We start from the raw sequence: 123,602 nt of genomic DNA, 5'->3' as shown, positions 1-123,602 counted from the left end.
TAATTATTTAATATCAAAATAGGCATAATGACCGCTAGAAAATGCCAAAACCAATGCTACATACAGATTTTTTGATTAACACTGGAGTTATTATTTACAACCTTTAGAAAATCCTGCCCAATGACACATATCATATGTCAATCAAATCTACAGCCATGGCCAAAGTTTTGCATTTAATTTTACGATTGAGACATAATTAAAAAAAAAAAAAAAAAACATGATGAACATAATTTAGATATTTTATTTAACACCGTTTAATCAAGGACACGACAAAATTATATTGCAAATGTTATATCACATGTTATATCACTTTTTTTGTCTGTTTTTCATTAAGTGTATGGAAAACTATTTTATTAACTAATTAATTCTGTAGAGTGATGGAAAACTTTTGGTCACAGATGTGATTGCCCTCCATAATTATCAAAAATAATGATTATTGAATCACCTGTTTTTTTGTAAGCAAGACAGAGATCATTCTGTATGTCTTTTTGGTCCAAGTTTACAAATGCTGACATACACCTGACCCTCTTTTTTCTTTTGCTTCTCCTAGAAATATCTTTTCTACTGCAGACATGTTTAATATTTTCATTATCTTTACACAGTTTCTTGGCATGATCTCTGGCACTGTATATTTTAATTCCACCCCTGACCGTTCAAAAACAAAATATTCATTTTTCCCAAGCACGACTGAAATATCTTCTTTTAGGTTTTGCTGCAGCTGTCTCTGGAGGGTATCTGATACTGGACTGCCATTCTGTCTGTTTTGCTATTAGCAGTAGTAGTCTTAGCAGTCATAGTAGTAGTATTGTTATTATTATTATTTCTTACATTTCAAAAAAATATGAAAAGTTGTACTATGGTAATTTTTTTTAATTTGGAGGCTGTATTAGTATTATAACTTGCACAGGGGTAGAGGTCAGGGCTAGTAGGTGACCCAATCTAAACATGAAGACATCAGCCCGTTATCTGCTCCTGCAAGGGAGCCTGGCTCTTTTTTAAAGCAGTATTAGCACTATGGCACACAACTTCAAAGCTGGAGGTTCCGGGTTTGCGTCCCACCTCTGCCTGTGAGATGCCCGTGCTTGAACGGAACGGAGGTTGACCAGAGTATATATATATATATATATATATATATATATATATATATATATATATATATATATATATATATATATATATATATATATATATATATATATATATATTTGATTTCCATTACATGAGAGTAGATGTTGAACTTCGTGCTGATTTGAACTTGGCTGTCGCCAAGATAAGCGCCAACTAAGACGTAGCTTTGCAGTAAACTAATGTGATCCATCTGCATCTCCATCCATTTTTGTTGTTTTCCATCTGATGATGTAGATATCCTTCTGTCTGGCTGAAGTTGAATGCTGGCTCCAGGGATCAGCTCATTTTGCCTCCCCAGTGCATCAGCACACACAACAGCTGTGATGCTGGCTCCGGGAATCAACCCAGTGTGGTCTCCCCAGCGCATCAGCATGACAACCATCTAGATTGAGCTAAGTAGGGTACTTCAAGTGGGTACCTTCCATCCTTGGTGTTTCGTTTTCTAGCCCACGACACCTCAAGAGGGTCAACAGTGAGTCTGGCGTCCCAGCATCACCCCCCTCCCCCTCCATCTCCTTCTCAGCTCAGCCCAGCTTACTTAGCTGTACATCAGGGTTGCTTTCTTTCTATTGTGCTTGAGATCCCTATCCAGAATCTTTCCGTCTCAACCACGGCCAGTTGCTGCTCCTTTCTGCTGCTTCAGAGAAGTTCTTCACTGTGCGACGCAACTCTTGACCACTGAACCCGACGTCTCTGAGAAACCGGGTTGTAGATTGTGCCACAAATCCTCGACAACCCACCTCCACTGGGTAAACTTGGACTCTCCATCCTTGCTGTTCAGCTTCAGTAGCTAGTTGAGCATACCAAAGTTTCTTCCTCTCATACGCCTCATCCACAGCATCTTCCCATGGCGCTGTTACCTCTACCAGATGAACAAGGCGTGCTGATCCAGACTACAAGATAATGTCTTGTCGAAGGTTAGTGGTGGCAATCTCAGGTGGAAAAATAAGCCATTGACCAACATCTGTCGGCATCTCTTCCAGTCTCCAGCAGCTTCCAGTTGTCCTGGACGAGTTTTGGATTTAACACCTGTTCTTGGTGGTTGCTCTCCTGGATGGAGGAGTACTGTCTTTTGTGTGTAATGCTTTGATGGAACTGTTGGCAACTTACTGGTCAGGTTAAGCTTGTCTTCCAATCGCAACACCTGGTCATGGTGCCAAGTAAACCGTCCTTGGCTAAGACCCACCTTACATCCTGTCAAAATGTGCCTTAATGTTGCAGGTGATGAACACAAAGGACATGAGGGATCCTCATCCACCCAGAGGTTTAGGTTCTGTGATGATGGGAGAACATCATATACTGATCTGATGAGGAAACTGATCCTGCTGTGTTCCATTGTCCACAGGTTTTGCCAGCCGATCTTGCATTGTTCCACACTCTCCCATCTCATCTATTATATATATATATATAAATGTATAGAGAGGGAGAGAGAGAGAGAGAGTATATATAAGGAATAAGGTATGACAGGGTGTGGGATTGTGACAGAACTACAATGAATCTTGGTTGTAAATCTCCCTCCCGACCTGTGAAGGTGCTAAGCAGGGAAAATTGAATTTTTTGGACAGTTCTTTCCCAGGGTCGGGAAGTCGATCGGTCAGGAAGAAGACAAGACTCCGTTGCAAGACCGTATTGACCCGGAAGGGAAACGACTTAGCAGCTGCAAATTGTAGAGACAGCTGCACTCGTTTATCAAGTGGTCATGCATGACAGCATAAAAGGGGACAGTGAATCGCAATCAACTCCTTCACTTGTTTTTGATTAGAGATTAGAAGGACCGTGAATGACCCCAGTGAAAACTGCAATTTTATTTGTGAGTGTTTTGTTTGTTTGTGCTTGTTAGTAATTGTCTTGTTTGTAAACCACCAGATGGCTAACATGTATCCGGAGCTGTCGCCTTGGGCCAGGAGAAAGCTGGAACAACACTACATCACAGTCACAAAATAACCTGCCTATCACCCACCACAAGCATTACTGCACGCACACGGGACTGGTGACCATGTACAGTATTATTGTGGGGCAGATAACATGTGTTTATTATTACGGTACGGTAGACACAGTGTTCTTTTCTTTGTATGCCTCACCAGACTTTCTCCAAATGTGTTGACTATCAGCATGACCAAATAATACTCGACCACTGATTGAAATGGAAACCCTAGTCTCACTTGCACCCAATTCACTTGGAATGTCTTTGGCAGTCAATCTTGGATTGTTATTAACCTTCCTCACAATTCTTCTACTTGTTCTTGGTGAAAGAACCTTCTTTCTTCCAGACCAAGGGAGCATTGTGACAGTACCATGAGTCTTGTACTTTTTGATAATAAAAAAAAATAAAAATAGTTGAAATTGGGATACTCAGATGCTTGGAAATATTATTGTATCATTCTTCAGCTTTATGATAATACATAATTTTCTGCCTAAGGTCTTCAGATAGCTTTTTACTTTTATCCATATTGACTTATTGGTAATGACAGCAATCATCCTATACCCCCTAACCCTTTTATACTCTCTAAGAATGTTCACCTACAATCCAGAATTTTTTAGACTTTATTCTCTCTAATTAGTGTTGTGTTGGTTAAGTTATATCACTACTAGTGTTCTACCATATCAGACCCACTGTTCAATGTTTGTTCCAAATCCATTGTGTTGCCATTGCGGGTAAGGTGTTTAGAAATTTTATTTTTCTGTTGTCTACCATACTGTAAGTATAATCATGGGGCCCGATCTTTGATCTTCGCGCAATCCCATCGCTAAATTTGTGCCTTGCAAAAAAATAGTCCTTTGGCACAAAATGAGAGATATTCCAAAACGGCACAAAGCAGTTGCGAGACATTGGTATATAGCAGTTTTCTGAGCAATTCGCAAATCTGTTTGTGCCTCGCAAAACCGTCTGCGCATTCACTACCAATAGAGCAACTGCACACAACAGCCAAGCAAGAATGCAGAATGATGGACAGTCACCATTAGTAATGCGACAAGCTGCTATGATTGGTGTTGCCACAGTATGTACCGATATAACAGCAGACGAGACCACACAATATATCGTGCACACATACATACGGACCATTCAAATACACAATTGGCTTCATAGTTAGGCGCTGAGTTTTCAAGTTAATATACTGATAACGTCACTGTTTTATTGAATACGGACAGTATTGTATCACAAGGAAATACTATATAGGTTTCTTTAAAAGCCAGCTTATCTGACATAGTTGTATGTTTTTGAAGTAAAATAAAAAAAAAGGCTTTGGATACTGTCTTTTTTTCTGAATGATTTTTTTTTAAATATGTAAAATGTGCCGTGACGAAGTCTAACTGTGGTAGCACACTCTCTGATTTGTAAATGTAACGAGGTCATTCACCTGCAAAGTAAACATCAATCAAGCATTTTTATATACACAATACACAGAAATGCGTTATGTTGTTTATTCTACTCACCCATTTGAACATCATGATTAAGCCCAGTTTGTCGCTGGAAGAATCATACTTAATTCTAAATATGCTCCTAAAATGTTAATTGTAGCCTACTATGAATTCTCAATAAATGAACAGTCTCTGTACAATTAGCAACACCGACATTCAGCAAACTGGACTGCTGCATAAAAACGGCCAGAAATTACAATTAACAGAACTGTTTGTCCCGCCCCAGCTAACTTATGATTGGACTGCTGCAGAGAAAATACAGGTCTTTGATTGGTTGATCGTATCACCGGTCTGACTTTAGGAAAACGTTAACTGCAGCTGTCCACCCCACACCCATAATGCACAGCAACCTATGGAATAGCCAAATAAAGCAATGGGCCACAAGATGGGTGTATGACGTATTTATACAATTAATTTACAGAAGTGGTGCCAACACACATCAAAGATAACAGGCAGGACCCCCCTCCCCTTATCATTCTTCTCTCAATCTACATTTCCATACTTTGATGGCACACGTTGGATACCGATATGCCTGTGGAGCAGAGAAGAACACATATAACAGTATTTGTAAACACACTACCGCTGTCCATCATATCAATACAGTGATAAAACACATAACTGAGCCGCCCATCCGGTGTGTGCGGATATGGGGGGGGGGGGGGGGGGTTCTGTACTATTGTACGTTTGTACCATTGTACCCAAATCCAGAGTGGACTGTTACTCTGACACTATTTGAACCAGGAGTGCGCAGTTATTGGAACAAGCGCATTGCAGTTATCATGCATATTGAATGTACACCGAGAATACATTTGCATCTCATGTTTCTATTTAGTGATGTATTACCATATGCTAATAGGACCGTATTAAAGGAACAGAAGGAAGGCAGTGAGGTGGACAGAGGTGAGTGCACATTTCCACACTCGTCTGTTGGGCATGGGAATACGCTATAAATGTCACTATGATATGCACGTTATATATGTTATGGAAACAAAAAAAGAGGCTTATTGCTTGTATTTGCTGCAAATTGACTATGGTGATGCAGTATATAGGTTTGCATCACCATCACCTGTAGGTAAACTGGACTCACTATATCATGCAGCATTGAGGTACATTACAAATACAAGATTCAATATTCATCACTGTATACGTTTGGTAGGCTGGACTTCTTTGGCTTTATGCAGGTTTAAGCACTGGTATATTCTGGTATATAAGGTTATTCAATGTAAATTATATGAATATACTTATTTAAATGAATACCTTATAGCTTCCCATAGTAACCATAGCCTCAGATCTCATTCTTTTTTGCATTTTAAAATCCCAAATGTGCGTACTGAGGCTGGTAAAGGATCATTTCCTTATTATGCCCCGTGGTCCTGGAATGAGTTCCAGTCCAAACTAAAGCTGCAGACCCAGATAGCTTTATTGAAATTTAAGAGTAAACTGCATGATTTCATGACGGAGAGTTGTAATTGTTTTAAATAGTTGACTGCTTTTGTGTATTTTGATTATAGTTTTAAATGTGATTTGCCTGTGTCTTAATTGTATTTTATTGTGTATTGTTCTTGTTGTCCAGTTGACTTGCTGCTACCTGCTTGGCTAGGTCTCACTCGTAAAATAACTTTTAATCTCAATGTGACTACAAGGATAATAAATAAATTATAATTAGATAAAATAATTTTTGCAAAGGCTTTGTTGGGCACACAAGCCATCGTTTTATATATTATAGATTATAAAACAACGGCTCATGTGTCTAGAAAAAAAAAAAACTGGTTTTCTCAATAAGGTGTCTAGAAGGGCTAGTATTCCGAATACGGACAGATTCATTCAGAATTCCCTGTTTACATGGCATGGAATAGCTATTCAAATTTCCCACAATTCCGAATACAACTGGAATCCTGATAGAACTGGAACAGTTACCTGGATAGCAATATGAGTGCAGTCAATTGCACCTACCACGCGCGGCAGGTGTGCGACCTCATAAAAACCCTACATTATCTCCTCACTGTTTGCTCTGGTACTGGGGAATTTAATATGTTCCTCAGCACGTCGCAGCAATGCGGTTATGAACCGCTTGAGGTGGCGACACGGCTGACTGGGTGATCCCCATTGTATCACCTGCTACCTTCTGGAAGGTCCCGGTAGCCAGGATACACATACAGACAGACACTACCAATTGCTCAGACAAGGCATGACTGCGCAGGTTTGTTCTAGCCAGGTCATCATGCAGCATGTGCCATATATAATGCCTGGACACGATTTGCTCATTGCTGAGCTCCTCATATGTCCCGAAGCCGATGCACCCTTTCAGCATATCTTCGCCTATGTCGGGGTTGCATTTTATTTCTGCACAGCGCAGAATGGATTGTGATGCGCAAAAGGACGTTTCGAATATGGCAACTTGGTACAATTTCAGCACAGTGGCCATTTGTGACACGCATATCCCTCTGTGCGGTGTGCAAACCTTTCGAATATTGGGCCCATGGCATACACATAGGAGGTACAAACAATATGCAATGTAAACCTATAATTTATGTAAAATTAAACCAACCAATGCCTTATTCTAAGTTTTTACACAGAATCTTAACCATTTTTCTACGCACTATAATGGTTTAGGGCTGTTTGCCACAGTGGCTGGTCAGGTTGACAACAGATCATTTTTGAATTTCAGCAGCTGTTGCTACATTCAGGCGCCCATGTGTTGACCATACTGTGCAACACAGAGCCAACATCAGCTACCAAATGGTCCGTTTCTAATAGGTTCCACTAGCCCTTGTTTTCTTGACAACCTCACGACGCTGCCCTTTGCACTTGCTCTCCTTAAACTAAAACAATCATGCTCTTGTTATCATGAGATCACCCATCTGACTACAGGTACAAATGAGTCATAAACTCACATATGTCACCCAAGACATTTCTGTTTTACTATTCTGACACAGCCAGCCTTGGCTCATAATCAGTGTGCCATTACTGGGTTGCATGTAGTAAAAGCCTAATTCAGTTCTGGTTTTGGAGCTACACTCTCCTTTGTTCCCTACATTTAAAAGATCGACCAAATATATGTGATTTAATGCTGTAATGCAATATTATGCAGTAGGTACATGGCCAAGTGCAATCAATCACATTTTAATGTGACTGTGAGTTTATTAAAATCTGTGTTCCACTTTAATAGGTGGCTTCACACTTCCAAAAAAATATATGAGGCATAAAAAATTCTGTGTTTAATAAAAAAAAAAACATAACTGTATATATTGGCAACCAATACTGGGAGGCCGATATATAGTTAAAATACCGCAAGTAAAACCAAATTGACAAACATTCTCATATTTGAAATTCAGACTTAGTTTCCAAATTGCTTTGGTTTCTCCCATTTCATCCAGCTAATTATTTTGATGGCCTTGTGGGATCAGATTTTAGGAAAATTCACATACAGACCTTTACTCTTAACATAGCAATTGTGTTTTAACAATATTGTTTTGTGTGTGCTGTTGAAATGCATGGCTTGAGAAGGATAAACTTGTAATGTTGCACACTTTCATATTAAAGGTAATTTAAATTTAAATTTATGTGAAGCTTTTCTGAGCAGACATCACAAGCCACTCTGAAAATAAACAATCCATTGGCAGGAGAGGTTCTGAAATTCAAGGTTGGGTTTCAGCCATTTCTCAAAAAAACATACAGTCATTTTTTTTTTTTTTTTTTTTACCTGTGCAGTTATAATCTTTTTTCTATAGATTTGTATTTACTGTACCTATCTCTGAGCTTGCCTAGATAGGGCAGATGAGAATGTGTCATAGTGATCTCCAAGTGAGGTAAGACCTGTTTCTTGAAGCAAAACAGAACTTTGCTTGTTTATTTTACCAGAAATAGGTTAATATTAGGAACTGAATAGCAGCTCAAAGTACAGTTCAGTGTTTACATGAAAGTGGCATATTTTGGAAACTGTTGCTATAGTTAAGAGAAATTACACCACAAAGCTCAACTTTTTTGCAGTGTTAAATGATCCTTGTCTTTCGTACTCAGAGAACCTGGATGCTTTACAACAAAAGCACACCACTGCTTTTTATCTTAAAGCAACACCCAAGAAATTGCTGACTTTTTCATCCTCGTCCTTGTATGATTGTATGGAGGCCTGGGTGCAAAGTTGTTGTGTTTGGAGGTCTCACCTAAACCCCATGGTGCTCAAGGCAACTGATGGGCCAATGTAAAGATTACTACATTCTTTCGAACACATGAAACATTGTCTTTGAACCATTGTTTGTTCCCAAGACCACTATACCACACTGCTTACAACCTATCCTGTGTGCTCTGGTTTTGTAATGGCCACAGATACAGTAAACGTTTTGATGGTGAGTGAGATTGCCGCTAACACTCTAAAGGTCATAAGTTGTTTTTTTTTTCCAACAATATCGAGTGTTGAAAAATTAAACAAATTGCCATAAATGCCATAATGTTAAGGTAGGTATGTATGTGTTGGAATTAAACTGATTTAAATCTTAAACTTAAGTATTAAAATCCTCTCAGATGGCCCGTCACTGAAAATCCTGGCCCATCATTCTACACCTATGTCATTTATCTCTATGAATGTACATCTAGTGTGTGTGTGTGTGTGTGTGTGTGTGTGTGTGTATATATATATATATACACTGATGGGGGGGTGATTCATTTTACATTCCTACCTCTTTTTATTTAAATATTCATTTCCATTATTTACTTTTGATATTGATGTCTATAATGTTTATGTTATATACTGTACTCTAAACTGCTTTGGCAATACCACCAGGGTTGTTATGTCAATAAAGCACCTTTTGAATTTGAGAGAGAGCAAACAGCTCTATATCCAAGGAGAATCGGGATCCAGCAGGATACCCATCAGGTTGAAAGTTTCAAAGTTGTGCAGTGGCTTACATATTAATGTTCTAAGAGAATTGTGATAGATAGTTTTGAGGTGTACCTATCCTAAAAGGATTCTTCCAGGCTCAGTCCATGGGGAAATTAAGTTTTAGAACAAAAGCATCAATATACCTAGATATTTCTACCGTGCTATCTGAAGAAGGTGGAAGCCAGAACATTGACACTGGCCACTTAAAAATGCAGATCTCTTTCAGATGAAGCAAGACCAAGAGTTGGAAGAAGAACTTGGAAGAATGAAATGGGGCATCATAGGACCAAGTGAAGTATGGTGAAAAGGACTACTAGAACTCAAGAGTAGATATCTTCTACAGATGGACGATTAGGAGGCATTGGATACATTGTCCACAAGAGAATCAAGAATAATATTGTAGAAATTGACGTCAGTGTCAGAGAGGTCCGCAAGACTTAATGAAAATTTCAAGGAAGTATGAACTTCAGGTCATCCACGTATATGTACCAACAACAAGCTATTCAGATGAAGAAGTTGATTATTTTTATGAAGAAGTACAAGAACTACACTGTGGCAGAGCAAAGCTCTGCCCTTTTTAAATTGGCAGGGATGGGGTTAATTTCCCCTACCTGCCTGGGTTTATTATGTTCAGGTGGTTGGGGTTGATTAGTTGATTAGGTTAATTAACGATCAATCAGCGCCCAGCCACCTGACATAAAAGGAGGCCTCTGCTTCTCATTTGGGAGGAGGGAGCTGAGGAAGCAGGTTGGTGTTTGTGGTTTTTGTGATTTGTGAATCCAGTGAAGGCATTGCCCAGCCTGGAAACCTTAATTTTGTAAGTTTTGTTTTTGTTGTCTTTCTTTTTGTGTTTAAAGATTTTTATTTTGCCCTTGTGCACTTTATTTTTGTGTTTATTTATAATAAAATTAGGATTTTTTGAACTGCAGTCTGTCTCTGGGCCTCTATCCACTCACCAGCCTGCCACATACACGGAAATGGGAAGAGCCACATAAGTTCATCATCGGTGACTTCAATGCCAAAATAGGAGCCCAGCAAGAGGATGAGAATTTGGTTGGTTTTCAAACCAGCAACGAGTATAAACTACCATTTTGCTTGGGATTCATCAACTATGAAAAAGCTTTGACTCTTTGCACAAGATCTGTATAAAGCTCTCTGAAAAACAGGAATTGAGAAAACATACAAAGACTTGATCGGCACCATATAGAAGAATGCAGCATGCACAGTATAACAAAATCAAGATTTAAAAAGGAGTTTGTCAAAAAGATACAATTTTCCCAAAGCTCTTCACGGCCACCCTAAAGACATTTTCAAAACACTGGATTGGGAAAATAAGGAGTTGAAGGCCAATGAAGCCTACTTGAATCACCTACGATTTGCTGATGACATCCTCATATTTACAACTTGCCCAGAAGAATTACGAACAAGAATATAAGAACTACACAAGGCTAGCTTCAAAGCGGGTTAGAAAATTAACCTAAAGAAGACTCAAGTCACGTTCATTAAATATAACACTCCAAAGGCAATTGAAGTCAATGGGATCAAGCTTGAAGAAGTCAATAACTACGTATACTTAGAATAGTTAGTTTTGTCAACAGAGAAACAAATGTGTGAAACCAATAGAACAGCAAAAATGCACTGGCCTGCTTCGGAAAATTAAGCATGGTTATGAAAAGGAAACTACCCTTATGAATCAAGAGGAAAGTCTTTGACCAATGCGTGCTGTCAGTGCTAACTTACAGATGCGAGACCTGCACCCTCAATGCAAAAATGACTCAACAATTACAAACAACTCAACGGAGCATGGAAAGGTGCATGCTGGGAATAACAAGAAGAGACAGGAAAAGGAAGGAATGGATAAGATTGCAAACAAAAGTATGCTATGTTATTATAAGAGTGAAAAAACTGAAATGGCAGTGGGCCAGAGATGTAGCAAGAAGAACAGACCATCTCTGGACCACGGAGATAATAGATTGGATCTAAAATGACGAAGAAAAAGACCACCAGGAAGATGGCAAGATGAAATTAGGAAACACACCAGTGCAACATGGATGAGAGACGCAGCAGACAGACTTTTGTGGAAAAATCTTGGGGAGGCCTTCATCCAGCAATGGATTGAAAAAGGCTGAAATTGATGATAAAGTTTTGGCAATAGCTGGAAATAGTGGGCAGTGTGGCACACTGAAATCATTGTCATATATTTCCAACTTTGCACATAATTGCTGGCATCAGCAAATGTGTAATAACTAAATATTATAAAAGCAAAACCAGTAAATAATGCAAAACAATTTGAATGGGAATGAAAATGGGGCTTGATTTATAAAAAAGAAAAAAAGCCATCTGTACACCATATGTTCAAATATTACATTAATGTTTTTATAAATAACATCAACATACACATTTAAAAAATAATTATTTTAAAACTGCAGTACATTATATTAAATATGACATATGTAATAAGTGTGGAGTAATAAAAACTCTGCAACCCCAAGAATATCTGTAACTCTTCAGAGAAAACCACCCCTTGTTTGCAAAATCTTCTTAATGACATTGCTAGCTATATTTTTCTTAGCTGGGCAGTTACAATTCAGCTTTTATATATATCTAGTATTTTGACAAATTTAAAAAACATCTCATGACAGCCTTCTGTTATTGAAACAGACAGCTATAAAATAATTGGCATCAAGCATGTCGAATTTTTGCAAAGTGCCATTCCATGCACTTGTTCCATTTTCTAGTACTAACAGAAGACGTGTGGCCTTGAGGCAACAATAAAAACTGCTTGTATGTCCACTCATAGTGTAGTAAAAATTGGCCTGTAGGTGTCAAACAATTGCAATAATGTACTTTTAACAAAACCAGAAACAAATTATGTATAGCAGCATGCTGTATTAACCAATTTTCTTTAATTACTTTTTGTACACACTGTATTTAATTATCTTAGTAAACGATGTCCTGTGGTAACCAAAAAAGAAAAACTTTCAATATTTCAGGTTTCCATTTGGTCTCATAATAAGGATATAGCACATTTTGGGGATGTAAGGATAGGAGTAGTACAAACAATTGCGGCTGCAAAATCCAAATTGCCTAGTGGCCATGCAATTATTTTACACTGTGGCCTATGTAAGCTTAAGAGCAATGCAAATTACTCAACATGCACAAATAATGAGCTGCAAAAATGCTAATGAGGGTTGCAATGAGCACTGCCTGTACATCAGAGTATTTAGCAGCCCCACTTACAGCCCAGAGGTGAGGTGAGTTAGGAGTACATAGAGCAGTAGGCACTGTATAGATTTGTGGAGCCCGAAAATCAAACCAAACCAAAAAATATGTCAAAGTAAGGGCAGCAAAGTCCTCTTGGCGCACAGAAAAGAAAAGAAAGCTTTGCTTAGGAGGAGTTGAGAGTCCTTAAGGCTGAGGTCACATGAAACTGAGTTATTTGGAAAAGCCTCAGCTAACATCAGTTATGCTACCAAAGTACAAGAGGACAGTCAACAAGGTGATGAAAAGGTGAAATTCAGCTATTAGGTCTAGGGTGAGACAGAGTGAGACAATAACGTCTTACCACTGCATTCTCTGGCATCCCAAACAAAGTGACCCTGGGTTTATGCAGGGTCTTCTCTGTCTTGCTTTTCTCCTCCAAAGGTTTTCCTTCCTGTCCTCAACAAGAGCCAAGCATCATTGCATCAGGAAGTGTACCACAGCAGCCACACTGAGGTCAATGACAAGTCTCTGAAGGTGTGTGGTTTTATACAACTCTTAATTACTCGCTTCTACAAAGGTTTGCACCTTGTAAGAGGAGTTGCAGTTTTTGGAGGGCCAGCAATTGCCCAAGTGAAATGTAAAATCCTTACGTCTCATTCTAATGTTTGCGCCCGCTTAGTATTCCAAAGTGCTAATTTCATAGCATGTGCAGAATGCCAGGTAAAAACCATTCTTTACATATGGTGCATTTTTAGTGGCTGCTAAAGTCGGTTTATGTGTGCAAGACACTGATTTTGGCCACAATATGGGTGTTTTGCAGCTGCAAATCACTTTACACTTATCCTTACATCAGCCCCTTAATTTCACATGGAAGCCTTTTGTGGCCACAAAGAACCAAGGTTATAACAGCAATCTAAAGATAAAAAATATCAAGCTAAATCAACCATCAAACAGCAGTAAATATATAGAATGAATAATGATACGCCTAACAGATCTTGTTAAATAACCCTTTTTAATTAAATGAAAACAGTGCTTGTTGGCACAGATAGTTCAGCAAAACTATAAAACTCCAGAAGCCTACACTAAGTAAAAAATCACCAAATATAGAAAAAATGTTACTGTGTATAAAATATTTTAGATTTGATTTTGTAAATATAATTTCTACTGAAATTCCTGGTTTCATTGTGGTGTGTGACTACCAGGATCAAAATATCCCATACATGTAACCCAAATTTGTAGCATAACTACATCAGTCCATAGATATATATATATATATATATATATATATATATATATATATATATATATATATATATATATAAATATATATATATATATATATAAGTCCTAAGCAGACTCAAACTAAGAAGCAGGAATACAAGAGAAACAAATAGCTAAGACATCTTGTTTAAAAAGATTGTGTATTTCTTAATTTTCTTTTTACAGTTTTACAATTCTAAACAAATGAATAGTTGTAAAGCAATAAATTACAATACTAGGAAATGTATTTAAAAATCAATACAAACCACAATTTGGCTACACAATCCACCAGACTGCGCCTGAATGTATAATTAAATAAGTTACTAAGCTACACCCACAGCACATTACTTCTTCTTGCCTTCACAACAGCGGAGAGTGTCTAAAAATGGACAATTTTCCAATTAAAACTTGATAGCAATTTTCAATCAATTAATGTGTGTCAATAAAATTAAAAGTGCCTATACCACATGTCAAGTTCATATTCAACCAGTGTACAAATGATCATTTAAATAACAAAGATTGAGAAAATGGTATGAAGTAAGTAAAGATTATACTGCAAGTGACTTGTTATATAACTATGGTATTAAAATAATACTTGTGGCATTGAAATTTGAATGGGAAAAGCCTGATGGTTTTCGATCTGTGGGAGTATGGTGTTTCATACTACAAGGGAAGTCAGGATTTCCAAACTTGGTCTAATGTGTAGGAAACAGGAAATGTGACACTGTTAAGTGTTAATTATTTGTGAATTATAACAACAAAAGTGTAAGCTGTCATTGGGTTGTAGAGGTTGAGTTCTAATGTAAAACGTGCCAAACTGTTTTAAAAATAGACTTTAAATGCCAGCATTTATGAAGGTGGGGGAGAAAGCTGGATGTCTCATGTACTGTAATTACAGTAGTCAGTAAAACTAGTGCAGCATGGTAAAATTATATCAGAGTGAATTGAAGCACAAAAAGTATAGTAAAAACAGAAAGACATGGTAAATCACAGATTGGTGAAGCTCTGCCAAAACCCACATAGTAAAGCACAGGTTTAAATTCTGAGGATGGCAGAAACATTACAAATACAATATGAATTACAGATATAAATCTTGGGATAAGTGACAGCGATAGTATTCTCCTAGCTGAAAATAAATTGCTTAACAATTCTAATGGTTTTGTTACTTAAAACATGTCACAAGGGGAAAAACAAGTGAGAGATTCATTATTACACACTTGTCCTGAAAGAGCACTAGACAGCCACCTTTTCTTGTCTAAAATGCCACGAGAGGATCAGTGTAAATTTGCCGGTCCTTACAAAAGAGCAATCAAATAGCCAATCATATAATATTATAATTCACAGTATAAATTAAACGCAGTCACAAAGGGGTCAGTGATCACATATGCCATTTCCTTATTATTGTTACTGTTAGAATATATGTAGCTCAGCCCCTCAGATTATAGCCATTAGTCCAGTTGGTAATAGGGTAATCAAGAACATTATTTTTAAAAAATGATTAACATGGATAAACGTGCTTATTACTCAGCCCACCTTGAGTTTTTATTTAATATATATGCAATATGAATCTACACTTGTATGTAATAGGGTAATTTCGTAGATGTTCAGTTCATACTGAGGAAGGCCTGATTAATTTTAACTTTACTGCTGATGTTGCTGCACCTATACGAAATGAATGGGAGAATATGACTGGAGAGGAAGGACAGCTTTGAATGAGCTGAAGACAGAACATTGCAAATGTATGAATTTAGTTGAAAACCAGTTTGCTGAATGGAGGAATGGGTAGAGGGAAAGGTAAAGCTGAGAAAGCCAGACGTCTGAATTGAGTGATCTGCAAACGAGAAAGAGCGTCAGCAATGATATTAGTGATACCTGGAAGTGTTGGCTTTCAAAATAAAATGATTGATAACTGAAATCCAGACTAGCTGGCAAAGAAGTTGCATAATTAGGGGGTGAAGAGGAACGGCCTTTATTAATAATATGAACAGTAGATTGATTATCACAAAAGATTAAGTCAGATTTTTTGTGCCAAAATGGGCCCCAAAGAGATTAGAGAATACAAGTAAAGCCGTGGATTTAAGCCAAGGGGGAAGATGTTTTATTTCTGGAGGCCAGACATCTGAGAACCATTGATTAAGAAAAATTCCACCAAAACCGGTAGAAGAAGCATCCTTATGGAGTGAGAGGTTGTGGGGGCAGAAAGTAAGTCATTGTAAAACAGAGAAAGGTTGTCCAGTACTGTAGGACAGAGCACCACATCACAACATCTATTAATGTGAGAGCTGAGATTTGTAGCTGCTGTAGAGAGAGCGAGAAGACTAGAAATAATTGTCCTACCTTGAAATGTCCAAGGAATGAAAGAAGGTTCAGTTTAGAAATGGAATGGTTGATCTCAAAGGATTGAATGAGAGAGCCAATGCGTTATAGTTTATCGGGAGGCAGTTAGGCTTCAGATCAAATACTATCCAAAGTTATTCCAAGGAACTCAAGAGAGTGAACTGGACCGATGACTTTCTCCTCTGAGAGGGGGGTGCCAACTGCTGAGAAGAGAGACCTGCGTTCTAAGAGTGTTTCAGGTGGATGGGTTGATTGAGAAGATATAAGGAGAAAGTTGTCCAGTAAGTGCAGCCGAAAGGGGATGCGACTAACACTGAGCAGAATTCAGCAGAGGGCTTCAAAGAGTGAATCAAAGATCTTAGGGCTGCTGCAGCATCCGAAAGTTAGATTGAAGCAGATGCAAGTGTTTAGATGAGCTTGTCTGGGCCTACACTGGATGTAAAACCAAATAGAAAAAAATGTCCTACTGGGATGACTTATAGATTTCATTTTTAACATTACAAGTACAACACAAATATGGTGGAAACAGAGAGAAGGTGAAGAAGTGTGAGAACAGCAGCTACTGTTAATTAAAAGAACAGATTGGTATGGGTATGAAATATTTGAGTTATCTAAACCCATAACTACTATTCACCAAAAAAAAGTTAATTAAGTACTAAGAAAACAACACTATTGAAATATTTGGACACATGTGAATGGCACATTGAAGACAGATGGAATTTTTGCACAAGGCGCAGGAGACATTAGTCTTTCGGTCATTCAATGATCGACAAATGGAGCACCTTTTCCTTTTGGATTTGGGAATATCATCTGCAGGGATTGTGCAAGCAGAATTCCGGGAATATCCATTGCAAGGGAGCAGAGTTTACAGGTTACTTTGGTGTCGGTTATTTTGCGTTGCAAAAGGGATGAGCTAGGGCTTTCCCAAGTGCCTTGAGGAATTCAGTGTTCGACCCTTATTTAGGGCTGCAGACTTGTAGAGAACGTGAATGTTTATTCCAGCAATGTTAAGAATGGAATTAAATAGTTAGATTGGACAAAATAAGTAAAAAAAAAAAATGACTCTAGTACCTCCTAGTAGCTTGTCAAATTATTATTAATTAGTAATTCTAAATTGCATGATTGATCAAGAAATGTCACTATCCACAGGTCCCCTGGACCCAAATAGCCCTGTGCAGAAACTTGGAGTAGCCAGTAGCCAGCCCAATAAGAATACCACCATACAACTGGCGCTGACTTTACATGAAACTACTAGACAGTACTGTGAGCGGCTGCACGTAGCAGAAGAGCAGTGGGCAGTTTAAAAGTGCTCAGAGACCATAGGAACCCTGGATAGTAGTTATGGGTTAACTACAGTACTCTAGTCCTCTTGTTTAGACTCACTATGTATGATTTAAAACATCAGTCATCACATCCAGGTAACTTTTTTTAAACTGTGAATTATGTCTAAACTCTATGTACATCTTTTAGTGTAAAAGTTTACCTGTTGCCCTGCAACACTGCCTCTGCTGAATGTAAAAAAATACCACAGGGTTATAGGATGGCAGATGTCTTTGCATGAGGGAATATCAGCACTAGTAGCAGTAAATGTCATTATATAACCCATACACAGTCACCCGCCGTACTGTACCATTTTGAATATGTGATTTAATACAGGGCTTCTCTGTATTTTTTAAAGGACCAGTTCCAGAGTAACAAAATCAAAATAGGGGAAACTAGCAGGACAACTGGAATTGGGTTTCATTTTATGACAGTCTTCCTAAAAGTAAACTGCTTGGATGAATAAGAAGTCAACAGGGCTTGTTTTATCTCATTCCATTTTCCAAAGTTGAAATTTTATTCTGTTCCACCCGAAAATGTTTTAATGCTATAAGTGGCTTGTGGTAGAGTGCCGTCACGGTCAAGGCTGGCCAGCGGCAGAAATACTGAAGCAAACAGAGACCCTGAATACTGGAATTCAGCACTTTCGCGCACTTTTATTTCTTCAACAAATAAAAGGTTTAAACAAAGGAACACAACATTTAAACAAAACAACACCACAGCACAGCTATCCTGGCGCATAAACTAACCTTTTCTTTAAGGACCACCTTCATGCTGCACTTCTCCACAGCCAACTCCAATATCTAAAATTCACACCTACAACATATAAACTGCAGATTTTGTTTCAGTTGAAATACTGTATTAACCAATGCAGTGTAAGCCTTCAATATAATCAAATACTCATATACTTTATTGACTGGTTTCACCGACATGATTAGCACGAATCTTGGACTACCTTACCTGAGATAGCATTAGATAGATTAGTGCTAATCAGGGTCTGTGAAACTAGCCATAAATCATGTAATTTATCTTATTTTTTCAGTGTCCTCTCAAACTGTCTTAAAATAATCCATGTATGTTCTTTTTACACCTTGTTTTTATAATAATTATAAAATGTTTGTAGGTATATCTTTAATATGTACAGATGTTGTAGTATTATCACCATTGGATCATACCATATCTACAACTGTCTGTATTATGTTACATCTATATTGGGTACATAGTTTAATGACCTTGATTATGATCAATGATCACTCTCTTTTTAAACAATAACACTATGTAACACAATTTTTGTTCCTGGGTAGTAAGTGTTATTTCCTAATTGCTTATGCCTCAAAAGTATAGAAAATGGCTATTATTCCCCACAAACTTTGCTTCTGTGACCAGGACAGTTATATTTTGAAATTTACCTATTTCCAATGAGAAAACAACATATGAATCCAAATTAACTTGTATTTATACTAAAGTAATACAAAAATGACTACAAAAGACTTAGAAGTGAGTAGTTTTTCGAGATTTACGATTGTACTGTAAATCACTTTCACGAGTCAGCCCCCAAATGTAGTCTCCCATCATGTTCTCGTTATACTGTCCTTGGTAGCGGCATTCAAAGTCCAGTATATCCTGGTGGAAGCGCTCGCCTTGCTCCTCCAAGTATGCTCCCATGTTCTCCTTGAATTTATCAAGATGAACATCAAGGATATGGACTTTGAGGGACATCCTACAGCCTATTGTGCCGTAGTTCTTCACCAGAGTCTCAACCAGCTCCACATAGTTTTCGGCCTTGTGATTGCCCAGGAAGTCCCGAACCACTGCGACAAAACTGTTCCAAGCCACTTTTTCCTTACTAGTGAGCTTCTTGGGGAATTAATTGCACTCCAGGATCTTCTTTATCTGTGGTCCGACGAAGACACCGGCTTTGACCTTTGCCTTAGACAGCTTAGTGAAGAAGTCTTGAAGGTACTTGAAGGCTGCCGACTTCTTATCTAGAGCTCTAACAAATTGTTTCATAAGGCCCAATTTGATGTGCAGTGGTGGCATCAGCACCTTCCGGGGGTCCACCAGTGGCTCCCACTTGACGTTGTTCCTCCCCACAGAGAACTCGGTCCGCTGTGGCCAGTCCCACCTGTGGTAGTGCGCCTTGGTGTCCCTGTTGTCCCAAAGGCAAAGATAGCAGGGAAACTTGGTAAAACCGCCTTGGAGACCCATCAGGAATGCTACCATTGCAGCCTCTTGATGCCATCTCAGAAAAATGCAGATATGTATCCACTTAGGCAGCTGGAACTAAACTGAACTGGTGGGCTTAAGGCCCCTGTATTTATACTACTATTTATATTACTGGAAAGTTCTAGAAGTTACTCCAAGTTTACTCAGCACTGAATCTATCTGGAATGTTCTGGAAAATAGGTAAATTTCAAAATATCACTGTCCTGGTCACAAAAGCAAAGTTTGTGGGGAATAATAGCCATTTTCTGTACTTTTGAGGCATAAGCAATTAGGAAATAACACTTACTACCCCGGAACCAAAAAAAAAAATAAATAAAATTGTTACACGGTGTAATCAATTCACATATTTTCCACAGGAGATAAATTAATGTGATCAGTAGAAACCATTAAAATACAGTTTAGACCACAGTAAAGTATGTTATCTTACTGAAACTAGTTGGATTATGAGTGATGTTTGATTTCCCGTAATTAAACATGAGTATGTTTAACAAGAATATACTGTGCATGTTATAATTCTCTATTTTGACCATAAATTAAACAAAGTAGACTGGAATTTCTGTATGTGGAAATTTACGTCAGCCGCAGTCAAAGCGCACTGTATTGATTTCAATTGGTTGCTTGTGCTTCCTTTCGTCACTGTAATTTTCACAAGAAATATGTCCAAGATAAACAAAGTCGCAAGCGTTCCTCGTAATCTGAATTTCCATCTGTGTCTCTTGTTCAAATACAGCTAGCACAAAGCTGAGAAGAACTGTCACTTTCCATCAAGACCATACTTCCCTGGGCCCAACGAATGCGAATCGTTGCTTGAAGGGGCAGTGTTTGCTTATTTTTATGTGGTTACTGCACTATTTGGTTTTCCAACAAAGCTGATCACATATCGGCTCACTACCATCTGTTGGCTTTAGAATTACAAGTCTCTGGATCAGAAAACTCGCACTGTCCATAATGTGATTTTTTGTTTCCTCAATAGAGATGACGTAGTTTTACAATCCTTATGTACACCTTTATTCATCCATTAATAAGTACAATGTCTGCCTTTATAGTCTTTCTGAATCGTGTTGGCTTTAAACAATGTGTAACAGTGTTTCACATTACAGTGCAAAAAAGGCACTGAAAGTCATAGCGCACAAAGTTAAACGTCTGAATGCATCCTTTAGTATGACTTCAGCTTTCAAGAATTTTGCTGCTGTAAATATGCAGACTGCACTTCTATGGTGCGTAATAAAGTAGCAATGTGTTTTGAACATAATGTTAGACTCTTGTGAAGTTTTCGGTTATTGCAAAAAGAGTTTTATCTTTGGCTTAAAGGGATAGTTAGTTCACAATCCATAAAGGTCTCTTATGCTTTGTTTCCATCTGGCAAATTGCATGGAAGTCTGTAACTATATCAGCATTGACTAAGGTGTTTATTTTTCCATCGCAGATGCATGGTACAAAGAAAAACACTGGGTCACCTCACCAGGTGAAGGTAAAATCTGAGTGATTGACTGGTAAAATGGAAAAGAACACAGAGAGGTTTGTGACTGGCTGGAGATTACCTTGATATAAAGTGTGAATTACCATTTGCACCATGAAACCATGCTGTAAGGGTAGACCTAATTTCATTACAATATGAAATTTAGAGTGACCAATGGCTTAGGTATCATTAAATAATTAATTGATTTTGACCTGGAAGGAGGTGTGTAGCAGGGCTGAGGCCTTGCACATTTAAATTGCGTTGTTTTTTTGTTTTTTTTAGTTTTAGAAATAAAGATTATTCAGATGTAAATATACTAGATATGACAGGGCTGGATATTACAATTCCCTCCCTGATAGTAGGATGTGTGGAATATGGCCAGGAGTTAATTGATTTATTGGTTATCAATTAACCCTAGCCACAGCCCATAAAAGAGGAGCAGGGGAGACAGTTTTTTGTTCTCAGCAAGCTGGCGTTGAACTGGCTCGGATTCTGCATGACTTTGTGTTTAACCAGGATGAGTAAAATAAATCAACAATTGGCGATCAATGCGTATACACCACAAATAATCATAAACACTGTAATACAATGTAGAAAAGTATTTCCTTCCATTTTGGTTTTGCTGTACAAAAAGGAAAAAAAAAGAGGATAACGTCAATTGAACCATATTTAAGTGAGTTTCTTTAGATATTTGTTTTTAAATCTGAAAAACCTACTTACAAGTGGTTATCTTAAACATTTCTAAACTGCAACTTTTTGTTTTCCAGTGTGCAAGTCCTACTTTTTTTCAAGACTCTTCTATGATGGCATTATTACACGTGGTAGAATTCCACGTGCTTGAAATGGTTTGTTTTGTTGTTTTTTTTCTTTGTCCTGCTGATGTGACTGTACCACTTAAACAAGTTATTGTTTGGATCCAAACACTTCCTAATTTTGTATGTCCAGGCGTCTCTAGTTGCTGTAGCAAAAAGGCCACTGTGGCCATAATTGTAGTGAATAGACATAGATTTTGATGGGCATTGCGGCATTTGAGAAGAGCACCCCTGCAATTACCGCATGGCCAGCGTTAATTTCGAGCCATGCAAGTGTATGTTAGGGAGAGAATCCTGCAAATCAAAAATGTGAATGAGACATTCTTTCCCAGTACTTTATTTCTGGGAACTAAATTAGATGATGTTGTTTCTTATTTTTGAAAATAACCTATTTGGATATATTCTGTTTAAAGCTACTCATAGCCAAAACCTGTACCACGATTGACTATTTATTATTGGTAGTGTTTTACTCTTTTACTTAATCTGGTACAATAATGTCCTCTAACGCTTTTTAAAAAATTGCTCCCCAAACCCCCTACAGTTTTTTACCATTCACACCCAGACTTTAAAATCCTTGTTCTTGCTTATTGCATAAGCAACTTTTTCATTGTGCTGAGAATGCTTGTGTCTGTTTTTTTTTTTTTTTACTTTAAAGGGCATTCTTTGTTTGGGGGGAAAAAAAAATACAATTAAATAAAAAACGTACATATTTACACAATGTATTATTTCCATAAATTGTATTAGTTTAATTGTACATTTTCACTCCTCTGTGTAGGGTGCCAAATATGTTCTCCAAGTGGCCAATCCTCCTAGTCCAACATCCCCAGAAGTTTATACTATTGCTTCCAGGTACCTACCCGTGATCTGTGTTGTACACGGTCTATTTGTAGCTGGATCGTTGGACAGATATCTCTACTACAGGCAGTCAAAAAACGACAAGGTACCAACAGCAACTTTTAGTTCTGTAGGGTTCATTTCAAATATAAATTGAAATATGCTTAATTTGATCTCTTTTCAGAGTAACTGTATTCTCACAGAGCCTAGCAGCTGCCAGTAACAACATTCTATGTATAATGGTTCACTGTTAAATGCATCGGTGCTCTGCATCGCTGAGTCGGAAGTGACATCACTTGGTGCTCACAGGTGCGGGGAATTTAACAAGTTTGGTGAATCAACATAGCTGATAATAACACTATGTAACACAATTTTTGTTCCTGGGTAGTAAGTGTTATTTCCTAATTGCTTATGCCTCAAAAGTATAGAAAATGGCTATTATTCCCCACAAACTTTGCTTTTGTGACCAGGACAGTGATATTTTGAAATTTACCTATTTCCAATGAGAAAACAGTCTTTTCGTTCACATAAAGTCAGAAAAAAACAACATATGAATCCAAATTAACATGTATTTATACTAAAGTAATACAAAAATGACTACAAAAGATTTAGAAGTGAGTAGTTTTTCGGGATTTACGATTATACTGTAAATCACTTTCACGAATCAGCCCCCAAATGTAGTCTCCCATTATGTTCTTGTTATACTGTTCTTGGTAGCGGCGTTCAAAGTCCAGTATATCCTGGTGGAAGTGCTTGCCTTGCTCCTCTGAGTACGCTCCCATGTTCTCCTTGAATTTATCAAGATGAGCATCAAGGATATGGACTTTGAGGGACATCCTACAGCCCATTGTGCCGTAGTTCTTCACCAGAGTCTCAACCAGCTCCACATAGTTTTTGGCCTTGTGATTGCCCAGGAAGTCCCGAACCACTGCGACAAAGCTGTTCCAAGCCACTTTCTCCTTACTAGTGAGCTTCTTGGGGAACTCGTTGCACTCCAGGATCTTCTTTATCTGTGGTCCGACGAAGACTCCAGCTTTGACCTTTGCCTCAGACTGCTTAGGGGAGAAGTCTTGAAGGTACTTGAAGGCTGCCGACTTCTTATCTAGAGCTCTGACAAATTGTTTCATAAGGCCCAATTTGATGTGCAGTGGTGGTATCAGCACCTTCCAGGGGTCCACCAGTGGCTCCCACTTGACGTTGTTCCTCCCCACAGAGAACTCGGTCCGCTGTGGCCAGTCCCACCTGTGGTAGTGCGCCTTGGTGTCCCTGCTGTCCCAAAGGCAAAGATAGCAGGGAAACTTGGTAAAACCGCCTTGGAGACCCATCAGGAATGCTACCATTGCAGCCTCTTGATGCCATCTCAGAAAAATGCAGATATGTATCCACTTAGGCAGCTGGAACTAAACTGAACTGGTGGGCTAAAGGCCCCTGTATTTATACTACCATTTATATTACTGGAAAGTTCTAGAAGTTACTCCAAGTTTACTCAGCACTGAATCTATCTGGAATGTTCTGGAAAATAGGTAAATTTCAAAATATCACTGTCCTGGTCACAAAAGCAAAGTTTGTGGGGAATAATAGCCATTTTCTGTACTTTTGAGGCACAAGCAATTAGGAAATAACACTTACTACACAAGAACCAAAAAAAAAAAAAAAAAATTGTTACACGGTGTAATAGAAAGGTTGTTGCTGTGGCCTGCAAGGCTGTGGTTGACCTGTGCAAGCTGAAAGCTTACTGGGACGAAGGTTTAGTTATCTTTAACCGACTAATTAGGAGCTAGCTTGTTGTTACATTAAAATGTTGAAAGCATCTAGCCTGCAACTGCAAATATTTATAAATATGAATATATTAATGGATACACTTTCAAATACAGTTCGCCCGCCTTTTACAACTTTGTGACATATTTGTTTGAAGTATAAAAGGACAAATAACATACACGATAAATAAATAAATAATCTGCTCTCTCATATCGAATTCTTGTACGCCACAAGCTCAGTCGGTTACTCTGGATAAACTGGAAAATGTAATATTGTTTATCAATATGTTTATTAGCCCTATTATATAAGAAAGTTTACAAACAGCTCCATACCCATTTTCAAAATATTTGGCATCTCTGAATCTACAATTACATTGATAAAAGTATCTCCGTACAAGACAATGATCCACATTGGGAACGGCCATTTTGGTTTTGTTGCAGTGTTCCGACACTCAACCCCGGCGGTGACGCACCAGTGAATTTAACAACAATTCATTGAGCAACTCCTGGTGAATTTAACTACGGTCTGGTAAATCCGCTTTAATTCGGTGCATGCAGAGGTGAATTTAACAACGCACCCCAACATTTGCATTTTCATGAATTAAAGTTGCACGCATCCTCAACATTTTCAGGATACACCCCTCTGACCCTTGACGTCTGTGCGTAGATTACATTGCAGCGTGAAAAATGGCGTCCGTGTCAGATATGTACGATGTGACCTGGGAAGGTAAATGTTGATTTTTATTATAATTATACTGTAAGAAAATGTTTGTGGTTGAAAAACAAGAACAACATGGACTGTTGGGGTCAGGGGAAATGCCAGTGGTGTGAATGGTGATACGGCTAACAACACACTAGATTAGAACAGTGCATAATGGCAGGGTCTTTAATTTTTTAAAAAAAAACATGTTCAGCTGTTCGGATAGCGGACTAGTAACTAGTTCTTTCGATATAGCCTGGGTAGAAATTGATAACACGGTTGCTGACACTCGACTTCTTTTAAATGCATGGTATTTTACCGTGACTGTGCTTCAAAAATATTCTGTTTATTTAGCAGTATGTACTGTATTGTACTAAAGGACTGTAGACCGCTGTGTGTGAGAAAAGCCAGGCTTGGAGGACATGCTTGCAATAGTTTACGGAGTAGACAGTTTAAATGTACGTCTGATAAAATGAAGAACGTTTTATTTAATTCCCTAAAAAAAAAAAACTGAATGTGCTCAAATATACCTACTCGAATGTAATTAGTCTTTTTTTTTTATAAAGACAGTTTAGCTAAACAAAGACCAATTTGCTGTGACAACAATCCTCATACCAGTTAATTAAATGTTCAGCTAAAAGCATGAAATAGGACATTGCAGGGACAGTAGTAATTTTGGGTTATTCATGAGCAAAAATGCTACAGCCAGTTACACACAGTTAAAAGTATGTGGTCATTTCTAAGTAATTGTTTTATTATTTTTGTTTAAATAACATTTTCTAAAAGTGTTGTTACATGTACATGATTAAACAGTTAATGTAAGAGTGGGTTTGACTAAGAGCAGTTAACTTATATTAAAAATATTTGCTTGTATGAGTAAAATCCAGTATGAGCACGCAGTAAGTACCATTTCAAATAAGTCAAATACAAGATACAGGAAGTAGTTATAATTAAGAGCTGTAGTAAAATATGGCAAAGTATGGAGCAGTTTAGTGCAAGTACAAAATGATGCAAGTACTGGTACAACTGGGTGCCCTAAAGGACAGTATAGTCGAGAGTTGTAAGATTAACAGGTGCTGTCTGAACATGTGTGTCTTGAGGAGGTGCCAGTAGGTGGTCAGGGACTGAGCAGTCCTGATATCTGTGGTAGGTTGTTGCACCAGAGGGGCAGGGTGGAGAAGGAGCAGGCTCTGGAAGCAGGGGAGCAGAAGGGGGGGTATACAGCTAGTCTGAAGGTGGTGGACAAGTGGAGGGGGCGAGAGGGGGTGTAGGGAGAAATTATAGTGTGGAGACAGGAGGGAGCAGAAAGGTCAAGACCGCGATAGGTGAGCACAAGAGTTTTGACTTGGATGTGAGCAGCGATATGGAGCCAGTCCAGAGATCGGAGCAGCAGTGTAGAAACGAGGAAGGGAAAAGACGAGCAGCAGAGTTTTGGATGTGCTGGAGTGGACGGATGGCAGAGGCATGGAGCCTGGCTAGGAGGGAGTTGCAGTAATCAAAGCAGGACAGTACCAAGGCCTAAACTAGGAGCTGTGTGGAGTAGTCGGTGAGGAAGGGAATAATTCTGCATATGTTCCTGAAGAAGATGCGACAGGAGCGCACCAGTGTAGAGAAGTGCTGAGAGTAAGACAGAGGAGTCGAGGGTGACACAGAGGTTCTTGGTGGATGAGGAGGGAGAGAGGGCTGTCTATTCAAGATGAATAGAGATAGAGAGATCAGTGGTGGGGGATGGAGAAAAGGAGGTCTGACTCGGAGATGCTGAGTTTGAGATGAGGCAGGTGCATCCAGGAAGAGATGGCCGAGAGGCAGTTCGAGATTTGGGAGGAAACGATAGGGTCGGCGGAGCAGGAAGGGATGGGAGCGACAGAGAGGCTTTTAAGTAGTGATCAGAGATATCGAGAGGAATGGCCGAGAGGGCAAGCAGTCCCTGGTGAAGACGAGGTCCAGTTTTAACAACATCTAAGATCTAGGTGTCTCCTTTATTTAATATATTAATAGATTTTGAAAAGATTACTTCCCAAGCTGTTTGCATTTGGTATAGACAATTCCATCTTCAGCTTTGCACAAAGTTGGGTGGATCACCCAGTAGTCCATCCTAAGAAGGGGTCATTCCATGACAAACTACTTGAGAGAGATACTTGTTAAGTGTCTTTTTTTTTTTTTTTTTTTTTTTTTTTTTTAAAAAGATATTATTGGAAATTACATTAAACACATTTTAAAAACCAAATTAGTAAAATAACCCCTGCAACCTTTGGGGGGGAAAAACTCCAATAATTAAAAAAAAAAAAAAAAAAAAAAAAAAAATCAAAAACAAAGTTTGTGCTTTAATACCAAGCTCTATATAAATATAGTACACAGTGACTTATAACATTTGCCAACAACTTATTAAAACAATTTGGAAACCACATTACAGTGATGTGATTTTGGTTTTAATTTACTTTTTTTTTTTTTTTTTTTTTTTTCCAAACCAGCCCCTTTCATATTATCACTCTTACCCAGATCACAGTCCCGCATAGTGTGAAACCACGTACCTTGGTCATACTCGGGTTGACACGGGACGCAGTGACCCACCTCAGGATGTGGGTTGACATGCTTTGAACTGGGTCGACCGAGACAAAATGCATGACAGTCATTTGTAAGGCCATGAAGTAACAAACGGCCACGCCTGCATGAAGGTTTAATTTCCACAAGGAGCATTTCGGTTTATTTTGTTTAGCCATATTTTTGTTGATTGAGACAGAGCATGAGCTAGATTGCAGCAGAGGTGAAGAAACATTTGCTTTAATCAACATTTGGGCCGACGGTTCAAACCAGAGAAGCGTGATGGAAGCATCCTTAACAACCTGCTTCCGGGGCATTGATGCATGCGTTGTGTGTTCTTCAAAAGCAGTGTGAAATCGCATAGCCGACCTTCATGTAAAATGTTTCTGGTAATTTCATATTAATATATGTAAACTGACTGTTTGTTTTTTCTTGGTAGAAATGCGTGATAAACTTAGAAAATGGAGAGAAGAAAATTATCGCAACAGTGAACAAATTGTGGAAGTGGGTGAAGAATTAATTCAGGAACATGCGTCAAAGCTTGGAGATGACAGTAAGTACAGTACTGCGTGATAGCTATAAGGGTTTTACATAGTACAATTGGGGTCATTCCAGCTTAAATAGACTTTGGGGTGTTGCTCAACATTAATTATAACATTAATGGTCATGATTATTGACCAAAAAATAGGTCTAAATGGGTCCTGCTTTTACATGGACTGACATCTACTGGAGCACGTTTCTGCCTTCATGTGCTGTCAATGTATGAACCACAAATGGAGGAAACACCTCCCAAAGCTTTGGTCCACTTGAGCTGGACTGAATTGATTTGTCCAATGGCACATAGTTATATCATATTTACATTTACTGACATCCTTTATTTAAAATCTGTTTAAGGCTCGCTCCAGTAGACAATCATCTGTTTTGATTTAGATAGTAGAATTTCCCATGTATTTCAACTTCTTGAAAAGAATGTGAGCCAAAAATTACTTGCAGACAGGGTTATGTTAACTAAAATGATGCTTTTTTCTCTGTATATCAAGATATTGCAGCTTCTGAAAAGAATGGAATCATCTGAACAAAAGTAGTGTAGTGAAAGATGATTAAAGGGCTTATAACTGTGTAGGATATGTGTGGAAAATGCAATTGCCACTGCAAATCTTTTCTCAGTTCCAAAGCCCAGATCTAAAATGTTCAGAATTTTAATGTGTTGTAAGTGCATCTGTAAAGCAGCTGGGAGATTTCAGAACTGAGGATGTTAAAAAACTAGATGGTTGATGTCAGCAGTGTTTTGGGCCATCTCCATTGAGTTTGTTTAAAAAAAAAAAAAAAAAAAAAAAAAAAAGAAATATTAATAATAATACTTAGCATCTTGAACTTACTTAAGTGCAGCTTCTGGACATAGAAAAGGAAGAAATAAATACACAAAGGACCACTGTCTGGGCATTGGGTGTGCTATTTGATTGGCTAAAACAGGAAACAGTTAATATTGATTTCAAAGTAATTCTAAATTATTTGCTACAGGAGCTTTATGCCACTGTCCGTAGCTCAGACGAACGGCAGTATTCAGTCTCAGACTATGTGATCGTAAGAGCTGATCTTAACCCGATTTTTTTTTTTTTTTTTTTTTTTTTAAACTGCCCATCCATAAATTGCAAAGTGAGTTTAAATGACGAGTATTTCAAAATGCAAACAATATATTTGTTGCCACTGTAAACCTGTATGGATATATCCGGTCACTACCCCGGATCACAGTGGACGAAAAAAAAAACCTCCCCAGCACTGTCACCTGGCACTCCCGCAGGTCTTGAGAGGTTTGGTTTGAAGTGCCACTAAATATGGCCTGACGTGGCAACGAAGGTCTGTGTAATTCAAAGCGGACTTGTTTGCTTTGCCATGATGTTTAACCCCTATCACTACTGATTGATCACTATGGGAAAAGCGGATCTTTTATTGGCTACAAAGAAACCCAGAAATGGCTGCCAAGAGAGCCTCTGGCAATGCATAGACTAATCTTTTAAATTTCAGGTATTTCAGTGTTGTGTAAATTAGCAAATAAGTGGTGCTGCTTTCTTAAAGCATGAATCTGACATTTAAATGCAGCAATTTAGTAAAGTTGCAAAAAACAAAAAACAAAAAAGTCAGTAAGGTATTAGCAGATTAAAAAAAATTGTGTTGTGTAATTTGATCAACTTTGTGGTCAAGCGTACACAGTACTTGTTGGGATGTGGGGTTCAGCAGTTACAAAACTGAAAGACTATCAAGGAAAATCAGAATTCCACCAAGCAGTGCTAATAGCTGGCAATAATTTGATATCTGTACAACTTTCAAACCTGTGAGTCAACATATTGTTTTTATGGCAACGGAAACAAAACTAAATAAATAAGCAGAATAATGTGGGTAAGCTCAAACAAAAAAAATATTATATATATATATATATATATATATATATATATATATATATAATATATATATATAATATATTTTTAAAAATCCTTAATGAATGGTGATTGGAGAACTGTAGTGTACTGTAAATTTCTCTGTGCTCGCATTGTCCTCTCTATTAATAATATATATGTGGGTAGTTGAAATGCAAATATTGTGTGGGGATGCATTATTCATATTTTCATTCAGCCGTCTGATGCCAACTGCAGTGTATTAAAAGTTGCAGGCTTGTTGAGCATCCAAAAAAAAATAAAAAAATTCTACCTACTGCATATACTGACAATTGCAGATGTGTTTTTTTTTTACATATGTATGTATCAGTCTGTTGTGTCTGTCACTGTCTTTGAGTTTCCTGTTCATTCTCGGGCAGTTAAATTCACTCGGCTTTGCCTTGTGCCTTACAGTGCACACAGGGCATGGTGATATTAGTTTGTTAAACAGCCTGTTGTGCCTTATTGCTTATGTAATACCAAGGTATTGTTTAGATTCAATTTGAATAGCTTTTTCTGTTTCAGTCGTCAAATCCCAAAGTTTAAAGCACCCCTGCTTCACCCCCATGCTTCACTGCTGTGAGGCATTCAGAACCAGGATCTCCTGGCACCTTCCTTACTGCAAGGCCCGACTACCTGTTTGTCATTAGTTTACAAGGCACTTTTTTCCCCCAGAAATGAGCCAGGGCTCCTCCTGAAAGTTAGCGTTGTAAACAAACAGGCCATCCTGTGGGAACACTGAAAACATAACAATAAACACTTAAGTGTAGCCCAGAATAATGCAGCTAAGGTTGTGCTTCAGTGCAGGTGGTATTTTTTTTCTCTAATTGTTTTAAAACTAGGCACACGTCAGCTGTACAGTTGTAATTAGTTGAAAGTTTCCGTAGTTCAGTTGTTTCAGCATATGCACTTTAACTGGTTTCTACATGCTTCTGTGATAACTGGTATTCAGTTAAAGCAACAAAAAAGAGTAGTAGCATATTTGCTTTTTAAAGGTGCATCTGATCCAAGCCATTTAGAAATATAAAATCATTTTTTAGATCTTTCCAGTGACAGTATGCTGTGGTAGTATTGCAAACATGAATTGCTTTTACGTCATTAAATCCCCATCTTTGCAGTCTTTTTTCTTTGCCTGAAACAAGAAAGATAGATGAGTTCTGCAACATTTTAACCAGTAACCAGTCGCTGCAGATTAGTTATTTATCAAAGGGCTTCTGTTCTATTTTGTTACAACTAAGCAGTTCTTCCATGTCTGTCTACTTGCAAAGAAAGTTGTCATTTATTATTTATTTAATCCTATTCAGTGTACCATTTATTTCTTCCAGATGATCTTCAAACAAATCACACTTTGTTTAATGGTTTACTTATAGTGAGGGGAAAAAAGAATGGTGTAAATAATTGATCGTGTTTGGTATTAAGCTTGCACTAAAACAGAACCCATATTCTTCTTGCCTAGTTTGGATTATTTATGAGCAAGTGATGATCGCTGCCCTGGACTGCAGTCGGGATGACTTGGCTACGGTAAGTTTTATAACTGAATTTAAAAAAAAAAAAAATTGGGGTAAGAGCCAGTGCCACTTAGTTTTATTGTTTGCCAAAACAGACCAGACATCTGAGTGAGTCGTTCTCCAAAACACCCCAAAATATCACTGTTTCTATGTTGTGGAAAACCTTTATCTGATGAAACATTTTTTGGTGATTTGGTTTGTTCTCCATCTGTATTTATCAACTTTGTATGTTTTGTAACTGTTGCCAGATGTGAATAATATTTTTACTGTACTTTTTTTTTGTAGTTTTATGTTTTACGGTATTTAAAGGATGAAAATACAGCAGCTAAAACTATACTGCCTGGTGATGTATTCATATGTTATGCACAACAAATTATTATCCCCCTGAATTAATTATTTTATGTTTTTTAATAATCAAAGACTTAATTTCTGTCAAATACATTTGATAACTATAATGCACACGTTCATACTTAGAAAAAACGCACTTAGCTAGATTATGTATTTGAGTTTTGTTGTCCTATGGACTACTGTCTGATTGCGGCTGTTATGAGTTTGGCTTTTTGTTCTGATTGTTATGGTCTTTTCGAATGTTTTTTTTTTTTTTTTTAATGCAGATGCAGAACTCTAGCACTAGTGCTTGTTTATATGTATACAAGATGCCCCCCCCCCCCCCCCCCCCCCCCAACAAAACAGTTTTTTTCCCAGGTTTAACAGTTAATTCTGAAACCCAAAAGAAGTGTAAACTATATACAGTCAATTTTCTTCAATGTGCACAATTTATTTACATGTCCACCAGGAATATAATAAGCCTGTCGTCCTGGTCTGGATCGAAGGCGGCACGCTTTTTGTTTGAATCGAATACACAGAGGGCGCTTGTTTACAAAGCATTTTCAGAACGAATTTGCTGGTTGGGTAGGACCAGCAAATAAGATGCTAGTTAACACTAGCAGGAAAAGAAGAGCACAGCCACTTCCTGTCTGGCAGAAATGCTGTAAATTTTTAGCTAATGGAAGTGCGAAATGGGTAAAATGTATTTGTTGTGAACTGCAATCACTTTAAAACCAAAGCAGCAACTGCTGTAGTAGAAATGAGACTAGGCAGAACACCTGTTTTAAAATATAAATACATACATAAATAAATAAATGCTGAAATCAAATGGGATGAGACAATATTAAGTTCAGCTGTTTTATGAAGTCATTAAATGATTTATTCTAACTGGAGTTTTTAAATTTTAAAACCACTGGTTATCCCCTCACACATGTGGTATAATATAATGTTAAAACTGGAATTTCTTTTGATTTGAATAGATCCAGGTAAAATCAGCTCGGGATTAAGAAGAGACACGTTTTACATAAAATACAGTATTGTCTGTTCTCCTAGGGAGCTAAAGTTAGTAAAGTAAGATTGAGGGGTTTAAGGCACATGCTAAGCCAGGCAGCTTTACAGATGGTATTAACAGTAGGAACACATTCAAATGTTTTATTCAAACATCAAGTGGAGCGGTTTAAACATAAGGAACGGAAAAGTCTAAAAAGGTGTTTACAGGGCTAGGGAAGAACTCCACCCACAACAGCAGACCTCTCTACTACTCCCAGAAAGATCCACTAAAAACAGCAGACCTCTCTACTACTCTCAGAAATATCCACTAAAAACAGCAGACCTCTCTACTACTCCCAGAAAGATCCACTAAAAACAGCAGACCTCTCTACTACTCCCAGAAAGATCCACTAAAAACAGCAGACCTCTCTACTACTCCCAGAAAGATCCACTAAAAACAGCAGACCTCTCTACTACTCCCAGAAAGATCAACTAAAAACAGCAGACCTCTCTACTACTCCCAGAAAGACCCACTAAAACAGCTGACCTGTCTACTACTCCCAGAAAGATCCACTAAAAACAGCAGACCTCTCTACTACTCCCAGAAATAATCACTAAAAACAGAAGACCTCTCTACTACTCCCAGAAAGATCCACTAAAAACAGCAGACCTCTCTACTACTCCCAGAAAGACCCACTAAAAACAGCAGACCTCCGTACTACTCCCAGAAAGATCCACTAAAAACAGCTGACCTCTCTATTACTCCCAGAAAGACCCACTAAAAACAGCAGACCTCTCTACGACTAACATTTTTCTCAGTCTAAGGGTAATTAAACCATTTAATTTGTAATTCTAACCTTTCTGCAAAGTTATTTCCTAGTGTTAAAAGAATGATTGTACCTGGGGGAAAAAGTCACACTTCCACAATGAATATACCACCAGCAGGGAAGTTTGTTGACAATGATAATTACTTTTAAATTGAATAATCGTCAGAATTGTAAAAGGCACATGGAAAATCTCTTCATGTATAACAAAACAATTTTAATGCAAACCATTAACACAGAATGACTAATATGATTAGTTTTAATAACTAAGGTAGAAGGATGCTTCCAAGTGAATTTATGCATGCTTTTCTTTAGGTAGGATGCAATTCCAGCAGTCACTGGAACATAATCTAAACATTTGTTTTGATTTACCTTTTACTGAAACTCTTTTTCATGCATTTTATAATGTATACTTTTTAAATAGTAATACATTATTGATCAACAAATGCCTACAATATATTTATTTATCTTAAGGCATAACAACGTTGATACCTTGGATTATAACAAACTTCACATATCGAGAAGCGATTTTAATACTGAATTAAAAGTCTTGGTTCTAAGGTTGGGATGGGACCCATATTTCAATTTGCAATAATGCACAAATGTCACCAATCTACACCTCTGATCAAGGTCATATTTGTTGTATATCACAAATGTGTTTTACTTTGGTAATCATTAAATCACTTTGGCTATATGGGGTAAAACATCTGACAGAGGTGAATTTAGATCTGATGCCCTCCCACCCATGGGCATCAGATGTAAAAATAGTGTAATGTCAGTAGTCTTTCAGAGTCCAAGAAGCAGCAGCATCATCATCACAAACCAACACTATACAACATTGATTTTGTTTCTTGAAAATAACATACATTTGTTAAATAAAAGGGTTGCTTTTTTTTTTTTTTTTTTTTTTAGTTACAGAATACCCAAACATGAGGTAATTCAAAGAAATATTCCAAAGCTGTATCGCCTGAATAGCAGAAAGGCAGCTGCAGACTGCTACTTCAAAAGTCATAATCTCTGATTTGTAGGTATAAAGTGAAAGGATTAACATCTGAAATGGGATCCTCAAGTGTCATTTTGTTACCTTGAGGTTTTTGAACAGTGGCCAGTGCAGTTGTCAGTAGGTGATTACATGTCTAATGATTCTACAGTGTTAGCTTTAACTCTGTATGTGTCCTGCTTATCTTCTACAGACATGTCTTCGTGAGCTGCAAAAACAATTTCAAGGTAGCCACAGAGTGAAGCGACTAGCTGGCATGCGTCTTGAAGCTTTGGAGAGGTATGGTATTCTCAAAATTAAAACGTATTATGTATCAAAAGAGCCAACATCCTAACATTTCGGTATTTAATATAGCTTTGTCAAGGGAATGTGTTTGAAAACAAGTACTCAGCTATTTCTTTTCAAATCCATTAATGTGTTTGTGATGTCATTTACTACAGTGATTTCCAATCTTTTCATCTCAAATACCGACTATAAGACTGAGCAGTCTTAAATGACTGTTCTAAAACTGAGACTAACCCCATTACAACCGGGTTTGCTGTGTCTGTACTCACAGGTTTGTTGCCTCATTCTGCTGAATGGTTAATCTATGCAGCCGATGACTGCAACGAACTGTGCATGTTTTATATTTGATATTTTGCAAGTGTTGTGTATGGAATTGGTTACAGCACCTTTAATTGTGTGCAGTTATAATATGGGAAATAGCATGCTGCAGCTCCCAAGCTGTGTTAGTGAATTTCTATTCAGTTTAGATGGTATCGAAGGATTAATACCCATGAGGTAATGATTACATTTTTATTTCAGGGAACCAGGGTTATGATAATAACCTAAAGTTTTTCATTATGGTAACGGAACTCTTAAATTACCGTGCCTGCTTCTTTGACTGAAGACATTATCAGCTCATCTAACTGGAATCGGCTGCACAATTAAATTATCCTTAAACTCCTGACAGTAACCAATATAACTAAATCTGTTATATCTGGGATGCAAGATGCAACAGACAAAATTTTGCAGTGTACAAAGATAAATTTTCGGCTTGGTATGGTAACCTTTTTTTTCTGCATTACAGCCTTTCATTGATTGTTTTAGTTTCCAGGGCATTTTGTTAATGGCATGTGTGCAACACATCCACCTTAAGTGTGTTTCTTTTAGTTTTTTGCTGTTCTTTGTTCTACATTTCATTTCACTGTTTTTTTCATTTTAAGCTACATTTTGTACACAACAGTACTCACACACATTTGGTCACCACCACAACTGTTGCAAGAAACTGGGGTTAGTACCTCTGTACTTACAAGTATTTGATGAAATTGTTACTGTCCTTCTCACACTTCAGTTTATTGAAACATGTGATATGCTGTTTTTTTAATTTATACATATCAATTAAAAAATACATATAAATTTATAAATATTTCCATTTTTATGCCTAACCCCGAAAAAAACAAATTTGCAACTGTTTTACGATTCTGTGGTACAGATAGATTGATACATTACGATGGTGCGATTGAGGGAGCATTGAGGTTGAAGTTACATTGCCATAAACAACTGCCAGTGCGTACCAGTTGCAAGCCTGTCACATACCAGTACTGGTACGGTACCACAAGTTGAAAACCACTGATTTATTATTTATTTCTTAGCAGACACCTTTTATCTAGGGCGACTTACAATTGTTACAGAGTATCTCAGTACAAACCATCAGTTAAGAACAGGTTCTAAAATCAGTAGCAAATAAGATCAAATTCAAATAACAGCAAACTAAAGAGTACAGTGAATAATTACATTTGAGCGAGTTTGACTAAGAGCAGTTAACTTATAGTAAAAATATTTGCTTATATGAGTAAAGTCCAGTAAGCGCATGTAGCAAGTACAATAAATTGATGCGAATGATTTCAAATAAGAGCAATTACAAAAAACATGAGTATGGATATCTTAGAGTAAAATAAAGTACAAGATACAGGAAGTAGTTACAATTAAGAGCAGTAGTAGAGTACGGCAAGGTATGGAGCAGTTCAGTGCTGGCACAATTGGGTTCCATATAGGCCAGTAGACTTGTGGGTTTTATAGATGCTGTCTGAAGAGTTGTGTCTTGAGGAGGTGCTGGAAGGTGGTCAGGCACGGAAAAGTACTGATATTCGTGGGTAGGTCTTTTCACTAGTGAGGGACAAGGGTGGAGAAGGAGTAGGCTTTGAAAGTGGGGGAGCAGAGGGGTGGAACCTCTAATCTGCCAGTGGTAGAGGGGGTGTAGAAAGAAATGTAGTCTGGAGATAGGAGGGAGCAGAAAGGTCAAGACAGCGATAGGCGAGCACAAAAGTTTTCATTTGGATGTGAGCAGTGATAGGCAGCCAGTGCAGAGTGTGGAGCAGCTGTGTAACATGGGAGAAAAAAGGAAAGGAAAAGCTAAGGCGAGCAGCAGAGTTTTGGATGATCTCGAGCGGATGGATAGGAGAGGCTGGCCAGGAGGGTTGCAGCAGTCAAGGCAGAACAGTACCAGAGCCTGAACTAGGAGCCAAGTGAAGCAGTCGGTGAGGAAGAGGCAAGTTTTGTGTGTTGCTGAAGAAGCGGCGACCGGCGCTTGCCTGAGTAGAGATGTGTGGTGAGAAGGGAGTTGGTCGACTCGTGACTCCGAGGTTCTTGGTGAGATGAGTTCGACCAAGAACCCCTAGAGAGGGTGGTGGATTCAGTAGGAATCGAGATCGAGAGATTAGCGATGGGGGGGGGTCTGATTTGGAAGGTTTGAGTTTGAGATGATGCAGGTGCATCCATGAGGAATGGCCAAGAGGTAGGTAGAGATACGTGACGAAATGTCGGAGTCGGGGGGGTGGGGGGTGGGGGGGGGAGGATCCAGACTGTGAAATTACTATACTCTTCGGGGGACCCAGGACTGAGCCTGGGGGGGGGGGGGGGGGGGGGGGGGGGGGGGGGGGGGGGGGGGGGGGGGGTGTTACCTTTCTCTCGTTCTCCTACTCTCAGAGCTGAGCAAGAGGATGAGAGTGAGCCATGCCAGGACAATCAGTGAGGTAGGAGGAGAACCAGGCAAGAGCAGTGCCAGAGAGCCCCTGGTCAGCAAGGGAGCATAAGAGAATAGGGTGGTAGGGTGGTCGACCGTGTCAAAGACTGCAGAGGTGTCGAGGAGAATTAGGACAGTGGAGAGGCAGGTGGCACGGGCATAGAATAGCGAGTTAGTGACGGCGAGAATGGTAGTTTCAGTGGAGTTCCATGTGAAAACCAGATTGGAGGGGTAGAGCTGTGAATGTGTTGACAGGAAAGCAGTGATATAACAATCTACTGTTCCTTTGTATTTAAACCTTCAGGCATCATGAATATATTGAATTTTTATCCATGTATTCTTTTGTTTCTACATTATTTAGTTGTATTTCTTCTAAAACTACAAATTGTAGGTCAAGCGTATGTGTGTTCATTTGTTGTAAAGTGTTGAACTCGGGGTTCTCCCCAGGCCTTTTCGGGTTTTTTCAGCCGGGCGGCGACAGCCAGTTCGCCGGGAGGCCTTCCCAGCTGAAAAAACCAGATCCGCCTGTCTTGCAGATGCTACTGTGCCTTTAACAATAAGGATTGATTGCACTTCTAGCAGACAAGATCATTTGCATGTTTCTGGACAGCATTAGCTGTACCCGGGCTGGTAAAACCTGTCTGATCTTGTGGTGTGTGTGTTTTTTCTTTTTTTTTTTTTATAATATATTGTCAGTCATTGGTACAATTAGCAACTTGGAAATGTAACTGTGAATAATTCTATTTAGCCCAGCATTTAATCATCACTGCTTCATTGGTATTTTTATACTGGTAATTGAGGTGCCTGAGGGTGTGCCTGACCTCATATCATTTTACCCGTTAAGTTTGGAGTGGGCAAACCTTCACATTAAAGTTTCTAAACAACCATAAAAGTTTTGCAGACCTTTTTATTTATTTCAAAGATGCCCGACAACTACTGAATTTAAATGGTTTTATGTATTTTTTTTTTCCCATTACAGGTATGATGAAGCCTTCAAAATGTACAATGACATATTACAAGATGATTCGACCAATACAGTAAGGAAGCACCTTTTTTGTTTGTTTTAATATTGGACCTATTGTGTGTTCTTAAATTGCAGTTAATTAAAACTGTACAACTACCAACATTCTGGAAATACACTGTTTTTAAAATTTGCTTCAAGCATATATTTTTATTGTCCTCTTACCATCAGGTTTGGTTTATGATCCACTAAGGGGTAAATATTTAGTTTTCTAAAAACTACCCAAAGAAATGTCAAGATCCAAAAATGTTTTTAGTAGGCAAGTGAATCATTATCGGCACACAAACACATTGCATGTGCTGAGCTGATCACTGGTTTGTGGTACTGTAAGGGATGAGATATTAAACAGCTGAGCCGTGCTTTGATGAGGGCCAGTAGGCTGTGGACACATTTCAGGAAATGAGCTCTGACAGCCTTTTTCCTAGCCCTTGGTGGAGTGGAAGTCCACAACATATTTTATCAACACAGTTAACATTATTGGGTACATTTTTTTTTTTTTCTTTTTAACTTGTAATTTGTCAAAAAAAGTCAGACACAAATTGGAGGTTCTACAGATTTTGGCTTTGTGGTTGAAATAACAACCCTGCATTGTGATTACTGTACTTTCTCCATAACTGTCCAGTAATCTGTTGCTTACACATTTTAGTGAAATGTTCAATTTATGAATGGTACTTTTTGTATTCATTTGAAAACAATAATCAATCAGCTAGTAATTGATTTTCAGTAATTGTTTTGAACAAGAGATGTTTATCGCTAATGTAAACACTACAGGAATCTTTTTTTGCATTCCAGATTAAAAAAAACAAACAAACAAGAAAACATTTAGTTACTGTTAGTTTTATTCAGACATAATGTAACTTCTGATTGTTTCCATAGACATGTGGCCGTGCAAGAAAAAAGACATGTTTTAGGGTTTCAAACAGAAACCGTGGCCTTATTTGCTTTGGCACCCCTCTAGACATTGAACAGTTTCTCCTGGTGTGCTGACACACGGAGTTGCTTAGATACATTAAACATTTTCGCTAGGTTGGCAAGTGCTGTAAGTCAAGCATAGACATTTGTTCTCATAACCAATGTGAATCATATACTGCACTGGCTGTCCGATTCAAACAAACAGATGCTTGCTGACAAAGTCAATAAACTGTTCAAGAATACAGTTACCTTCTATTCTCTTCCACTGTGGTAAATTAGTTGCTGTGTGAAGGTCAGCTGTGGCGCTGTGCTGTTTTGATCTGTTGCTAGCCCTTATCCTTTAATTATAACCTCTTGTTTATTTGATATGTTTCTTTAGGGTAAGAGGAGGTACTTTTTTGTTATTATAAAAGCGGTGATAGTGCTTTTGATAGAGTTTTTAAAATAAGAGAGCTTGTTTTTATTGCCTTCAGTTTCCATCACCTGAACACTAGGTTTGAACAACAGGAAAATGTAACATCTTAACTAATGTCTTGGACTGATTTCAATTTATTTAGGTTTAAAGTTTGAGTCTTTTTTTAAATTTATTTATTTTATTTTATGTATTCTCCACTGCTTGTGACCAACTTGTTATGGATATGGATATAAATATGAAATTAGTTAGATTAACTAATGTATAAATATGAAATAAGAGTTAGATTAACTAATGTAATCTGCTTGTTTAAATTTACTTTGCATCATTTTCTGATTCAGAGAGCTCTGAGGCCAGTGTGTACTTTAAATGTTAGCTGGCGTAGTTCAGGGGGCGTACAGCAGGGGGCTTCCAATTTCCTGTCAATTAGTACCTATTTTCTATTTAAGCCCTGATCACTTGCACCTTCGCTGTCTAGCGTTTCGTTTTTGTAGCAAACGCTCAGACGCCGTCTTTTCGTGCTTCACTGCTAATCTACACTTCGTTGCCTTTCACTGGAGGTCAGTTCTCTGTGCAGCGCTCCCAAGGTATTATCAAATATTTTCCTACCTGCTCCGGTGCTGCTTCTCATCATTCAGCTTCTCCATTCGGCTGCAGGAGCTCCAGCGTTAGCAGCTTCATTTCTCAACTCGTCTGCGTCTTTATTAGACAGACTGGCCCTCCACTAAAACCTCTAAAGCTCCTTCAACAAGACATCAACATTCCCGTCGTCAGCGTTTACCTTGCCATAATTCCGCTTTTTAATCCACCACAAAGATCCTTTACTCTTCACTTGCAATCAAGCGCCCCTCATCCGCTCCCAGAGCCAGCACAAATTACCGTTCCTTCAATAAGATCCTGCCCTGGATTTCTAGTAGCTACGTTCAAAATTTTAAAGACCTATCCAGTCAATTTCATACTCCATTTCAACGCGTGGCGGCTTGTGCTTTTCAACTGGTCACAACATGCTCCAACAACACTGCTGTTCTGCAACTTTTCCACCGGCGCCTCTCAGTCGGTGGCTACCACGGCAACCCCCTCATTGCGTGACTGCGGGGAGTGGTAAGTCGCCATGGTGACCAGGCAGCTTCATCCGCACTGCGAGCTCCGTGCCTCAGTACTGCAATCTTCTGGCTTGCTGCTGCTGCGGTTTCACAATCTGCGAGGGCTTGTTCAACTCGCTGAATTGTGACATCTAAATACCGTGTTAATGTATTTATATACGTGACTAACTGTCCTAAAACATGTAACGAAGATATTCAAATCTAAAAGAATACGCAATTGTTGTTCTACACCGACAAGGATTTTAATCACAATAACCAAATATATTCTACCGGGCTTCACTCAAGCCAATGGTTAATTCTAATCATAACCGCTAGATGGCAGTACAACACTACAAATTTTATACAGTCGCTAAGCCGATTTGCTATCATTGTGAAGCTTGCACGCTCCAGCTTTTCTATTCATTCCTGCAGTTTGTTGTCACTCCGAGGGATTCGCAGGAGTCCCCCTCCTCCTCAACCTTTTGTAGCAACTGACGTTCTCCAATTTCAGCTCTTCCCCTCTTCAAGGACCTGGTCATGAAGCAACCTTACTCGGCTGTTTTTGAGATGCTCAGTATCTACCATCATAGTAATATCTTGCTTCCCTGCATCACTCATCCATTCCTGTGACTTATTCCTGTTCCCAGATTCGTGTTTCCTCATCTGGCGCTGCTCCTCCAATTCGACCAGCTTCATCAGTCATCATTTCATCAACGCTAGCTGCTTGTCAGTCATGGAACCATGTCCTACAATTTATCAACGTTCCAGTCAATGTCCTCCTACCCCCAATAGACAATAAACTGCTCCCGACCAATCAATAGGTTTTGCAGACGCCTCGGAGCAACACATTCTTCATCCTCTCTGGTTCTGCAGTGGTCTCAAATCTCTGCAATCTTCATCTCTGCCCAAAAGCAGCCCCATCTCTGGCTCCATCTAAATCTGCCTTAACACTGAAAGACCAATATCTACTGCATTCAGCAGAACCCTACTCTCTGGAGCAGACCACCGCACTCTACCGATGGTAGTCCTCCGTTCTCTATTGCAGATCTCTGATTCAGCAGATCTCTCCTCTCACAGCTGGGCCTCTGGCCACTACTGACAGCACTCCATTGTTTTCTTCCTCAGACCTCTGCTCTGTTCAGCAGATCAGAGGTCAGATGACTGTTAATCACTCCTCACTACAGCAGATCTCCACTCCCTCTTCAGATCAGCTCACAACTGCAGCTGCAAAAGTCGCTCTAGTTTACTGTTTAAATCTGCAGCTGCACTTCTCCAGAGCCTACAATGCTCCAGCCTTTCTCCAATATGCAGATCGTGGCAGCATTCCCACAATCAAGCCTAACGCTAATCCCCATCTAATCAAAATACGGGGCACTTCCTCAGGAATCCTGTTCATTTCTCCACTCATCCTCCCAAATGTTACAGCTTCAATACTTGATTTGAGACGTGGTACGAGACTGGAAATCTGTCTTGATTATGAGCTAAGGATTTCCACTATTAAGAGAATAACTGGCGTTGCGAAACCCAAATCTCTGAATGTGAATTTACCTTTTCCATTTCAAGCAGACATGACAGTAGCAAACCGCTGATCGATCCTGTATTAACTAACACATAGAAAGGCGGCATCTCATCTCTGCCCTCATTTCTAGACGCAAAGGCGCCATGCTTCCCCAGTAGCCGATTCATGTTCGTTCAGTCCAGCTGCCACCTCAGCCTTCAGTTCCAGCTCTCTGTCTTCCACTACTTTCGGTATCCAAGTTCAGTCAGTTGGTCCCATTTGCTTCCACAACCCTCATCCAGAATCCTCAGCTTCTCCAGATGCTATTTGACTAAATACTACTCTCAGTAACCTCCTTCAGTCTGCTCAGCATTACATGTCTGCAGCCCTCCACCTTCTTCAAGAGCTCCTATTTTACAGCCTGCTCAGTGTCTTCAATCCTCTGCACCCAGATTCAAATAATCATAGCCCTTCAATCAAAACCTGGCTCTCATGGATTCTCTAACTCCCTCCAGTCTCTCCATATCAGCATTCCGTCTGACCCTCTGTGGGATTCTTAAGAGCTTTCCCACCTGCCTCACCTTCCTGTCTGTCAATATCAACATATATTCTCCATTTGCTAATTTCCACTCTTCAGAAAAGCCGCTTCTCCCCCTACAATGATTTACCCATGGAGATCAGCTGCCTCTCGGCCACCTTCCATGCTTACTCCATCACTTGGCTGCATACCTCAAGACGGATCAATTCGGCGCGGTCGGTCCACTCACCTGTCAAGTATCAAGTCCCCTATCTCCCTTTTCAAGCTATCTCCACAGCAGGAACCCCCCCACCCCCCCCCCCCCCCCCTTCTCAGACCATCTGTTCATTGATTCCTCTCCTATCATCACTCACCTCGCCTTCAAGCAGACCTCCCTCCATTCCTCCACCCTTTCCTCCAGAGCAGGCCTCCCTCCTCGCCTACTCGCATGGCTCCCTCCTCTCCACCCTCGCCTCCAGAGCAGGCCTCCCTCCTTGCCTCCTCGCATGACTCCCTCCTCTCCTCCCTCGCCTCCGAGCAGGCCTCCCTCCTCGACTCCATCCTCACCTCCTCGAAGGCCTCCCTCCTCTCCACCCTTGCCTCCAGAGCAGGCCTCCCTACTCGACTCTCAAATGCTCGCTGAATTGCTGGCTACTCATGCTCGAGTCTCATACTAACCTCTATGCCTTGTTCTTATCTCAGGTCCCAGGCAGTGTGAAGTCTCGGCCAATTGGGGGTCTAACGAGCGCCCCTTTACAGAAGTCTCAGACGCTGGTTACCTCTCCCTCTCTGTCTCCTTTCGTGTCCCGGTCTTCCGGGACAGTCATCCTCTGAGGGGCGGCTCTCCGAGTCATAACCCTGATATGTGTTTTCGGCCCTGGGCTCGTGTCTGAATCGCCGCCCTCAGTCAGTGACCATCCTTCTATCCGGTTTCGGTTGCTGGGTCCTTCGCCCCTAGGTTGTGTTGGCATCGCTGCCCTCAGTCAGTGGCCACCTTCTATCCTAGCTTCCATGTCCCGCTTCGCTGGTTTGCTACTAGAGTGGGTCTCGCCTGCTCGTCTATCCTAGGTCCGGTCCTTTACAGCCGGCACTCTGTCCTACTTACTGCTCCCTTCTGCTGCTTCTGCCCTATCCCAACCCCACCCCACCCCCAGCTTACGCCCCGTGAAACTATAGAAAAAAATTATATATATCTTAGCAAGATTACATTAGGTAAGATAACATTTGTTGTTTCATACCCATACCAAGTTGCTGTTTTGAAATCATAAATATGCAAAATGACAAATAACCGTAAAATTAATCAAATTTCAAAGTAAAACTGAACTCAATCCTTAAATTCCATTTAAGTGTGTAAAAAATGCTTATTCACAAAAGCTATGAGTTTCCAGTTTGAGCTAGCTTGCTTTTAGAAGTCTTGCTCTGTGTGGTATGAAACCATTCTTAACCAGCTAAATATACTTTAGGAATAGACTATGATGGTACAGATTGTGTCGTCAGTTCCAGAGCCCCGGGGAATCAAATCCACTGCTCTCAAGTCCACAAAGCACCACCCAAGCATGTTTTCTTCTATGCAACAAGATAGCAGATAGCTGGTCAGTACTGACAAGTGTACACAATTATAATAGCTAGAAATAATTGTAGACTTAGTGTAAAATACCCTGCCCTTTAAAATTTGAAAAAGTGGCATTGAATCTGTCTCATTTAAAAAATACCATTATGGTACCCTTCTGTTGTTTTTTGTTTGTTCCCCACCCCCATTTACCACAGTCTAGCAGTTGTCTTCAGTAATTATTTTGGGTAATAACTGCAAGCTACCGTTTTTTTTTTTTTTTTTTTTAATCCCTGGAAGAGTTGGACTAGTTTCCATAAGAATGGAGTTATGGTGAACCTCTTAATATACTAGTTGGCAGTTGTTATGGATTTGTTTATTTCCCTGGTTTGTAGTTTTACATCTTTAGTTGATGCAGCTTCAACGTGAAATAATTGTCTGCCAAAGTCGAGACTTGTGAGGCATTCCAGAAGAATCTCTGGATAAGATTTAAATGTGAGCTGTTGTAAATGCAGACACAAGAATTTTGTGGTTCCCTTTAACCAAATTTGCTGAATAGACAAAATGTCCAGGGTTTTCTACTATGTAAGGATCCAAAATTGTGGTACCATGATCTTTTTGTGTAAGGACTTGGGCCGAACTTTCGTTCCAGTACCTAGAGACGATGTGCTCAATTTTTAATTTTGCTTGATTTTAAAAGTGTTTAGCCTTCATTTGTTGGATTAATTAATTCCTGTCTTAACTGGTCAAAATTATTTAGTAAATGTTTGGCTGAGGTATTTAAGGAAATAGAAAGGTACTGTTTTCCATATGCCGAAAAAATATATTGCCAAAGAAAGAGAATAGATGTAGCAGCAAGTGAATAAAAATTTGCTTTTGGTTTGTCTAATGTTTATAACTGAAATAGTATGCTTTTTAATTGCTGTATTTTGTTGCAACCGAGCTCTAGATGGCAAATGATATAGTAAGACTGCACACACATTGGTACCATATTTGGTACACAGTTGTGTTCTGTGATTGTCGGTCAAAGTTAATGCTTCTGTGGCAGTTATTTTACAATGCTGCAGTTTTTGCACTGCTAAAGACTGATATCTCAGCCCATTTCAGGTAGTAACTTCTTTGCATGGTTATAAAACATGGTGACCATGACATATAGCTGCCATTTTGAGGTCACGTGATTCAGGTTTCTGGATTATAGAGACAGGATAGTCTGATCTGTTGTCTTAATACAGTATGGTACACAACTATATTCTATGCTTTTTTTATTGTTGCCCAGTAAAAGTGAACTGTTTCACTGATTTTTGTTTTAACCACTGGTCAGTTTTTCACGTTGTTTTCACACATCTATTTCACTTCATGTTTACAAACTGCCTCTGGGGATCTTCCAACATTTTTTTTGTGTGTGTATGAATTGTCTGCATGTAAGTTTTGCAGAAAAAAAGCGTGTTTCTAGTATTAAAACAAATATGATAGAGCTGTGCTTACTGAATGAGTAATACAGGAAGGTTAAAATTAAAGAAATACATAAATGGGTTCCATGTGTGTTTTTTTTTTTTTAATTATTTTATTTACCATAAACCTGTGACTTAATTACAGATGCAGCCTCTTGTGGTTCATTTATTGCTTTCAGTTTTTTAAACTAAAACTGCAATTGTTCTGGTGTTTATATTTTAATGTTCTGGAACATTAAAATATACATTTTGAACTGATTTAACTCTCTTGCAGGAGGATCTGCTAGTGATGTTTAAACATCTGGGTGCACTAACAGAACATCGGTCAAATCAGTTCAGAACTATTTCTAGATCTCGTAGTGCTTGAGAAGTAAATCTTAATATAGATTTATTCTAAAAATCAAACTAACTTACAGAACTGGAAACAATTATGGAAACACACTTCAATGAGTTATAGAGCTAATAAAATAAATCCACAAATATAACTTGTCATGGGCTTCCATTCGCTAGGTATCGCTTGTATTGTTTTGAAAGAGGCACATTATAGTTGGACTCGGAGTATGTCAATCATTTTGCGAATCATTTGGTTGGTTCGTGAAAGGAAAAGGTTGACAATTTCCATCTCCAGGTGAAATTACCTAGGCCATGTAGGTATGTATAACAGACTGTCTGAAAGTAAAGCATGCAAAGTAAGAGGTTTGTTGGCCCTGGGTGAAATTTTTCTTTGAAAACTGTGCATCTGAGACTTGCTTAGCAAATGGCAAGTGTACGATATGATTGTATTGAATTATTTAACATGCATTGTTTATTCATCATTAACTCAACATGCATGCAAAATAATAATTTACATCTGCAGTAATAGCTATTTTAGTGCTGGGACAAATATCCAAACAGATACTTATTTTTCATGTATTCGAAGACAAAAGAAAATATTAAATTACACAGTTGACAGAAATGAGAAATACGTAACACACTGCATTTTGCCTTGCACCGATTTACCACTTTGCCAGCATTTCCATGACAGTTTCCAAAATAGCAAGAGGAGGAATACTATGGGATTTAAAAACTTCAGGATTTTAAACAGAGTTCAGATTACGCAACTCTAGTTGCCAGTGCTTCTTCAGATTTGGAAAGTGTGTTTTCAGCAATTTAAGTGGTTTAATTAGTCTTCATTTTTTAAGCCTTTTAATTGAACGCTACATGACATTTGACTTATAATTTAATGGTGTGTGTAACTGTGTGTGTGTGTGTGTGTATATGTAATATATATATATATGTATAATATATAATATATATATATATATATATATATATATATATATATATATATATATATATATATATATAATTTTCTTATATAATAGTATGGTACAGTTTCAAATTCAAATTTTATATTGTCTCAAGACTATGACGAACTGCCTACTTTAATAAACATTTCCGTGGTGCTTCGAAGAAACAGAATAGAAGGAAGAGGTATGTTTACAATTTGGTATGAAGATATGAATTCAGAGAAATGCATATGAAACCTTAAATTCCCTATAGAAGATGCACATTTGAAAGTATGTTGTAGGACATTTACTTTATATATATATATATATATATATACACACACACACACACACACACACATATATAGTGTGTGTATATATATGACGAAGCACAGTTCAATTAATAAAGTATCAACATAACACAACATATTAACCCTTAGTGGTCTTTTTATTCAGCACCTGTGAGGCACGTCGGGTCCAATTTATTTTCACACGTGGTGTTTAAAGGTATTTTTCACTTTTAAACAGGTTTAAAAGGCACTGATATCAACAGGACACTCAGTACTGCATCTCCAGCCCAGCCCCACACCTTGTTCGCTGTTTGGATCACATACCTCTTCATAGTCGTTCATACTAATCACTCGTTTTATCACCAAACTATTCAATAATGCGGTCCAAGTCATTATTTTTTTTACCAAGTCATCATTATTTTATTACTATAACATCTCACAAGACTGTGAACATGAGTATATCTGTACATTTGTGTTAAGTACTCGCCCAGAGGACCACTGAGACGCAGACATGAACGAGTTTCACCCTGAACCTGGATCCAGCTGTATTTTTCACATACCTCTTTACAGACGTGCATACTGATAAGTCCTCTCCTCCGATCACTCGTTTTATCACCAAACTCCTCAATAATGTGATCTAAGTCATTATTTTATTACTATAACATCTCAAAAAGCTCTGCAAATGTCTGTGATATTCTTTGAGCGCTGGATGCAGAAGCAGCTTTCTCCTTTATGTCCGTGTTATCTCTGTGGTGCAAAGGGCTATAGGATATGCCCCTTTGTCTTCAGTGGAGTTCAGAGAAAAACCTGCGTTTTTCCGAGAAATCTCAGAAATACTGAGCAGCAGGCCAGAGAGAAACCTACCACGGATCTTGGATTTTATGGGACTTATGGCGATCTCCAGCCCGGAAAATAGCAAGGGCAATGCACTGAATACACTGACACTTGACGATGATGGGTCTGTCGTGAATGGTAATTATTTCTTCATCGTACAGCTTTCATTAAAATGATAAAATTTGATATAAAAATAAACATTTCAGATTATAGCTTAGATTGTAAATCTCAATATTGATAAATAATGCATACAATGTTGCATATTCAGTCACCATTAATATAATAGTCTGTATTGTGACTAATTAAAATTTAAAACTACCCTCGAATTCCTGGCTAACAAACGAACCTTCGACCACAACCCTAGTTTGTATACCTGAATTTCAGCTAAATGTAAAACTGAATCTGCACAGCTGGCGATTTGAACCTTGTATCCTTGTCTGTGCTTTTGTGTAAAACCATTTAATTGGCTAAGAAAGCAGACAACAAAAGTGTAGCTAAACCAAATGCAGTCATTTCTGTCATCGGGTGTTAAATCATGAGAGGTTTCACTAAACCAGTTGTCCAGAGTTTGGAGAATTTTGTGCATATCTGTGCATGATTTGGCTTCAATACATGTCATGCACACAGACCATTTGTCTGATGTTAGTTTAAATCTCCAGTATAAATATTCAACAGCAATCGAGTGGTGGCATAGATAAAACAGATGTGAGGTAAGCTGCGGTGCGTACTAGTTTTTTATTGATCTAAAAATTTAGAATGATGGGCTCTTGCAGTTATCAAAGACTTCTAAGATGTCAGTTTCTTGGTCTTATGGGGTGATTTCAGCAGCCTATATCCAGCATTTTATAATACCAGGGAATCCACCTGAATTACATCAACTGCTTATTTTAGGTAGGTAATACTGGGATAACCCAAGCTACTGTATTACTTATCACAGCAGAGTATAAGTTGATCATATAAACCCTTTCATTTGGTTGGTCCAGTACAGTTGACCTGTTTGTGTCATATTTTAACTAAAGAAATATGAGCGTTATAAGATCAGGCTTTATACTGTCTGGCACGACAAACAAGATTTACAAAGTAATAATCACAGTAAATTAGAATTTAAGGTACTTTTAATAACCAAAGAAGTAACATGTTATACATTCCATAGTGTTACATTGTCATTAGACACATTTGTATCAGTTACTGTTCAAGATGTTTATATAACTGAATTACAATGCATTGGTTGCACGGTTATTAAGACCACTTCAAATGAAGATTTACAATTTCAAAAAAAATAAATAAATGCCCTCTTTTCCATAGAAGTGATTTGTGGTATTAGGTAAAAGCTGAAAAACCTAGGGGAAAAGAATGAATATTTATAAAACATAGAGTAGGATTAAATGACTGGGGAAAGCATATGTGGTTAACCCCTTAAGAACTATTTGTGGTTATTTCAGAGCACAAACTTGTATTTTCCTCTTTTTTTCCCCACTTTCATTGCTTTTAAAGTCTGTAATTTTAAAACCACATTGACTGACAAGAATTTTAATGAGTCGCTTATCAGAGCTTTTTTATTTACTTTTGTTTTCTTAAACTTTTAATTAAATGTAGATAATATATATTTTTACAAAGTACATTTTGTTTACTACTTGTTGATGGTAAGAATTACAAATGGTTTGTGGAGGGAAAAGAAAAACACAAGATGTACAAAATAAAAGCCCCAACACAAAATAAGACATTCAAATAAGACAGACACTCCCTGCCATTTATTTTTTTTTTTTTTTAAATTCTGTGCATTTTAAAGCTGAAACTTCCAGTTATGCCACATTGTGTGTCTACGGGGGTGTGGTTGTTTACACTGGTGGGCCAGGCAAGCAAGAACGGGGGGCAGTAATGATGATCCCTGATGTTAGGGTAAGTAATGTGGAACCTCAAAAGACATTCTACTCAAATCAAAATCACTTCTGGATCCACTGCCATGAATTCTATAGTTTATGACATGCTGAGTTTAGTTAAGATAGTTAATTTAGAAATTATACCTAAATCCAATGACTGCAGTATATAGGTAACAGATTGCATTCATTTAGAAGTGGGTGTCTTTGATTTAACTAAGATGTATGTTTAGCCCTGTAGTTGATCTTTGAGAACAGAAGACCTTTTATATATTTAGTCTGTTTGAATATATTTCTTTATTTGATGTGGGTAGGTGGTATATTACATAGATTTTGTCTTTCATGCAGTTTGTTGTATTCAGTTATAAATGTGCCTCTCTTTGTGGGCTCCCAAGTGGCGCATCCAGCAAAGGCACTCTAGGTGGATGTGCCCTATAGCCTGGCGAGTCCAGGCTATGTCGCAGACGACCGTGACCAGGAGTTCCTAGGGGGCAGCGTACAATTGACCGAGCGCTGCCCGGGTAGGGAGCGCTTAGGTCGGCATGGAATCCACGGCTCACCGCTCAGCAGTGACCCCTGTGGCCAATAGGGCACCTGCATGTGGTTCTGCAGTGGAGCTTCCAGATCTGTGTTGTCCTCCAGCACTAGATCTGGTGGCCTCGCTGTGGATCCGCAGCGCGAAAAATGACGGATTGGCAAGAGCAGCTTTCGGAGGACACATGCTCCAGCCTCCGTTCCCCGAGTCGGCGAGGTGGTTGTGAGCGGTCAGCCGAGGATACAGATAATAATTGGGGCATACCAAATTGGGGAGAAAAAACCGGGGTAAAAAATTGGAGGACTAAATTTATTAAAAAGATATGTGTGTCTCTTTGTAATAATCATTATATTTGTAAATAATCTTTTTCATTGTAATATGTAATTTATTTCGACTAATGTAATATTGATCATTTGGATAGCATCAGAATAAGCAATATAATGTGTTTACAGTATATTGGAGAACTAATAAGAGCTCCTGAACATTACAGTGATACTACACATTAGGGCAAAAGTGCCCTCCTCTGGTGGATAGAAATAAAAAACTTTTATGTGACTGCACGTGAGGGAAAACTGCTAGTGATGATTATAATACATGCATAGAGCACTTATCTGTTTTTTCTGTAACATACACAATACTGAGTGCGCTAAGCTAGTCTTCATTATTTTTGTTAAGAATAATATGGCATTTTTTATTACTTTGTTATGTGAAAAGGTAAGTTTTTTAAATACAAACCTACTTTTCAGTCTGCCCTTGGTATCATGAGCAACAGGATGTAAAAACAGCGCAATAAAAACAAAGGTGCCAGTGAGAGACTCTCTAATCCTACTCGATACTCTGTCCTTGAGATGTAAATTTTATGAATGACAGAAAAACATTAGGGATGGATAAGGATTAGGCTCCCCTGCTGTTTTTTTAATTATTTGAATCCGGACAGTCATTTATCAGGATGAAATTATGTGTGCCCTCTTTGCAACGAAAGCACAGCATAGGTAACATGATTGCGAAGGGAGTTTTTACAACTCCCTGTGGGATGTCTGGGGGAATGTGTGCAAACCCCAGTCCGCAGTGGAATTCCAATGGCATTGAGATAATAATTTGCAGTCATTACCCTTTTTTTTAACAAACACTTGAGGAATTGAGACTTTAATCCTCTATTAATGTCAATCCACAGGCTGCAAGGAAGCGTAAGATTGCCATTCTCAAAGCCCAAGGAAAAAGCACAGAGGCCATCCGGGAGCTGAATGAGTATCTGGAGCAGTGAGTGTTTTACAAGAGGATTGAACTACGCCTTCTGATAAACCCATTTTAATTAAAATGGAATTTGCATTTTATTTACACCCCCTTTCTCCCATGCCGGTCATTTCTAAGACTTGTCCCTTTCTGTTTTACAGATTTGTTGGGGACCAGGAGGCTTGGCATGAACTAGCAGAGCTTTACATCAACGAGCATGAGTACTTATGTTTCATATATTTCTCTAATTGCGGTGACTTTTTCCTTTACGTTATTTTCACATTAATTGAAGTTAGTCTTTCAAAACATCACAGGTATTTGGGAGTTAGATTTCTGAGAGACATTTGAGTAGATCAGTTCTTTGTCTGATGGACTGCAGTGCATAATCGTAACTTCTGATGCTCTGAACCAAAGACACATAAGACTTGTATGTTGTCTGATTATGCAACAACTATGCATAAACAGATATTTAAAAAAAAAAAAAAAGTTTATATAGTCCAGTCTTTTTAGGTGATGTGCATTTTTTTGTTCATTTTTTACTCTGTATGGATTTTTCATAATAGTTTATGAGTATTAAAGTTTTTAATCCTGAATTTGCTAGAACAACTTCTCTAGTGTAGCTGGCCTGTGTTGGTTTTATTGGTTTGGACATTCTAATGAAAAAAAAAAAAAACCTTTAAAAGACATACAACTTTTGTGAAAGTCCTCTTTAAAAATCACTAAGTTTTTACAGGTTGTTTTTTCAGCCCCACAACAATGCTGAACAGCTTGATTCAAGCAGGTTGTTAGAAAAATACAATAGGGCATGAAATGCCAAGCTCTGCTGGAGCCATAGTGGGCATTGTCCTGGTTTGTTTCAAGGAATCGGAGCTTAATAGGATTTGAATGTAAGACTCTCACACTTCTAGGATGAAAAAAAAACTTCCCATATTCCTGCTGATAACTCAGTTGCTAGGGTAATTGTCTCGGAGACAAGTGTGCTAGAAAAATAATTTAGTTTGTGTCACTTTTTATCCCTTGTTATTGTTTAGAGCTAAGAATTAGGAGTAAAGGTCTTGAGCAGTGCACAGTCTGTCACCCTGGTAAGAAAGCTATAGCCCTAAGAATGTTGACCATAGTAAGAACCTGATTATTGGATATTTCATGTTTTTGTTAGTTTTTATTGCTGTAGTGGCAGGAGGAAATCCCAGTGTGAGAGGATTAGCTCACAGCTTAGTGAAGGTTTTCTAATATTGCAGCATTAGTTATCTATCTAAAGGCCCAATCTAAAGGCATGTCATTTTTTGTCACAAACTTTTCTTTCCTGCTCAGATTGTACCACATTATCTCTTCCCTTTTCCATAGAGAGAGCAGTACAGACAATATTCCCAAGAGAAGCTGGGAGCCCTTTCCAAGCCAGCAAAAATATTGTCTGGCTAAAGGAGAAACAAACAGCCCACTAACATAAAAGAACGAGCGGAGCTAAATAAACGATGCAGATTCAATGTTTTGCTTGCCATGGTTTCAACACTGAGAATCCCAAGGTTGAGATTTATTAGTTTCAGTGCAAGAGGAAATAATACAAAAATATGAGATATGGCTTTTGCAGTAAAGTGCAAGTTCAGCTATAGTAGATATCCTATAAATCTGATCATTTAGAAGCTTCCTTAAGCTACTATTCTGTACCGTAAATTGCTGTTTTTGTTGAAGTCTTTTCCCAAGAAGGGGTTAAGTAGTTACAATTTGAAGTTTATTAAGATGGTTAGTATATAAAGTTTTATTTGTTCCGTGTGCTGACAGAATCTGCAGAGTATTTGAAGTGCTGTTCCACAGATAAATTACATTGAACAGCTAAAACTGTTGAACAAGAACATCTGAAAGTATTTATGAAAAAGGAAGCAGTAATTGTAAGCAGCCTTCAGTCTTCAGAAAAGTCTGAGCAGATCTGGTCTCTTGAACCTTTCTTTACTTTGAAGTCAGTTAAATAGACATTAAGTGGACTAATGGCAACTTCATTGCATGCACTTTAATAAGGTGTTCGTTCCTGTCCTGGTGAAGTACAGACGTTTGTTTGAAATTTTATTTGCACACTGATAAGATTACGTATGGCTAAGTATTACACATTGTAAATTCCCTTTTTTAGTAATGCAGAACTGTGTGAGGTCACACACACGATCCTACAATTTGCTGGGAATGTGTCTTTATGAAGGTTAACTGTATTTATATTCCACACAGTAGCAATAAAGTACAGCAGAGTGTGGTCTGATTAAGAACAGACAGTGACCTAATAAAACCCCTATGAAAGAAAACTCAAACAAGTACATTCAAATCAGCTTATTTTGTGCAATTACATTTTACACTTTCCAGATAGCACAAAAATCCAGTTTAACTCTGTCTTTATCGTAAAAGTGTTAAAATGGAAATCAAAGGAAATATTTTTTTGTAATTGAGGTACCAATAAATGTTTTAGCGGTCACATCATGAACTGAGGTGTGACTGTTGGTTTCTAGCATTGTATGCATAGCATTATGGTAATAACCTTAGTCTGGCCTCAAAAGCATAGCGTTTGTGAGGAATAAAAGGTCAGTGCTCTGTAGGGTTTGAACTCCTTTGGGAACTGTAATGCACAGACCTTTGGAAGTGACATTAGTTGACCAGTTAGTCAATATTTTACATGTAAAATAACTGAATGTTTGATATAATGGTGTGTGGGTATAGTAAATCATATAATTATATGGTTATAGTTTTATTCTGCATAAACATATTGGCTTTCTCTGCCTATTGGGTTGTATATTGACCCCATATTGTGTTTTTTTTAAAGAAGTTTTTAGAATCACACTATTGAAAATAAACAGCAGACAATATGCTATGTCTTGAATAAGCTGGTATCACAATAAATACATAATGGCTGAATTTTAGCACACCAGTTAATCTTATTAGACTTTCAGGGTTCTATCCAGCCTCCACATCAGGAAAGAGGAGTGTTCCATTTGAGGCTTATTTAATGGACGTAACTGAAAGTGTGTGCATTTTCTAAGTAAGTCTAATAGCCAAGAGGTGCACTCTGTTTCTCAGGGATCGGAGTATATACTGTGCTGCCACATTATAGTGCACCCGTTGAGCATGGTGTGCATGTTACCAACGTTACTTTGATGTAATGCAGCATAAATAATAACACAATATAAACAAGATGTTATTAGCATGATGTTTTAATAACGATAGCATGAGAGACAATTGCAGTGTTGTTTTGTTCCCTTTCATGTACCAAATGTAACCACTACCATATGAGTATTTACCTCCAAAAGACCCGAAACCTGAATATTGTACGCCAAAGCAGCTCAGTGAGCCTGTGATGCAGTCGTGGACCCACCCCCAAGGGCACAAAAGTATTGCACTCAGATCTCTGCGCCATTTTTCCTTTCAAGACTGAAAAAACGGAGAGCCTTGACCAGATAAGTACAGCTGTTGCTTATATCTGTATAGGTGTAGCATTTTATGTTTTTACACATTTTGTGTGTGATAACGAAACAAATCACTGTAATCATTTTTCTATTACGCGTATTGTGTGCACTACAGCCTGCTGTTTGTTACACCCTGCTGCAGCCTTGTGCCCCGCGTGAAGCCAGCGGCTCGAAATGCTCCTTCCCAGGGATCCGGCAACATCAGTTGGCTGACTTTTGCTCTCCCCCGAGGCTGAATCGCACTGGCTGGAGCTTTATATATTTCTCTTTTTAGCACAATACAAGTAATCGTTAATTGCAGTTTTTGTTAAAAGTATTTTCTTTGTGTGTGCTGTTTTTTACAGGTACTGCAAGCAGGCCTGTCTGCAATGTGGTGCTCCGTGCATATGCGGCAAGAGCAGCTACTGGGCTCAGCAGCACTGCGCAGGACTGAGATGCTTTGGGATAGCAACAATAGATCTCTTTGCATCTCAGGAATAACCCACTGTCCCCTCTGGTTTTCCATAATGGGAGATGGGAACCTGCTGGCTATAGATGCTTTGGGACACCAGTGACCAAGGCTTCTGTTTACACCTTCCCACAGCTTTCCCTGGTACTACTGTGTCTGCAGAAAATCAGGCAGGACTGGGTCAAGATGCTCTTAGTAGTATTTTATTGGCCAAGGAAACTGGTTTTAAACCCTGATGCAGCTCCTCAGCAGCAATCTGTCGAGACTGCCCAAGTGCCATGACCTGCTCAGTCCGACATGGGGGACCTTATAGCACCCAACCCATCTGGCCGCTGAACGGCTGCATTTCCAGCAGGTTACTGACACCCTGCAGAATGCCGACCACGTGTTCCCAGTATGGGTACAAGTGGGTTTTTTTCCCCAGACGTGGTATCTGCCTTGTGGGTTTGACCCCATGACCTTTCCCATGGCAGTTATCCTGCAATTTTTTCAGGGCCTTTTTGACAAGGGGAAATCCCCCTCCACCTTAAAGGTCTATCTGGCAGCCATTTTGGCTTGCCATGTCAAAATAGACTGTCTACCCTACGAGCTCACTTCTTGGCGGGACAAATTTTTTAAAGGGTGGCTTCGGCCACCCTGCTGGAGGCTAACCGTGGTACTTAATGCATTCATGAACCCTTCATTTGAGCCCCTGCTTTCAGCTGAGCTGAAATCACCCTATTGCTCTCTATCACCTCCGCAAAGTGAGATGCAGGCATTCTCAATAGCGAAAGCCTGCTTAATTTTTAGAGGCCAGGGCAAAGGTCACATTCCGTACCAATCCTGCCTTTTTGCCGAAGATTATCTCGGCATTCCATGTCAACTTGTCTGGAATTGGAGGCTTTCTATCCACCTCCTTTCCAGTGTGACAGAGCGACAGCACAATATGCTCTGCCAGTTTTGGCCCTGACATACTACATTGACAGGACGAAAAGATGGAGTCTGAAAAATTTCTCTGCTATGGGGCGAAGTCCCGTGGTCAAGCCCTGTCTAAGCAGTGGCTATCCAAATGGATAGCAAACATGGTCAGGACTGCCTATGACCAGAAAACCTCACTGCTGATTTCCACCAGGGGCATGGCAACTTCGTGTTCTTTATTCCAGGGTGCAACTGACAAAAACATTTGCGATGCAATGGTGTGGACTACTCCCCATACCACCGGTTCTAAAGACTTAATGTCGTGGTTTTGGAATTTGGAATTTGGTTTTGGAATTTGATTAAGGGTGACTTCTCAGTAGACCCTTAGAACACACACAGAGGTGAAAATGTTCCTATTTTTTTTTTCACCCGAGCTACCTGTAACTGGAGTTCATATGGTAAAGCACAGGGCAGCCTCTTGGCTTAGTCTTGTAGTATTCCAGTCGTTCTTCAATCTTGCACTTGCGATGGCTTTGGTGCAATCACCCATGCAGTAGTTGTTACATTTCGTACTTGAAAGGGAATGTTGGGTTATTAACATAACCCTGATCCCCTGAATCAGGGTTATGATAATAACCTAATGCTTTCTTTGTAAGACATTGTGTAACCTAGGATTTTTTTTTCTGTCCTTCAGTTATGCAAAAGCAGCATTTTCCCTAGAGGAACTGATGATGACCAATCCACACAATCACTTGTACTGTGAGCAGTACGCAGAGGTATTAATTTCAAAATAATTTCAATAAAACATCTTTAAATTATGCACGAAGTATAGTATGCTCTTATTATTTAGTACACAATAGCAAATGTTATGTAATTGAGAATTTATGAAAAGTAAAGCATATTGTGATAGCTGAACTGGAATCCTCCTAAAGTTTTGTCCTGTTGTTATGCAGGTTAAGTACACCCAAGGTGGAATCGAGAATCTGGAACTGTCAAGAAAGTACTTTGCGCAAGCACTCAAGCTAAACAACAGAAATATGAGAGCTTTGTTTGGCCTGTACATGGTGAGTTCTATAATACTGGTTTATCAAAGATTAGAACACAATATGGTTTGTTACTTCTTGGAATGAAGTCCATACAAAGATTTGCATTCTTTTTATTTTTTTCACACAAAAACAGGTAGGGAACAATTTTAAATACAAAAAAGTTTTCCATTTTGTAACTAACTGGGACAACTTTGCATTGTTTTGAAAATTGGACATGTTGCATGCCAGTGACTCATTAGGTAGCACAGGATGTTTAAACTGTGCTACTCTGTTGGGTACAGTGAAGGGTATTAGAATATAATAGTATATTTGCCTCAGTTCCAATGCCTGTATTGTACAGCAGAAAAATAAAAAAAAAAGATTTATTTAATCTAGATTTAAAGAACCATGCAGCTGTTATGCTACTGCATATAAAAACATTGATAAATGCTGCTATTGTATTTCAAATTTTAGCACACAACTTAAGAATCTTTAAAGTGCTGCCATTTAAATTTTCAGAGGTTAGTGTTTCCAAAATGATGGCAATAGTATGTAGGTCTGATGTATGGTTTGTGGTTATGAGTATAGTGGAACGGAGGGTGGAGAGGATGATTCACATTTCTCTCCTTTCACCACACTTTTCTATGAAATGTCAGGCTTGTCAGCAGTTAAGCAGCAGTCACTCGCCAGCAGATACTCTATCAAATATTAAATAATTCACATCAACAGTTGTCAACATTTTACATATATATATATATATATATATATATATATATATATATATATATATATATATCTATATATATATATTATATATATAAATGTGTAGCATTTAAACGAAAAGCTAATTTAAGTGATATTGTAGTTCACAGTAAACTAAGAATAATTGACAGAATAGGTTCTACAAACAATTGCACTAGTACATGTAAAGTGTGTAAATACATGGACAAAAGTAAAAATATAATTAGACATAAAAACAACACATATCCACTAAATACTAATATCTACTGTAAAAATAGCAATGTTGTTTATGGAATAGCCTTTGAAAAATGTGATGAAATAAAATAATGGAGAGACTGGAACAACTTTATATAAAATAATTCAGAACCACCTTTCATTAATTAGAAATAAGAAAAAAAGAATGAACCAGTAGTACAGCACTTCACCAGTCAATGACATGACATAAATGATGTAAAGTTTGTAGTATTAGAACAGCTAAAATTAGACTGTGTCATATAGAAGAATAAAAGAAAGTAAATTGATAAATAGACTGAAGACAATATGCCAGCGAGACTCAACAGAAAATAATGAACTAATTAATTCCAATAAATATATAAAAGTTTAAAATAATTAAATAAACTAAATTAATTCAAAAGTTGTGCATGCTGATGCGCTGGGGAGGACAAATCAAGACTGGTCCACAGGGCCAGCATTGCAAAATAATATAAATATAATTTTAGTTAGAATTAATGTAGATTTAAAGATATAAGTAAAAATTTATATCACAATATATAGAACACCATTACATCATGTAAGAATAAATCATGGATTTGAATATAACCAATAACAAGTAGTTGTCATGCTGTCAAACACCTATAAATACCTCCAATATTCTGGTTCAAATATTCTTGTACATATCTTTCTCCCTTGAGAAAGATATGTACAACATATCAAAGTTGGGCAGCTGGCTTTTTGAGAATATATAAATCTCTCTCGCTCTCTCTCTCTCTCTGTGTGCTTTTTCTTTGTATTTAAGTAAGTGCTACTTATTTGATATTTTTGGTAAGAAACTATATCTGCACAATAACTGTAGATTTTGCATTCTATATTGGAAGCCACATGGTTATTATTATTAGTGGATCATAGAGCTATCACTGACATAAACCAACAGGATGTTATGTTGTTTTCTTTCCGATTTAGTTCCTGAGAAGAATAGTCGCCGCAGTTAATATTATTGAGGTGTACTTGTTGCTCACTGTGTTTTATTGTTTTCTGTAAAATATTGATATCCTGTCAGTTAAGAAAAGGCTTAATATAACGCTTGTTGTAACGTTGTCTTTATTATACCGGCCAGAGACCCACGCTTATATTGTCGTATTTTCTACATTTTCTTTGCATTCTCAAATTAGTAATCGAGGTAGTAGAGAGACCTGTGTGTGTAAATTTGTTTCTTAAATTTGTGTTTTTTTAATTCATGCAAGAACAAGGAAGATTTTGTTTGTTTTTTCCATATCCATTTTAAAGATTTTTCACCCCACTTTTTTCCCAGTCTGCAAGCCATATTGCCGCTAGCCCTAAAGCGAGTGCTAAAGTGAAGAAAGACAATGTGAAGTATGCAGCTTGGGCAGCAAGCCAGATCAATAGAGCTTACCAGGTGAGTCCCCGCTGAAGTTCAACAGTGGTTTCTTTTTGAAAAACATTGTTAAAAAGATAAGTTTAAAAAAATATATATTTGCGATATACATGCCATTTGTCGTCTGCATGGAATTAAAGAACGTACATAAGAGATGTTCATGCTGAGCACCACATAGCAGTTGGTAAATTCACCAAATTGCCTAATGGAACATGTAAAACAAAGCAGGCATCGAAGGTATTTTTCCATTAATTTGGCATCAGCTGTTGTGGGAAATGTCATTGCAGCATTAAGAGTAAACCTACAGCAAGCTGATAATCCTAATGCATGCAAAGTGCCAGATACTATGAAATAAAACCCAAGGGTTGTTTACAAAATGGTGAGAAATTCTTCAGTACATGTCCCATGTGTTTTGAAGTGGTGCTGTGAATAATGAATATGAATGATTTGCCCCACGAGAAGGGTGATTATTAAAATAATGAATATTGAAGTCATGCGATAATGGCATAATCAGACTTGTTTCTGCTTAACTCCATATGTGCTCTTAGACTCAAACCATGGACTGTTTTTCATTAATTCACATACTTTTGAGTCATTTGAGTCATCCGTAATATATACACCATGACCCATAAATCTGAGACACTGATTTTGAAGATAAAACATTGAATAACTATATTTATCTAAATGTATGAGAATTAATATTAAGTAATTTGAAAAGTATTTCTTTGTTTGTCTTTTGCTGTTTTAACTATCTTGATCCCTGTCTTCCCCTCCTTTTTGTAATTGAATATCATATACAATCAGTTAAATATGGTCATGTATTTGAGATTCTAAATTTGTTGGATTTATTTAATTTTGCAGATGTTTTATGCTTTTTGGTATGAAGATATGTATGTGTGTGTTCATCATGATTCATAAACTTCAAAAAGTGGTCGCATCACATCATATAGGGAAACTATTTAGATCTACCACTGATGTGCTGTATGAGGAAAAAGTGAAGCGATATTCAGATGGTATCACTAAACTAGTTTACACTGTTGCTATGGCATACCGAGTGTATATGTCTTTAAAATGGGTACTTAATTCAAACCTAACTGCTGGTATTGGATATTGGTGCTTATTTAGGCATTTACATTTAAATACGTAATAAGTGGTTACTAAGTCAGCAAGTATTAGTCTTGAAATTGCGTTCCATTTAAAAGGTTTAGCAGATGAGATTTGCCACACACTTTGAGCTCAATTGGCTTGCTATATATGCATTTATTGGCACGTAAGCCAAACAGAATGTGGCACTGATAACAGTTTCCGTTACTTTGTTTTCACGATTAGGTACTTGGTTTAGCATTTCTAGTTTTTGAGTTGTTTCAGCAAAAGCAGGCGAGTTTGAGTGCTCCCAAAGTAAATTCAATGTGATACACTTTTGATGTAATGCTTTTCTGGTACACCATTCATTCCTTGAGTGTCAGTGATCCATCCATTTTTAAGCCTTAAAATTGCTGAAGTTAAGGCTGTTACAGATCATTTGGGGGAAATTACATATTTGGGTTACAATTTTTAAAGCCCCTGATTCTTGGTTTGTGGAATCTGTACAACAACTTCTTATAGAGAAAACAGAAATTTATCAAGTCATATAAGATTTTTACTTGACATTGCTATATATATATATATATATATAGATATGATATATATATATATATTATATATATATAATATATATATATCAGAAGTCAGTTTTCAATTTGGCGCTGCAGCATTTGTTTTAAATTGATAAAAATGGATGTGGCGCTTAAGTGGGTGGCCTTTATTAATACAACGATTTTCAAACGCTGTTTGAAAAAAGTTTTAAACACCTCAATTTTTCCAGTTTTTATTGAAATTTATGCAGTTTAATGTCTCAATGTACTCTGAAATTAAAGCATAGAACATATAAACAATTGGAGATAAAAAAGAAATCATGGAATCGTTTTGTTTAACAAAATTTAATCTAGCCGCCTTTTGCAGATATAACAGCCGAACACACTCGTGGCATTCTTTCTACAATGGAAATCAAATATTGTTCGGAAAGTTCTTCCCAACACTGTTGCAGAAGTTTCCACAAATGTGTTGCACTTGTAGGTTGCTTTGCTTTCACCCTTCTGTCCAGTTCATCCCAAACCAGCTCGATGGGGTTTAAGTCTGGAGACTGTGCTGGCCATTCCATGATTTGAAGCCTACCGTCTTGTTCTTTTCTTCTAAGGTAGTTCTGACATAGCCTGGAGGTATGCTTTGGGTCATTATCTTGCTGTAAGATGAACCCCTGACCAACTAGGCGTATACCAGAGGGTATTGCATGGCGCTGCAAAATGCTGTGGTAGCCAATTTGGTTCAGGGTGCCACTCACTCTGTGCAAGTCGCCAACTCTGGATCCAGCAAAAGAGCACCAGACCATCACGCTTCCGCCTTCATGTTTGACAGTTGGTGTCACACCTCGAGGAACCATCCTTTCGCCTACTCGACGGCGTACAAAAACCTTGTGTGATGAACTGAAGATTTCAAATTTTGATTCATCGGTCCATAAGACCTTCTTCCAGTCATCAGTAGTCCACTGGCGGTGCTTCGTGGCCCAGGCAAGCCTCTTTTTCTTATTTTGCCATCTTAGCAATGGCTTTCTTACTGCCACTCAACCTGTCAAACCTGCAGCTCAAAGTCTTCTCTTCACAGTTGAAACTGAGACTTGCTTACTTCGACCAGTGTTAAGCTGTGCTTGACGCTGTTGTCCCGTGAGCCGCCTATCACGCAAGCTGTTGACTCTCAGAAACGTGTCTTCTGATTCTGTTGTGGCTTTGGGTCTGCCAGACCTCTTCCTGTCAGAGTTTCCTCCAGTTTCCAAGTGCCTTTTGATGGTGTAGGAAACTACTCACTGACACCTTGGCTTTCTTTACAATTTCTCTAAAGGAAAGACCTACACTTTTAAGGGTTATAATGGTCTGTCTGTCTTCCTTTGTTAATTGTCTTTTTCTCGCCATTATGATAGCAATATACTACTTCCTGCAGTACAATACTGTCCAAATAATGCTTAAGAGGGTGTAGTAACACAGTCTGTTCCAACACTGCTTTTATACAGACAGAGGGTTTGTAAGTAATCAACAAAAGCTGGGACATCTGTAGGAATTTCTATCATCAACTTTCAAGGCTTAATTTGCTTCCATTGCTGCAGCCGTAAGTTGTTAACCTGTTACTACTTCCTTTTTGTATAACTCTGAAATGTACATTATTTTTCAGTATTTGGTAACCTAAACTTTTTTTTTTAACCTCTGGCAGTTTACCGCTTACCTTTGTACCATTTCAGGTTATTCACTGGACTTGAACTGCTTAAATTTCAATTTTTTTTTTTTTTCTCACTGTAACTTGCTTGTTTGTAATTTCTCTGCAAGAGAAACCGAAACTAAATCTTATCATAGATAGTAAACACGATAGTAAACACGATAGTTTTTATTTGTACAGGATTGAGTACGGGAATTAATTGAACTAAAAACAAAACGACCTGTAAGAATTTCAGAAGGACTGCTGTTCTGTATGTAGGTTGTCTTGTATTTTCTTTCAGAACTGCACTACCATAAAATAAAATGTGCTTACCGTGTGTGTGTACATTAGTTTGTAATTTACATGCTAGATTGAGGCTCCCATGTCTTTGGGGGTGTTACATGTACATAGTCAGTGTAATGTTTCTTTATTGATAGCGGTGTTTATTCAAGGGCGGCCTCTATTGTAAAGATTAAGACTTTGTTGTCATTTGAATAGTAAAGAAGAATGTTAACCACTTTGGAGAATTGTTTTTGTAAATGTTATTTGTGCATGTTTTTTGTTTGTTTGTTTTTTGCTTAAGTGCAATTCACACAGGACGGTGAAGGAATGAAAAAGGGCTATCTATAGAAGGAAGATAGTTTGCGTCACTTGCGTTGTGTAGTAGTTCATTTAAACAAGGTTTTTTTTTAGTTTTCCTCTCCGTACTTGTTTGTATGAATTGGCCTCTAAAAAGTGAAGTTCGCGGTGACCCCTCAATTTCACGTTTTCAGCGAAAACGCGATTTAGGTAGACCCCTACGTATGAACTTTTCTATAAAATAAGTGTACAAAACAACGCTTTTAAAACTTGGTACTTTGAATAAACTGAACAAAGATTGTGAAAAATATTGTGCAAGTGAATAGTAGTAGTAGGATTATCATGATGATATTGAACAGTTATTAAAAATGCTTCTGGGAAAGTTGCCATGTGATTCGACAGCAGAAGTGTGACCTTTTGGAAGTTATGCTACTTGCTGACGATCATGGATTCGTAAGACCTTCTTTTTATATATTTCTCCAGTGATTGATTGGGGCAGTTGTTGATCATCGAGCATCTCATACATTTTTCTGGATTTTAATGTGTCTGTGATATATATATATATATATATATATATATATATGATCCTGTGAATATATATATATATATCTATATATTATATATATATATTACAAACGTAAAAAGATTTTTGAGACTTACCTTTGAGTTGGAAAATACGTATTTTTTACGTTATATTCCTGGACTTGACTACAGGATTTCCCCAAAGGATACGATATCACTACTGATAATTATTATTTTTCACAATTTTTATCTAAAAAAAAAAAAAAAAAAAAAAAAAAAAAAAAAAGTTGTCACCCAAATCAATGTCCTGTGGTGGGACGGTTAATCTTCCAAGAAATTCAGGCATTTTTGAAGATGGCTATGCTTCATTTTTACAACAGGAAGTCAGCATTTTCAGTCAGTCTTAGGAGGACCCCCTGCACATGCATCAAGGTAAGTTAGTCTTACAAATATAATTTAAATCACCATCTATACCTCCCTGTAAGACGTTTACATTTTTTATTTCCTTTGGTGTGAAGTATAGAAAAGAAATCTAGAATTATATTTTTTTAAAATGGGCTGTCTTGCATTGAAAACTAAAGAACAACAATAGGTTCAAGGCCATGAGATAATATATAAGTGGCTTCATAAGTGCCTGTTTGGGATCAGAAATAAAAAAAAGTCTGACGAAAATGTCCTATAGTGTGACAGGTGTGAGTGTCACACCACAGGACATAGTGTGACAGGTGTGAGTCACACCACAGGACACAGTCATCACACCATAGGACATTAACTTTTCACTTGTGTGTTTTTTAGCCTTCTAAGATGTACTATGTATTTGTATAAATCTGTAAAGGAAGTACATGATTTACCAATAATTCATGTAGGATTTTAAGTGATAAATCTGTTATTTTAAAATATAGCTTTTGCTTTCCTAGAATATGTTTTGCACAGTACCAGTTCAACTGGATCCATCAGGCAAAAGAGTTCAGGATTTTCAGAGAAAAACTGAAATAAATCAATATGGAGAGCTATTTCATTTTCAGGTATACAGGCTTTCCATTTTGGGGGCAGTCGACAGCAAGCCACAATCCATACAGTGGTAGCATACATGTCAGATGGATGTCAGTCGTATGCAACAATTTCAAACTGCACACGCCATGATGAGAGAGCTGTATGGGCTCACATTGAGCCTGTACTCAAAAGACATCAGAGACAACCATGGAAGAAACTTTGATCTGCATGTGATGAGTGATGGTCCAGTCAGTCAATACAAATATTAAGATAATTGCTACATCGTCAGGACTCATCCATTCTCAAATGGCTTTAAGTCAGTCACCTTGAACTTCTCTGAAAAATCTCACGGGAAAGGAGCTCCTGAAGGTGTAGGAGGTGCAGTAAAGAGAGTGGTAGACTTCCATGTAAAGCAGGGCCATGACCTGCATACTCCTGAAGATCTATACACTTTAAGTGAGAAGTCATCCTGCAATATAAAGTTCTATTGGGTAACTGAAGAAGAAATCCTGAGTTGTGACGAAAAACTATCTGTCACAGTCAAAGTACCTGGCATAATGAAAATACATCAGGTCATTGCGACAGGTCCTGGGACAAGAGACATAAGTTGTTTTTGTGAAATACCTAAGCAGTTGCCAGAGTCCCAAAAATGTAGAGGTGGACAATGTGACAGAGAAGACCAATGTGAAGGAAAAAGAGCAATCTGAAAGTATCCGCTCTAGCTGCAGAGGCAAGCATGAAGTCAGTGTGACATCAGAAAGCTCAAATGCAGAAGCTAAGAAGGTAGATTTTGCAAGGTTTGTTTTAGTCAAATGTGACAGCTCTGAAGATGAAGTGGAAGTGAGCTGCATGAAGCAACTTGGTGTCAACAATGTGTTTACATGGCCACAAAAACCTGACTGTGCATGCTACTACCATTCAGAAGTTCAGTCATCTCGGAGCCAGAACCTTCACCATCATCATGCTTTGTGAAGCTGTCCCTTGATAACTGGGAAAAATTCAGAGTTAGCTAGCATGATCAGTTAAAGGATACTTTTAAACCCCTCCTAATCTAATTCTCAGTGTCTGATTTTAGACTACCCTACACATGCACAATTCTTTTAAAAATTACATTTTATGAAATAGTATGTCATTTTTTTCCATACTTACTAGTACAGTACTTGTTTTCCTGTCACTTGATGTTATGTCTTAATGTTACATAATGTACAATGTTACTTGTTAATTAGTGTTATTTTACTTACTGTACTTAATGTTGCTTACTATTTAATGCTACTTGTTAATGTTAGTGAAAAGGGCCATGAAGTACTATAAAAAAAAAAAAGAATTGTCCTGAAAATGGACCGACTGTTGCCGTCCATACTGTATCTTACCATACTTTTATGTTCAACATGTCTTGCTTTTAAAAACAAAAACAACATTAAAAGTATATTTTGTTTCTAAATGTTTCCCTTTGCCAATCTTGTATTTCCTTATTTGTCAAATCATCATCATATCAGTCAGTCCTAACGACAGCGTCCTGTAGTGTGACGTCACAGTCCTGTGGTGTAACATTTAAAATTGGTAAACAGAATGTAATGAATAATGCTTTATTCGGTAAATTTGCACAACATTAGGGAAAACGATTAGTACAAAGCTATTCAAACAATTTTATTTTAGGTAGAATTCATTTTTGATTTTTAAAAAAATGAAATGGTAGGTGTCAGCTATGGCTAAAATGACCACCGTTACAGCACAAGCCTCATTTAAAACGCTTTCAGAGATAGAAAACAAATAGTTTTTGGTCATGGTAACAACAGTTACACACACACACACACACACATATATATTTAAAAAAAAAAATGTTTTTAGAAGAACAATCGTTATATCCATCTTTTTTTAAAGAAAATGTTGTCACACCATAGGACATTTGTAGGCCACAAATTAGCTATATCCTGTAAAAAATGTCAAAATGAATTATATCTAGTGTGGACAAATATATTCTCATAAAGGTAAGAGTATACAGTCCAATGGAAGGTTAGTTTTGGTGCTTTTTCAATTTTGATTTTTTTCAGTATTTTATATATATATATATATATTTTTTTTCTTTATTGATACGTTTTCGTTCAGGAAAGCATTATGAGGTCATTTTCGTGAGCCTTCTCTGTCGCTTTGTCAAAAATGTATTTGTATGTTAAACAACCTTGTGGCGTGTTTGTATTTAAAACATTAGAAGACTTTCCTTTTGTCAGGTCTGATGGCAGGATCATTCTTGTACTCTCTGTAGAACTATTTTATTGTATCATATTTATTTGTTTGCAGTATGGAGGGCTTGTTAAATGTCTGTCTAAGCCAGCTCTTTATTTTTGACTGGTGCATACAATTTGCAGAGAAATCCATTTAAACTCTGGCAGTTCTTTTCTGCTGTGTGTTTTAATTTTAATTTAACTAGTCTTAAAAAACATTAACTGCCCAATTAGGTGTTTTCATTTTTCAGTTGAATCGAGTTGCTGACCGATAATACTCCCATGTCTAGCACTAGTCGTAGTAGGTTTTGACTTGCCCATTCTTCAATTGACATGTTATTAAAAAGGTTGGACTTTATTTTAAATGATAATTAAAACTGGTGGAGTGATATTGTTTTTGTGATGCAGTTAAAACATTCTAAGAGCATGTATTATGGATTGTATCCCTCTAGTTCAGCCAGGGAATCTTTCTATAAGTGTACATTTTTGTGAGTAACCTTAAATGGTAAAAAATACCCTAATATATATATATATATATATATATATATATATATATTGATATATATACTATATATATATTTATAATATATATATATATATATCTATATATTAGACTTTTACCAGTAAAGTTGGCAGTGCATTGATCAGATTACATTTGGTTTCTAGTTTATTTGCAAATGGTATCCTTTTAAAATACACAAAGTGAAATACAAAATATTGTGTAGTTGTGAGCAACTGTTCTGCTGTTTTGTTAAGAATTGCATCTGAGGACATGGGAATGGCAATATCCTTGTATTGTTATGTGTCATTGTTCGTTAATGTTTGACTAGGTAAGCACAGATTTCTGAATTCTCACTTTTAGCTATAAAGCAGGGACTTCTGACCTCTGTATTTTCAAGCTTCAGTGATTATTATCTTGAGGTTCCCAAGAACCATAATGGAATTTGAAGCTCTGTTTGCATCAAAGTTCATTCTTGAGGAATTGGAACTCCCTAGGCATCTGATTAGGACCATTTCTTTGTGCCTGGGAATAGGGGCCATAAAAGAAAAAAGAAAAGCCCCTCTGTTCCCTTCAAGTCTCAGGCATGACTTTTTTTTATCAACTGGGGAAAGGAAGTAATAAGCAATCTCTGCTGCTTAAACGTTTATCGCAATGAGCAGTTATGGGAACCTAGTGTGTGTTTTAAAAGGTAGATTGCACCTACTGGTAAAAAGCTACATTTAAAGGACATGGTACTTTGCCCTTGGAGCTGAAACTAGTGTTTTTTTTTTTTTTTTAAATTGTGAAACCAAGGCTACTTGTCGCTTTCGGATGTATACGCTGATTTTTATGTTAAGATAAAGGTTTCAAGTAGTACCTCATACCCTGAGCAGAGAATAAACACATTTAGCATTGGAGAATACCAATGATCCAAGCTAACAAGAGGGTCAGGTGAAGGTTTGTGGTCGTTTGGATATGCCTGTGAAATTATATTACCTACAAGTGACCACTTTATCTTATTCAACAAAGCATTCACATTTGTCTTAATTTTGTAATCAAGAGATATATTGGACTTAGTGTGGTGTACTGAAGCGGTTTTACAATGGTGATGACTAGGCTGAGTATTTTTAACCAAGTATATTTCAACATTCCCATTGACAGCTGCCAATTTTAGACAAAGTTCAGAGTTTATTGCAATTTTCATCCTTGATTCTAATGTTTTAAATTCATAGGAGTTTTCATCAACATTGTGGTTTGTTTGTTTTTTGGGGGGGGGGGGGGGGGTTGTATTTAAGCTATATTTTGTTATTTAATTTCATTCTTTGTAAGAGTTAAGTTAAACCCTTTCCGAATTCATAGCATCAAACAAAGTAGATACCCTACATTTTTCATCCTTTTATACCATAGTTGTCACAGTATAATGTGCCTCTATTTGTGTGTTATTGAGGATGATGAAGAGGGGTGTGCAGAATGCATCGACGCATGTTATCTAGCAGGCAGTGTGGTCCGGTGGTTAAAGAGAAGGGCTTATAACTAGGAGGTCCCCCGGCTCACGCACTGGCTCACTGTGTGACCCTGAGCAAGTCACTTAACCTCCTAGTACTCTGTCTTTTGTGTGAAATAATGTTGGAAGTGACTCTGCAGCTGATGCATAGTTCAGACACCCTAGTCTCTTAAGTCGCCTTGGATAAAGGCATCTGCTAAATAAACAAATAACACTATGTAATACAATTTTTGTTCCTGGGTAGTAAGTGTTATTTCCTGATTGCTTATGCCTCAAAAGTATAGAAAATGGCTGTTATTGCCCACAAACTTTGCTTTTGTGACCAGGACAGTGATATTTTGAAATTTACCTATTTCCAATGAGAAAACGGGCGAATTTGTGTCTTCGTTCACATAAAGTCAGAAAAAAACAACATATGAATCCAAATTAACATGTATTTATACTAAAGTAATACAAAAATGACTACAAAAGATTTAGAAGCGAGTAGTTTTTTGAGATTTATGATTATACTGTAAATTTACAATATCTATAATTTATAAAATCTGAATGATCTGCATAGACTATACATTTAACCTGTCATAGCAGGGGTGTGCAATTCATATATATATATATGTATGTATATATATGTATATATATATATATATATATATATATATATATATATATATTGTGTGTGTGTGTGTATATATATATATATATATATATATATATATATATATATATATATATATATATATATATATATACCGTAAAAACTTAAATAAGCGGTTATTTACAATATTTACCATTAGCCCCACCGCCTATTGGAGACGGGCGACTGTTTGAGACTCAGGGTTTATTATGTAAGATCACTACCATCTGCAAATACTTCAGATGCAATCATGAAAAAGCTGCCTGCACACAACCTTACAGAAACGACATATGTAAATGACAACATTCCAGCACTGTCAATAAAAACAGTAAAATCCACTAGACAGCCCTGTAAATATCGGAACATAAGCATGTATTAAGGAAGGCTTGCTGCACAATAAAAAAAACTAAACATGGTTTTAAAATTAATAAAAGGAATAAGTATCATCGTTGTTAACACATTTGTTGTTCACCCTCATAACGTGTGCATTGCTAAGCATGGACAGTCGTTGAAATATTAACCAGTAATGAATCTTCATTGCAAAAAAAACGCCTGAAATACTGTGTTAGTACAAAAAATAAGTTCATACTGTTTGCCCACAACACACTCAAAAATGCTTCAAACTGTTTCAAGATTAACAATAAAATCAATACAAGTACCAGACACAGAAGCTATTTTTATATTTGAATAACTTGAAGTATTGCTTATTATAGTTGTACTCTTAGTATGTTACTTAAATTTACTAGCAAATGTGTTCCAAACTGCACTGAAAGGAATATTTCTTTAAAGTATGTTATAAATGTGTTGATGTGGTGGGGTCACAGGGAACCTTTTGTGCTGCTTAAGAAATTAGCAAACCAGTCAAACTACAAAGCAATGCCCACCCCTGTTAATCACAAATTGATTGATTTGTGTTCACTGTTAAATAAAGCCAAAATCCTACAAGTTATATTCTGCTTTTTGTGTGTGTGTGTGTGTGTTGTGTGACGGGACGGGGAGGGGGCAAGTAGATTTTTCTAGCATGTTGTCCCTTGGACAAGAAGTTTTTTTTTGTTTTGTTTTTTTTCAAATTGCACACCCCTGCATAGATACATTTAAAAAAAAAAAAGTTAAACTAGAGATGTTTTGTGCTCAAAAGCTCAAGTGTGTGGTACACTTCCTTTTTTAATTACTTGGTGGATGAATTTATGTACTATAACAAGATGGAAATCTAGATTGATTTGGATCACTAATGATGTGTCTGCATTGAAAGGAAGTTACTTTTTGTGACTGTTAAACTTGTCCAGCAGGACAGGATGTAGCTGGTAAATGTAACCTAACAGTTGAGAAATTTGAACAAGACATTTTGTTTCTTTTTTTTTGGTTCTAGATTACCCAGTTATGTCTAGGGGTGCATAACAATTTATTATAATACATCTGTTAAGTAATTGGTTAATTTCCGAATACAGTAATTACCATATTCATTTTACTTTGACATGATCTGAATTTGAACCCAGGTGGACAGCTAAGCTTCAGGCTTGTAGTTTGCAAGCTGTGTCAGTGCTGCTTGCTGAAGTGGTGAGATCTGAGTCAATGACTCAGCTGGACCAGGCTTACTTGAAGCAGTCAGCAGTTTGAATGCGTGGTCATCCTTTTGGGAAAGATGTTGAAATACTGCTAACGATTAGATGTTTAAACAAATTCTGTCTTCATTAAGAAATGACCGAAAGGGCCATATCACATTTTAATTGATTATCTCAGGGAAAAATGCTTTGACGGGAATAATTCTATACTCTTAAAATAACCTGATCAAGCATTTTGGTGTGGCCCACCCATTTTAAAAATGAAGGGCCTTGCTTGGTATGGTGCTGTGCAACTGTTGATGTTAAGTTTGTATTTAATCCTTTCTATTGATTTTCTTTCTTTTTTCTTTTTACTTTTAGTTGGCAGGTCATGGAACAAAAGAGACCAAGTGTTCTCTGAAAGCAGTGGAGGAGATGTTGGAATCCATGCAGATTATGCCATCGTAGACCCCGCCAGACCATTTATATACAACAGCTCAACCTGCCACTTCACTGCACACAGACAAGCTTGAATATCTTGAATACTTTTTTTTTTTCAAAACATTGCTTCACTGTTATCCTTGTATATAAGTTTTGTTTTGATTAATTTATCAGAGATTGCCTTGAGAATCTGACAAATAAAAACACACTTTACACGTCTCATATATTTACTTTTTCCTTGAAGGTGGTAGCAGATAGCTAAGCTCAAATACTATATAACATAATATAATTTCCAACCTGAATTATATAGTTAAGGTGACCATATGGCTCTTTGTTCAGTGGGACAGTTCAGCCTTTTCAACTTCTGCTATTTACCTGAGTGCATTGGGTTGTGAGTTGAAACACAGAGCCATATGGCCACCTTATATGTGTTACAACTACCAAATCTAACCTTTTGTACATAGCGATGGAAGATTAATGAAGTTTTACATTGTAATGTGTCAAATAAAGCATTTTGTCATTGCCCCCACACTATATAAATGTTTCTGTACCGTTTGAGTTCATATTTTTTTTCAAGTAAGTACTTGCTTGCTTACTGTATGTGGGTGTCAGAATTCATTGATTAAACAGTTCCGTATAACAAATGATTTCTTTTAAAATATATTTGACATTAAACACAAACCTCATGCCAATAAATAAAGAATTGTCAATGGTTTCCAGCTGTAAGTTCACCTTCAGTTAGAGAAGTCATTGTCAGACTAATTTTACATGCATTAGAAGGGTTAAAAAATGTAATCTGGAACTTTTAAAACAGTAAAATAAATAAAACAATTTTCTATTTTACGTGATATAAACCATACAGCTTAATAAGCTGTCGTTTGTTTGCTTTGTTAAATGTGGTTAACAAGACCAGCTTTTATGTCTTCAGCATGTTTTCTATTATCTTCAGGTTAAACTGCTGGTGATTGTTAGTGCAACATCAGTTACAGTTCAATATATGCAGTACATCATCTAAACCATATGAACTGGCTATTTTTGATGGTCAGAGGTTGGGTGACAATAAGCCCTGGGTGTGACACTGAAATGTTTATTAAATAGTCTGAAAATTCCCATATCAAAAAGCAATATTACACTTACAGCGCCACCTTGCAGAACTGTAGCACAGACATACATGTATGGATATATATATATATATAGAGAGAGAGAAATATAATGTTAGTACAGTACCTTAACTTCACTTTGAATGCTAGTTGTATAGTTCTTCTAGTTAGGGGTGCTTCAACTTTTCATAAATATTTAATTAGCCAATACATGCCTGTTTTTTTCTGTAAAAGATGTCCAATAATTGTCAAACCGTCCAAGAAATTACTATTTATGTGACTTTTTATATATCTATTCTATGTACATCAGCAATGTTTTGAATGCTAAAAAATAAGAATCGCAGAAAAAGCACAGAACATTTCACAACTTGCTTATTTGCTGACAACCACTCATTTTTAAGCATTATGTAGTGACACCAATAACGTTTGGCAGAGAATACTTTATGTTCAAACTTGTTATGGTTAAGATGTTATTTAAATTGGCTTTATTGTGGTTTGTTTTATACTGGTAAACACAATGACAGCAAATCCATGTTGTAAATAATACTTGGATGTGATAGTTTGATTCACTGAGCTTGTATAGTGAAAGATAAAGAACGTGGGCCAGTAGCGCCATCTGTAGTACATTTTAGTTAATTTTAAAGTCTTGTTGCCTTCGCACTGAATTTGTGTAGACAGAAATGAGAAAAAGAACATTGCCTTTTTTTCCCCAAAAATATTAGAAAATTGAATATTTTCAACATAAGTTTAAAAAGTAAAAACCTTAAATATGTTATGTATATCAAAAAGTTCATAGTTCATATCTAGAAAATTCCTTTATTATTAAAAAAACACAAGTTAATTATTTTTATACCACTTGGAAGTTGAAAACAACAATAGGCAATTATTGAAGTCAAACTCGTCTTTCCTTCCCTTACCAGCATCTGTTAATTTTGTAACACACCGGTACATAAAATGTTATCTCTCAACAAAACCAGCTATATACAGTGAGAGCTTGACAAACTAATAGTGATTGAATGGCCCAAGTCAGCATTTCTGTAAAATAATGAATTGCTATTCTTTATCCAAATATTTTCTTGACTAGATGGAATATTTGGCCAGTGACAGGAACACCCGAAGTATCTCTTTTCATGAACTATTTCATGTATTTATTAAAGGATGTTAAAGGTATTTAATTTCATAAGGTGCCTAGATAATTCTTCCATACTGATCCACCCTGATGAGATTTTTACTGAAAATTGTATAACCCTATACCACTTAGTTTTATATGATTATACAAAACCATTCTTGGCTGGAAACTTTAATTTTTTTTTTTTTTTTTTAAAGCAATCATTTTTTTGCACTGTTGCCCTAACAAGGGTATCATTACATTGAGTTTGCAAAAATCTAGTATCTGATTAGGATACGAGTAGGATACTGGATGATGCTTACTATACAATTAATGAGTATGGCATTTTTATTCCCAATTTATCTAAATCAGTGCAAGTCTGGTTATGATACTGAATCTTTTAAAATAAGTAAACTGCAGCAATCAAAATGTGTGGCATAATATACTGAGATGATGGATATTGACAAAATGTTTTTGGTTTCTTTTTAATCACTTGATCATTCATCCTTGACCATGACATGATTGAGTGACTGACTGAAGCATATGCACTTAATCACCTAATTAGCAAGACAGTTGATTGGACGCTGGATATGGAGTGATTTCAGCTATTGAATTGCAAACCTGAATAAAAGCAGTAAAAATCAGAGAAAAAAAAACAACATGCCACATCTGTCAAGAGAGCAGCTCCTTCATGCAATCGGCATGTTGGCGGCTGGACTAGGGTAGTGTACTGTGGCTCACCGTCTTGGGTGCTCAAAGCCAGCAATTTTAAACCTGGGAGACCAAGAGTCACAAGACCTGGCCAAAATCAACAGATCATTTAGCAGAATCTTCGTGACGTCAATTGTTACATCAACACAATAAAAAAAGTCACTGCACCTGCCCTAAAACAGTGTCATTTTTCGATCACAGCTACTGAATTTTATCCAAATATAAGTGATACATTTCTTTTGATGCTCAGTATATTAACACCGCTTATTTGTAAAATATAGACTACTATAAACATTTACATTTTCTATTTCATTGTTTAATTTGTTTTAAAAGTCTTAATTTCCAGTGTCTGGATTAACAGTGTGTCTTTATACTGTGCATTAAAATAGGTGATAATAAGAACAACAACTCTATTGCGTGGTGGGGGCCTTGAACTGGGATAGTTTGGGATGCCCTGAATTAGAGGGTGTTAATCTGCCCCTGTTATTAGTGGGTAGCCTAGCTAGACCCCCTTTTGAAGTAACTTGAGTCTGCCATGATCTCTCTGCAAAAAAAATATTTCTAATGCACTGCAAATTAATGAGTAGGCATTAAAGAAAAATAAAGATTGCTCTGGCCCACTTGTGATGTGGTTGTTTCATGATCCCCAAAAGCCTTTCTGCAACCCTCAGTTTGAGGACCCTTGGTATAGGGGACATAGATTAATGCAGATCCATATTCTGAATTATAGTAAACTTCACTTCCTTAAACTGTTGGACCTGCTGGATTAGTTATTGGTCTTGTCTGTAATCTCTTCCACTAAAATTAAGAGTCTGGATTTAAATCAGGAACTGCAGTGAGGTACAGCAAGCAAACAAACAAACAAAAAATCCAAATAATCTACCTGATCTATTTTCTTTAAAGAAACTGCATCAAGCAAATTAGATAGGAAAGTGATCTTTTTAAAAAGATTTCTTATGGAATACTTACAGTTTTTAGTAAGCTATTGGGTTCCTAGTGTTAGTCAATACCAATGTGGAGGCTTGGCTTTTCAATTAAGGTTGCTTTTAAGATTAAATAGCGCCCTTGCCTCTGGGTTAAGCCAAAGGTTTTCACTGGCATGCTGGCTATAAATTACTGAAATTATTTTAAGACACTTTCCAAAACAGTATTTCTTTTTTACCCCTACACAAACATAGTGCAGGACCCCATAGGTACATATTACACCACAAAAGCACCACAGATCTATACAGTACAAAAGGTAGTATGATAAAGTCCTAGATTGTTGGTACTACTCATCCAAATTTCACTGTATGGACATTACTTGGCATCTTTTGATGATACATGCAGGGGTGTAGGTAAAGGTACCAAAGCTGTCCTAAAATAAACAATGATACGTTTCATATTTACAAAATGTTGTCTTTAAATAAATGAAATACTGGGGGTCCCCTGAGTAGCTCACCTGGTAAAAGCACAGCTGCATACAATGCAGGTTCGTGTTCTGGCTGTGCGAAGTCCCTTTGCTAAGGTCTTTGCTGGGTATTCCGAAGAGTGCGTTGCATTGGCTCTGGCTCCCGAACTGTTTCTCTTTATCTCGTGACAGCGAACACTGCTGGCAAGATGCCCCGTGAGCTGAAAAGTGGATACCTACAGGGCTGGCTACCCTCCAGAGGTCAGTAGCTCACTGACATCCGCTCGCTTGTTCCAATGTGTAGGAGGAAGCTGGCTCAGTCGTGGGATCGGAGGATGCCCACTGAACCTTCAGTTCCCTTTCAAGTATGAAATGTAACCATTACCGAATGTGTAATTATCTCCTAAAAACCTGAATATTGTATAACAAAGCTGCTCACCGAGCCTGTGGCAGAGTCATGATTCTCCCCCTGGGATATGAAAAGGACCGCGCTCACAGATCTCTGTGCCATTTTTCCTTTCAAGACTGACCTGATGAGAGTCTTGTTCAGATTACTTTTGCTTCTATGTGTATATGTTTCACCTGATATTTGATATTTAAAGTAATTGCTGTAATAATTTTCTATTACGCATATTGTGTGCACTACAGCCTGTTGATAGTTACGCCAGGCGACTGGATCACTAATGTGGACCTCATAGACGCCTATTTCCACATCCCCATAAAACCAGCGCACAGGAAGTACCTGTGGTTTGCCTTTCTCTGCCTGCTTGGAGCTCTTTCAGTTCAACAGAGTGCTCATGGTAGAAATGTACTAGAAACTTCTGGACCTGATGGTAGTAGCTTCCCAGACCCTTTTATTGGGTCTCCTGCGCATGTGCCCTCTACAGGCTTGGTTCAACAGCAGGGTTTTTCAGCCCACGTTGACCTATTTGACCTCTACAATAAAAGTCTATCTGGCAGCTATTTCAGCTGCTTATTATTATTATAATTATTTAGTAGACACTTTTATCCAAATTGACTTACAGAAATTAAACAAAATATAAAGTATATAAGTGACAGGCAATAAAAATGCAAAACAAACACAAATATACAGTATATACAAAATAAATAGAAATTAAGAAAAATACAAAAATATATATAAATAGGAATTTACAAATAAAGGTTGAATAAGTGGGTTTTGAGAAGACGGCGGAAAGCAGTAAAAGACTAAACCATTCTGAGGATAACCGGTAGCTGGTGGCTTGCCATGTTAACTTTGACTTGGTCTCCCCAGGAGCTCACTTCCTGGCTGGGCAATTATTCTCTATAGCGAAAGCCTGCTTAATTTTCAGTTTCGGCAATCTGCCTGTGCTGTGTAACTGAAGCTTATGCACTGTGACTTGACTATGCGTGACAGTAGTTAGTATTAGGCTGTGCACTCTTCAGAAACGTGAGTTGTGACTAGTATCCATAAAACATGTCTGTATTCTTAAAATATTAATACCAAAATAAAATGTTGGCTTAATGTTGACCCATAAAAAACTATGGGATCTACTACATCTGGATACAGGTGATACATGAGTCCTGGTTTCTGATAATCTTAATGAAGGGTTTGTTTGGGAAAATCCTGCTTAGGTTTGATGTTCTTTATTAAAAAGTAAATAGCCTGACATCATATCTGAAATAATGGGGGTGGGGGGAGTACTGTATATTTACATTTTTTATACTATTTAATAACAAAATTTCAAAATTAAATATCACCTTATCAACTCTGAATGTTTTTATAACGTTTTCACTTCAGTATCCAATTCTAAAAAAAATTCTACACAATGTATAAAAACCGCTTGTTTAATTATTTGCACTTTTCCTAATCCACATGTATGACCGTTACAACCCATTCCTCTCTGAATTTACACAGGCACTTGCTTTTTTCTGTGGTGGAGTAGGTCTTATGGGCATCCTTCCTTTACCAGCATATCACTATCAGTGTTGCTTCAACTTTCTAGATTCAGCCATTTCACATAATAAACAAAGAAAACACTGAAATTTAAATATTCTACGAATTGTAGCATTTCCTTGTTTCTGGCACGTTCCCTAATATCTTTCATGGACAAACTGTAAAAGACTAAAAAGTGAAGAATAATGTAATGAATTCTGTATTGCTTCACTTTACAGTTATAGCTTTTCTCAATTACTAAAGCATAATCACATATTATAACTATCAAAACATTTATCAGAAATATAAACCTAAATAATTGTTCATTTCAAATGTATTTGTTCACATTGTAAAAAACATAATACACTAATACATAAAACACAAAGTGACGTTGCATTTCTCTCTTCAGCCAAAATAAACTTCTACCTTTTAAAATGTTTCAGTCAAAAGAAAAACTGTTGAACTTTAAACACCTTTATAGTTGCCTTGGCTCTGTAGACTGAACCCATTTTCTACTTTATAATGACAGCCGTATAATATGATTACTCCAAATATGAATGGAAAAAATATGTTATTCATATTTTAGAGCGCACTTTAAATATTACAGTTGTTACTTTATATCATTTAGGGACTTTGAGTGGCAAACCATTTATGGAGTTTTATTTATTGCAAGCTGTATCCTATTGCTTGTAGGAATTTAATTTATTCCCTAATAGTTAATACTGAATAATGCATGAAGGAGCAATAATGAAGTTATATTGGACTTTAGATCTGATTTGGAAAACACACATTTTTGCTGTTTTAAGTCATGCATTTTCTTTTTGTGGTTGTATATTGATATGTTGTTTTGTCTCATTATCTTTGCTATGCATGTTTGAAAAAGAGAGAGATTTGTTAGGTAGCATGACCATGCAGGCATGATGAATTTTGCTGGTTTGGCTGTTTATGTTGTTGGAGAGAGCAAACTCTCTGTAATTCTGCCCTTAACAATGACTTCTTTGTAATCCTAAACCGCAATAATATTATATTAGGTTTACTACCAAATGCTGCAGCATCAGATTGACACAACCCATTCAACCCCAAATGATTAGATCTTCAAACTTCCATCTCTTAGTTCATACAACTTTTTGGACAGTTTTCTTAGTGTTTCAATTTTTTAGTGTTTATGATGTTTATTCTGTTGGAATGTTGCAATACTTTGCTACCTTTATCACATTGTTTAGTGATTGTGTGATGAGGTCCTTACACCATGGGAGCTAAAAGGCCAGTACAAATGCTCTGGGCACTAAGAGAACCAGAATGTGAGCTAGCATGCTGCTAATCACATGACTCACCCTCAACAATTTCTAAATACTTAGAAATAGTTAAATAGTAGTCATAGTAGTAATGGTAGTAATGTGTTTTCCAATAAGGCCTTATTTTGCTGCCAACATACTGCACATCACGTTTTAGTGCATGACCCAGCCGTCTGCGTCAGTATCTTTGCATAACATTATAAATGCCAGTTAAGAAACACAATCCAGGTATAGATGTAGGTATGTACGTTAACAAAAAATATGTCTTTCCAATTTATGATGATTTTTTTTTTTTTTTTTTTACATCACAAACACTTTATAAATGTACCATAATATGTTAGTGTTGGATGATTAAAAATGAAAAAAGAAAAAAAAGGAAATACTTCAGAATCCATGCTTTTATTAAAATTGAGTTTTCACAGAGTTTTCCACAGGAGATGGTTATTTTCAAACTCTCTGGTTACTTACAGAAACCAGTAGTTTTGTGAGAACAAGGAATTTAAAAATTAAATCTTAAACCAAATATGTGCTCTGCACTGAGATGGGATTAGGAAAGTCAGCAGTGAACTAATTTAAAGCTGAATGTTGACCAAAATCAACAACTCCACCAACTCCAATGCCTCCAATGCCAATCAACACCTCCACCAACTCCAACTCCAATCAACAACTCCACTAACTCCAATCAACAACTCCACCAACTCCAACTCCAATCAACACCTCCACCAACTCCAACTCCAATCAACAACTCCACTAACTCCAATCAACAACTCCACCAACTCCAACTCCAATCAACACCTCCACCAACTCCAACTCCAATCAACAACTCCACTAACTCCAATCAACAACTCCACCAACTCCAACTCCAATCAACAACTCCACCAACTCCAACTCCAATCAACAACACCACCAACTCCAATCAACACCTCCACCAACTCCAACTCCAATCAACAACTCCACCAACTCCAACTCCAATCAACAACTCCACCAACCAACTCCAATCAACACCTCCACCAACTCCAACTCCAATCAACAACTCCACCAACTCCAATCAACAACTCCACCAGCTCCAACTCCAATCAACAACTCCACCAACTCCAACTCCAATCAACAACTCCACCAACTCCAACTCCAATCAACAACACCAGCTCCAACTCCAATCAACAACTCCACCAACTCCAACTCCAATCAACAACTCCCCCAACTCCAACTCCAATCAACAACACCATCAACTCCAATCAACAACTCCACCAACTCCAATCAACAACTTCACCAACTCCAATCAACAACTCCACCAACTCCAACTCCAATCAACACCTCCACCAACTCCAACTCCAATCAACAACTCCACCAACTCCAATCAACAACTCCACCAACTCCAACTCCAATCAACACCTCCACCAACTCCAACTCCAATCAACAACTGCACCAACGCCAATCAACAACTCCACCAACTCCAACTCCAATCAACACCTCCACCAACTCCAACTCCAATCAACAACTTCACCAACGCCAATCAACAACTCCACCAACGCCAATCAACAACTCCACCAACTCCAACTCCAATCAACACCTCCACCAACTCCAACTCCAATCAACAACTCCACCAAGAAAAAAACTTAATTTTACCAGTAGTTTTTACAGTAGCTATTGTTTATCATTTACAACATTGTGAACAGATTTATATAGGTTTAGCTCAATTTCAGTCACACTGTATTTACCATTGGAAAATCCCTATTGAAAACATCCGTGTGGTCCATTTACCTTATTCTGGGACACTGGCAATTCCTTGCAACACTCACCGCTCTCTTATACAGTATTATTCAATGGATAATAGAGTTGAATGTGTTTTATTGAATTTTGGTATACACTTGAAAATACAAGGTCATTAACTAAATGTATTAACACTGTAGTTAACATTTGCATGCACTTACTTCAAGCACACAATGATGTGACTGTGAGGATATAACATCAGACATTAACAACATGGAATTTAGCAATTTAGTAACAAGAAAATATACGCATTTAGCAACAATTTCATCATGAAAGCCATAGCTCATGTAAAAACCATAAGTCATGACTTAATGTAATAAAAGTTATTACATTAAGTCATAATTGGGGGATTGTGCTTGTTCAGTTAAGGCAGCAGCATTTTTTGCAATCCAAAGTTTATTACCAAAAATGCAAAAAAAGGTAATTATTCCTGTGACAACTAGCTTTTGTTGTCAGACAGAGAGACAAAGCCTCAGTCTACTGATATTTTCAGGGTGATGGAAGGAAACTTGGCTACAACCCAATCAAGAGTATCAAATGTTTACTCATCTCCATCTAGATGGGATCACAAGTGCATGGACCCTGCCAAATTGGGAGGCATTAGTAATAATGTATGTTGAAAGCCAAGAAGCAGCTGGATCTCCTTTTTTGTGGCATCCACATACAGTACAATGTTCTGATAAATAGGCAGAGTCAGAAACACACTTTAAGGACAAACAGACTCATTCTGCTTGGGTATAGGAATGGAAGCCAACCAACAAATGACTTAACTTCCTGGTAGCATGACCAGTTGAAATTAAGGTAACAAAGGCCAAGATGGATCTTGAGGTCCCTGGGATAATCAACAATCACTCATGAAGTCAAGGTTCACATCTGCATGGGCAATGAGGTTTTAAATTAGGAGAGGTTCAAATAAAAATGTTAGCTAAAACATGAAAGTCAATGTTATACACTTCATGGCCAAAGTTCCCATGGAGATCATATTCATGCAGCAGCATGAAAAGACAGATTCTTGGGATTTGGTTTTACCCACCAGCTTGAAGAACAAGAGATATTTGTTATCTTATTATTTTCTTATGTCTTGGCAACAAAAAATGTAAATACCATACACTCCATACTTGGACCCCATATATTAGATTTGTTTATACAGTGTTATAAACAAGCATCCAAATAGGTGCAACAGGAGGTATTGTAATGTAAGCAGAATTTTAAGGTAAAAGTGGATCATTTCCGGACAGTAACATAAAACAATTTGATTTAACTAGTTATACAGCTGATTTTTGTCAGTTAATATTCATGGACATGCTGCCTTTATCTGGTAGTAGGAACCTCATCTCACTAGATTATAAGGTATAAATGGATTTCAGTCTTCAAAACAAACAAACAAACATGCTGGTCTGATATTTATTGTATCACATCCAAATATATAAGGAAAAAACCTTTGTAAGAAGTTAAGCTATTGTGTTGAGTTATTTATTTATTTTTTTAAACATTCTTCTTTAACATTTTTCTTGGTCAAACCTAGAACTTATTATTTTTTGTCTAACCCCCATCCCCCCTTTTCTCCTCAATTTAGACTGTGCAATTATGTTATGATTTTCCCTCAAAACAGCGATTCCCTGTAGCAGCTCAGGAAAATGAAAAATCAGTGGAAGTAATGCACAGGGAATTAAATCACTTCTTTACACCCAGGTGTTTGCCAACAGATGTGAACTTCCGGTTTCTGGAGGACAAAGGCTAGCTCAATATGTGTCCGCTTAAGTTAATCAGGTGTGTGTGTGTGTATAATCTTGAACATCAAAATAATATATCCAAAAAAGTTTCCAACAAAGAGAACACTATTTCTGCTGTGAACAGTGGCAACACAGTAGGGAACTTATGTTTGACAGCAGGAAGCTGGTCAACCAGGAAGTATTGTGAACCGGGCCCCTGTACAGGCAATTAACCAGGATGTGCTCAGTATTGCTATCCTAATTCATGTAGCTTCAGATCCAAGTTTCAAACTAAGAAAAGATTGTTTGCATAGTGTAGTTAGCTTTGGCACGAGTCTGTCAGTGGATCAGCTTCCTACTTGCCTGCCTTTTCAGTCAGAGTGTGACATGTGGCAAATTACAGAGGAGACACACTGGGATGAAAAGCATGCTACCAACTTCAATAGACAGTTGTTTTTGTAGCCCAGTGTCAGAAACCACAAATCTCCCTGCAGATCATCTTCACAGCCAGAAGGCATGTGGCTTACCCCACACAAGGCCCAAAAGCTAATTACAAAAAAGTACGGATTGGCTACTGATTGAGCTTCCTGGGTGAGCATCAATGGAAATCATAAAAGGATATTTTATCTCAGGTCTGGTTCCGTAGGAATTTGGAAAAGGGACTCTACTAGCCTCCCACAGATCTTTTGGGAGTTTATAAGTGATACTCGAGTTTTTGCATGTGGAGACCTGGTGAATTTGTTCTTGTTTTTTTTTTTTTTTCTTATTTTTGTTTATTAATGCAGATACTGTGAACTTATTCTCTGGGTTTGTGGCAATATACTTGAGATAAAAATATTTTCATTCAGCAAAGACCAGAAAAAAACACACATCAAAATCATACTAGTTATACATTATAGAAACAGCAGCAACAATTAGTTTTGCTAGCATGACATGTCTTTTTATTTGCCTTTTGTTTTTGTGTTACACTTTATGGCTCATTAAGGATCAGGGTTCAATCATAACATTTGTGCAAACCCATAATTTGTCAGAAACTACTGAACTGCTGGCAAAGCAGATTTTAAGAAGTTATGCCTGGCAGAGTAGTTTCCCTGTCTCTGATCTGTGTGTAAGAATGGTATTCTCTCTTGGCTTTATTACTATAAATAGCAGCGAAATATAACCTGCTACACAACAACTATTAATGATATCTCATTATATAACATTTCCATATTCAACACAGTAGGTTGTTTATCATAAGGAACCCATTTTCAGATGACTGCAACTGCTCATATTTATAATCTTTCAAACAAAGATTACAACATTTGCCTTATTGTTAATATATTATTTCCTTTGCTATGTCTTTCAATTATAAAATTTTACACTAAGCACAAGCATTCCCCCGGAGATATTATTGTTTTATAGTACAGTGGAATAATTATTTAAATTATACTTACTTTTTATTCATTTAAATGTAAAGATGCACAAACAATATTCCAAATCATGAATTTTAATTTATAAAAATGTATACACATGTTTAAAAAACATACATATTATGGTTCGGGGATAGAAACTGGGCTAAAAAAAAACCCAAAATAGAACAACTATCAGGAATATTATCCTCACCTGGGGGAATAAACACTCCATGAATAGCCATCATTTACCCGTTATGTATTCCTATGCTGTTAATGGCAATGCAGTTTCATTAGCTTACCTGACAATGCATAGGACTACAAAACCCTTACCGTAGCACTTTATAAATGCTGTTCAGCATTGTTATTATGTTGTTTTTCACGTCATAGAAAAAGGGTTCTGATTTACATCAAGTTTATTATAAATCATTCACTATCTTGTACCCAAAATCCATAGACAATCCATCAAACAACATTGCTGACAGAGTAATATAACACTGCTAACAATAAACCCACAGTGTAAACCAAACTGACACTAAACCAAACAAAAGTTGCAGTAGCTAACGAATGTAAATAATATAAAACAGGCCCAAATAATGAAATGCACATAGAGCTTGAGTAATACTGGTTGTTAATATGTGTAAGAGCATGCAACCTGAGAGAAAAATCACTAACATGCACAAGGGGGTTGATAAAGGTACTAGAGCACCTTGAAGTTTGTCAAAGATCAGTATGAATACATTGTGAATGGAGTGCTCTAAAAGGCAAGGTTCTACCTCTAGCTTTTAAAAGCATTCTCTTTTGTATTAGTGCCAGTGTATACCATGGGTTTGTGATATGAACTCTAATAATGGGGTCAGAGAACATGAATTCCTTTCATCTAGTCAGCGAGTAATAATAATATCCACACTCTCATATGGGCCTGTTTAAGGAATAAAAAGAGGTCTAATTTAGTACTAGAATACCAAATTAGGTTAGCAATTCTAAACGTAACTCATGAAAGCAACTATAATCACATATGGCAGAAAGAAAATGAGTTTAAGTAGGTAAAATATAGTTATATGTCAAACCGAATTGAAAGATTTGGCTTTGTTTTAATGCTGCACAATGCTGTGTAATCATTCTGAGTGGTTCTGGGTTCTTTTACTGCAATGTTGAGTCATTTTGTCTCTAACACTGCCTTTGCATGGCATCAAACTGCTTTGATTTTGTCTAGCAAAGAACCCAGGAGCCACTTAGGGTGATTACAAGCATCTTTAAACAGTAAGTGGATATAAAAAAAAACACAATTACAATTACATTTGAAGAGAATTTCTCTTAAGATATGACCCATATCGTTTCTTGACATAAAGTGATCAGTTTATGTGCAAAAGCATTGTAAATCCTCCTAGAGAAGAAATGCTGACATGTTCAGTTTTTGTCTGTTGTTATGGCCGAAGGTTTTTATCATCACCCTATAGAATGATCTCATTTTGCTTCATGAAGTCAAATGATACTTGCTGAATAATGTTACGTTAACATATTGAATGTTATAGCTAATGAACAACTGACAAAAATTTAAATGTTTTACATTTCAAAATCTAACATGAAATACTGTACTACTAATATGGCTTCTGGTAGACTTTTGTGATATCATTTTGTAGTTTATTTGATTACATGTTAAATAAAATGTCTAAATTATGTTCAGATTTATTTATTTATTTATTTATTTATTTAATTATACTCTCAATCTTAAAATTCTAGGTGATGCTAAACTTTTGGCCATAGCTGTAGTTGCTCCTGGAGACGCGGAACAGTTCTAACTGGATGAATCGACAATTACTTTGGGAATGTGAAATGCTTATAGTGTGACCATTTACATAGAGTAAACATGGAATTATTGACCTTACATTTCATGATATAGTCACATCTAAAATGGATCATGTGATTGCATTCAGACAATTAATTATTTATAGATTAGGGCCTATTAACAAAACTGAACTAGCACAGTTCATGTTCACTCATGCAGTGTCTGACAAATGCAAAATGTGTATTGACTGTATTCCAAAATAAAATACTGAGCTACAGTATATATGTGTGAGTAAGTGCAATTATCCTACGTCTGCAATGTATTTTCTGTTAAAAAAGCCTCTACCTGGTACTACAGGAGCAAGTCTGCTGTGAGCAAAACCACATGCTTCTCACCTCCATTGCTGTTAGCATCCCAATAAATAAAAACTAAATGTAAGGCCTAATTTAAGCATCTGACATTTGGAAAAACTACGAATCCGTCGATTTAGCAATTTCAGGAAATTGTTGTGCTTCTCCAACTTAAAATCTAGAGGGAAGTACTTGTAAACTCAAAGTGATTGTTGCATTAATTGAATATGTATCTCTGAAAGCATTTTGTTCTTTTACAGTGCCAGGATAAACTGCAGCCTCCTTAACTGTTAACAGTCCTGTGGAAGAAGCAGGTGCTCAGACCTCGTAGAATAATGAATCAATAACATAATGTAGGTTCTGTTATATTTTATTTCAAGTAGGTTCATATACATTAGAAAAAGAGCATGCCAGCTTTTTAATGTGGTTTTACGGGTCACTGATAAAAAGGGCTAAAATAAAAAAGCTAAGGCTTTTTGTCCACCATAATTACAAGACGAATCTGAAATATAAACATTAACTAATCGCACATATTGATGTTTTTACCCTTAGGGTACCCCAGGCTGATTCAACAGGCCTCCTTCCTGCCTCTGGAGTTCTTGTGGTCATTTGATCTCTCATTTTGTGTATTTAAATTTAAATTATAGAGAAACAAACTAATTAATCTACAGTTAGCTGAAATACTGAGGAAGACTTAGATCTCTTAAATTTAAAACTAAAAGGCTATCTTGAAATATGTAGGATAACAATATTTAAATTACGTTTTAAAAAGTCAAAATATAATGCAAATACATTGGTAACAAGAGATAACAGGTCACTAAGAAAAATATTTTTTGTTTTATAAATAAGTTGGACATTAGAGGGCCAATTTTAGACCCCCATGAATGAAAGCTAACCAAGGCTTTAAAAATCAATGTTCTTATAGTTCTCTAGTGTCAGAGCACAAAAGCAGAGCCTGCTCTGCTACCAAAAAAAAATAAAACAAATACAATCACTGTATAAGTTGACTTCAAATTTCATTATTACAATCACAGTTAATAGAAGGTAATAATTGTAGTCGCGATTACTCTTTGGTTTCCATATAGAGATGAGAGATCCCCTATAATGTCTAATTAACACCCCCAGTACTATAAAGGATAATAAATAAACCATAATAAAGTAGTTCCACACACACGTTATTTTATTTGGAAGCACAGCTAGACATCACCAAAAGTTTATTTCAAATTAAACAGTATTTATTGTTATCACAGTACCATAATTTCTAAAAGTGAACCAGTTCTAACAGCAAATGTTTCTTAGTAACTAAACAGAAAGACCTATGTATATAAAGATATAATCTCTGGTTGAAAATACAAAAAGCGTATTTTATCTTATAAATAAAAACATTGAACTACAGTTTTGCTTGTCCTCCCCTTTCTTCCGGTCCCTAGCTCTTTCCCAGCAAAATAACCGGTGCTGTTAAATTTGGGCAAAATTGGAAACAAATTTGAGTTGCTCTTTATGGGGCTGATGTAGTCAAACTACTGCACAGCATGACGGTGGCGGCTTTGTCTGGGCTTAATGTTCCCCGCTGTCACTGTCCTCTCCCTCCTTATTGAGAGATAACCAAGGCTATAAAAATCGATTTTCTTATCTCATAAACTTTGCAAAATATAGTGGTTACCAAAGTTGTGGCATAGTAATAACTTAGACCCCATTTAGACTTGCCTCAGGGCTGCCTTTTCACATATGTGAACGCTCCAAAAAAGAAAAGGCAGCCCAGGGCTAGCCTAGATTTAGGCTTCCATTTTGATGTGGCCCAGGGCCAGCAATTGCAGCACCAGGGCCAGCAAAATAGTCAATAATACATGTTCAGTTTTTTTTAATATATATATATCATAAAATTGCTACTTTGCTGCATTAAATAAAAATATATGTTAATAAGAAACATCTGCTACAAATCAAGGATTAATTTGCCACATTTTAGGCCTGCTTTTCAGTCACATGTATGAGGAGGCCCTGAGGTGGGCCTGAGGTGGGCCTGAGGCGTCCTTGAGTCCAGCCCAGTAGTGTGAATGGGGTTTTGGTAGTTACATATTTACCAAGTAAACATGAATCTTCCAAAACTAACACAAATGGTTCTTGATGTTGTATTTGGTGAGTTAAAATACATGTAAAAATTATTACAAACAAACTATTTTACTGAGTCCTCTCAGGAAATTGAAGCCACTACTCAGCCCATTGACAGGGAGCAGACAGCCTAACCAAGTCCAGGACGGGGTAGAGTTGAAAACATTTTGAATATTCTTACAGTTAGATACGTGCTGACTATAATGTTCAGAGGCAGAATAAGGGACTACATGTTTTGTTAAAATTTGATCAGATTTGTGATCCTCTCTTTTTGCCAATGCGGCCAATTGACACTGCTATATTTTAGGGCTAATATAAATAAAGTGTGACATTTAAAAATAATCCTAATTTTACCTTTACTGTGAGTTTCCTCTTTTATACGTTAAACATTCAGGCTAGAATACACATTTTCCTACTTAGCAAAACAAGTTATATTTTTATTAAACTAGACTAACTAAAATGCTTCCTGAACTTAACCTTCAAAATATGTTTCTTATTTAAACCCATATTATTGAAAACAAAGATCATGACAGACCTAGCAATATCTGTCTTTAATAACAATTATTTCCTGAAATAAAGCATTTAACAATTCAAATTCAAATAAAACTAGTTACAACTCCTGAGATTTCCATAACACAGCCTATGAAGATTGCTGGGGGAACCACCTTAGTCTTATTGGGATGATTTGATTTTTTTTTTACTCTATATCTGAGATCCGTCTCATCTGTACAGTGGGTGGGCAAGAAATAGTATGGGAATGCAGAGATAATCAGAGGGAGTAGTATGTAATGATTCCTTAGAACATGTTTACACTCAATAATCCACAAGCATATATCAAACACTTCTAGGAATGACTGGTGGCGGGTTATCCTTTCTGTCTCACCAACAAATGTCTGTTTGCAATGTATTTATCATACAAGTAGTATTTTCTTGGTTTCTATAATTGGAACTCAACCTGCCTACATACTGTACATCTCGTGCCTTAGCCGTATTTATATTCCACTAGCATCAACTTGGGTCATTGGTGTTTCCTAAACCTTGGTGATTATTAAGACAACTCAGACATGAGTGGGTCTCACAAACGGTATCTATGTCCATCCTACAGGTTGCATTGGAAGTCAAGCACCAGTTGTGGATATTAAATTTGATATAAATCCTCCAGGAACTTGTCTTTCAGGCACCACCAGACGCAATCCGGAATTACAATGTTGTAAACATAAAGATTATCATATCGTCTGTGTAACAGGGCAGAGGCTGGGTGTGGCCCTGCACACTGCAAGCGAGGTCTTACCCACAATTCAAAAGGTTGGTTTCATGGTCCTCCACGTGGCAGTCCACCCACAGACTAGACCTATTGTGAACCTATAAAAGTGGAAAATTAGATCACTTATACATGTAGGCAGTCCTTATTCCTTCGTTTTAACACAGCAACAGGCTTCCTAATTGTGGATAGTGTAGTCCCACTATTTCAAAGGATCCTCAAGTTTCAAACAACTGCAAACAATCTGTCAGTTTAACCTTCGGTAGGCCAAATTATCTGTAACCTTATAAATAATGCAATCAAAAGGATTTCAATTTTACATTAACCATTCCCATGCATGCTGGTAGAGAATTAATTTAAAGCAGATTTCAATTCATGTTCTCTAGGAAACCTACCAACATACTGTCATTTTTGATCAAATTATATAGTTTGTCTGTTGAAAAAAAAAATGGTTAGGAATTACTAAGCACCTAAAGAATTCTTGAAGAAACCATATTCCTTATTCTGACGGATGCTGCTGAAAATAACAAAAATTAAACTACTGACTGAACACATGTGGTACAGTTTTATGCCACATGTACTTCAATAAATATCACTTTAATGTACAAACTACTGCCATTTTAATGAAACCTAATTCACAAACCAAAAATGAAATAATTTGAGGTCACAAATTATTTTAAATTTCTAACATCAGCTGTTGGTCTGCTGCATCCAGATGTCACACCCGCGTAAGAACTGTAAATAACTTGTGGCTTTGTTTTAATGTTTCAGAATACAACAGGGTTAGGGTTGTGCTTCTAAGTCCTCAGATTCATCACCTGTGAATTCCCCTGTATTTCAGTGGTTTGAGTAGAAATTCATGTCATATTTTTGAAACATATACGCAGTTATTAGGAAGACCAACAGCAAGACAATACATGCATATCAAAATATAAAACATATTGGATTAAATTACGTCCAGGAATTATTAAGTATGAGGTGTGTTCATACAAATATTTATTTTTCGTAGCAGCATTAAAGTTAATGACACCATGTTCTAAATCCCAGTTCTCATATAAATCTTAAATAAGCTCTTTGTTGCAAAGGCTTGAACTATAAAAATAATTAATGTTTATGAACATAAGGAAACACTGCAGTCATTTATACAAAAATTGTTCAACAAATGAAAATATTTCAAAATACTTCATTAACAAATTGTGCTATGGCAATAAAGAAAAACTTATTATTAATTAAAATTCCAGCAAAGGCAAACGCCAGGGCATTTATTTTCTTAAAGGGAATGTCAGTTGCTCATGATTTGCTAGCGTTTTCTGGCTACCACTTTTTCAATCTCCATTTAGAATCATAATATGAAGGACAAGGCACAATCCAGCACAAAGGGAAAGCATTTCCTCAAAATCAAAATATTTTTCAATGTCTTTAAAATCTTCATTCAGCAGCCCAAGTAAAAACATACAGTGACAGTACAGTAGTATGTCAAAATAGCACATATTACTAAAGAAAAAATAAATACTATGCAACTGGAACATTCATCTTGTTTGTGGAAAAAGTATGTCACCACATTATCTAGGAAAGGATTTCATGATTCTTAACAATTTTAATTCAGCATGCTCCAATCAGTGGCACTGGAACCATTTTTAAAGTGGGGGTGCTGAAAGCCCTTGAACAAAGCTGTAACCCCTGTATATGATGGAAGCCATGCAAAGCCTTCTGCACCCCCAGCACCCCTAGTTCCAACTCCCTTGGCTCCAATGCTTCTTAAATTTAAATGCTACTGTACCAACTTGGATCACCATTGTTCACACGTGGCAAGATTTAAACATAATTAAACAAACTAAAAACAAACAAAAAAAAAAACATATAAATATTTATAGGAATTCTTCCTGAAAATCTAATTTTAATTGTATGTAACTGGTTACACAAGATAGAGTGGGCTTCAGAGGAAACATTGTTTAAACCATGCTGTATATAATTAAACAAGTGCTGTGCGCAGATCATAAAAACAGTAAAAACATGTTACTTTGAAACAAAGCACTGTAACTTCCTGTTTGCTGTTGTCAGTGGCTGTTTGAGGCTGGCATAAGGGCATTGCCCATGAGTGCTAGTGGCAAATGTGAGCTGTCTTAGGGACCGCTGTCTTTAGAGTAGACCAAAAAACAGACAGGCCTCTTTTAGAAAAGCTGGACCTCAGAGTCGGCTTAAAATGGTGTGTTTACACTGGCTGTTTTTAGGAGGGGTATGGGCTGAGGTCTTTTTTCTACAGTTTAAATGTACGCGGCCGAATCTCATCTGTCCAAACAACAGCCATCTGAAGACTTGGCTCAGCGCCAGCTTAGGTGCGTCCGAAATGCAGAGTAAACTCACCCGACTTTAGGACGGCTCACACACGACATGAATGCTGCACGGCTCCTCCCCCACGGAATCTAAACAGGAAGAAGCTGCAGTGCCATTGCAGTGTCAGAAAAACAAGAACGATTTGAGACACAAGCGTTATGAATATTTGAATTTATTAACAGTTTATATTTGGGAGTATTTGTAAATATCTACGATTTATTATTAAGTTGCCGTCACACATTGGGCTATGTAAACTTTTGACGGTAACTTTTTTGCTTTGTTAAACAGGGGCAGACTCCGATGGAAGTCAAAGAAACAAAAGTGTAATATTTGAGTATATCAGTGAGAATTATTGAAAAACGTGCTACCAAAAATTATTTTATACAAATACTCCTGGACTTCCCAGTTATTTTATTGTAAATCACTTAGTTATTGGTTTAGTTTCAAACACGCTTTAACACACTGTCTTTTTTGTTGTTTGTTTTTTATTGTAATTTAAATGCACTTTTTGATTATAGTTGATCTGTTACACAATTGTGTTTTACATGTTATGTTTTAAGTTTTAAATAAAGATTGTTTTAATAATTTGCGGTCCCTGTCATTTCGGTTTATAAAAAAGGAACTAAATGTTTTGAATAATTTCAAACAATTTAGATAGTGTACTTATTTAACACATTATTATTATTATATTATTATTAAGACAGTAAGTAATAGATATATACCATAATATAAATATCTATGATCGCCGATGGATGAAAGGAGGAGGAGGAGCGGATAATAAGGATAATAATAAGTGCCATATTAGTCATAAAAAATTGTTCCGATTAACAGCGGGAGGAGCTTTTTGAATTAAAATTATTGGCGTTAACCGCTATCATGTACAGTAAGTAATGAGGTCATAAAGGCACACCTGTGGCATATAAAACTGATTTTTGTTTTCCTAAAAATATTATAACTAAATAATAATATTATATATATATATATATATATATATATATATGTTACGGGTCTCGGGCAGAGAGCCCATCAACAGAAGATAAAGTGTTTAATCTGTTAAAATAGGAAAAGTAAAGACAGGACTAAATCAATTGTTGCTTGCAGTCTCTCGGTTTTACTACTGAAAGAAAGCACGATATCACCACTAACTGATAGCGTTGTCCTGCATTTAGGCTGCTCCACCTAGTGGCTGTATCAAATAGTGCAGTTTACTAGGCTTTTCCTTTAGGTTCAGGGAGAACTTGACGTGTTCCTATTTTAAAGGTACTGGTAAGTAAAAAAAAGAAAGTGTCCATACTTTTTCATGTATGAGTTCTAACTTTTCGTGTGCGTCACACGCTCCCTGACAAAAATAAATGGCTCCTGACATTACTGAATAATTTCAACTTATTTACAAATCTTATAGTGAAAAAAAAGAGAAACTGAAAATTGTTGATGCTTTTAGCTTACTTTAGTTTACACTAATAGGAAATGGAACTGATACCAGTGTATTGTAGTAGCGTGTTTGGTATGGTACAGTTCTCCAAACAGGTAGGGGTGGAACAGTGTTGTGAGCTAGACCCATGGCATTAACCATGGTTTGTGGCTGAAATGATGGCTGTCCCAAACGATTGTAAGTGAAGACTTGTCTAGGTCTTCTTTCCCTAGTGGATCTTCTTACTTGATCAGTTGGACAATTTCCTTGTGGAGACAATGGCACTGGTCTGCTTTGCCTATCTTCTGGGGACTTGGGTCTTCCCTCGTGATCATGGTCACTTCTCTCCATCAGACTGTCCTTCCTGTTCAGGTTCTGCCTCTTTCATCTCTGCATTGTACCTTTCTTGTAATGATGCTCTCCTCACCAGGTTTTCTCTGGACATGATGCTTCCATGTTCATTCATTTTCTGAGTCCTATTACCTTGCGGTGCTTGATCTCTTTGAAACCTCAGCCAGTACTGAGTGTTCGTGTCTCCCTCATCATCCGATGTGTCAGCACTCGGTGTCAGTTTTCTCACCTCTTGATTTCCTTTATCTCTTATTTTCCTTCTCCGTTGTTCAGTCAGTGGTTTCTGTGTTTGCTGTGATGGTAATTCTACAGGAAGATCATTCACTAGTAATAACAGGTTCCGATGTAAAATCCGGATCCGGGGTTCACCAGACTCTGGCTGGATTTTATACACTGGGCTGTCATTGATCTGTTCTTTTACTTTGTAAATAGTTTTATCCCAATAGGATCTTAATTTTCCTGGGCCACCTCTCTCTCTCAAATTTCGCACAAGTACTCTGTCTACAGGCTTAAGAACTACTCCCCTCATCTGCCGGTCATAGTATTTCTTGCCCTTTGCATTTGAGTGTCTGCTATTTTCAGAAGCAATCTGATATGCCTCTTTCATCCTTTTAGCCCACTTTTCTGCATAAGCTTGTGCCAAATCCTGTTCTTCTCTTGTCCCTAATCCGAACACAGATCAATTGGTAGCCTTGGGTGTCGACCAAACAACAAGTAAAATGGGGAATAACCAGTTGCCTCATGTCTGGTACAGTTATAGGCATGGACAACCTGTGGGAGATGGTCTTTGCACTGGTCCTCCTCTTTCTCCTCAAACATCCTCAGCATCTGTAGCAGCGTTCGGTTGAATCTTTCAGCCGGATTGCCTTGCGGGTGATATGGTGTTGTTCTTGAATGTCCCACACCGGAGAGCTGACGTAAAGTTCGGAATAGTCCATTTTCAAACTCACATCCCTGGTCGTGATTTAATTTAGATGGATATCTAAAGTGTGGAATAAGGTCACTGAAAATTCTCTCTGCTGCAGTTTTGCCTGACTTGTTTTTAGTAGGATAAGCCTGTGCAAATTGCGTAAAGTGATTCACAACTACCAAGATGTATTCAAACCCTCCTTTACTAGGTTCTAAGTGGAGGTAATCAATTAAAACGAGCTCAAAGGGTGAAGTGGTGGTGATACTTCTCATATGTGCTTTCACAGGGGTGGTAGGTTTTTTTTGTTTAATACAGGATCATCTTCTTGTCACATACTCTTCAATGTCATTCTTCATGTATGGCCAATAGAACCTGTCCCTGGCCAGACTTATGACCCTTTCTGTCCCGACAAGACCCATGTCATTATAAAGATGCTTCAACACCATCTGTTTGAACCTTTCTGGCAAGACTAGTAGTTTTCTCAGGTTGGTCTTTCGATATAAAAGTCAGTCTTCAATGTGGAGCTTGCCCCACTCATGCAAGAATTTCTTGACTTCGGGTGATAACTTCTCTGTACATCCGGCCACATACCTGTTTATATCAAGAGGACACCGGGACAGTGTGTCCACATCCACATTGACTTTTCCAGGGCGATATTTTATGTCAAATCTAAAATCAGCTAACTCCCCTACCCAGCAGTGACAAATGGCATTAAGCTTTACTGTGTGCTTAGGATGTAGGTTAAGGGGTTATTATCGGTATAGATAGTGAAGTGGGGAGCATAAAACAAGTGGTCCCTGAATTTCTCACAGACCGCCCACTTCAAAGCTAGGAACTCAAGTTTTCCTGAGTGAAGGTGGTAGTTTTTTTTTGGCTGATGTTAGCATCTGAGACCCATAGGCGATGACCCTCAACTTCTCGTTTTTCCGTTGGTATAGAACGGCTCCGAGATCGTCTTTTGATGCATTAGTGTGCAATACGAAAGGCAAGCTGAAGTCTGGATATGCCAAAATAGGAGAGTTGACCAACATATCTACCAATCTTTCCACCACACTCTGATGTTCTTCGACCCATCCTACAGGGGCCCTTGATGAGAGTTGGCTTCCTTTCTTCTTTCCTTAGAGATAGTCTCTTATTGGAGTTTCAGGCTTGGTTGTTTTCACTTGAAGTAGTTCATACAGTGGTTTTGCAATTTTGGAGAAGTCTTGAATATAGGTATGGTAGTAACTCAGAAACCCAAGGAGCTGGCGGACTTCACCTACTGTGCTGGGCCTCTTGTCTTTCAAACTAAGAACCGCTTCCAGGTCTTTAGGGTCTATCCGTACTCCCTCCGCTTAGACTAACCGTCCTATATATCGAATTTCTCGCTTGAACAGCTCACATTTTGTTGGCCTCAGCTTGACACCATGGCTCATCAGTGATTTCAGTACCTGACGAACTCCAGCCACGTGATCTTCAAAACTTTTGGCATAACACAGGACATCATCCAGGTAGGGTAAGCAACACTCATCCCTTAAAGTGCTGAGCATCAATTCCATGCCCCTCTGAAATGCCGCTGGAGCATTAGTCAATCCGAAGAGGATCCTTATCCACTCATACAGCCCCCAAGGAGCGATGAATGCGGTCAGGTGTCGAGACCACGAATCTTTGGTGGTAGGCTTTGCCCTGGTCAAAGATAGAAAACCAGCTGTAACCACCTAAGGTATCTGTAAGGTCCTGAATCCGAGGTAGTGGATGTCGATCTGGCACCGTCTTCTGATTTAGCTGCCTGTAATCAATACATAGCCTCAACGTTCCATCCTTCTTACGGACACAGACAACTGGAGATGAATAAGACTTGACTATCCACCCTCTTGCCAACAGACCCTGTATGTAATCCTTCACTTCTTTATAAAGGGGTTTTGGTATGGATGCATACGTTCGCTGTACAGGGATGTCATCCTTCAAGTTGATCTCCATCTGTAAGCTTGGTATACATCCAATGTCATCTTCATCATGTGCAAAGGCTGCAGATTCCTCATACAGCATTTGGCGGACCATTTCTTTCTGTTCTTCGTCGAGGTGATTTAGATCTACAGAAGGGTTCCATAGAGTCGTTGCTGAAACAGTGTCATTGTCCCCAAAATGTGCTTTTGAGTCCATACCAATGGTATTTACATCAGCTTTGCAATCGTTAACCTGGGTACCGGTCTGAGGCAACATACAGATAGGCTGAATACTCTCAATTACTGTTCGGCGAGGCAATGTTATATCGTGTCTAGTATAGTTGCCAATTGGCACCTCAATACAGGGGGCCTCTACATTGTGGATTTCAACAAGACCATCAACAATGTCTAATTGTTCTAGATGCACACCCTCGTCTTTAGGCTCAAACAACACGGCAGTCTTGTCGGTCTCTGGCTTAAACGGCACTCTGCATTTAACATAGACAACTTGGCCCTGTGGAATCACAACATTCTCTCTCCCTATCTTTACCAAAGTGCACTCCTCCTCTACAGTGCACCTGTTCTGTACAACATTTACTATAACACTGGCTTCTTCTTCTTGAATTCCCATAGCTCTGCTCAGGAGGTTGGCTAGCATTGTCATGGCTTTCTGTGTTCCCCCTGCATGTCTTCTAATCACTTCCTCGATTACATTGAATCCTAACAGTGGTCTTTCTAGCACCATGCGACTCACTAGAAAAGGTACTCGAATTGACGGATTGGAGTGGCCATCTCCTGGCAGGTCCACTTACACCTCGATCCAACCGTCAAACAGTATCGCTTCTCCGTTCACAGCAACTACATCAAGGCCTCTCTCGGCTCCCATCAGTTCCACCAATAGTCTTACTTTATGGTTAGGCAGGTATCTCTCCCTCCACGCATGATCCAGAATGCTAACTTGGGCCCCTGTATCAAGTAATACACTTACAGCATAGCCATTCATGTGGCATTTTTGCAGACATTTGCCACCAACAAGTTGAGCTGTACTATCGGGACACATCTGTGCTTCTACTGGGAAGACTTCAGCTACAGTATTACCACAGACTTGGTCGTGTGTCCAAGCATAAGCATGTTCACACTGGAAAGAGCAATAAAGCAAAACCTTACACCTGGGGTACACCTTCAGCCTTGGTTGGGTCTGACAGAAAACACACTGCTGGGACTTCTCAACTATTCCGATCACTGCCTGTCCCACCTCAGTGACCGGCTCCCATTTCCCGATTTGCCTGGTGATTTGAGGCAACCAACCGCTCTGTGTCCCTCATCTCCACAGGCGAAACAGTGGTTACAATTAGTGGTGCCTTGTTTCACACAATTTGGACAAACTCCACGGCTCTCCTTCTTCAGGATTTGTAAAGTACTGTCGTTACACTGACATGAGTGTCTCGATTGTTGTGAATTTTTCAAGGTGTCTATCATGCTTGACAAGGCTGCGACCTGAGCACTCAATTCTTCAATAGTTCTACAGGTCCTTTTGGAGTCTACAGCTTCCTTCCCTACCTTCTCAGCATTACCCTCTAATTGAGCACTATGTGCACATGCCATTTTGTTGTGAGGGACTTGGCCAAGCCTCCGCTGCCTTTCACTTTCCTCACTTGTAATCTTAATTACATGCCTCAATAGTGCTTCATCAGAAACGGCAACATCAGACAGATGAGGTTTTAAATCTCTTCGTATATCGTTATGTTTTGTACCCAGCCCCTGGTAGACAGTGTGCAAAAACACACCCTGGACTATGGTGTTATCATACATAATGTCTGTGTCAGCTTATCTGGAAGCGAAAATTATTTTTTGTTTCAACCCAATCATTCTGTACAGAAATTGTTAGGGAGTTTCATGGTCATACTGCTTAGTGCACATTAGCTCCTGGAAAAGCTCAGTGCTATTCTTTTCTCTTAAGTGTGATAGGAGAAAGCTTTTCAGTTCAGTAAGTGTCATGTCATCTTTGTTTATCAGCATGTCTTTAAAGTTTCCTGGTTTGATAATATGAAAGACACTCCTAATGATCTCACTCTCACTGTAATGCTCTTTAACGCCCTCTCCTATTTGTTTACATAAGTTGCTGAACTAATATCAGAGGTAGTGTCACCTATTTGATCCCCGTGTATCTTAAATTCCCTACGCTGCAGGAATGGGACCTCTTTTGCATACACAGTATTTTCACTCCTAGTATGTTGGCAATGTTCATTGGTGGGACTACTATCCATACTAGTGCGCTCCCTTATAGTAGGGTGAACTGCTGGGAGTGTTGCTGTAGTAGTTTTGTACTGCTCCAATTTTCTACCTAGTTCTTCATAACTAGCTAACATTTGTTGAAGCTCAACACCATGAGATATTTCAGAGATAGATCAATTGGTAAGGATGGCATTTGCTGGTTTTCGTTTAGCCCCTCAATCTCTTTAGTAGGTTGGATAATTTCTGGGCTTTTCTCACGGTTTGCGATCAAATCATGTATCAAATCTTTTAGAAAAAGCAATTGTGCCACTCCTTGATCCTCTTGGTCTAGCAATGCTTTGCTACATACATGAACATACACATATTCCAAACAACTTTCCTCATTGTTTTTATCTAGCTCATACAGGTTTCTGTCTGGTACCTGACCAACGTTTTCTGCAAGCTGATAGAGTTCATTGGCAGTTAGTCTGTGTAAGTCCTTCCGGATCGTCCACACCAACTCTTTTCTTTCAGGATTAGCCATGTTGCGGTTCTTCAGCAGCTTGGGTCTAGTAGTAGCGCTGTGTCTCTGGAGTCAGGGTCCCCCTTTCACCTCGACGTTCTGCCAGTCAGGTCCTGATTGGTCCCCCCCTCACTGTCTGGATGCACACTGCTGCCACCCGCGTTGGTCTCGCTGTCTCGGTTTCTTCAAATCACTGAATCAGTTCCGCCAGGCGTCGGAGACTGATCCCGGACGAGCCCCCATGATTCTGTTACGGGTCTCGGGCAGAGAGCCCATCAACAGAAGATAAAGTGTTTAATCTGTTAAAATAGGAAAAGTAAAGACAGGACTAAATCAATTTTTGCTTGCAGTCTCTCGGTTTTACTACTGAAAGAAAGCACGATATCACCACTAACTGATAACGCTGTCCTGCATTTAGGCTGCTCCACCTAGTGGCTGTATCAAATAGTGCTCCTATTTTGAAGGTACAGGTAAGTAAAAAAAATAAAGTGTCCATACTTTTTCATGTATGAATTTTCACTTTTCGTGTGCGTCACACACACACACACACATCAAACCTATATATTATATATATATATATATATATATATATATATTAGTAATATATAGACAAGGTGAGATATCATAACGAAACAGAAAGATAGTATTAGTGAAGAAGAAACAGAAAACAAAAGGGTTTTTATTATTACAGTAATAAACAGCAAATTTACTTATCTCACTCAAGGTGAAATCCTTCACATAACAAATGGGTCAAGAACTGTTGTGTCAAACTCTGTCTAAACGAATAACCATTTTTCTTGTAGACTTCCATACATATATATAAGATCAGTCCCCACAATATGAACATGACACTCTATTGTGTTTGTAATACCACTCTGCCTCTTCCGCCTTTGTGGTTTGGGGAGGGGAAAACTCATCATCCCTTCAGTAGTCATTTTGACATCACTAAGCTTGTATAGTAATTTATATGGTATTCGCGCACATTTGGACCTAAGCCAGCTCAGGGCACAACCGCAGTGTAAACGCTACGTGTAAAATTATAAGAATCTCTGCGATCAGTTGGACCTGAGTCGGCTTAGGTCCGAGGTGGCAGTGGAAACGCAGCATTAGTGGCTTAAAACGGAGTATCTGTATATCCTGTCTCTCTCCATTTCATTTTCAACTGTCCTCTGGTCCTGGTTTCTGTACTGTGCTTAAAGTATTGTTTAGGGTTATGACCTCATCATAATCTCCTTGGATTTGTAATGTTCACTGTGCAACTACTCTGTATGTCTTTTTGATTGTTTCCCCGCACTGTCTGGTTGTAGATACCAAGGTATTCTTTTTGTTGAGCCTGTTCTAGTTCTATACCCCCATTTGGATCTTAAGTTTTTTGCGACCAGAATGTAACACTTTATAATTTCATTTTCATTTGCCATGTTTCTACGAATTTTGTATGGGGGTCTAATCTTTCTGGATTTGCTGGGTAGCACAACTTTTTTTCATCAAATTGATAGCTCTTATTGTGTGGCATGGAATGCATGTTGCTGACACACCTGTTTCTAAGGCATCAACAAATCATTTAGCTTTTAAGAGGCTGTGTGGTCCAGTGCTTAAAGAAACAGGCTTATAGCCAGGAGGTCCCCAGTTAAAATCCTAGCTCAACCACTGACCTCCTTGTGCTCCTTCTTTTGGTTGAGATGTTGTTGTAAGTGACTACAGCTGATGCATAGTTCATACACCCTAGTCTCGTATCTTGTGAAGCACTTTCTGATGGTGGTCCACTATGAAAGGCGCTATATAAAGATTATTATTATTATTATTATTATTATTTACTACTTTACCATGACACTAAACAGCTAATGGTGGGAAAAAATGTATTGCACACAGTGCACTGGAATTTGATTGGTTGAGGTGTCACATGATGTGATGCACATCCACGGAACCCCATAAGGAGCTCTGTGCGTACAGTACCTGAGTTTCAAAATGTGGATTTGTTAGTACAATATCTGCAGTACTAATTGCACTTGCAGGGTAGTCAAGTCCAGAGCAGACAATATGCTGTTGGTTCTAAAGTGTGCATAATGTTAAAAAAGAAAAAAAGAGATGAAAACATCAATGGATTTAAATAAATAAAAGATTCAGACAGCTAAATAAATTGACACACTATGGGGCAGCTTTATCTACCAATGAAACCTGTCATACTCTTTAATATAACCCTGTATATGCTTTTGATACTGGCCAATATTATTATTCTGCTTTGGTGTTAAGTTGTAAGGTTTGGTTTCAGTAATACTTCAGCTTTAGTTTCCATTGTATATGAAAGTACACCATCAAATTTGGAATGAACAGAAAGTGAGATGGTCGACCAGGTTTTCTGCATTTGAAGTCTGTTCCATATAAGTTTTTTTTTATTTTTTTTTAATCTTGAATAATCTTTTGCCAAGCAATTTCCAAAGCACCTGTACAAAGTGAGCTTTTCAATTCATTATAAAGAAGTATGCTATTTTTTACATGTTTTATATATTACAGATAAATGATCTCTAGCTCAATAAATCACAAAGATTAACGATTTTATTTGAGAATTGCTACAATTTTGCCAAATATATATTGTTCAAAGTGAGAAAGCTCACATTTTGTTTTATTTATTTATTTATTTATTTTTAATTTGACACGGTTACATTTCCTATATCCACGCAAATCGAAATCTCACATCGCTCTTCTTTATAATGCATAACAAACTATATTAATGGCCAACATCTGCTGGGATTTCTTCGAAGTGAAAGTTGAAGTTATCTGGAAGTAATCTTACACCATTGTACATCATCAGTCACATGACTAGCCACCAACCAGCTCTAGAAGTAAAACAAGTGATACAGAGAGCCATGTCTCCTGCTAAGAATGTTATCTGTTTCCCTCAAGTCAAATGTGATTTACTTAATGTAGTCAAGTTCAAAAAACAGTACTGTTTTTCTACTATGCTCTCAGTAGCTTCAAAAAGCCCATTTATTAAAAAAAAGTGCCCCATTTATTTTAACACATTTCACAAAACAATGGTTTATTATGAATCCTTAGCTACATTGCCAAATGACATGTGTTGAAGTGCTTATATTTGGAAAATACCTTTAGGGATTGGAAACAAACTGGAAAGCCAATGAGGTTCAGAATGCACAAAATGGTAAAACAGAAAGAAGGAAGGAAACAGTGACAATGCAATTATATTTTAGTAATTTCTTGAACATTGCTGAATTTGCTTAATCAATGGGCATTAAGTCTTATCAACTCAGATTTTCATGGATATTGTTAACATTGACTGATTTGATCAAATAAAAAATAAATCATGTGTGACTAGATAGGCCTTGGATGAGTCAAATAATTGCGGAGTCTTCTCATTACTATTATTACAGATATCAAAGACTGCACATTTATTTATTGCCCACAAAAACAGCCACTATAATGTTTTTACTAAATTAAGACACATATATTTCAGAAGCTGTAACTGTGAAATCTAAACGAGTATTTGCAGCGTGCAGACTTCTTCTCTGTGTTTACGAGTGTGTCCCCAAGGGTTAGCTGAAATCATCAGTGAATCAATTAATCACACCCACATGTGTGAATAATTGCTTAAAAAGCTTTCAGTGAATCATTTAATCACAAAACATTGTAAAAAATTAGCTTTAAGATTCCTGTTGTAAATATACCTGGTAAAAATGGTTTAATATAGGTTTAAAAAAAAAAAAAAAAAAACAAGCTCACTTTTCATCAATCGTGTTTTACAAAAACAACAAATCTCAGGCAAGGATAATCTTTTGATTGGACAAAACAATCTTCTTTTTTTACCGAATACTGAAACATCTGTGGCAAATCTTGGAGAAGTCTTCAAAATGTATAGTCCAAAGAAGTTTGGCACCCTCTGAAAGGTGCTAAACCGCTAAACAATGTCATTACTATGAAATGATTGCTTAAGCAGAAACAAAACAGCGGGAGACAGGTAGTGTGAAGAGGAGGCCATACTGCCTTCTGCATGAAAAAATTTATTGAAAGTGTGTGAAAACACCTGGGTATTGAGAGCCATCCATTTTCTCTTTTACTATAACTGATGGTAATTGGCGAACTGGAAAAATAACTCATACAAGCAGTTATACAAAAATGTATCCAGATGTGGAAAATAAAAATGTATAAATCTTGATAAGGATATGTGGGAAAGTGCCCACCCCTGTGTGTATTTTGTGTTGTATGTTGTGTGTTAATGTTGGTGTATAGTCATTGGTACACAGGATATAAACAGGTCTGTGTAACACAAGTGTTTAAAATGTGTATTTGTATTTAGGCACGAGGATTGCACAGTACTTCTCGTGCAAGTAAAAAGTAATACTATGTGAGCACGGGGAATTGCTTTTTATTAATTCACGTGCAGTTGTACCGCGACTCCAACTGAATGATTCATTAGCAATGGAGTCTCGGTACAGCTGCATAAAAGCAACATGTTTTCACACACTCGGGATTGCGTGTTCGGGAGTGGAGAACGGGTAATTGTAATAATAATAATAATAATAATAATAATAATAATAATAATATTAATAATAATAATAGTTAATAGTTAGAAAAAAATTAAGGCTACTACTAGGACTCCAACAAAACATCTGCAAGACTTTGGAAAAAGTATGGAGAACAACATAGACTGGTATGGTGGTATGGTAAAGCAGGTGTGCAAAAAGTGGTAAATGCACATAAGCCCCACAGCAAAGAAAAATAACTGTAACTTTTCAAATCTACCATAAACATTATATTTAAACCTCACTACTATATTGTACTGATAGAGAATAAAGATCTACCATTGTTGTACTGTGTAACATGCAGTGCAGTAATCTGACTATGCTAGCTCTATAAAGAAAGTTAAACTAAAATGTAAGGTTTCCCTTTGCCCTCGCTTAATAGCACAGGTTATTTTTTATTGAGAAACAGCAATGCATGAACCACAAGAAAAATAGAGGACAAACACAATGGAGTTCAATGTTTTTATTGATAAGATAAAATATGCCTTTTGCATTTACAAAAATAAAATATATTAAATAGATTATTTTTTCTAGGGCTTCATAAAAACAGAGACATATTAGTTATCAGGTTCACAAATTAGATGCTGTCGTTCACAAGTTAGCATCACAGGTTATAAAGCACTGAAGGCCCCCTAAGCAGAATAAAACAATCCAGAGTTGATTGCATTTGTGAACTGGAGATGTGGTTGAGGAGTTGTGGAGTTCAGATACTGAGCACCTGGCACATATTACATTGGCTTAATAATATCATTCTCACAGCTGTCAAAGAAAGGAACCGATTTTTCATTTTACAGGCTAAATAATCCCATAAGAGGCATTCTAGATCTCCCCCTACCCCTCTCACTAGAGTCAGAGTCGGAGCCAGGCTAAGAATGTAGCAGCAGTGGCAACACATGAGCTGCAATTGCTATATACGGATACACACCACTGCCAGTATACGCTACAGTTATAAACTTCACACACAAAGTAGCAGTTTCTAAAAAAAACCCTACCACCGCTCCTACTTTCCAGCTAAAATTTTTCACAAGCTGCTCGTTATCCTGAACATCCTCCCAGCTCTCTCTCTCATTCTTCTTAATGAAGCTTTATAAAATATTCAGCTACAAACAACTGGACTAATTGATTAATTACACTGTGATTACCTTGCACATATCCACACATACTTTAAAACATATCAATATAAAATAATCAAAGTGCAATAGAAAAACGACACATCTTAAATCATTATAAATACAAAATAAAGTGTAAAGAAAGCTTAACCCTGTTACATCCTTCCCCATTATCTACCATTCAGGGAGTGGAACGCACTTCATTTTTTTTTTCTTCCGCAAACCGCCAGTCAGCCAATCACATCAAAGTACAGCACACCCTATGATAATATCTCCACACCACCACAACCTCACCTTGCGGATTTCGCTTTGGTCACTGCTCTATTGGGTATATGCTTTAGGCTACCTCCGAGCTGCAGGGGTGTGTGTTCTGTAAGAAAATTCGACCACCCCAGTCCTCGAGACAGCAGCACCCCAGCCATACTCACCACCCGACTCCAGAGCTGACCCATAGACTATGCTCTTCAGACCGGCACGGGCAACAGAGGAAGTGGTCTCTTGGCCAAATGCTCTTCTGGTCTCCACCACCCCTCTCTTTTACCTTAGGGACCAGTCCTATACTCAATCCTAGCCCATTGCTCCTATAGGATTTACTCCTGCCTGCCCTCAAATCGAGGGAGGGATAAAGAATTATCGCCTCATCAACTTCCAGGGCAGCTGTACCTAAAAAAACACTAAAACCAATTAACAAACCCACACACCACAATCATAAATCAATCCAATGTTCCGGTTCCCTTTCTTGATTTCAATTCTCCATGTAGCCATTTCTTCCATTCAAATTGGTCTACAGAGAGACATTTGTCCTGCTAAGTCAGTGTTATCTGTTTCCCTCAAGTCAAATGTGACTTTTCTATTGTAGTCAAGTGTAGAATATAGTACTCTTTCTCTGCTATGCTCTCAGTAGCTTCAAAAGGACCATGTTAAAAAAAGTGCCCCATTTACACATTTCACAAAAAGTGGTTTATTATGAATCCTTAACTACCTACATTGCCAAATGACATTTGCTGAAGTGCTTATAATTGGAAAATTGGAAACTGTTGGAAACAAACTGGAAAACCAATGAAGTTCAGAATGCACAAAAGGGTAAAACAGAAAGAAGGGCAGAAACAGTGACAATTTAATCATATTTTAGCAATGCATCGAACACAATTGTTGAACATTGCTGAATTTGCTTAATCAATGAGAATTAAGTCTTATATATTCAGCTCAGACTTTCATAGATATTGTTAACAGTGATTGATTTGATCAAATAAAATAAAACATAAAAACATAAGAAAGTTTACAAACGAGAGGAGGCCATTCGGCCCATCTTGCTCGTTTGGTTGTTAGTAGCTTATGTCTGACTAGATAGGCCTTGGATGGGTCAAATGATTGTGGAGTCTTCTCACTACTATTATTACAGATATCAAAGACTACACATTATTTATTGCTCACAAAAACATTTTTTTCTAGGATTTATAGTCTGTGCCTGGCGTCTATGAGCCATTTTGCTTATGGAATGAAATAATACAAATGGAGACAATGAACCTATACAGCCTCTATAATGTTTTCCCTAAATTTAGACACATATATTTCAGAAGCTGTAACTGTGAAATCTAAACGAGTATTTGCAGCTTGCAGACTTCTTCTCTGTGTTTACGAGTGTGTCCCCAAGGGTTAGCTGAAATCATCAGTTAATCACACCCACATGTGTGAATAATTGCTTAAAAGATTATGTTTTACAAAAACAACAATTCTCAGGCAAGGATTATCTTTTGATTGGACAAAACAATCTTCTTTATTTACTGAATACTGAAACATCTGTGGCAAATCTTGGAGACCTCTTCATTCAAAATTTATAGCCCAAAGAAGTTTGGCACCCTGTGAAAGGTGCTAAACAATGTCATTACTATGAAATGATTGCTTAAGCAGAAACAAAACAGCAGGAGACAGGTAGTGTGAAGAGGAGGCCATATTGCCTTCTGCACGAAACAATGGATTGAAAGTGTGTGAAAACACCTGGGTATTGAAATCCATCCATTTTCTCTTTTTTTGATGATAATAGGCTAACTGAGAAAAATAACTCATACGAGCATAGTTATACAAAAATGTATTCAGATGTGGAAAACAAAAATGTATAAATCTTGATAAGGATATTGAACCAAGATGACAGAATTGGGATGGTTTGTGGCATATATCTTCGGTTTACTACATACTCAAACACCATCAACTGAAGAGGTGGGGTTAATAAGTTATTTTGCTTTCTTTATCTTTGTTTTTTTTTTACTTCAGCTTTAAATCTATACTGCAGCTGCCAACACCAGTCAAAGCCACAATCACCTGTATTGTAATCACAGTTACAGCCACTTGTAGCATCCATAAGTAACAGCCTCAAATATAAAAGGTTAAATCAATGCCAAAAAAATTAAGGCTACTACTGTAGGACAGGTGTGTTCCAGGACAAAACTGGACCGCCATACTCCTCCCTTTGGGACCAGCAGCACCCATAAGCAATGAATTAAAATTGGTTCTGGTGAACCAATTGTCATAAGCAATGGATTCAAATTTTAAGATACTATTCTGATTGAAACTAAAACACCTGAACCTTTAATTTATTTTTGGTGTTGAAAGAACTCTTGTCAACCCAAAAATAATCATATTAATGTTTGTCTTATGTTGTATTACCAATATGATCAGGGTGTGGCCTCAGTTTCATGTCAGCTTTGAACGCTTTTGATGATGGTGCAGATGGGGGCGACTGCATCTCAAGCTAACCAGGCAAAGGAAGGTTTATTTGAAACACAGGCGGAGCTGGTCCCATTACAAAAAGGCAACAGCAAGTGGTGAAGGAGAAAGAGCGAGTGAGAGAGAATACACTTTTTCCACACAATTTCAATGTTACATCTCTTTTTAATTCATCACAAACAATATAGCTGTGTGAATTGTGACGTTGAACATGTCTACGCTAATTTTAAGGCTGCTCTGAAAAAAATAATACAAATGAATATATATCCTACTTCATAATTTATAGTGCATGGAGGGCCTGGCAACGCACATTTCAGTGTGGCTAAGACCGGCCAGGCTGCGGGCACAGTATTCCTGATCATAGCCCACAACTTTGTACAGATGCACTGCTGGAGGGAATGTTCAGCCCAAAGAGCTGCACAGTGACTAGAGTCCCAGGTCTTCAGAGAGGTCTCTCGTCAGCTGGGAATCTGGAAGACCCATACCACAATATTCCACAAGTAGAATGACGGACTGGGTTCAATTGAACCCTCGCCACTCAGCTGGCCATTTGGATGCACCTCCAGCAGCTGTAAGACCACCTTGATGCAGTCCACCAGCACCCCTCGTGGGAGCCATAAAGGCCACTGCCCCAAACTCTCTAGTCAGTGGAGAGTCAGTGCATTGTACTGGAGAGGATCTCGAAAGTGGTTTACCCGGTGTGGCTCCAGATTAGGGGTCGGATTGTCATGCTACACAAAGACCACCTGGCCCCTTACCACAGTCAGGACTCATAGGAACAAGAGCAGCACCTGGCCTGGGGCCTCCCCAGCATCCCTTATGCAAACTCCACAGAACTGCCACATCAAAGCAGCAGGATGGCAAGGAGATCTGACCGGCTTAAGGACTTTGTTGTGGACTAGAGACTGAGGCAACAGGACGTTTGGCCCTTAAGTAGGGGCACTCTAACGGTCCAGGCAGTGCTGTGGGACTGCTGTGGTCTTTAGCCTAGCCCAGCTTAGGACTCTCAGCTAGCATGCTGCCAGCCTGCCGTCTGGGACTCGCGGGGGTTACATCCATTCATGTGGTATATAATTAGTGCAGTGAGCAGCTTGTGCTATTGTTGCTGTTGACGTTGTCGAGTGCTATTTTGGCTGCCAGTTCCTGTTTAATATTCTATCCTCCTACTCTCTTTAAGAGATCAATACATTTATAATATATATATATATATATATATATATATATATATATATATATATATATATATATATATATATATTGCCTTGCAAAAGTATTCAGACCCCTGACCAATTCTCTCATATTACTGAATTACAAATGGTACATTGAAATTTTATTCTGTTCAATATTTTATTTTAAAACATTTAAACTCAAAATCAATTATTGTAAGGTGACATTGGTTTTATATTGGGAAATATTTTTAAGAAAAATAAAAAACCAAAATATTATGCTTGCATAAGTATTCAACCCCCACACATTAATATTTGGTAGAGCCACCTTTTGCTGCAATAACAGTTTTAAGTCTTTTGGGGTAAATATGTACCAGCTTTGAACACAGTGTCAGAGTGATTTTGGCTCATTCTTCTCAGCATATTTGCTCCAGGTTGTTCAGGTTGGTTGGACGACGCTTGTGGACCTCAATTGAGCCACTCCAATGTTGCTTTGGCCTTGTGCTTAGGCTCATTGTTCTGCTGAAAGGTGAATTTCCTCCCAAGCTTCAGTTTTTTAGTGGACTGAAGCAGATTCTCTTGCAGTATTTTCCTGTATTTTGCTCCATCCATTCTTCCTTCAATTGTAACAAGATGCCCAGTCCCTGCTGATGAGAGGCATCCCCACAGCATGATGCTGCCACCACCATACTTAACTGTAGGGATGGTGTGTCTTGAGGCATGGGCAGTGTTAGGTTTGCGCCACACATAGCGCTTTGAGTTTTGGCCAAAAAGCTCTATCTTGGTCTCATCTGACCACAAAACCTTTTCCCACATTGCAGCTGGGTCACTCTCGTGCTTTCTGGCAAACTCCAGACATGCTTTCAGATGGTACTTTTTGAGTAACGGCTTCTTTCTTGTCACCCTCCCATACAGGCCAGTGTTATGCAGAGCTCTTGATATGGTTGACTGGTGCACCATTACTCCACTCCCAGCCATTGAACTCTGTAGCTCCTTCAAAGTGATTGTTGGCCTCTCTGTGGCTTCTCTCACAAGTCTCCTTCTTGTTTGAGAGCTGAGTTTTGAGGGACTGCCTTTTCTTGGCAGTGCCTGGGTGGTGTGATGCAGCTTCCACTTCCTGATTATTGATCTAACTGTGCTCTCTGGAATATTCAAACACTTGTATATTTTTTTGTACCCTTTCCCTAATCTATGCATTTGTATTAATTTATCTCTAACTTCTGTAGAATGCTCTTTGGTCTTCATTTTCCTTCAGATTCACAGCCTTACCAATGATCCTTCAACAGTGGGGTTTTTATCCAGAAAATGTGACAGCAACTTTAATGGTTCACAGGTGGAGGCCAATGGTAAGGTAACTGTGTCCTCGTTAGGGCAATTTCTTTCATCGGTGCAAACTGGGAGCTTCCACAGCACAGGGGTTGAATACTTATGCAAGCAAGATATTTCAGTTTTTTATTTTTCTTAAAAATATTTCCCAACATAAAACCAATGTCACCTTACAATAATTGATTCTGAGTTTCAGTGTTTAAAAATAAAATATCAAACAGAACGAAATTTCAATGTACCATTTGTAATTCGATAATATGAGAGAATTGGTCAGGGGTCTGAATACTTTTGCAAGGCACTGTATATATATATATATATATATATATATATATATATATATATATATATATATATATATATATATAATATAGAGATATTATTTTAAAATAAATAAATAGTGAACATGACAAAATAATGAATTACAAATTAAGTCATTTAAAATGTGGTAAATATCTTGCTATCTACATTTCTTGTTTGTCAATATAGCAAGCTCACAGGAGGCAGAATCAGGTTTTCAATAAGCTTTGTATATTACTTGTACTAGGAAAAAATGTGCCTACTCATTATGGAAACATGTTTGTACTTACTACTCAAAGCATGTACTGCAGTAAAATCAGAAGCTAATTATGGGTTTTGTTCTACTGATATTATAGTTCAATATGTTTTCTTAAAACACAGGAGTTACAGATCACACTTAAATGTGCTTTACTGGAAAGATAATAAACAAGTGCTCCTTAACCACCCACTTAATTCTACCTTCACTTCATCAGTTTGCTCTATTAACTTGAGAAGAACTTCCAAGGAATTTAAAAAGCCATTACCATCCTTGGACACTCATTTTCATTCTGCAGATTATTTTCATTACACTGTGCCTGTTCTGAATGAGCAATTTTGGCACTCATCAGCATACAGCTTACTAGTTCTTTGTATACAGTGTTAGCAGTCCAAATTAAACATTATAACATAGACAGAGACAATATGGTCAGATTTACTCTAGAGATCAAAGTCCATATGTTCAACCATAATGTGAAATAAGTGTTATAAATAATACAGTGGTAATGGGAATGATTTCCAAGTGTCCAGGACTTTAACAATATATCTAGACCTTAAATAACCACCTATGCCCAAACCCCCTTCATACATACATTGTATTTCAAGATATAGGTAACTTAAGCTATAACTCTTGGCAAACAGGCATTGCCGGGCATTTAGGACTTTTTGTGTGGTAATGGTTGAAAATGGGACAAAATCAACAATAAAAAGTCTGCAGTTTTATTCACATTGTAGCGCCCCTGACCTGGTCTAACCACAAGTCGGATGTAAGATAGTTTGCTACGCCACCCTTACAAAATGTTATAATTATATATGTAAACATTGTGGCAAAGTGCCCACCTCTGGGTATTTTTGTATGTTTTTCATTATTATTATTATTGTTATTATTATATTGTTATATTGTTTATATGTATGCAGGCAGATGAAAGCATCTGCTATTTTATATTGTGTTGATTCAGCAGGGAGTGGGTTAACTCCCTCTCCCTGCCTTCACGTGTGGAATGCAGGTAGTCAGGAGATAAACGATCGCCAATTGTTTTATTAGTACCTGACTGCCTGCTATATAAGATCTCCCTCTTGGAGTGTGGACGGAGAGTGTCAGAGGAGAGACTTAAGTCTCTGGAAAATAAAAAGAAATGATTGCCACTTATGTGAACCATCCTGAAGGTACTCATATCTGTGGTTTGTTTGTTTGTTTCTATCTATTTGTTTGGCCAATGTGCCCTTTTGTTTAAGTGTTTATTTTTTTCGTTTGTGTAAACCTTTTTTGTTTTGTTTAATAAAATACTGAGTGCTGTAGCGCCTCAGTTTCACCACCATTCCTTGTTTTTGGTTTGTGTTTCCTGATCCGTGACGTCACCGCAGCTGCGCACTGCAACCACTCTGCCACAACATTTAGGAGTATGTTTGAGAGTGCGGCTTCCTTTTTTCTTTGGTAATTATATAAGGGACTGTGGAAGGGTGGTGGGTAATTCACTGACTCAGGAGACAGACAGGTGAACTTGAAAACACCGCACAGGTGCCCAGTTTTATTTTGACGCAAAGATTTCTTTTGGCCTGCAGAGGGCGCTGTTGGTCCGTGGTCTGCTTTACCAACTATGGCAAACAGAACCACGGGAATACCAAATAATGGTAAAACAGTTCAGGGTGCAAGCGCACTCGCAGGTGCTTCAAACAATAATTCAAGAATAGAAGGCAAAAAGAAAAAAGGAAAATAAAACAGTAACAAAACTACAAAGAAAAGGTGCTGCACTTTGCAGTGATATCCCGGTCGCCGACCGCTGCCCATGTGACCCGGATCACCGTCCTACGCTGCCGGCTAACTAGCCTGCTCAGCTATACTATTCAGAGGTCTGCCCAAGGGCTCCCCGCTCTCACTGTCTCACTCTGAAACTCCGTTTCTTTCTCTCCGACTGGTTCTTGGTCGTGGACCAGCGCTTCCGCACTCTCGGCGCGTTTAAAAGGGCAGACCTGAGGAAACAACAGAGCGTTAACTTATAGGGCTAAGAATCTCCCCAAAACCCGCCTCTCAGCCATTCAGAGAGGGGGAAAGTCCACACACCCACTTTCCCTCCTCCCCGTGTCACTGCCATGACTCACAGGCGGTTGTTGGACGACTGCCGCCCTCTTCCTGCAGCACCGTGAACACGCCAGCAGAGTCAACACAGATCTCCCCCTGCTACAGGGACATTAGATTTTTACTCTGTTAAATATTAATCCCAGAGTTCAAATTGCACTGATGGAGCTATTTATTAGAATACAATAACACTGTGAATAGAAAAGTTCAAAATGTATATTATGCAATTCAAACAAAGTAAGCAAACAGTAACCATCCAGATCATTGACTAGATCGATATATTACTTAGACAACCTTTACACAAGTGATAATATTCAATATCAAATAATCATACAAAACCAATAGCATTCAATAGCAAATAAAACACCAACTAGGGTGGTGTAATAGTATGGCAAAATATCACAGTACTGCAAATAGTATCCAATGATTAATCTTTTAAAAGACCAACTAGATTTGTGTAAACAAATGTGCAAAAACTGCTGGAGGGTATGTTCAGGCTTTAGAGCTGCACAGTGACCAGGGGTGAAACTTAGAGTCTCAGGTCTTCGCCTTTCATAGTGGACCACCATCACAAAGCAATTTAGAGAGGTAGACTGTGAACTGTGCATTATATGCAGAGACACTTACAATAGGACATTGATTTAACATTTCATCCGAAGGACGGAGCACAAGGAGGTTAAGTGACTTGATTTGAACCCAAGACCTTCTGGTCACAAGCTCTGCACTTTAACCATTGGACCACATTGCCTCTTTAAAAATATATAATAAAAAGTAAGAAAACAAAGTTTACCTCAGGCAAAACATGGTTGTATAGACCTAGACGGCACTTTCCGCACAGCCTTTCCCTACAAATTACCAATACAAAATAAACAACAAATCCACACAAAATAACACAGATAAAATTCACACTGGGAGTAGGCAATTGAAACAGGCTTGCCAATCTTAACAGAACGGGAGAATTGATTCCTTTCCTTTTTTTACTGAAGCAAACCATAACAACATCCTAGTCTCATGCAGTGTTCATTTCTGCTTGCTAGAAATGGCTAATTTATATAATTGTATAATAAATTGCCAACAATTAAACAATCATTGGTCAGTTGAGAGGGGTATAGCTGCAGCCTCGCAGCCAGACCTGTTGTGGCAGACCTGTGATAGCAGAAGAGTCTGGGCTTACATGTACGTCTTCACTGATGGCCTTACAACTGAAGTCTATCTGGACAATACTAGATGTATTTTCTTTTAGCATGGCATGCAAAATTTAAATTAAAAGAAAGACAGAGAGAGAGAGAGAGAGAGAGAGAGAGAGAGAGAGAGAGATTGTGGTTGACTTCCGGAAAGGCAACCAGGTTTTTACGCTACGTAAAACCGTGCAGGTGCAATACCAGGCACCACCACTGAGTTTACAAAAATGGTATCACTCAGAATGAGGTTGTGAGGTTGCTCCTTCTGCTTTGGTGTTATATACGAAATACATATATTATATATATATATATATATATATATATATATATATATATATATATATATATATGTGTGTGTGTGTGTGTATATATATATATATATATATATATATATATATATATATAAATATTATATATATATATATATATATATATATATATTATATATAGTATATATATATATTAAACAAAATGTCATCTATTCACGTTTAGCAATAAGCTCTTCTGAGAACATTCTCTGGCCAGCACAATATATAAAAATATAGTGAAGAAAAAAAGCCTGGTGGGTGGAGCTATACAGCCTTTACTTTGAACAGAGTGTTATTGGGATTGTTGAAAACAGCAACACATCTAGCAACAGTAAACTAAAAAGGTGAGCTTGTTCTTTTTAATGTGGTCTGAAACAGTAACCTTAACTGACTTACGTGGTTAATGGAATGGGCCTAACATAACCTAAAGTCAAGATTGGTGCTGAGGGAAAAACAATTTACAACTGGCAGCTGCAAAGCTTATTGTCTTTCATTAAATAAAACAAAAAGATATATTAGGCTGACATGGTAGACGCTTCATTGATTCATTTGTAGCAGTCTAATTTGGTATCTTTGACAGAGGACATGGAGCTGGGAACTATGCCCGCAAGAAGGTAAAAAGTGGAAAAAAATGAAGTGTGGATAGGTGAAGAACAAGATACTGAGAAAAATATGGACTAATCAACATGGTACCAAATTAGTAAATAAATATACAATACCCTAATTGTAAATACAAAATTAGAGCTAACATAAAACTGGTTTGCAATGACCTACATCCGATGTATGCAGATACAAAAAGCCAGATTTCTCGATGGACTCCCATGTTCAGCTCTTAATAACGTGTGCTAGAGAATGTCACCAGACAGTTACTATACACCCCAATCCTCTTATACTACTATAAACAGCGTGAAGGAATGGCCTTAAAGTTTCATAATTGGGCAACTGTTTCTCTCGACATACAGTTGTAGTCAATTGAATTGGCTACAAACTAGGGTTTCGATCAACCACAGGTCGAGTATTGCATGGTGAAGGTCTCAATGGTCGTAGGCCAAGGAAAAAGCCTCTCTTAGGAAAATGTCACAAGAACATTCCCTTAAAGTTTGCAAAACGGCATTTGAATGATGGCTATGAGTTCTGGTCAAAGGTTTTGTGACGTCGTGAAACAAAAATCGAGCTATTTGGTCATACTAATAGTCGTTAAGTTTGGAGAAAGTCTGATGAGGCGTACAAAGAAAAGAACACCATATCTACTATCAAACATGGAGGTGGTAATATCCTTCTATGTGGCTGTAATATCCTTCTATGTGAAATTTAGTTTTTAGTTAATTTATTTGTAGCAATTCACTTGCTCCATGAAGTGGGTGTAAGTTTCACCCACCTGTCCCTTTAATTAGGGTCAGTAGCCTGGCCAGGTTAAAACTCATTTTCCCATAGTTCCTTGCTATCACCCTCTGTTCATCCTCTCCCCCCATTGGCTCATTCAGGTATCCACTCCTCCAAACTCAGAGCTCCTTGGAAGCCAGTACCGGTATTAAAGCTGGCTGGCTAGGGCAGGGAGGACTCAATTTTTCTCTTGAGGAATCCATTTACAAATAAATAGCATATTACTTAATTAACAGTGTAACTTTAAATAATTTAGATAAACACTGGTGCATCCATTTTCTCTTTTCATAATCTGGTACTTTGTCTAAACCTTTCTTTTTTGTCTACATTGTTACTTGTCTAAGTTTAGTTGCTGTTCAAGGTCTATTTGTTTTTTGGTAGTGTGTTCAGTCTTCATTTTGTTCCTGATCCACCAGATATTTTCCAAATGGCTGTTCACCACTCAACCCGGTACTATTTCAACGATCGTTATTTTTTCATCAACCTTCATCCACCATCCTCAGTACAGGACTCTATTCGGGACTTCATTATTTGTTGGTGAGATTATTCCTCTGTTTGCTGTTTTTTTCTACTTTACTTTGATACTTTGGTTACTGGAATTTTGGTTTTGTTCTTTTGTTACTGTGGATTTCATCTGCATTACTTCACTGGACTTGTTAGGCCTAAATTTAATTTAATTTGGTTTTTTGTGTGTGTGGGTTTATTGGAGGCCCACCGGACACCACATCCATTTTGCTTTCATGTTAGTATGTTTGGATGTTTGTTTAATTCACTTTACTTTCTTACTCATCTGTACCTTCGACTTAACTAAATTATCTGCAATAAGTTGTTGCCATTATATTTCATTTATTACATTATAGTTTACAACATTAAACCGTTTGTTTGTGAAATTGACACCTCTGACGTCCCTGCTTTTGTTGTCTGTCACTCTTGCTGACTTAATTAGTTATAGATATTGGGCCGGTAGTATCTCCTTAGGGAGGACAGTACAACTGCTTCTCAGTTGTGCAGAGTGATTGTTACAGAATTGGTGGCCAGTACGGGGACCCTTTGTGTCTCATTAAATTCATATTCAAATTCATTGGTTTAAATTGTTGGAAACCTGATGTCAGAAATGGAAAATCAAACCTTGTCTTCACTAAACTTCTCTGAGATTGGAGATAGACCCCATGTGACTATCACAGAGCCTGTCAGAGATAACTACCCGTCTTAGTGATCTGTACATTACCCAAGAAGGAGCAGAGCTTTTTGGAGGCGATGATGATGAAGGCAACCTTACTGACAGTGAGGCAATAGGGCAATTGTCTGAGCACTGTTCCCATTTCACCAAGCGGGTTGAGCAACTGGAAACAGAGCTGTCTGAGTTCCAGGAGAGCAGCATTAACCATGAGCAGGTCCTGCGAGATTACATCGAAGGACGCTTTGCAGATATGGAGAGGCGAAGGCAAGAGGCCATAGATGAAATTGATCTGGAAGTGGTGAAGTGCCTTAAATGCCGTGATGTGCTATGGGGAGAAGAGCTGAAGAAACTCTTCAAGAAGACCAGCACCACTCATCTGCCACTTGTTAAACCATACCTCTCCTCTGGAAGGCAGTCTGCCCCACAATTCTCCTTTAAGGGTGGGTTGACTGATTACTGTGACTCCCGAAAAGAAGGAAGTCTTCACCAAGCAAAGCTGCCAATTAAGATCAACTTCCTGGAGTTTGGTGGAGAGGCCAGCAACGATGTTCTTGACTACCTGAACAAATGTGATTAATTCTTTACGCTACAGCCCATGACACCATATGAGATCATGGCAACCATGTCCAGTGTGCTGAAAGGCTCAGAAAAGAGCTGGTGGGTAGCAGAACGCAAGGGAATCCAGTCCTGGGAGCAGTTCAAGACTGTCTTCCGTCAAGCCTTTTTGCCGACCGACTTCCAGACCGAAGTGGAAGACCAACTCCGCTCCAGAGTCCAGCTGCCTGACGAGCGAATCCTTGACTTTGCCTATGACTATCGTGCCCTATGTCTGCGCTGGAAGCCAGACTTGGAGGAGGCTGAAGTGGTTCGACGGATTCTCAACAGCTGTAATCCCAAGCTGGCAAGCTGTCTGAGGGGAACTGTGAAGACAGTAAAAGAAGTGCATATCGGGACCCAGGTGGAGAGAGACAACACTGCCCAGCGGGAGTACTGGGTCAAGGCAAACGTAATTAAAGCTATCCAGGACAAGAAGAGCAATAAAGGATCTACCAAGAAGCCGGCAGAGGTCAGCATGGTGAGAAGCCGGGAGAAGAAGCATATAGCTCCTGCTGGAAGCCTGACTCTGCTGATCGTGGAGGTGGGTGTTCGAGAGCTCCAAGGGCCTGCAGTCCTGGACACGGGGAACACTTTCACTCTGATGAGAGAAAGTCTCTGGAGGAAGAAAGCTCAACCAGGGGAAGAGCTGGAGTATGCCCAGGACCAGTATTTCATGCTGGAGGATGGACAGTCCCACCAGGCCAAAGGTAAAGTACGTCTCACTTACTTTCTACACGGAGAGGTATGGTTTATAGGAACCTATGTTCTGGAGGATCGTCATCTTACATTCCCTCTTGTCCTAGGTCTGGATTTCCTGAAGAAAACTCATACCCAGATTGACATTGTCAATAGGCATTATGGTGTTAAACACCAGAAGGATTTCTCCTACCATCCTTTTTTGCCACAGTAAGAGTGGGAATCCTCTTGGCACAGGTCTTCACCGAGGGCATGTCTCTACTTCCATACGGCTAGCCACCCACCTACCACCTCTCATCCTAAGCCAACCCAACCGCCGAAGGTGACCATGACCATCACTTCATCTGAACCATCTCTTGTCAAGCTACAACTCCAGAAGCTCCAGCAGAAGTGGTCATCAGTCTGCAGTGATCATCTAGGAATGACCACAGTCACCTGTCACTCCATCCCCACGGAGGATGAAGTCCCTGTCCGAGGTTGACCATATCGAGTGTCGCCACTGAAAAAGGCTTTGATCAAGGAACATGTCCAAGACATGCTTCTGGACAGAATTATCGAACCATCTACCTCCCCATGGTCCTCTCCGGTGGTGCTCACAAAGAAGAAAGATGGAGGATACAGGTTCTGTGTGGACTACAGGAAACTGAATACCAAGACCATCTTTGACGCATACCCCATGCCCCTCATTCATGACATCCTGGAGTCCCTGAGCGGTGCCGCAGTATTCAGCTCCCTTAATCTATGATCAGGTTACTGGCAGGTGGCGATGGACGCAGGAAGTAGAGCGAAGATGGCATTTACCACACCCTTTGGTTTCTATCAGTTTAAAGTAATGCCATTTTGGGTTAAAAAATGCTGCAGCCACTTTTCAAAGGCTGATGGAGAGGATGTTAGGAGACCTTCGAGGGAAGATCTGTTTCATCTACATTGATGACATAATTGTCTATTCATCAAACCCAGCACAGCATCTTCAAGACCTTGAAGCTGTCTTCCACAAACTTCATCTGGCCCATCTGACTCAATCTGAAAAAATGCCACTTCTTCAAACACACTCTCCATTTCCTCGGTCATGTGCTGATCCCCACAAGCTTCAAGCCATCCAGGAATACCCCATACCTACCAACTTGAAGGAGGTTCAACGGTTCCTAGGTTTGGCCGGGTGACATCCCCAGGTTTGCGGATATCACTGTACCCCTAAACAACTTGAAAAAGAAGGATATCCCCTGGAAATGGACAGGAGAGTGCCAGAAAAGTTTCAAACTCCTCCAAGAAGCTTTGATCAGTCCTCCAGTCCTTGCTCACCCAAACATCAACAAGACGTTCCGACTCTTCACTGATACCAGCGATGTAGGACTAGGAGCAGTTCTGACCCAGCTAGAAGGAGAGGATGAAAAAGTAATAGCCTATGCCTCAAAATTATTGAATTCTGCTGAAAAGAACTACTCCACATCTGAAAAGGAGTGTCTCGCTGTTGTGTGGGCAGTAGAGAAATGGCAGCATTATCTGGAGGGGATGCACTCTCCCGAGCTCCTCTTGTACCTCCTTCAACTCCCTCTGCAGCAGTACGTGTCAGCAATGCCTCTGCAAGTAGCATGGATCTTCCTACAACCATGGACCAGATTGCGGCCGCTCAGTCCAAAGACCCAACTATCTCTGATATCATCCATAACATTGGTTCAAAGACTGACGGTAATAATCGCATCACCTTCATCCAACAGCAAGGACTGGTGTATCGCCGGGTGCCCATCCCTAAACAAGGATTCCGATACCAGCTGGTTATTCCAGAACAGCTGACGGATTCCTTCCTCCTACATTACCATGACAACCCTTTGGGAGGTCACCTGGGCAGGATAAAGACCTTGTTGCGCATGTTGGAGGTGGCATGGTGACCATCCATTCGTAAAGATACGTGACGCCACATAAAGGAGTGTCAAACCTGTCAGAGGTACAACCTTCCAACACCAAAGCTGCAGGTCAACTCCAGTCCACTACCGTGAAGGAGCCCAGAGAGATGTTGGGTCTGGACCTAATGGGACCTTTGCCGAAAAGTAAAAAAGGTAAAACTTATATCCTGGTAATAGTTGATTACTTCACAAAGTGGGTTGATCTGTTTCCATTGCAGGACAGTAAGACCACCAAGATTGTGAACATTTTGACGCAGGGAATCTTCACCCGATGGGGAACCCCGCAACATATTCTGTCAGACCATGGACCTCAGTTCACGATCCAGCTACTTGCAGAGGTGTACAAAACCTGAGGAGTCGTACTCACAACCAGCTACCAACCACAAACCAACATGACAGAACAGGTGAACCACACCTTAAAAACCATGGTGGCATCCTTTGTAGGAAAAAACCATCAGCTGTGGGATCAGTGGCTACCTGAGTTCCGTTTTGTCCTCAACACCACCAAACATGAAACCACTGGCTTCTCTCCTGCAGTATTAGCACTTGGAAGGACCATCAGAGGTCCATTGGATCGATTAATCGCTATTGCTCCTGCTCCATCCACTGATCCCTACCAACTGCTAGATTGCCAGCAGCAGATTGCCGAAGAGGTAAGGGATCATGTTTCCAAAGCTCAGAAACGGCAAGCTTGGAATTATAACACCCGGAGAGCACACTGTCAGTATGAAGAAAGTGAGTTAGTCTGGATAAGATCTCACCCCTTATCTGATGCCTCTAGAAAGTTTTCTGCTAAACTTGCCCCTAAATGGTTTGGGCCAGCTCTTGTAACCAAGAGACTTGGACCCAACAACTACAAAGTCAAGTGGGGGAAGCCCAATTCTAGTAAAGAGGATACAGTCAATATTGTTAATCTAAAATGCTATTATGGAGTTTGTCCCTTGCACCTCCACTGTGTGTGTGTGGGGGGGTGGAATATGTAACAATTCACTTGCTCCATGAAGTGGGTGTAAGTTTCACCCACCTGTCCCTTTAATTAGGGTCAGTAGCCTGGCCAGGTTAGAACTCATTTTCCCATAGTTCCTTGCTATCACTCTCTGTTCATCCTCTCCCCCCATTGGCTCATTCAGGTATCCACTCCTCCAAACTCAGAGCTCCTTGGAAGCCAGTACCGGTATTAAAGCTGGCTGGCTAGGGCAGGGAGGACTCAATTTTTCTCTTGAGGAATCCATTTACAAATAAATAGCATATTACTTAATTAACAGTGTAACTTTAACTATTTTAGATAAACACTGGTGCATCCATTTTCTCTTTTCATAATCTGGTACTTTGTCTAAATCTTTCTTTTTTGTTTACACTGTTACTTGTTTAAGTTTAGTTGCTGTTCAAGGTCTGTTTAGGGTTTGTTTTTTGGTAGTGTGTTCAGTCTCCATTTTGTTCCTGATCTTCCAGATATTTTCCAAATGGCTGTTCACCCCTCAACCCGGTACTACTCAACAGACTCACCATTTTCAACGATTGCTATTTTTTCATAAACCTTCATCCACCATCCTCAGTACAGGACTCTATTCAGGACTTCATTATTTGTTGGTGAGATTATTCCTTTTCTGTTTGCTGTTTTTTTCTACTTTGATACTTTGGTTACTGGAATTTTGGTTTTGTTCTTTTGTTACTTTGGATTTCATCTGCATTACTTCACTGGACTTGTTAGGCCTAAATTTAATTTATCATCCATTGCATCAAGACGGTCTTTGTAATTGTGTTCCCCATAGACTTATTCATTCACCTTTGTCTCTATTGCCTGTCATGTGTTGGTTTTGTATTGGTGTGGTGTTTGTGAGTATGGGTTTATTGGAGGCCCACTGGACACCACGTTCATTTCGCTTTCATGTTAGTTTGTTTGGATGTTTGTTTAATTCACTTTACTTTCTTACTCATCTGTACCTTCGACTTAACTAACTTATCTGCAATAAGTTGTTGCCATTATATTTCATTTATTACATTATAATTTACAACAATAAACTGTTTGTTTGTGAAATTGACACCTCTGACGTCCCTGCTTTTGCTGTCTGTCACTCTTGCTGACTTAATTAGTTATAGATATTGGGCCGGTAGTATCTCCTTAGGGAGGACAGTACAACTGCTTTTCAGTTGTGCAGAGTGATCCTTACATATTTACAAAACTTGTTTTTTGTAAAAGCACAACTGAACGTTCCAACATGACAACAATCCAAAGCACACATCAAAATATACTTCAGAATGGTTAAAGAAGAATAAAATCAAGGTTCTGGAATGGCCTAGTCAAAGTCACGATCTAAGTCCTGTTGAGAATCTTTGTTATGAGTTGAAGAAGGCTGTGCACAAGGAAGTCATTGGAATTTGAATGAACTTGAACAATTTTGCATGAAGAATGGTCAAAAATCACTAAAGAATCATGCCAAAGCTGATAGACAAATATCCTAATAATTTAAGAGAGGTTATTATTGCAAACAATG

At 38.0% G+C, this 123,602-nt stretch overlaps 1 protein-coding gene across 1 annotated transcript; it reads left to right on the top strand.

The window, feature by feature from the left end:
• The first annotated feature begins 25,267 nt into the window (after nucleotides 1-25,267).
• Nucleotides 25,268-73,440, top strand: LOC121314914 (ER membrane protein complex subunit 2). The gene is made up of 11 exons (XM_041248659.1): nucleotides 25,268-25,363; nucleotides 28,317-28,430; nucleotides 31,766-31,830; nucleotides 35,152-35,237; nucleotides 38,942-38,999; nucleotides 52,383-52,468; nucleotides 52,603-52,662; nucleotides 57,921-58,002; nucleotides 58,180-58,290; nucleotides 60,521-60,625; nucleotides 72,741-73,440. The coding sequence occupies exons 1-11, from the start codon at nucleotides 25,324-25,326 to the stop codon at nucleotides 72,825-72,827; spliced, it is 894 nt and encodes a 297-aa protein (XP_041104593.1). The 5' UTR covers nucleotides 25,268-25,323; the 3' UTR covers nucleotides 72,828-73,440.
• Nucleotides 73,441-123,602: the final 50,162 nt, after the last annotated feature.

Source organism: Polyodon spathula, chromosome 4 (assembly GCF_017654505.1).
Source record: "Polyodon spathula isolate WHYD16114869_AA chromosome 4, ASM1765450v1, whole genome shotgun sequence".
Lineage (NCBI taxonomy): Eukaryota > Metazoa > Chordata > Actinopteri > Acipenseriformes > Polyodontidae > Polyodon > Polyodon spathula.
Note: the sequence above shows the minus strand (reverse complement) of the source record. Positions and strands in the feature narration are given on the sequence as shown.

Bases quoted from the DNA above. Each gene is read 5' to 3' on its own strand.
- LOC121314914 (XM_041248659.1), top strand. From the start codon at position 25,324: ATGGCGTCCGTGTCAGATATGTACGATGTGACCTGGGAAG. The intron at 28,431-31,765 runs GTAAGTACAGTA...CTTCTTGCCTAG, and splicing joins GTCAAAGCTTGGAGATGACA to TTTGGATTATTTATGAGCAA. The intron at 60,626-72,740 runs GTGAGTCCCCGC...TTTTACTTTTAG, and splicing joins AGATCAATAGAGCTTACCAG to TTGGCAGGTCATGGAACAAA.